This window comes from Elephas maximus, chromosome 10 (genome assembly GCF_024166365.1).
Source record: "Elephas maximus indicus isolate mEleMax1 chromosome 10, mEleMax1 primary haplotype, whole genome shotgun sequence".
NCBI lineage: Eukaryota > Metazoa > Chordata > Mammalia > Proboscidea > Elephantidae > Elephas > Elephas maximus.
This window is the reverse complement of record NC_064828.1, coordinates 64474262-64596157: the sequence shown is the minus strand read 5'-3', so window position 1 is coordinate 64596157 and position 121896 is coordinate 64474262. Positions and strand designations below refer to the sequence as shown.

At 39.9% G+C, this 121896-nt stretch overlaps 2 protein-coding genes across 5 annotated transcripts; both read right to left on the bottom strand.

The window, feature by feature from the left end:
* Window positions 1–3749: 3749 nt before the first annotated feature.
* PTGDR (prostaglandin D2 receptor) lies at window positions 3750–104339 on the bottom strand. Of its 3 annotated transcripts, XM_049897818.1 has the most exons (3): window positions 103364–104339; window positions 95058–95319; window positions 3750–5408 (listed from the first exon to the last, which is right to left on the bottom strand). In XM_049897818.1, the coding sequence occupies exons 1-2, from the start codon at window positions 104198–104200 to the stop codon at window positions 95077–95079; spliced, it is 1080 nt and encodes a 359-aa protein (XP_049753775.1). In that variant the 5' UTR covers window positions 104201–104339; the 3' UTR covers window positions 3750–5408; window positions 95058–95076. The 3 variants fall into 3 exon arrangements, with proteins under 3 accessions (XP_049753775.1, XP_049753774.1, XP_049753776.1); XM_049897817.1 differs by lacking the exon at window positions 3750–5408 and having other exon boundaries at window positions 94992–95319; XM_049897819.1 differs by lacking the exon at window positions 3750–5408 and having other exon boundaries at window positions 94992–95316.
* Window positions 8829–95141, bottom strand: PTGER2 (prostaglandin E receptor 2). Of its 2 annotated transcripts, none has more exons than XM_049897814.1 (3): window positions 95058–95141; window positions 25031–25920; window positions 8829–14612 (listed from the first exon to the last, which is right to left on the bottom strand). In XM_049897814.1, the coding sequence occupies exons 2-3, from the start codon at window positions 25871–25873 to the stop codon at window positions 14415–14417; spliced, it is 1041 nt and encodes a 346-aa protein (XP_049753771.1). In that variant the 5' UTR covers window positions 25874–25920; window positions 95058–95141; the 3' UTR covers window positions 8829–14414. The 2 variants fall into 2 exon arrangements, with proteins under 2 accessions (XP_049753771.1, XP_049753770.1); XM_049897813.1 differs by lacking the exon at window positions 95058–95141 and adding an exon at window positions 26024–31675.
* Window positions 104340–121896: the final 17557 nt, after the last annotated feature.

Genomic DNA, 121896 nt, shown 5'->3' with positions numbered 1-121896 from the left:
GTCTCATTTACTTCGGACATGTTATCAAGAGGGGCCAGTCCTTGGAGAAAGACATCATGCTTTGTAAAGTAGAGCGTCCGCGAAAAAGAGGAAGCCCCTCAATGAGATGGACTGATACAGTGGCTGCAACAACGGGCTCAAACATAGCAACTGTTGTGAGGATGGTGTGGAACCAGACAGAGTTTCATTCTGTTGTACGTGGGGTTGCTATGAATTGGAACCGGCTTGATGGCAGCTAACAACAAGATTCATTTTGAACTTCTAATCTCCTCAACTGTAAGGTAATAAGTTTTTCTTGTCTCAAATCACTAAGTTTGTGGTAATTTGTTATAGCAGCAATAGGAAACTATTACACTTGGCTATTCTTGATCTTTGCTCTTCCACATGAATTTTAAGAATCATTTTGTGAAGTTCTGCAAAAAAAAAAAAAAAACCTACAAAAAATCTTGATTGCAATAGTATAGAACTTGTAGATTAAATTTGATGGGAATTAATATTTGTACATTATTGAGTTTTCCCCTTCATGGCCATAGTATATCTTTCCATTTAGTTAGTCTTCTATGTCTTTCAGTAAAGCATTATAACTTTTTCCATGAAGGTCTTTCACATCTTTTGTGTGATAAAGCACTTCCTAGGTACTTTATAGTAGTTTTTGTTCCTTACAGAGTGGAATTTTTTGTAAAAATTGTATTTTTCTCATTTGCTTTGTTTGTATATAGGAACACTCTAACCAAAAAAAAACCCCATTGCCATTGAGTCGATTCATAGGAATACTGTAGATTTTTCCAAATCGATCTTCTTTCTAACAATTTTACTGAACCTAAAAAAAAAAAAGTTATTCTTATAATTTTCTTACAGTGTCTGTTGAATTTTCCATGTAGACAATCATTATTTACAAACAATTTGTCTTCCTTTCTGTAATCCTCTAGTCCACTTCTTATTTCTGTTTTTTGTTTAAGGAATATATATATATATACACATTCCTTTTTGAATAAAAAAACAACCTGTACTGTTCAGGGGATAACCTGTCTAAACCATGGAGACTAGCTGCCTCTTTTATTCTGTGAGTACTACAAAGATCTTTCTAGAATAAGCCCCCATCTTTGTACCATTTGTTTTCCTTGGCCTAAAAGACGGTGTTCTTGGGAAAGTTGGTAGCTCACCCTTACAAACCCTGCTTATGGTAGGAGGCTAAAAATACCCCCAAAGAGAGAAATAAGCCAAATAAGTCTTAATGACTGTGCTATCTTTTTTCTAGGATCTCCTTTGTCAGTCTAGGATATCTTTTATTAGGCTCTTAATGCATCCTTGATGATGCATGTGACCTGTAGAAGGCCTGCTGAGCTCTCATGGAGCAGCACATGAACCTGGCCCAGGGTTCAAACAAGTTCAAGGAGGAAATCTAGCTCCTGCTGGAGGCAACACAGGCCTGGCTATGGCCTGGGGAAGCAGGTGAACTGGCCTTTCCATTCCAACAGATAAGCCAACAGATTACAAGAATGTACATGAAATGCAGTAGTGCCTGACTTTACACCAATTTTATGAGCCTCAACATGGCCATTGCAGCACTTCTTCCCTCCAAATTTGACACAAATTTCTCTTGTGGGCAACTCAAACCCAGACCCATGCAGAGAAGTGAACTCTGGGAAACATAGTTCTATCTAGCTTAGCTACTTTGACACAGTAAAAAGCTACCACACTTGCCTTGCTAGATCGTCAGAAAGTATATTGTGTCTATCACATCATCTTGGCTGTATACAGAATACCTTCGTTAAGCCAAATTTTAATTTTTTAAGAAAAGTCTATTAGGGCTTCATTTGAAAAGTATTTCTTTTATTCTAACATTGAACATTGTCCATCATATTTTCCAGAGTCCCTCAGAGTTGACAACGGAACTTTTTTTCTGTCCTTATTAGTATTAGATAACAAATGTCTACCACATCATCTACACAAAAGATGAGTAATATGGTATTAAGGAAAGAGCCGTTTTTTTGTTTTTGTACTACCTTAAATGCATAATTACTGTATTGTTTATACGGTTTACCATTGTAACTTTCCTCAAATCCTTTTTGGAAATAGTTGGGATACAAAAATAAAAACAAAGGATTTCCATGTGTATGTTCGATTTTCATGGGACTTGCATTTCCAAAGAATACTCTTAATCAGTTCTTGCATTTCCAGAGAAGAATTCTTTCAGTGAACTCTTTTATTTACTTATGTTTGGAAACAAGGTATAATCGTCGTGATCTCTTCACAGTAAAAGTACAAGCTCTCTTCTCAGGCGTGTATTTGCTAATTTTTCTTTTCTGCTTAATTTTCAAGTAAAGATAGAATTCTTCACTCAAAATAAATAGTCTGAATGCAAAACAAAACATTAGGTGGATAAATTTTTAAAATGGAAGCCTATCATGAATGGATACTAAAAATTTTTTATATATCTGGCCTACTCTGTCCTATACGGTCACTATGAATGGGAATCCTGTCACTACTATTTTGAATCTTGTCTTAAATTCCTAGGAAACTCAAACCACAGCTTCTTGTTTTAAATTTTTAGGAAACTCAAACCACAGCTTCTTGTCTTAATCCCTGGGGTATCACTTTTTGGCAAAGAAAAGCAAATGATTATCAGATATGAGTTTTATTCTGTGTTTTGCCTTCAGAAAATTTTATGTAAAACAATGTATTTAAGTATAATAACATTATTTCTGAGATTAAAAAAAAACATTGCTATTGAGTTGATTCCAACTCATTGTGACCCCATAAGACAGAATAGAACTGCCCCATAGGTTTCCAAGGCTGTAAATCTTTATGAAAGTAGACTGACACATTTTGCTCCTGAGGAGCAGCTGGTGGGTTCAATCTGCTGACATTTTGGTTAGCAGCCAAGCTCTTAACCACTGCATCTCCAGGTGTCCTCAAGATATAATTTATACCCTGAAAATCTTCCTGCAATATATAATTTTGTGACTGACCAAACTAGGCTTCCTTAAGTAAAGCTCTTGGTGAGTTAAAAGATGATAGAATGAGATCACAGAGATACATCTTACTGAATTAGTGTTAAGCTTTATTTATTTATTTTTCTCTTAAAAATTGAATAATGTTTGTAAGATTATTTGCAGGGAGATAACTAATCTGAGGTATATTTTCCTACCTGTATTTAGATTATTTTATAGATTTGTGCCATGGTTCAATTCCATAGATATTAATGTGATGCATGTTATATTGTCATAATTTGGATCTCAGAAGGTACAGTTGGATGAATGGATGGATGGATGGAATCAGATGAATTCCTTTTAGAAAATTAAAAGGAAAACTTTTAAAATGTGCCTTCAGTGGTGTATATAGTTTCAGAGAGAAAGCAAGGGTTGAATTAGTTTTAGATGCTCTAGTCAGTCTTTGCAAAGGGTTACAAGCATATTATTGATCAGAACGTTGAATTCATTTGATTTTCATTAAGGTAAAGATAGGAGGAGAGGTCAGTAATACCTACCTCAGAGACTGAAAATGGTTAGGTGCCAACCCAAACAGGCAAGTCGAGGTACTACAGACTGATGGGAAAGCAAGAGCCAAGGCATGGAGAAGTGGAACTGTTTCTCAGCACCGAGATGAGACCTTGGGGTGGAAAAGCATGAGATGAGGCTGAGGGATACAGCAGACCCAGTCTGTCCTTGCTTGCACTCTAAGAAGCTTGGATCTAACCTGGTATCTTGGTCATCTAGTGCTGCTATAACAGAAATGCCACAACTGGATGGCTTTAATAAAGAGAATTTTATTCTCTCACAGTCCAGGAGGCTAGAAGTCCGAAATTCAGGGTGCTGGCTCCAGGGGAAGGCCTTCTTCTCTCTGTCAGCTCTGGAGGAAGGTCCTTGTCTTCAGTCTTCCCTTGGTTTGGGAGCATCTCAGGGCAGGAACCTCAGGTCTAAAAGATATGTTCTGCTCCCAGCACTGCTTTTTTCATGGTATGAGGTCCCCATGTCTCTCTGCTTGCTTCTTTCTTATATATCTCAAAAGAGATTGGCTTAAGACACTAATCTTGTAGATCTCATCAATGTAACAGCCACTATTCCATTTCATAAATATCATAGTGAAAGGATTTGCAACACATAGGAAAATAACATCAGATGACAAAAATGGTAGACAACTACACAATACTGGAAATCATGACCTAGCCAAGTTGACAGATATTTTGGGGGAACACAATTCAATTCACAACATCTGGGGATGATAGGGAGCCATGACGTGGGACAACCGCTGACTTAGAAATGAATTGACCCAGGATAATAGTCACAGGTTGAACCCTTGGGTCTTATAAATGCAATGTTATAGAATGGTATTCTGTTCCTAGAAACCTATTTCGTAAGGGTAAAAAAAAAAAAAAAATCAATCGCAAAAAAACAGAAAATAATACAGAAATATATGCTTTTATAAAAATGTATTAAGAGCTGTGTAATGCAAGCTACTTTTGAGAAGTTTTTTTTTTCCATGAACTGTACAGAAGTTGATTTCTGTTTCTTGTAAATCTTTGGCAAATATGGGAACACTTCATTTTTCTAAAGACTCAATTCAAAATTAGCATCATTTGTCTTTAAACTCTTAGCTGACAATTCAATTAATTCACTAATTCACTTAATAACTATTTACTGGACACCTACTATATAAAATATTGTTCTAATGGTAAACAAAAGATGTTGCCATTATGGAGGGTTTTTTTCTACTTGGAGATAATAAACATGCACACGCACTACACATACACACGTGCACACACCAATGCCAGGTAGTAAGAAGTGTGGTAAGGAGTATAATGAAAAATAAACAGACTGAAGGGAAGAGAGCGAGGGGATGACTTTATAGAGTTATTTTATATTTTATATAGGTCAGGGAAGACTTCTCGGTGGAGGTGACATTTGCAGAGATACCTGAATGTAATGAGGGGGTGAATGATGAGTCTGTCTTGGGGAAGAGATGAGCCTGAAATGCCTCCAAATGTGTTTGGATGGTTGGTATAGGGATGGGTAGGACAGTTGCTCATGTTACTACTTCTTTGGCAATCTCTCACCGCAAACACAGATGTAGATTCGATTAACTACCTTTGGCTTCAGTGGGCTCCTCAGGGTCTCCAGTCAAATTCAGACTTGTTGGTAATATCTATCAAATTCATTAGGTGAACATAAACATGATTTTTTTTTTTGGTTAGTGTGTGTGTCTGTCTTATTTATGATAAGAAAGGTTTTAACCGAAGAGAGTTGAAAGTATGGGCTTCTAATCACATGATCAGATTTTCATTTTAAAATGTCTGTAATGGTAATAATAACAATTAACATATTTTAGCACTTACGATGTGTTGGACATTGCTTTAAGTATTTGATTCTTCCAGCAATTCTGTGAGGTAGGCAACTACTACCCTCATGCTATAGGTGAGAAAAGAAGTTTAGAAAGAGTTAGTACCTTGATCAAGCTATTGTATAGTTAAGAATAAATTCATGATTCTGAGGAAGCTGCCAAAGCCCACAAAATCAAATAATTACCACATAGGTCTGGACCTCTGGTGGATATACTGATGTTTTCTTTTGGACAAAATCATTTTCTCATATGATACCTAAAATTATCATTAAGTTGATGCTGAAATAACCACATATTTATTTTTCAAAGTAAACCATATAAATATAAACAACAGTTTATAGTTGTAAATGTGTTTGGTTTCTTTCTCCCTAATGGGAACATGATGGTAGTGGTGGTTGTTAGTTGCTGTCAAGTCTATTCCAACTCATGGTGACCTCACATGTGCAGAGTAGAAATGCTCCATATGGTTTTCAGAAGCAGATTACCAGGCCTGTCTTCCGAGGTGCCTCCGGCTAGGCTCGAACTGCCATCCTTTAGCCTAGTAGATGAGCATTTAACTGTTGTGCCATCCAGGGAATCCATCTCATTAATTAAAGATGTCCATATTAAAACAAGATTATCCTAAGTAAATAAAAACAGAGGAAGGCCCTAAAATCTCTATAAGATACAATTCCAAATGTGTGGTGTATCTGGCAACTCTAAGATATCATAGCATTAGGCACCAGTGAACAAAGCATACAAAGATCTCTGTCCTCCTGAAACTCACAACCCTGGGAGGGCCAGTCTTGAGGTATGTTAGAAGGTCATTGATGTGGAAAAACAATAGCATAGGGAAAGGAATGGGGAGTGTTTTGTGTGTGTATGTGCAATTTTAGAAAGCGTGTACAGGGAAAGCCTCACAGTGAAAGTGTCACAGGAGGAAAATGTCGGAGGTGAAGAAGGGAGGACGTGATCTATGGCTATCTGTGGAAGAACATTTATTCCAGGTAGAGGCAACAGTCAGTTCAATGACCCTGAGAGAGAAACTTTCACTGTGTGCTCCAGGGACAGCACGTTGGCCAGTGAGGCCAAGGGGCAGGGGGAGAAAGATTGGTGGTGGGGGGGGCGGTGGCGGTGGGAGGCCCAGGTGATGGAGGCAGATCATATAAAACAAAGATCTCACTGATTGGACATCTGCATTCCTATCCCAGTTCCAACCTCCTTCCTTGCTGTGTGACCCTGGCAAGTGACTTAACCCTTCAGTGTGTTGGTTTAAAATTAGTTATCATTTTTTTTCCATATGACTTCTCTTAATCCAAAATTCCCATTAACACAGTACTCCAATTAGTTGTATTTTAACATATTCAGATAGACAAACTAAAGGCAAGACCTTATTATTTTAAAAGTCTTTAATACTGATAACACAGGATCATTTTTTACTTCTTTCCCCCCTTAGTATTTCTTTACAACCATTATGGTTCACTGTAACTTCATTAAGAACACAGAGAAAATTCATAGAAGGAAGACAGAAATCTGACTCTCCACCTTCCTTAGCGTTCCAAACTGGAATTTCATGGAAAGATGTGGACATCTAAGCTAGCTTTTCCTCTCAGAAGTAGGTGTCCAACTCCCCAGTCACCATAATAGGTAGTAAAGAGAATAAAGATCTCTAGTTTATAGTTAAGCCTACTCTTCTTTTATCGGAACACCTACTCACACCAGGAAGATTTATTTTTACAGGTCAAAGAGTAGTACACCACAATATGCAGCCTGCAGTGTTTTGGTTATTGTGTCTTTCATTTTACAAGTAACATGAGGACATTTATTTTTAAAAGCATAAAAAGTTAATGTTGGGTTTTCAAAAGTCTAGGTTGTTTTGGCTTGTTCGTCTGCACACTTTTCAGTGTAGACATATTGAGCTGCTCTTTAAGAGCTGAGAGATAGTCTCAACTATGTCTTCAAAGGTTTAATTGTGCAGCTGTTGCAATTTTTAAATGTTTATTTTATCAGCACATGTCAGGCACACTCTTTGGGCTGAGATGAGTATTGGCCAGCTAACTCTAGTAAAAATATCCTTTCATAACTGAAAGCAGCAAGTTTCATTTTTGAAGGAAAATGTCTCCGGGCTACAGCACTGGCATCTAGTTCCACATCACCTCAAGGGCCAAGTTATTAACAGAAAAGACCAGGTTCAGTTAACAAGCCCAAAGCTCCCCAGCCTTAGTCTATGGAGTCTATCCAAGAACTTACTGGCAAGACAGAAACCGAGTGACTGCGTGGTCACAGGTTGGCAGGATCAAGCACATCATAAGGTACCTTATGAGGATGTCATTAATGACCAACTCACTTCACCTCTGCATGCCCAGTTTTCCTCTGTGTAAAGTGGGATGTTGTTGCTTCTTACATTTGTTGAAGGTTAGTATGACCTGGTTGCTATGAAAGCTTTGTAATCTAGAGTTGCATTAATAGAAATATAATGTCCAGGTCAAGCCAGCAACTGACATGTCAGCACTAGTGACTGGTAAGATCAGTTTAGAATTATTTGTGTTTGGTTCTGGCTCTACATATTAAGGTGAGCATTGGTAACTTGGATAAGATCTGGAAGAGGGCATCAAAATGGTGAGGTGTCTAGAAACAATGTCATATAAAGAACCCCTGAGGAAATCAGAAATACTTTGCTTAGAGAAGTCTTGGGTGCTGGTTTCAGGAACTTGAAAGGCCATCTTGTGGCACATGTACTGGAGCTATGTTGAGAATCTTTAGAAGATGGGTGTGTAAATGACATGAAGCAGATTTGAGTTTGATGATAGAGTTGTGTTTCCCAACACACAAAATATTCTGTTTGAATAATGTATCATGTCCCTGTGCTGCTCCCTTTTGCTACCCCTCCTTGACTCTATTGCAGGGGAAAGGGCCATGTTTTGTGTCCTGGTCCTGGGAGTGAAGAATGGGTAGTAGAAACATGCAGACAGAAGAAAAGACATTATTAATGGGGGTGGAAGGAGCATGCATACTGTTTTTTTAAGGGAATTCCATAGTTATCTAAGAGTTTGAACAAGCTGACCTCAAAATTCTAGGTTCCTGAGGGTTCTATTCTAGGCCCTATCATTTCTTTTGTTTAGCAACTGAGGTTTTAACCACTGTGTCACCAGGGCTCTGATTGCTGATCAGATACCCTAAAAAATATTCATGAATTCTAATAAACCAAACAGGGAAATATACAAAGAGTTATCTACAAATATACTCACTGAAGCATTTGTTATGAACACCAATGTCTAACCACCGGGGATTGATCAAATTAGTTTTTATACATCTATACCAAAAAAAATAACTATGTGGTTACTAGCAATGCTGATGTGAATGTATATAGCGGTACGTGAATAGAAGGTATAATTATATGCCAGAGTAATAGATCTTACTTTAGTATTAAAATTAGTTTCAGCAAGGACAGCCTAAGAAAAAATTTATTTCAACTTTTATTTAATTTTTTTAATTAAAAATTATCCATCTTAAAATTTTGAACATAGTCTTATGTGTACATGTACGGAAATGTAGAGTCAACATTATAATCATGTGGTATTTTTTCTTCCCTCTCTGTTTGAATCTCAGTCTTCCTCTATTTATGTTTACATTTCTCTACGTTCTTTCACATATACCCACCTTCATTCCATTCTCTGAAATACAGACTCTTCCCTCATGCTTATCATCATTCCTGACAGTTACCCAGAGTTAACAAACCACCACCACCACCACTGCCACCACCGCCACCACTGAGAATCAGAAATCTGGGCCAGATGGGTGTGAAGAGGTCAGAGGGTCCACTGAACTGTACATCTAGGATAATACTAATTCCTAACATTAGCATTTACCCTCTCCAAGCACCATGTTAAGTGGCCTGATTGCATTTACTCAATCAATTCTCAAAATGATTAAGGAGGTGGGTAATTTTATTATCTTCATTTTATAGGTGAGGAAACTGAGATGACAGAGGTTAAATAACTTGTCTGACAAAACTCCAGCAGTGAGACAGATCTTTAACTTACTGGCTAAGTCTTGATTTTACTGAAAGGAGCAAGGTTGAATGTGTGCATCAAAGAAAACAGGACCCAGTGGCAGGAGGAGAGAAGACAGTCTGTGCTAGGAAGAGTGTGGTATGGAAGGGGATGAAGTAGGGTGGGTAAAGAAGGAGTAAAGACAAATTCTGTGGTAGCAGGAAGGGCAACATTGGTGATGGCCTTGGGAACTACATGTTGCCCAACCTTTTTCTACTTTGTTAAAATTTGCTTTTCCTTGATTTTTTTTATTGGCCTTTTAGACTATGCAGAATTGCTAAATTAGTACATACACTCTACAATAGCTATGTAAACCATTCTGAGCTATGTTAAGTTTGGGAATATGGCCTGACCTCAGCACTGTTAAGTGAAGCCTTTCGAGATTTTCTCACTTGGTAAAAAAAAAAAAAAAAGCAGTCCTTAAAAATAAGGCTTCATTTCTAAACCAGTGTTCATTGCCTCTCAATCTGCTTAAGAATAGCGATTATTCTGTATTGCTGTGGGGTGGAGGAGGGACAGAAAGTTGCTTCAGTCTGATTCTCTGTCTTCCAACCACACCATCTACCTCTGGAGTTAGGTAACTATAAATGTTGAGCCATAAGGAAGCAGGGTCAAGCATTTTGGAAAAGGAATCTATAATACTTTACTCCCTTCCATACAGATGGATTCGTATTCTCCAAGCCTTCTAGGGTACATCTATTTAGAATAAAAGGTGAGAAGAGGGACTGCCGACTTTGCTGTTCTAATTTTTGTGTTGGTGCAATTAAAAAAAAAAAAACATTTTTAATGTACTTATTTTTTTTTTTTTATGCTGCATATTCTTCAATCGCCCCTCAAGATCTACTCTTCACTCATGGTTTGTGCTTCACAGACTGCATCACCCCTTGCTCTCTGGGTTCCAGCTTTGTTGACTAATGGGAGGAATAGGCAGAAGACCAAAGGGTAGGAGAAGTCCTCCAGGTTCTCTCTCTGTGTTTGGCAGTAGCTGTTTCTCTACTGAAGACCACAGCTTTTGTCTGGTGGTAACTTCTACAGTTCTCACTGGTTTCTAGTAACTGCTTCAGACCTAGGAGTGGCAAATAACTTCCTGGGTTGCTAACCCTGGGCTCTCTCATTATCCCTTGTTGATTCCCTTCACCTTGCCCATCCCTCTATAAATAGTCCCTTCATAAATATTCCTTAATTATCCTTTTGAGTGTGCCATTTCTCTCTGCCCAACCACTCATTGATTTTTTTTTTTAAGAATGACTATATTTGACTCTGCATATTTTTAAAAATAAAATAACATGGATCACAGAATTAAACCACCAAAATTGATCTTTAATAGTACATACATTTTGTAGGAAATAAAAAAAATATAATTCAAGAAAATTTGCTTACCATAAAAAAAAAAAATCACAAAAGCTAGCAGGAAAAAAAGGAACTTTTTGAAATAAAAAGTAATGCCCAATACATGGCCTTTGCCCCATGTATAAATTAGACTGCAGCTTTAATGAATATTTAAAATAATATTTATTTCCATAGTGTACATTTCAGGTGCTCAAAACGCTTTCTAAATAAAAAAATTCAATTATAATGCTGTTGGGTGATTGGAGGTATGTTGTAAATGTGCACCCAGACAGGAAATCCAGTGGGGCTAAGTGTTTGATGAAGGCAGGAGACAGTTATCAAATATTCAAGTTGCAACACCACCTGTACTGCATAGGTGCTATAAGTCTACGTGTATAAAGTACTCATTTGGTTTGAGTAGGGACTCTTCCTAAGTTCAGGAAACCACTAAATTTGGCTTAAGCTAAGTGAAATAATAAAACGTCTACCTAAGTAAAAGCTAAGTGACTTTCTCTGCCTTTCAAGTTCATCAAATTCTGAACCTGAATATTTTGTTTTTTCTTGGATCAAATCAGAGCTGACTTGACACTAACATTAGGACAATCCTCGGCTCAGGGCCTTCTGCCAGCATTGTGGTTTTGGGTTGGCGTGATTTCTGGAGCTTTTTTTTTGGACTGGCTCTAGGTTGTCATTGGTCTAAGCCACCTCGAGATTCAGGTCTTCTGAAGGCTCTCTACAGCTTCTAACCAAACTCAGGTCCCCGTGAGATCTTTGGAGACGTGAGACTGCAATTTAGCACCATATTTCCTCAGTTCTTTCTCGGAAAAGATGACCTGGGCCACTGTGAGCCACCCAGGAACAACTCAGTTCAGAACAGACGGTTTGAGCCCATCCTATATCTGAACGCCTAAAGTTAGGGCTGGCACTGAGGTGAATATCTACTCCAGTTTCTTTCCACCTTTTCATTCCATTGGCAGGGGAGGGGGGGAGGGGGGCATTGAGAATAAAATCTAGGTCTTCTTTCATCACAGTTCAGTTCTCTAATGTATCAGGCTAAATTCTGTTTATTTAACTTGAAAATGAGTCAATAACTTAAACAGGTATGTTTGCTGTGACAGAATTTTTAGAAAGGAAACATTTTTATATCTAAGTAGTTTTTTTAAGTTATCTTTAAATTGCAATTAATAGTAGGTGATTGACTATCATATACGGTTTTCTCTTTAAATTCCTCCCCAAACCCAAAACCCATTGCCATCAAGTCAATTCCGACTCATAGCGACCCTATAGAACAGAATAGAACTGCCCCATAGAGTTTCCAAGGAGCGCCTGGCAGGTTCGAATGCTGACCCTTTAGTTAACAGTCGTAGCACTTAACCACTAGACCACCAGGGTTTAAATTCCTACTGTGTATATATTAGGGCCCTGGTGGTTCAGTGGTTAAGAGCTTGGCTGCTAACCAAAAGGTCAGCAGTTCAAATTTAATAGCTGCTCCTTGGAAGCTCTATGGGGCAGTACTGCTCTGTCCCATAGGGTCACTATGAGTCGGAATCGACTTGAGAGCAGTGGGTTTGGTTTTTGGTGGTGCAGGATTAAGTCTTTTAACACAGTGTACAGTTTGGGAGTTCATGAAGAAACAAAGCCTAGACATCTATAAATTCTCAAATAAATGTCTTTAGTTCTTATATTTTGGGCTCGCAGAGTGAATCATTTTGTTCCCGCCAGTGATATTACGTCCAATTTTGCTTTTTTTTTTTTTTTTTTTCAGTTCTTGGGCATCATTCCAGATTTTTTTTTTGGATGGTGAGGTAGGATGAAGAACTGTAGTTACCATTTTCATTTGGAGGGGGGGAAAAATGTCATCTGATAAAAGGCATCAATATTCTAGATTCAAAGTAACTTCAGAATTTTATGTTTAGGAATTACCCATGGGCCTAATTTGTCCCATTTAGAATGGTATCTTAACTTTAGAATGCCTGGTAGACAAGGAAGATTTATTTACATGTTCAGATTTTAGTTAAGTTAAATTTTGCCTGGTTTGTTTAGATTTATAGAAAAGGGAACTATTTATTTATTCTTTTTAACTTAAGACCTGATTTGACATAGATTATTTGTGTCAAAGTATACTGACACCTAGATTGGTTTGAAATCACTAAATGATCATCTAGTTTGATAGCTACTTACAGGAAATTGTTTAAGGTAAACAACTCAATAAGACTTTGGTAAAAATTAATATCGGTTTTTTGTTTTTTATACTCACTGCAAAAGGTAAGTTTTATTCTACTATTTAAAAGATCATGCCGGAAGGGTAAAAACTGAAAGAAAAAATAAATACCAAGTACTATATTGAATATTTTAATCTCTAATTACAAAGCAACCACGCTTTAAAAACCTGACAAATTAAATATATTTTTCCCATTTTCATCTTACTTAAAAGATATTATGCTTATGCTAATTATAAAATATTATTGGGGGTTCATTAAATGCTATTTCACTTTCAAACTTTTATTTTATAGTTTATTTTTGTAACATTTCAGATGAGTTTACACAGTAACTAAAATATGATTAAAAAAATTTTTTTTCAGTGCAAATTCACTGAAATATTTTGATGCTGAGTTTACACCATGCTAAACATTCAGATTTAGAAATATGTTAAGATGTGACTCATTGTTACATGATTTCCTATATGAGTCAAACTCTGTTCCCTAAATAAAAATATAGACAGATGAATTTTGCTATGACAAAGTCATCTCATAAAGATTACATGGTAGTCATGACCCCAACATCAGCATTAAAAGAGTACCAGTGTATCTGAAGTATTGACCAGATTTTTCAGTTTTTAACCCCAATATCTGGCTTAAGACATAGTCACATATATCCTCCCTTGGAAACAGAATGAAGAATATTAGTCAGAATTTACTCTCTTAATAACCTATTATTTTTTGTCGAGAGGAAAATTCCTTAGGCTTTCTTGATTACTGTTAGCACAACTGGGTTTGTAAAATAACCTCACAGTTTCACACATAGCTCCTGGAGAAATAGCAAAAAAAGCTGACAAGATGTTTACCAAGTAAGCCCACTCTTCTAAGAGTAATACTGTAGTGACAAGAAAGTACTGCACATACACAAACCTTACAATAAAAAGTGCTTATAATTTTCAACTTCATTGTCCAAATAAAGGATTCATTAAGTCATCGCGAGACAGTAGCCTTGGCTGCTACCACATATTGACTTCCTAGAGAATACAAATAAAGTTTTATCTGGTCTGACTGTACACCATATAATGTAGTACATTATATAGACGTTTATAATGTAGTAGCATAGAAGATTAAAATAGAAGAGACAGTAACTATTTCGGGTTTTAAACAAATTGCAAAACCACATGCTTTCTCATTCACCAGGAAGCTTAAATCTAAAGGCAATTAGATCTTAAATGCAGTTGACTGTTCTTTTAAAGGCCACATAACATGCTCATTAAGGGTAGATTTTATAGTTCCTTTCTGACACTTTCTGTGAAGTGCCTTGTCAACACATCTATAGCTCAAACCACAGCTTAAATGTTTGTTTACTACATCTTATTAAAAATTTGTTTTGTTTATACACTAGTCTTTTTCATATCTCCAAGGAATCATTTCAAAATGATCTTCCAGATGCTAGCTAACTACTACTTAACTACTGTCCACAAAGATCAGCCTGTTTACTGGAATCTGACTGTTTTCAACAGGAAGCTTGTGCAGTATCTTGTGTTTTTAATGAAACCCGACAACAGAGGACTGAACGCATTAGTCTCAGAACAGGAGGCCTAAGGATGACAAAGACCCAAGGGTCAATTATTGAATTAATTGATAAAAATCTAAGAGCTAGGAGGTCCCATTTTTCCTTTCGGGAAGAGGTTTCATTCATGTATGCAAAAATCTGTAAGAAGCAGAGGGGAAAAATGACGTTAGTCTTACAGCAGTGGACAAGCACAGGTCACATTATGCTATTTCTTCAGATATAAAAGTGGAAACTATTTTGTGTGTGGTGGAGATGGTGGGGGGGAGCAAAATCCCACTCTTCTTCTTTATGTAAATTGTAACATAATGAATTTTTTTTCTCTTGAACTCAATGAAAGGATGTTTTCTGTGGCTTATAATTAGCATGAACATCATACACAATGTTCCAGTCTTTTCACTGAGAACAGAGGGAGATGAATAAACTTTTCTTGGCACCTAATAAAATTATTTTAATAATATCAATAGTAATAATATTAGTAGTTACCACTGATGAATAATCTAATATATGTATACATAATACATGTGTATCATAAACTGTACTCAGTGTTATATCTGCTTATTCCTACTCCTTACAAAAACTTTGAAATGGTATTGTCTCCTTTTAACACACGAGTAAGTGAATTTCAAGAAGATTAATAGCATCATGTTAATTTATTTCCAAATACTTCATCTGATTTAATTATCACAATTCATTGAGCTAGGGGAAGCAGCAAAGGAGTCAGTGGGAGTACAGGTTCTTGCTATCGGACTCTCTGGTTTGAATCCTGACTCCACATACAGCTTTGGGACTGTAGGTAAGAAATCTAACCTCTGTGTACCTCGGTTTCCTTGTCGTTAAAATGGGGGAGAATAATAACAGTATCTACTTTATAGGATTGTTGTGAGGATGATGAAAAGTACTATGTTTGAGATACTTAAAACACTGCTTGACAAAGTAAGTGCTCCATGAGTTATTTGTTATTATCTCCATTTTATCAATGGGGACACCGAGGCACAGAGATGTTAGGTGACTTGCCCAAGTTCCCAGGTCGTTAGTGGCTGAGTTGGGGCACAGATTCCAACTCTCCTGCTGCCAATGCAGTGCTTACTGTGTGCTGTATCAGGTCACCTGTATTAGAGCACAGGTCCTTAGAACAATGTCCTAAACATCAGAAAGCTTACACATCTTCATGTTGATCAATGTATTCAAACTACTACACCAGCTTTGAGCTGAGTACTTAGATATTTAGGAAGTTACAGGACTTCTTGGCCAGATTGAAAGGAGTGGAACAGTGCATGCTTGATTCTTTTTAACACTTCCATATAACTTACAGAAAAGAGGAAAACAAATATAAATCACACCCAGTCATTTAAAACCAGTTCTTTACAATGCTCCAGGGACCTTCTTACCAATGGTAGCCTATGAATTAGAGAGCTATTCCCTCTTTCTTCCACTCTTCTTGACCAGAAGAAGGAATGATTTATTTACTTACTCTGCAGACATCTGGCACCTGGATATACAAAGCAAATTGCAGGGAGGGAGCAGAGTAGCCATCTTCGGGTTGCTTATGTTAGGACAACAGCAGGAAGGTTTGGCAGCCATAGGTGTTTATGCCAGAGAATCTTGGCATAGGGAATGGAGAAAAAGACTTGGCAGGTGGGTAAGGAAAAAGATGAATTGATGGTGGAGTTCCCAGATTATAGAGAGAAGATGAAAGTTAGGTTGGGACATGCAACAGAACGATCGTTTTCTTGTCAGCTAAATTATTTTTGATGCGAAATATATAGTACTTAGTGGTATCTGAAAGCTCAAACCACAGCTTAAATGTTTGTTTACTACATCTTATTAAAAATTTATTTTGTTTATACACTAGTCTTTTTCATATCTCCAAGGAATCATTTCAAAATGATCTTCCAGATGCTAGCTAACTACTACTTAACTACTGTCCACAAAGATCAGCCTGTTTACTGGAATCTGACTGTAAACAGGGAGTGATTTCAGAGGTTAGAAGTTCAGGATAATGGTGTGCATAAGTCTGATAGATGAAAATATATTAACCGCTATACATATACACTCACACACATATATGCATACATATACACACACATATATATACACACATAAACACACACACACACACATACATATATTGTTGTTATTAGGTGCCATCAAGTCAATTCTAACTCACAATGACCCTATGTGACAGAACATAACTGCCCCATAAGCTCTTCTAGGCTGTAATTTTTATAGGAGCAGATTGCTAGGTCTTTCTCCAACAGAGCCACTGGGTGGGTTCAAACCATCAACCTTTCCATTAGCAGCTGAACAATTAACTGTTGCACCATTTATATGTATGTAAATATATGTGTGTGTTTATATATATGTGTATATATATATACACACACATACTATATACTATATATATATAAAATATACTATATATATATAATATATAGTATATAAATAAACTGAGCACTCTTGTAGAAAAGGTTTGTAGGTGAGTTTATGATCTAGTTTAGTGAAGCAATGTGATCACACTGAATTGGCCAGCCAAGATGGAACATATAGAGAGGTCTTAGCATTCTGGTGTCAGCTTCACCAGGGAAGATGAGTCAGGCTTTCAGTGGAAAGTAACTTATACCGTAGTTCCTGGTGTAAGTGTGACAGCATAATGAGAAGTGAATAGCTTTAGAATATGAAGCAATTCTGTACTATTTGTTCCCTCTCCTTTTTCATTTACTATGCTGGGTAATTTTTAGAATTGCTTAAATTTGCATTTCTGGAGATTGCTAATATTTTATAGAAGACAATGCCTACAGTTGGCAAAAAGAACACTTCAGTGAACCTTGAAGTTCTTGATGTAAGCTTTTTCTTTTCTCCTATCTCCTCTTATTTTCCTTTGGTTCTTGTCTTTTGCCTAGGGTTCACCATTTTTGGTCTTGTGGATCCTGGGTTTTTAATTAAAGGCTGACACAAAGGATATAAATCAATAAATTAATAATGTTTCAGTGATACTGTAGAATTCAGTTTTAAGGGTTGGTATAATTTATACATCTTTTTGTATACACTACTAAAATATTTGCTATGAGAGGAACAACCAAGTGCTAATCTAAATGAGTCAAAGTGAGTTTAAATTCCTTAGGGCAGGCTGTCTGTACGGGGCTTTGCTAAGAACACACTGCTTTGTAGGTGGTTGTGACACCTACAAAGCAGTATAGATAAGAATTAGTGTTATTTTAGCACTGCCTTCTGTGGAAACCTTGTAACTTCTCATGGAAAATCTCATTATGGCACTGAGTGGGTACTGTTTATTTGAGCTACTTTTCTGCCTTTGGAGCCCTGGTGGCTCAGTGGTTAAGAGCTCAGCTGCTAACCAAAAGGTCAGCAGTCCAAATCCACTCCTTGGAAACCCTGTGGGGCAGTTCTACACTGCCCTATAGGATGACTAGGAGTTTACTTCCAACCAGAATACACTCTGCCACCATCCACATAAAAAGCCTACACTGGAAAGTTTCACATGAAATTCACAGTCGATTGGCTGAATTCTACACCTGTAGGAGATTTCTCTTCAAAGGTGTCAACAAAGGTTTATGGATATCACTGCTCGTGTTCACAGATTTTAAAATCATGGCTGTAACTAACTGGAGACTTGCTTTTTCCTTTGTACATTTCCACAGCTAAATTCAGCATAGATTGGTCTATACTTACGTGCCTTCTGAAAGACATTAGGGTATCCTGGCGATAGGCTCTGTATAATTCATTCTTCAGAAAATCTCTTTTTGGAAGACTGTCTTCCAGGCATAGGATGTTTTAAAGAAATTCCTCCAAAATCACAGGTGTTTTGGGTGGAGGGAAACAGGAGTCTATTTCCCTTTAGAAGGAAAGACTAGGATATAGCTATGGCTGCAGAACTAGAGAGTCTTCTACCTTGTGCTTCAGAGATGCCAGGGAGCAGTGCCGGAAAAAAAAGAGATAATGCTAGGGTTTAGAGCTCTGTGACTATGTATCCCAGGGCGGTGCCTCTTAACTCTTTGAAAAAATGATGGACACTGTGAACCCTTTACCCAGGACTCAAGTAAACATGAGAGTTTGAAACAATTTTGGAGAGATTCATGTACTGTTCATGAGCTCTGGTTAAGAACCCTGGTCTAGAGGAAGTTTCAGCCTCCCCCAAATGCATTTTTCCTATACCTTAGCCCTCCCCATCATGCATATGTCCTAATGCCGGATTCTTCAATCTAGTTATCTGTTAGTGAGGGGCAATTTTAGGTGCCAAATACTCTCAGAAAAATGGAGCTTGGTCATGTAAGTTGAAGCATAGTGGACATGAATTTAAGATATGGATGGGAAGTGGTAGTCAGAAACTTCAAAATAGAGGACAGGAGAAGCCATGGGAACTAAGCAGACTAAGGTGCAGATTAATTGGGTCTTAATCATCTTTTTTTTTTTTTAATCATCTAGCTGGAAAGAGACCCATTGATTACCTTCCTGAAACTCTATCTCAGGAGATCAATTCCCCACCATATTCTATTCTTTTTCATTTTATTTTAAACACAATATTACGATGGGCTCTTGACATACTAAAGAAGAAATATACCATCCCAAAATGCTGTTTTTCTTTACGCCAAGGACCTGTCCTTATCATCTGAAACAGCAGTGATAATAAATTTGACCAAAGGTGTCAACATGATATACAACTTCTCTTTTGGGAAAAGGAGTATGGTTCTTGCCATCTAAATTTTAAAAACTAGTCCAGTTGTGTCTTTATTCACAACTGCCATTTCATAATATCAAATGGCAAAGGAAAATATGTTAAATGAAAACACTCATATACAGGAACTTTCTCTTAAAAGATGACATATACTAAAACTTTTTCAATAATCTTCAAATCCATAATTAGTGATATATCAATGATAAAGGACCTTCCAGTTATTCACGGACATCAACTTCAAATATCATTAGGCAAAGGTCATTGTGGTTATACACAGAGATTTCCGGATTTCTGTTTCATCCCTGTTAGAACTGTGATCCTTTGCATATATGTAATCAGCCAATTCCATATCATTTTTCAACCCCCAACGATATTGTTGTTGTTGTCGTTAGGTGCCGTCGAGTTTGTTCCGACTCACAGCAACCTCATGCACAACAGAACGAAACACTGCCCGGACCTGTGCCATCCTTACAATCGTTATCCTGGTACTCTTTAACCATATTACATTTTACATAAAGAGTACCAGGAATGACCAGGAAACTCCAGTACTATTTAGTTTGTTATGTATTGCAAAGATCACGTTTCCGCTAATCAGATTTACCTAGAAATTAATAGCCCTAAGGAATGGCTAAAGATGAGAATGAGTCAGTGCTTCACTCTTGAAATTTTAGAAGTGAATGAAATGCCTAAGTACTTTATCCTAATGGCATTTGGAAAACATTTAAAAATGACCAGAAGCTAGCCACAATTATTAGTAAAGTGGTGAGAAAGTGGCTTGATGTGAGTTGGAAAGTAAGGCACAAACAGTATGTGAGGCAAGAATGGAGGTCTGATGAATTTCCTGTGTTGCATTCTATTTCTGGAAGAAAGAGTTTCTATTTATCTCTGTGAAACGATGACAACAGCTGATTAACATAAGGAGGAATTTATTAATTTATACCACATACCGTTAGTGCATAAATAGTCTGGAATATGTGGTTGGACCTAAGCATGATTTCATATTGGACAGCCAAAATAATACCATTTCCTCAACTCCACATGCTTGTTTATCACTTAAATATTTTATATCTACCCCAGAAAGATTTTATATGAGGGATAATCTGATTATTTCTTAACTGAGACCAGTATTTACATTAGCCAATCACCTAAAATTTCAGTCTCAGACTTTTGTTTCATAGGCCTGTGGAAAACACAAAGAGGATCACGCACTTGGCCCTAGCTTAGGCCCCTTGATCTAACATGGAGAAAAAGGCCTTTGCCACTTTATTTTTAAAGCTAACAAGCTGGAATTAAGAGCAAAGTGGTCCAGGCATTTATAATATCTTCACAATCTTCTTATGAAATCTGGGATTAATCTCTCTGTGTCACCCCAAATGAATACTTTCTCTTTGATAGTATTTAGTTAAAAGAATGGGCTTCATGCTCAAACTCTGAATCCTGGCTCCACTACTTATTAGCTGTGGGACCCAGGGCAATTTCTTTGCTTCATTTGTAAAATGGGAACAATAATACTACTTGCTTTACAGGGTTGTGGAGATAATGAGTTACATAAAATTTAGCACTAAAAAATGTTGCCATTTTGATGTTGATAATGATGATATATGAGGTTGAATGTGACTTTGCTACCAGATGCTGGGCAATTCACATTTTCATAGTTTCACTTCCCAAACTTTGAACATCCTAGATTGGCACTGTTGAAGGAAGAGTAATTCTGCCCCCACCTTGGGATAATGGCTGACATTAATATTTCTGAAAGTTAGTGATGAGGTTTCCTATATCCCCAACTCCCCTCCTCCCCCCACTACTGGAGTACTGTGGAATAGACTAGTCTCCCACTTGGAACAGCTCTGTTATCCTGAGGAAGGAGCAAGGCAGAAATAGGGTGAATTGCTAGTATTTTGGGGGACACAAGGAAGAAAATTAGTTGGAATATCTCATTAATAGTTACGCTACATTGATTACATTTTGAATTGATATTTTGGATATATGATAAAAAAACAATTTCAAGGACTAATGGATCACAAATACCATAGCCTCCACCAGACTGACTCCAGCACAACTAGATGGTGCCCAACCTCCACCACTGACTGCTCCGACAGGGATCACAATAGAGGGTCCCTGACAGAGCTGGAGAAAAAGGCAGAACAAAAGTCTCTCACACAAAAAAGATCAGACTTACTGGCCCAACAGAGACTGGAGAAAGCCTGAGAGTTTGGCCCCCAGACACCCTTTTAGCTCAGTAATGGAGTCACTCCTGAGGTTCACCTTTCAGCCAAAGATTAGACAGCCCCATAAAACAATATGAGACTAAAGGGGCACACAAGCCCAGCGGCAAGGGCTAGAAGACAGGAGGGGACAGGAATGCTGGTAATAGGGAATCCAAGGTTGAGAAGGGAGAGTTTTGACAAGTCGTGGGGCTGTTAACCAGTGTCATAAAACAATATGTGCACTAACTGTTTAATGAGAAGCTAGTTTGTTCTGTAAACCTTCATCTAAAGTACAATAATAAAAAAATAATTTCACCTGTTTCTTTTTTAACTTAAATTCCATATGTAGTTCACATTTGTGGGCTCACTCTGTATTTCTGTTGGACTGTGCTCTGTTAAAGGTACAGCATTTCTGAAGGCAGCCAGGAGCCTTTGCCGCATCTAAGTGTCTACCCCCACCCCTGCAATCAGGATGTGTAGAAATGATGCCTGCCTGGTGGTAGGGTGGCGGGGACACATGCCAAGCTTTTCAGAATAGCAGAATGTAAGAATCAAATAGTAGTGGTAAGTTTTGAACTGTCAGATAAACCCTCCAAGAAATAAACAGGAGTAGCACTTCATAAGGGTTACAGTGCTATGTAAATGCAGGACAATAATTATTGCTAATAATCTATTGGAGCCCTGGTGGTTAAGAGCTCAGCTGCTAACCAAAAGGTCAGCAGTTCAAATCTACCAGCCACTCATTGGAAACCCTATGGGGCAGTTCTACTGTGTCCTATAGGGTAGCTGTGAGTTGGAATCAACTCGATAGCACCTCACAACCTAACAACAACAATAATCTATTGGCAAAATAAAATTAGTCAGTGGTCCATGTAAGTTTCCTTATTTAGAGATGATCTGGTACTTCCCACTTACGGTATAGGTCAAATATCTGTTTTGTAGCTAGCGATTATAGTTTATCTGAATAACATGAATCATGTTAGCCTCATGGAAAGAAGTCAGCTTAGCTGGCTTTCTAATCACATTCATACTAAGGTTTTCTCCTGCTCCTTTTCTGAGAATCTTTGCCGTGCATATATGCAGAAGGAAACATGTTTAATATTTGCTGATGTCAATGCCAAGGGATAGCTTGGGGGAGCTAAAGCCCTCTCATAATCTTCATCAGGCTTTCCTAAACCATACATGTTGCTGTTGTGTGCTGTTGAGTTGATCCTGGCTCGTAAGTGATCCTATAGGACACAGTAGAACAGCCCCATAGAGTTTCCTAGGGTGTACTCTTTATGGGAGCAGATCACCAGGTCTTTTCTGTCATGGAGTGGCTGGTGAGTTCGAACCACTGACCTTTTAGTTAGCAGCCAAGCACTTAACCATTGCACCCTCAGGGCTCATTAAGCCATAAATAGGCAATCCAAATAAAAACACAGCTTCAAAGCAAGTCCCTACTCCTCCACCCATTCTAATCAGACTTCTGGCTCTAAGTCCCTTCCATGTGGCAACTCTGGAATTGCCAGTGGCCTAATATGAAATGAAGAAAAACATTATATAAGCAGACTTTAAAATAACAACAATGATAAAAAGAAAGTTTAAGTGAAAACAGAAGAACCTGTTGAGAATCACTGCCTCTATTTAAAAAAAGAAACAGTTTATGTAGTGGGTCCATCACGGTCAAAGGGGAGGCCTTTATGCCCCTGCTCTCCTTCTCTAAAGGGCTTCAAAAACCAAAATCCGTTGCCATCAAGTTGATTCCAATTCATTGTGACCCAATAGGACAGAGTGGAACTGCCTCACAGAGTTTCCAAGGAGTGCAGGGCTCTGACCTTTTGGAAGCAGATTGCTAAGGCTATCTTCCAAGACACCTCTGAGTGGGTTTGAACGGCAAACTTTTCATCTAGTAGTTGAGCACTTAACCATTTGCATCACCCAGGAAACTTGATTTAGCCCATAATGTAATTACAAGGCTCTTTATCGGGTTGCTATGAGTCGGAATCAACTCGACAGCAGCAGTTTTTGTTTTTTTTGTTTTTACCAGCAAAACAAGACAAAAGAGTAGAAGCCATGTTGGTTTCCATGTCACAGCATTTCTGCTGCACAAGCTCCCCTGCTCTGGGCAGAATGGGAGATACAGTCTCCCACAGCTCTAGTTCTTTTTGTAGGAGGGCACCTTTTTATTACCTCATCTCATTCTCCCCAAAATATAATGTACTAATTTAGATGAGCTCATGCCCTGACAAAGGATGGGCGGGGGGCGGGGGGGGGGATGTGAGAACAGTGGGGACCAGAGAAAAAAAGAACTTAGCTAAGAATGTAAGTTAATTCTGGGGGCAGGGGAGGGTGGGGAGTAGAGCATCATGTCTAGGCTTTTAGGAACCTGTTTCTTTCCCTGCCCCTGCGAATGAGTGAACGAAATAATTAGAAGCAGTAAGGGAAATCAGAGGTTGAATAAAGTTACATCTCCAGTTTCTGCAAGTCAGACCTGCTAATGTGAGGCACCTTCCATCTCTTCCTTCTCTCCAAGGTTGTGGCAGGTGAGAGTCACTGCTTACTCCCTGCAGGGTCAGTCTTGCTCTCCTTAAGATTGGGAAGTGGGTTGCCAAAACTCCCAGTCCCAGTTCTCTGTAAGAGGCTAGCACAGGCTCAGACACATCTCAGGCTCTACCCCCGAGTACTGCCTTATAGAACAGCATCATAGAACTAACTACTGAATTTGCCTCAAACTAGCACAGCACCCAGCCCAGAACTTGGACTTCCATCCTTCAGTTCCCCAGGCAGCCTTTTGGCCTGCTAGATCATAGCAAGTCCTGGGCATGTCTAATTCTCCCAACCCTGACAAGAACCCGCCATTCCTGGGTGTGGCTTCATGCTCACCAAGTGCAAGACTATAAGCTTAAGAGCACCTGTATCTATTTCTGACACTACCATCAAGATGACATTTTGTAAGAGGGTACAAACATCTCTGGAGGGATCTCAAAGCTTAGGAAGGGATTCCTCCAAACAACCCTCTTTTCTTTAAAAATCATTGTGGACATATTGGGATTTTATGGCATCAACAATTTACACTCCCAATATGTAAACTGCAGTTTTAGGACAAATAAGGAATTTTGCAAGCTTCTGAAAAAGGGACCCTTCTCACAGGGAGCCATTCTCAATGGCAACTAGAAAGCTATGGGTTGGGTACCACATTTTGCCCTGGAAGAAACAGAAGGTAAAACATAGAGAACTAGTATCTGTGGGTGGAAGGTATAGGGAGGCAAACTGCAGCTCAGGGGAAGCAGGTGTAACAAAGACAACCATGTGTCAGTGGTAGGGTCTGCCTCCTCCTCCCGTACTGAGCCAGGTTAGCCACGAGTGGGACAGGGACACTGTCCAGGGGCTTCTGACTCTAGGGTGGCGGGCTGGACTGGCTTAGGCCAGGGCAAAGGCTCCTTTTCACTGCGACTGCCTTACTGCACAACACTAGCAGTGTGAGGCGCTTATGCTGGGGCTGGGGGAGGAAGGAAGTGGAGTGAAGTTAAGCCGAGAGGAAGGCTATAGAGGTTTACAAACTAGGGCATCTTTTACCAAGTTGCAGAAATTTTGTTTGGTGGTATGAAGGGTGATTGTCGGAGGGAAAGGTGCCAGAAGGCTGCCCAGAGCTGGGCTGTGGAATCAGAGTGACTTACTGTGAAAGGCAAGGAGCAGACGGCGAAAGTGATGGTCATAATGGCCAGGAGGATGAGGTGGTCCGTCTCCTCCGCCATGGACACTCTTTCTCCTCTCCTGCGGGCCCCGGGGCCAACCCGGCCGCTGCCCAAGGAGGGTCCGCAGCGGCTTCTCCTGCTCCGGCGGTGCATGCGGACAAGATTTAGGATGACACTGAAGTTGCAGGCGAGCACGGCGACGATGAGGAGGAGGAGCAGGGTGGCGTAGAGCTGCAGGTACGCGGTCTGGCCGTGCCGGATGAAGCACCACGTCCCAGGACAGTACTGGACGTACTGTCCGTAGTCAAGAAGCGGCAGGGAGCAAAAGAGCAGCGAGATGGCGTAGATGGTGGGCAGCACCGCCAGGCCGCCGCGGCGCGTGACGCGGCGCTGGTAGAAGTAGGGGTGCCCGATGGATAGGTAGCGCTCCAGGGCCATGGCGAAGAGCATGAGCATCGTGGCCAGGCTGAAGAAGGTCATGGCGAAGGCGAAGTAGGTGCAGGCGCGGCTCTCGGGCGCCAGGGCCACTAAAGTCTGGTTCTGCGCGTACGACGCCAGCACTACCGGGCTGATGAGGCAGGTCCCGAGCAGGTCGGTGAAGACCAGCTCTGTCACTAGCACGTGGAACAAGGAGATGGAACTCCCGCGGCTGGCGCCATGAACTGCATCTCCCCGCCAGCGGCGAGCCAGCAGCGCCAGCGCAATGAGGTTCCCCAACACCCCAGCCGAGAACATCACGGAGCTGATAGCTGGGCTTTCGCCCGAGGGAAGCCACTGCCGAGTCTCGCAGTCCTCGTCCTGGGAATCATTGGACACATTGCCCATGATGGGGTCCCAAGAGGAGAGATGCGCTCTCCTCTCCTGGCTTGTACCTGGGAAGAGGAGGGTTTGAGAAACCGAGTGCTCCAAGCCCTAAAGGAAAAGGGCGGGGGCGGGGGGGGGGACCGGAATCCAGAACCCCTTTAGGCGCTTTACCGGCGCCGAGGGTAGGCGCGACCCCGACTCTCCCGCCGCGCCCCGAGTGTTGGCGCGGCTGCCTCATCCGGACAGCGCCGGTGGCTCCTTCTCCGACCCGCGCCCTCCAGGGCAGAGAGCCCGCGCGGAGGGACGCATGCCTGCACCGCCCCCGCACCGCCCCGGGGCGGGCCCAAGCGGGATGTCACGGCCGTCCTAAGTGCGAGCGCCTGCGAGCTGCCCCGGAGGCCCGACTCGTCACACCCTAGTTCCTTCGGCCGCGCCGGCGGGGACAGGGAGAGGAGGGGGTCAAGGCACCAGCCGGGCGCGGCGCTGGGCCGCTGCCCAGCGCGTGCTGCCGGCGCCCCGGGACTGCTCGCAGCCAGGTGGCCGGCGGGAGCGGCGTTTCTTGCTCTCGGAGTTGCGCCTTCAAAGCCGCATGATCGCCTGACATTGGTTAGAAAGCGTTTAGCTGCAGCTCAGGGCTGGGAGGGAGTGTGAGGACGCCTGAGGGGCCTCAGCAAAATTCACAGAAAGAAGGTCACGGTAACAGTGAGAAATGCGAACCGACGTGTTGAAAGCAATTGGAGGTCCTAGTCCCCTGAGATGTGGAGAAGGGTACAACAGACATGAAAGACGGCTGGCAGTCAGACCATTATGGTCCTTTGGAGGAAGTGAAAAAGCAAGCCTGTTGATCCAAAGAACCAATCCAGGCACACCACTGAGCTGTTTGTTGCACTGTTGCTTCGGTTTTGATTCGGTTACTAGCACTTCGTCTTTTCCTATGTCAACACCATAACGGATAACATTTGTTTAAGCAACCATTAAAAGAAAGGGGAGGGGGCGGGGCGAGGGGAAGGAATGTTCCTTGTAAGTGTGTAGAACTGTGTTTGTGGACACCGTTTGAAACCACTGCACACCATTATTCTCTACTCAAGCTCCGCCTTGGAAGAAAATGTTGATATGCTGTTTAGCTATTAATTTTTCCACGTTCAGTTAACACGCAGGGCTCATCTAGAAACACCCATTCCTGGTAAAGTTTATTGCTGAGTGGCCAGTTTCAGAGGCTGGAGCTGACAAAAATGGATGCCTACCACCTGTTGTCATAATTGCCAGAGTTGTGCTAAGGGGTCGCTCTTTTTTTTTTTTTTTTTTAATCTAGTTTGACAGACAGTATTGGCAATCTTACTGTATAAGAAATGTCACTTGGGGACGGGAGGAAGATTGGGAGGCAGCAGGATCTGCACAGTGATCTGGAAAGAAGAAAGTCTTCCTGCTGAAGAGCACACCTTACAACAAGCCTACCCCCTCTCTGAATATTTTAGCTCACCTTGATGAGTCTGGCTTGGGGATTGGAATGCGAAGGGAATTCCCAACAGGTCAGGCATAATTTACTGGATCACTTGGAGTCCCTGGGCGCAAACTGTTAATAGGTTTGGCTGCTAACCACATGTTGGAGGTTTGAGTCCATCCAGAGGTGCCTCAGAAGAAAGGCCTGGCAATCTATTTCTGAAAAATCAGCCATTGAAAACCATATAGAGCACAGTTCTACTCTGACGCGCAAGGGATTGCTATAAATTGGAATCCACTCAACAGGAACTGGTTTTTTGTTTTTTTTGCAAAGCCTATAGGCTGGCTATGAGTCGGAACCAACTCAACGGCACTGGGTTTGGTTTTTTTGTTTTGGTATAGGCTGGTTTTTGCATATCAGTTGCCCCCGCTTCCCCGATTCCTAGTTTTGGATGACATGGATTCCTAGGGGAGGTGATCTTAACCACAGTTTTTCTTCCGGGCTGGAAACTGCAGGTCAGTAACACCTTGTCTCCAATCTTCTCCACGCACCTCTGACCACTTCCCTGCACTAACATTCTCCCATGTCACTCCAAGTAATGGAAAAACTTTACATGAATCTTCCTTTTTTGTTTTCATAAAGTTCCTTATAACCAAAATCTACTATTGAATCTTTCCTATATATTTTCATTTGAATAGGTACCTGACAGAGCAGGAGTACAATTGGAGGTCCTCACTCCAGACCCTTCCCCCTTTCTCTTTCTAATCTCCACCCTTGACTCAGCATTGTACCATGAAGAAAAAAAAAAAAATACCATGAAGAGACTTGCATAAATGTGGACAACACAGCCCCTCATGACCAAGCTATGTACACACCCCCTCCCGGCTAACTACAGGCTGGGTCACGGGACGTGCATGCCCAAGTGTCCAGTTGACTGTTGTGGGAGTGGACCTGGGGAAGATGTCTGTATCAGCCATGGAAGTAGCTCTGGGCTGCATTTGATCCCGTGATCCCAGGTACCTGGAAGGTGGTCTAGAATGGAGGGGGCATGGGCTCTGCATGAGTAGAGCCTCTTGGCCCCAGTGTCTCCTTACTTCTGGGGAAATATGTGGCAAGAGGAAGACCAGAGTGGGGTCCTATAAATCTCAAGGGCCAGGGTAAGGGTTCAAGTTGCCAAGTTTAGGGTGGTACTGTGTGATGATATTATATCCTATCCCGTACACTCCTTCTACGTTTTATTTGCTGCCAAATATTCAACTTATCCTTTTATTTAAGTTTCCAGCATTTGGACAGAAGGATGTATGTATTTAGTTTTAGCAGTTCTGCTGTGTTCCATCTTGCCAGATGTCTGATTAGATAGGTTGATTAGGTTGATTACTTTGCCATCCCTAATTCCTCAAATGGACCATCAGATTCATTTCTGACTTCTAGCAGTCAGTCCAAGCTTGTCTAATCTTGTTTGTTTCCCCCAATTTTTTAGTTTAAAATCTCCTTTTCCATTTCTAATTTTAGTGTTGGCATCTTGACACAATTTCAGTTCAGATAGAACTTAGAGTTCCTTAAAAGAAATTTGATAAATTAACACTCTTCCTGTACCATCTCCTAGGTCTGTGGGTGGTGCAAGTGGTTTTCATTATACTACTAACGTAAAGGTTAGTGGTTCAAATCCACCCAACCATGTTGTGGAAGGAAGGCCTGGCAATCTGCTTCCATAAAGATTACAGCCAAGAAAACTATCTGGAGCAGTTCTGTTCTGTAACACATGGGTCGCCATAAGTCAGAGTCTACTCCATGACAACAGATTGGGTTTTTTGGTTTTGTACCATCTCCTATAATTGAGCCACAGAGTTTGGTAATTTTTCAGTTCCTGTGTGGGGGGCAATTGTATTTTAGGGAACACTACTTAAATCTCAAAACTGAAATTCTAAAGTTCATAGTTTTCATTTATGTATCCACAAACTCAAAGGACTGTGGAAGGCAAGTTACTCTCTGTAGGTCATTTTTCAAGAGAAAGCAAAGATAAACACGAAGGAAGAGAGGGCTACGTAGGGAACAAAGCCAACATTAATTCTGGTTCTTAGCTCTATTTTTGTTATTTGGCCCTAGAAAAGACTAACTGAAAATATTTTATGATTCCTATGCATGTACAAACACTTTTTATTTTTCCTCTTAAATTAAGTTCTAAGAATACCATCTGGGTCCTGCATTATCCCAGACAAGATTAAACCACTTCATTGCAAAAACAGAAGCTGCTCAAGTTAGTTTAAGGAAAAAAACACAGAGGATTTCTTGGAAGCACACAGTAATAGGCCACAGACCCCAAGGGCTGCAAGTACAGAGAAATTATGATTGGCACCATTTGGGTCAGATGCACCCTCTGCCAAAATAAGAAGGGCAGGGAGTGTTGACAGCAAAATCTCTGAACTGGCTTCTTGCAGCCAGGTTTGGAAAAGCAGACTTAAATTTTTTTTTTTTTTAACTTTTTCTTTCTATTTTAGAATAGATTTATAGAAAAATTGTGAAGATAATACGGAGAGTTCCCATATATCCTGCATCCAGTTTCCCCTATTATTAACATCTTACATTAGCATGATCCACCACCTGTCTGTCAGTTTGTCATACTGTGGTGACTTGTGTGTTGCTATGATGCTGGATACCAGCAAGGTCACTCATGGTAGACAGGTTTCAGTAGAGCTTCCAGACTAAGACAGACTAGGAAGTAAGGCTGGGTAATTCGCTTCTGAAAATTGGCCAGTGAAAACCTTATGGGAAGGCGGAGAAAGATGGTGAAGTGAGTAGACACTCCCATTTACTCCTCACCAACTAACCCACTGAACAATGGAAAAAAAACAAGCACAGACTGAGATCTCAGAACTCCAGAAGCAGCTGAGGTATTGGAGAGTCGGTGTGAGTCCAAAGAGGGAGAGAAGCGGCAGGAATAGCACAAAAACTGGCAGAACCTACCTGCTAACATCTAGAACACTCACTCATCACAGCCACTTTGGGATGAGACTGGGCAACACCCCAAACAGGGAACACAGAAAGGGAGTTAATTTGAGGAAGCTGTAGACTGGTGCCTCTCTTTTTTTATTTTATTGTACTTAGGTGAAACTTTACAGTGCAAAATAGTTTCTCATTTAAAAGTTTATAGAAAAATTGTTTTGTGACATTGGCTGCAATTCCCACAATGTGTCAGCATTCTTTCCTTTTCTACCCTGAGTTCCCCATGTCCATTTGTCCAGTTTTCCTGTCCCTTCCTGCCTTCGCTTTTGGGCAGGTTTTGTCCATTTGGTCTCCTATATTTGATTGAACTGAGAAGCATGTTCCTCACGTGTGTTATCGTTTGTTTTATAGGCCTGTCTAATCTTTGGTGAAAGGCGGGCTTATAGGAGTGGCTTCAGTTCTGAGTTAGCAGGGAGTCCAGGGGCCGTAGTCTCAAGAGTTCTTCCAGTCTCCGTCAGACCAATAAGTCTGGTCTTTTTGTGTGTGTGTGTGTGTGAATTTAAATTTTATTCTACGTTCTTCTCCTGATCTGTCCAGGACTCTCTATTGTGATTTCTGTCAGAGTGGTTGGTGGTAGTAGCCAGACACCATCTAGTTCTGGGCTTAGGCTGGTGGAGGCTGTGGTTCATGTGGTCCATTAGTGCTTTGGACTAATACTGTAGCCTAATTTCTTAAGATGGTTCAGATTGGCCATGGGAGTTCACGGAGCACACAGTAGAAGGGTGCCGAGGGACACCATGGTGCCGTAAGGGAGTGCTGTTGAATCTCACTGAGCCCGAGATGGACAGACACTAGGACCAGGAGGGATCACAAGGGCAGTAGGGTGAGGGGAATACTTTGGATGGATGGGCAACAGCAACACAGAGGGAAAAGGCTGACTCCCTGCGTACAGCAGGACACTGGGGGAGAGTCTGTGCAGTGGTGCCATGAAGTAAAGACATAGAGAGCCTCTCACCCTCACCACAGGAAATTCGAGCCCCACCACTTATGTCAGCATCTGCAACCAGCTAATCCCCCTTCCCCTGTGCATGCTTATTAAATTCCACAGATCAAGCATCCAGAACTCCTGAATCATCACTGAAAAAAAACCTAACAATAAGAGTGCCCTCTAGTGGTTTTCAGGAGGAGGTACCAAGCCCACTGCTGCTGGGTCAATTCTGACTCATAGTGACTCTGTGGAGCCTAGTGGAGCTCCCCGATGGGGTTCCCAGAGCTGTGAGTCTTTGTGGAGGTGGGCTGCCGTATCTTTCTCCTGTGGAGTAGTTTGTGGGTGCAGGCCCTGGCCATTCAGCTGGCAGCCAGGTGCTTGGCTGCTGTGTCACCAGAGTGCCCACCAGAAAATTTTCCCAGAAAAATCAAAATGTAAAGAAAAAAAAAAAAGACAACAAAATGGCCCAAGTTAAAAAAAAAAAAAGTGTGTGTGTATATATATTTATTTATAACCAAACCCACTGCCGTTGAGTCAATTCCGACTCGTAGCGATATATATATATATATATATATATATATATATATATATATATATATATATATATATATATAGTAAAACACACAAAGTCGCAAGAGAGGAAGGACCAATCAAAAGCAAAACATGAAGAAGAGGGAATTTGTCCTATGGAGACCAGACTAATGGAAATAATTGGACGTTTTCAGACTATGATGCTAAATATGTTTAAAGAAAGCAAAAAGCACACAGAAAACAAACTAGTGGAGATCAGGAACAAATGCAGGAATAAAATAAAAGACTTAACAAGGAAATTGAAAACAAACAAAAAAAAAACAAAGAGAACTACTGGAACTGAAGAATACAGCAACTGAATTAGAAAAAGCAAGAGAAACACTCAACAATAGAGTTGAACAGACAGAAGATAGAAAAATGAACTAGAAGACAAAATAACTGAATTTATAAGGTCTCAAAAGAAACAAGAGAAGAGAACAAAGAAAAGTGAACAAACCCAAATGGAAATATGGAATTCAATTAAGAAATCTAACGTTAGAATTTCTGGAATCCCAGAGTACGATGACAACAATAAAGGCATAAACACAATTTTCCAAGAAATAATCAGGGAGAATTTCCCAGACCTGAGCAGCAAACCAAGCCTGCGAATACAAGAAGCTATAAGAACCCCAACTAGAAGAAACACAAAAAGATCAACCCTGAAAATTAAAGACAAGGAGAGAGTTCTGAAAGCACCAAGAGAAAAAGGCAATATAACGTACCAAAATTCTTTCATAAAAATCAGTGTGGATTTCTCCCTAGAAACACAAGAGGCCAGGAGACAATGGAGTGACATATGTAAAATACTGAATGAAAACAGTTGCCAGGCAAAAATTCTTTACCCAGCAAAGCTGTCATTCAGAAATGAATGGGAGATCAAGATATTCCCAAATAAACAGCTCTGGGAATTTGCCACTACACATACTCCTCACTTATGGACATGGTTATGTTCCAAAGACCAGGTCGTTATGCAAAATCAGCATTATGAGAGAATCTGGGGCCGCACCCCATCTTCAGCGCTGGTGTTCCCCCTGGTCACTCACTACCTGTCGGGCACCCCTGGAGTGTCTTGGGATGCATATGGCATGGGGCAGGCCCCCCTTCCCCACCAACCTTCCCCACCAGCCTTCCCCACCACCATGGAGCCTGTAGGGATTGAGGGTGGTGGTGGTTGGGTGTTGTATAACACTTGTCACCTCCCACCACCTGCCCAGGGTGGGGACCTCCCTCATCCTCCATCCGCCCCAGCCCTGCAGCCCTGCACAGCTCCCTTCCCTCAACGTCTCCTCCATCCCTCTACTGAACTCCCTGGTACCTTTGGGCCCTTGCCTGGCCTTTTGCTGCCTGCCCATGACCTCACTTCTTCCTGCCATCACCTTGTGCCCTCTATGGCTGGACCAAGACATTGAAGACGAATGAGAGAAAGTGCCCCACAGCCAGTCAGCCACCATCCCTTGCGTGGCACAGTCGTTGCCAGGGCCTCCAATATATTGTTTGAGGTGGCCTGAGGAGGGCATCCTGGGTCTGATCATGGCCCCATGTGGGGCCTGTACAATAAGAGGTGCTGCCTGAGAATTTTTGAAAGCTGTCATAAATGGGAAATATCAGATAATGAGATAGTTGATAAGTGAGGAGTAGGTATATTACTTAAGGGATTACTCCAAATGGAAAGGCAAGAGGATTAAATATATAAATACACAGGAATAAAATAAAAAATAACAGAGTGAGAGAGATCTCCAAAAAATGCAACAACACAGGCAATCATAAGGACTGATTATATGATATTTTCAGGGAATAACCTCAATAGGTAAGTCCCACAAACAATACAACAGCAAATTTATAAGAAATAAGTACAAAGTAAGCTTATTGAATACAGGTTGTATATTGATAATGATGGAGACCCACCAACAGAAATGGGGGAGGGAGGAGTATATCAAGAATAGATTTATTGTGTTATGGTTTTATGTTAACTGTTGTTCGTATGTTAAATGCTGTTGCAATTGTATTTGTGTAATGTAATATATGCGGTAAACACTAAGAAATCACCAAGAAAAAAAACATTCAGAAGAAGGAAGAAAGCAAAAATGGTCATCATTAGAAAATAGCCAAATACAAAGCAAAACAGAAAAATCAGAATTAAAAAAACAAGGATGATATGACACACCCAAAGACAAATGGCAAAAGAGTGAGGTAGATACTTTCTTTTCAGTAAAAACTTTAAATGCAAATGGTTTAAATGTCCCATGCAAAAGGCGGAGAGTGGCAGAATGGATTAAAAAAAAAAGGCACAATCCATTCTTATGCTGTCTACAAGAAACACACCTTAGAAAAAAGGATGCAAACAGACTGAAAACAAAAAGATAGAGAAAAATATTCCAGGCTACCAGTAAACAAAATAGGGCAGGGGTTGCCCATACTGATATCAGATAAAATAGACTTTAAATCAAAATCTACTACAAGAGGTAAAGAAGGACATTACATAACAATAAAAGGTTCAATCCAGCAAGAAGACATAATAACTATAAATACATATGCACCTAACGTCAATGCTCCAAAATACCTGAAACAAATACTGGCTAATATGAAAGGAGAAATAGGCAACTCCACAATAATATAGGGGACTTAAACTCTACTTTCAATTACAGATAGCACATCTAAAAAGAAGATCATTGAGGACACCGAGAACTTAAATAAAATTACAAACCAGTTGAACCTAATGGGTATATATAGAATATTCCACCCAGTATCAGAACAATACACATTCTTTTCTAGAGCACATGGATCATTTTCCAGAATAGACCATATGCTAGGACGTAAAACAAGTCTCAAGAAATTTAGAGAGATTGAAATCATACAAAGCATCTTCTCTGACTATATCGGTATGAAGCTAGAGATCAACAACAGGAAAAATATGGAAAAAAACATGGAAACTAAATAATTCACTACTAAAAAACTATTGGGTCATAGAAGAAATCAAAAGTGAAATTAATAAATTCCTAGAATCGGTAATACAGTACACAATACCGGGGAAGCCAGCACAACCTGTATAAGGCAAGGTCATGGCAGCTCCAAAGACACATCCAAACTCCCTAAGGGACCGAATTGCTGGGCTGAGGGCTGTGGGGACTATGATCTCAGGGACTATCTAGCCCAACTGGCATAACAGAGTTTATAAACAATATGTTCTACATTCTACTTTGGTGAGCAGTGTCAGGGTCTTAAAAGCCTGTGAGCAGCCATCTAGGATACTCCACTGGTCTCATCCCTTTGGGAACAAGGAAGAATGAAGAAAACTAAAGATCCAAGGGAAAGCTTAGTCCAAAGGACTAATGGACCACATCTACCACAGCCTCCACCAGACTGAGTTCAGAACAATGAGATGGTGCCTGGCTACCACCAAAGACTGCTCTGACAGGGATCACAATAGAGGGTCCCCGACAGAGCTGGAGAAAAACGTAGAACAAAATTCTAACTCAAAAAGAAAGACCAGACTTGCTGGCCTGACAGACTGGAGAAACCCAGAGAGTATGGCCTCCAGACACCCTTTCGGCTCAGTAATAAGGTCACTCCTAAGGTACAACCTTCAGCCAAAGATTGAACAGGCCCATGGAATAAAACAAGACTAAAGGGGCTTTTTTTTTTTTTTTTTAAAGGGGCACACCAGCCCTGGGGCAGGGCCTGGAAGGCAGGAGGGAACAGGAAAGCCGGTAATAGGGAACCCAGGGTTGAGAAGGGAGAGTGTTGACATGTTGTGGGGTTGTTAACCAATGTCATAGAACAATGTGTGTACTAACTGTTTGGTAAGAAATTAGTTTGTTCTGTAAACCTGCATCTAAAGTACAATAAAAAAAAATTCCTAGAATAAAACAAAAAGGAAAACACAACATATCAAAACCTTTGGAATACACCAAAAGCAGCACTCAGAAGAAAATTCATAGCAATAAATGTCTACATTAAAAAAGAAAAAGATCTGAAATCATTAACTTAAACCAACAACTTGAAAAAATCGAAAAGGAAGAGCAAGAGAAACCAAAAGCTACCAGAAAAAAGAAAATAATAAAGATCAGGGCAGAAATAAATGAAATGGAAAATAGAAAACAGTAGAAAGAATCAACAAAACTAGAAGCTGGTTCTTTGAAAGGGTCAATAAAATAGACGAACTACTGTCTAGACTGACAAAGAAAAAAATCAGAGGAAGCAAATAACCAAAATAAAAAATTGAATTGATGACATTAAAACTGTTCCAGGAGTGATAAAGAAGATCACAACTGATTACTATGAAAAATTGTACTCCAACAAATTTGAAAACCTAGATGATATGGACAAATTCCTAGAAACACACTACCTAACCGAACTAGCACAAACAGAGGGAGAAAATTTAAACAGACCCATTACAAACGAAGACATTGAAGATGTCATTAAAAAAAAAAAAAATTGCCAATAACAATAACAACAACAACAAAAAACCAGGACAAGATGGCTACACGGAGAATTCTACCGAACATTCAAAGTAGAGTTGACAACAATCCTACTCAATCTCTTAAAAAAACAGAAGAGGAAACAACACTACTGAGCTCTTCCTATAAAGCCAGCATAACCCTGATGCCAAAACAGATAAAGACATCACGAAAAAAGAAAATTACAGACCAATATTTTTATCCCTTATGAACATAGATGCAAAAAATTTCAACAAAATTCTAGCCGACAGACTTCAGCAACATATCAAAAAAATCATACACCATGAACAAGTGGGATTCATGCCAGGATTAGAAGGGTGGTTCAACCTTAGAAATCAATCAGTGTAATACACTACATAAATAAAACAAAGGAGAAGAGGCATATGATCATATCAATTGATGCAGAAAAGGCATTTGATAAAATTCAAAACACTTTCCTGATAAAAACTCTCAGCAAAATAGGAATTGAAAGGAAATTTCTCACAATAATTAAGGACATATATGCAACCCTGGTGGAGTAGTGGCTAAGTGCTACGGCTGCTAGCCAAAGGATCGGCAGTTCGAATCCTCCAGGCGCTCCTTGGATACTCTATGGGGCAGCTCTACTCTGTCCTACAGGGTCACTATGAGTCGGAATTGACTTGAGGGCACTGGTTTTTAAAAATTTTTTTATGCAAAACGAACAGCCAACATTATACTCAATGGAGAAAGACTGAAGGCCTTCCCTCTTGCAACAGGAAAGAGACAAAGATGTCTATTATCACCACTCTTATTCAACATTGTACTGAAAGTCCTACCCAGAGCAATAAGACAAAAAAGAGAAATAAAAGTTATCTAAATCGGAAAAGAAGAAATAAAACTAGCTCTATTTGCAGACAACATGATCCTATATGTAGAAGACCCTAAAGATTCCACAAGAAAACTGCTGGAACTAATAGAAGAATTTAGTAACGTTGCAGGGTACAAGATGAGCACACATAAATTGATTGGGTTCCTTTGCACTAACAAAGAGTACTCCGAACAAGAAATCAAGAAAACAATACCATTTACCATAGCCCCCAAATCAATAAAAAAAAAAAAAAAATGCCTAGGAATTACCTAACCAGGGACATAAAAAAACTTATACAATGAAAATTATAAAACACTACTAAACCAAACCCAAACCAAACTTGTTGACATTCAGTTGATTCCAACTCATAGAGACGCTATAGGCCAAAGTAGAACTGCCCGCCCGCCCCCCGGGTTTCAAAGTAGCTACTGGTGGATTTGAACTACCAACTTTTTGGTTAGCAGTGAGCTCTTAACCACTGTGCCACCAGGGCTTCACTGTATATTCAATATTCTTTATCAGCACCACAGTTCAAATGCATAATTTCTTCTTCAGTCTTCCTTATTCATTGTCTAGCTTTCGCATGCATATGAGGTGATTGAAAATACCATGTCTTGAGTCAGGCACACCTTAGTCCTCAAAGTAACACCTTTTCTTTCTTTCTTTTTTTATCTGTTAAAGAGGTCTTTTCCAGTAGATTTGCCCAATACATCATTTGATTTCTTGACTGCTGCTTCCGTGGGTGTTGATTATGGATCCAAATAGAATGAAATCCTTGACAACTTCAATCTTTTGTCTGTTTATCATGATATTACTTATTGGTCCAGTTGTGAGGATTTTTGTTTTCTTTACGTTGAGGTGTAATCCATTCTGAAGGCTGTAGTCTTTGATTTTCATCAATAAGTGGTTCAAGTCCTCTTTTCAGCGAGCAAGGTTCGTTATCTGTTTATTGCAGGTTGTTAATGAGTTTCCTTCAATCCTGATGCCTAATTCTTCTTCATATAGTCCAGCTTCTCAAATTATTTGCTCAACATACAGTCTGAATAGGTATGGTGAAAGGATACAACCCTGACATACACTTTTCCTGACTTTAAACCACACAGTATCCCCTTGTTCTGTTAGAACGACTGCCTTTTGGTACAGGTTCCACATGGCCAGGATCAAGTGTTCTGGAATTCCCATTCTTTGCAATGTTATCAATTATTTGTTATTATCCACACAGTCAAATGCCTTTGCATAGTCAATAAAATGTCTTTCTGGTATTCTCTGCTTTCAGGCAAGGTCCAAGTAACATCAGCAATGATATCCCTCATTCCACATCCTCTTTGGAATCCTGCTTGAATTTCTGGGAGTTCCCTGCTGAGGTCCTGCTGCAACCATTTTTGAATTATCTTCAGCAAAATTTTATTTGTGTGTTGTATTAATGATATCGTGTGATAATTTCTGCATTCTGTTGGATCACCCTTCTTTGGAATGGGCACAAATATGGATCTCTTCCAGCCAGTTGGCCAGGTAGCTGTCTTAAAAATTTCTTGGCATAGATGAATGAATGCTTCCAGCATTGCATCTGTTTTTTGAAACAACTCAACTGGTATTCCTCCAATTCCTGGAGACTTATTTTTCACCAATGCCTTCAGTGCAGCTTGGACTTCTTCCTTCAGTACCATTGGTTCTTGATCAAATGCTACCTCCTAAAATGGTTGAACATTGACCAATTCATTTTGGTACAGTGACTCTATTCTTTTCATCTTCTTTTGATTCTTCCTGAGTTTTTCAATATTTTGCAATAGAATCCTTCAATATTGCAACTTGAGGTTTGAATTTTCTCTTCAGTTCTTTCAGCTTGGAAATGCTGAATGTGTCCTTTCCTTTTTGTTTCCTAACTCCAGATCTTTGAACATGTCATTAGAATAGATAGAAGTATCTATACAAAAAACCAAACCTGTTGCCGTTGAGTCGATTCTGACTCATAGTGACCTTGTACGACAAAGTAGAACTACCCCATAGGGTTTCCAAGGAGCAGCTGGTGAATTTGAACTGTAGACCCCCAAGACTATGGCCCCTGGACACCCTGCTAACTCAGAACTGAAGCCACTCCTGAATCTACCTTTCAGCCAAAGATTAGACAGGCCTATAAAACAAACAATAACCCATGTGAGGAACATGCTTCTTCATTCAGTTAAGTATACAAGACCAATAGGCAACACCTGCCCGAAAGTAAAGATGAGAAGGAAGGAAGGGACAGGGAAACTGGATGAGTGGACATGGGGAACCCAGGGTGGAAAGGGAAAGGGGTGGGGGGGGGAGTGCTGACAACAATGTGGGGATTGCAACCAATGTCGCAAAAACAATTTGTGTGCAAATTTTTGAGTGAGAAATTAATTCGCACTGTAAACTTTCACCTAAAGCACGATAAAATTTTTAAAAAATGGAGGAAATATTCAACATCATTAGTCATCAAGCACTATAAATGTAATTCATGCAATAATGAGAATTAGTTTTGCCTACCCAAAAATGTAATGTCACCCTTAAATAGTTTAAAAGAATATATGATGACATGGGTAATGTTCATATTAAGTTACCAGACATATTATTGAGTAAAAATAATCAATGTTTGAAAAAAAGAAAAGAAACTTGTGAGCTGCCATCTAAGACACAACTACGAGTCTCTACTTCTCAGGAGCAAAACGGTAAGAAGGTAACCAAAAGCACAGAAGAGAAACAAGAAACAAGCCAAGACCTCATCTACCCTGAGACTAGAAGAACTAGAGGATGCTCTGCTACCACCACTGACCATTCTGCCTGAGGTCACAATAGATGGTCCCGGATACAATGGGAGAAAAATGTGGAGAAGTACTCAAATTCTTAAAAAAAAAAAAAGCTAGAGAAACTGGAACAGTAGAGAACAGAGAATTCCCCAAGGCTATAGCCCTGAGACACTCTTTAAACCTAGAACTGAACCTATCCTCTGTAATCAACTTTTAATGAAAAAGCAAATTGGCACACAGAATAAAGGATATTACCCAAAAGATCAGTGCTCTACTTAAAAACCATCTGTATGAGACCAAAATGTCAACAATTACTCAAAAGCAAAGATGAGAAGATAAGGGGCCAGGGAAACTAAAGTACTGGAAATGGAACAAACAGCACATTTAAAGAGGATGTTGACACATTGTGATAAATGTAACTAATGTCACTGAGGGGAAACCCTGGTGGCATTGTGATTAAAAGATACCACTGCTAACAAATCTATCAGGTGCTCTTTGGAAACCCTGTGGGGCAATTCTACTCTGTCCTCTAGGGTCGCTATGAGTTGGAATTGACTCTATGGCGGCGGGAATAAACGAACGAATGTCACCCAACAATTGTGTGGAAATTGTCAAATGGGAACCTAACTTGTGTAAACTTTCACCAATTTAAATTTTATTATTTAAAAAGAAAGAAAAAGAGCAGGAGAGAGGAGAGCTAAAGGAAGAGATGGAAAGAGAGAAGGAAGGGAAGGCAGGAAGATAGGAAAGGAGAAAAAGGAAGAGAGGGAGGGGGAAGAAATGGGCTTTTGCAGTGTTGTAAAAATTCAAGTAAATGAAACCTATTGTTCTTTCTATAAAATGCTGAAAATTTGTAGCAAACATGTCTAATAAGATCTCTTTCAAAATGAAACAAACAAACAACCAAACCTTATGGACTGAAGCAGAATATTGTCTGATAGAGTGCTGGAAGATGGTGCGGGACTGGGTGGCATTTTGTTCTGTTATCCATAAGGTTGCTATGAGCAAACAACAACATTAGTGTGGTGTATTTATCACAATTAATGAACTTGTGTTGACACATAATTATTAGCTAAAGTCTGTAGTTCAATCACATTTCCTTTGTTTTTACCTAACGTCTTTTTTCTGTTTCAGGATCCTATCCAGGAAACCACAGTACATTTCATTGTCATGTCTCCTCAGGCCCCTCTTGGCTGTGACAGATTTTCAGACTTTTCTTGTTTCTGATGGCCTTGAGAGTTTTGAGAATTTTGTAAAATATCCTTTCAATTGGGTTTGTTGTTTGATGTTTTTCCTTATACACTGGGGCTATAAGCTTTGGGGAGGAAGGCCGCAGAGTCGAAGTGCCATTTTCATTACATCATATCAAGGGTATATACTATGAACATGACTTGTCACTTTGATGTTAACCTTGATCACCTGGCTGAGGCTGTATATGTCAGCTTTCTCCATTAGATAATTACTCTTTATTTCCTCCTTTCCATACTGTACTTTTTAAAAAATATATTTTATTATGTTTCAGGTGAAAGTTTATACAGCAAATTAGATTCCCATTCAACAATTCATACACAAATTGTTCCATTACATTGATTACAATCCTACAATATATCAGTACTCTCACCATTTCTACCCTACCTGTCCTGTTTCCATCTGTCCAGTTTTCCTGCCCCTCCTTGCCTTCTTATCTTTGCTTTTGGGTAAATATTGACCGTTTGGTCTCGTATAGCTTAAAGGAGCACATTCCTCACAGGTGTTATGTTTATTTTATAGGCCAATCAGTTATTTGGCTGAAAGGTGGCTTCAGTTCCAGGTTAAAAGAGTATCTTAGGGCAATAATCTCAGGGTTTCCTCTAGTCTCTATCAGTCCAGTAAGTCTGGCGCTTTTATGAATTTGAGTTTTGTTCTACATTTTCTCGCATTCTAACCGGGACCTTCTATTGTGTCTGGTCAGAATGGTCAGTGGTGGTAGCCAGGCACCACCTAGTTATCCTGGTCTCAGGCTAGAAGAGACTGGTTTGTGTGGACCATCAGTCTTGTGGACTAACTTCTTCCTTGAGTCTTTGATATCCTTCATGCTCCTTTGCTTCAGATAGGGAGAGACCAATAGTTGTATAGTTATATCTTAGATAGCCACCTGCAAGCTTTTAAGACTCCAGAAGCTACTCACCAAACTAGGATGTAGAACATTATCTTTATGAAATAAGTTATACCGATTGACCTAGTTGTCCCACAAGGCTATGGTCCTGAGCCTTCTAACCCAGTAAATCACTCCCACAAGGTGTTTGGCCATGTGCAGGAAGTATCCCTAACTGTGCCCCCCATGTGCTTTATTGTAACTTGATGGTAATGGGTTTTTAAACAATATATATAAAACACAACTTCTGCCAACTCGATATTTTTTACATGTACAATTCAGTGACATCAATTACATTAATCATGTTGTATAACCATCACCAATATCTGTTGTCAAGTGTTCCACCACCATAAACAGATACTCACTGCATCCTGGACCATGATTTCCCTTTCCCCCTCCCTCCCACCTCTGGTAACCACTAATATACTTTGGCCTCTATCCATTTGCCTATTCTAGATATTTCATGTAAATGGGATCATAGAATATTTGTCCTTTTGTGGCTGACTTATTTCGCTCACCATAATGTTTTCAAGGTTCTTCTGTATTGTAGTACGTATCAGTACTTCATTTCTCTTTATGGCTGAGTAATATTCTAATATATGTATATACCACATTTTGTTTATCCACTCATCTGTTGATGGACACTTAGGTTGTTTCCACTTTTTGGCTATGTGGATAGTGCTGTAATGATCATTGGTGTACATGTGTCTGTCTGTGTCACTGCTTTCAAGTCTCTCCATACTGTACTCTTAAGGAATAGGGAGTTATGTTCCCTCTCCTTGAGGGTGGAGTATCTACATAAATTACTTGGAATTCTTCTGCACAGGAGATATGTCTATTTTGGGGAGGGGGAAGACTTTTTGACAGGTGGAGTAAATACCTCTTCTTAGAAAAAAGGCATGGAGGAAATGATTGGCAGCTCTATGTTCTTAGATCCCTTTTAAATAATAGAAACTCTTGGACAATGAGCCAATTGGAAAAAACCTCTGACTAAATAAACTAATTTCCTATGTGTAACTGTCTACATCTTACATATTAAATAGTTCCACCAGCCTTGACTTTACCTGGAGTCTCTTAAGTGGCATTTTATTAATATAGTTGGAGCCCTTTTATCCAGCATGATAGGAATCTGTAGTCTATAAGTTAATCACATGTACTGGTGAAGTGGGGACAACTTTCAACAGGCACAGGTGCCATGTAGGGGACAGAACAGGAGAAATATGCTTGAGAGGAAACTTGTTGCTCTCAGTGTGGTATAGGTATCAGTCAGTGGTTATAAAAGGAATTGGAAATTGAGGATCAATTCAGTAAATGAATTAGGTGGAGATCAGTCAAGAGATTCTGTTGTACATTTAAAAAAAAAAAAAGAATTTACTACCAAACTTTTATCAGTTAGAATGCTTCTAGCTTCTGGTAATGAAAAACCCAACTAACAATTGTTTGAATAATTGGGGGTCTATTTTTCACATAAGTCCAGAGGTCACAGGCTGGCGATGCTACCAAGGACCTAGGCTCTTTTTATCCTCCAGTCCTGTCATTCCTGGCATATTGGCTTTTTGTTTTCATGTTCTTCCCCACGTGGTTACTAGCTGTTGCCTTTATCAGTCACAATTCAGTCAGAGAGACAGAACCACCATGGTGCTGTAGTGGTTAAGAGCTACAGTTGCTAACCAAAAGGTCAGCTGTTCAAATCTAGCAGGCGCTCCTTGGGAACCCTGTGGGGCAGTTCTACCCTGTGCTATAGGGTCACTATGAGTTGGAATCAACTTGACAGCAATGGGTTTGGGTTGTTTGGTTTATGAGTGATAAAGAATGAGAGATTTATCATAGGCACTAGGCCTGTGCTGTCCAATATGGTAACCACTAGCCACATGTGACTATTTAGATTTAAGTTAATTAATATTAAATAAGGGTAAAATTTTATTTTCTTAGTTGTACTAAGTACATTACAAGTGCTCAATAGCCATATGGGATTTGTAGATATCATATTGAGCAGGAATATAGGACACTTCCATGTTCTTTCTTCCAAGGCACCCCTGAGTGAGCTTGAACCACCAATCTTTTGGTTAGCAGCCAAGTGCGTTAACTGTTTGTACCACCCAGGGACTCCATATGTGGTATATAGTGGGTTGGGATGTAAATAAGATGATCTAGCTTCTATACACCTAGTTTTATTGCACTAACAGTGTTGCATTAAACCTTACATGATTGTGCAAGCTGGTAGAGGAGTCTATGCAAAGCTATTTGTTGTCTTTGGTCTAGTATTGAGGCCGAAGTTGACATAGGTCAGCCAGAATGGCAGTCAGCATAGAAAGCTGGATGTAGTGAGAGCAAGAACAGACTGGAATTCATGAGGACAACTGGAATCCTTGAGGAAAGCCTGGATCTGCGTCTGTCTCTCACTACTTGCAGCCTTGATAACGTGGCTGAAGCTCGCACCATTCATCACAGAGTCACACAAGCACTTGGCTTAGGACTTGGAGAAGCTGAAGAAAAATCTGGCAGGAGCAGAGGCACGGTGAGTCTTGGTGCTGCTCCATGCCAGAAAGGTGTGCCAGCAGATCAGCAACAATGTGTGAGAGCTGCCACAGTGCCTGGCCCTCTGCATTGTTCTTCAGAGCATAAAAGCCACGGCTGCTGCTGCACTGCATCCTTCCAAATCTAATGCAACATTTCTCTCATGGCCAACACTAACCTGAAACCATACAGGATTTTTAGGAAATACAGTTCTGGCTTAGCTGAGTTATGAAGGCACCACACTGCCCGGCAGATCTAGGTATCAAATCTGTATTCAAGGCAGAGGACCAGTGAGATACAGCACCAGGGATGAGGCAGAGATAGCATCAGTGAGAGCATGTGCGTGCTCGCTCTCTCATACCTGTTTCTTTCATCAGGAAAGCAAAAGGTTTTCCAGAAGCACTCAACAGACTTCCCTTCATGCCTCATTAGCCAGAACTTGGTAACATGGCTACCCCTTAGCTTGAAAGATGGCTGAAAAGAGGGGTATTGAGCTTTTCCAGCCTCTTTTAGAGTAGAGGCAGGCAAGGGAGAAGGGGCTGGAATGGCTGCTGAGTTAGTCAGCTGACAGTATGTGCTGCAGACCTGCATGGTGCATTCCTACTACAGTCCCTTATAGCTGGAAAGGATGTCAGAGAACACCTATTCCAATTCCTTCATTTACATTTGAAGAAATTGAGGCATAAAAAGGTTTAGTAGCATACCCAAAGATACACACAGTTAGTGCAATAAAGTTAGGAGTATGGAAGCCAGATCCTCTTGTTTACATCCCAAGCCACTATATATCACACACGGAGTCTCTGGGTGGCGCAAACAGTTAACACGCTTGGCTGCTAACCAAAAGATTGGTGGTTCAAGTTCACTCAGGGGTGCTTTGGAAGAAAGGGCTGGGAATCTACTTCCAAAAAATCAGTCATTTAAAACCCAATGGAGCACAAGTCTACTCTGACACACATGGCACCATGAGTCAGAATTGACTTGACAGCAACTGCTTTTTTTGTTTGTTTTGTTTCTTTGTTTAATTGCAAACAATGTCCGTTTAAAGCCAGAAAGGAACACATAGCAAGCTACCCATCCTTAGCACTGAACTAGAGCTCACTGGGAAATCACTAAATAAAATTAAGTTACTTTTTATCTGACAGATTGGTAAAGTTTGAAAAAATTGCAAATGTCCAGTATAGCTAAGGATATAGATCAATAGGCACACTTATACACTGTTAGTGGGAACATGAGTGTGTGCACTCTGATGGAAAGTCATATTTCTGATGGAAAGTTATTAATTGTTAAAAATTATGACTATGATTTAGCCCAGAAATCACAGTTATAGAAATGTATCCTACTAAGGAGACATAATTTGACAAGTACACAAAGATGCTACACATATGCACATACACATAGAAAGAGTGTTAATTATTGCAAGAATCTAGTAATAAATGCCTTTTTATAGAGGACTGGCTTAATAAATTATGGTATACCTGTGCAATGGAATATACAGTGTCTGTCAGTTTGTCGTACTGTGGGGGCTTGGGTGTTGCTGTGATGCTGGAAGCTATGCCACCGGTATTCAGATAGCAGCAGGGTCACCCATGGAGGACAGGTTTCAGCTGAGCTTCCAGACTAAACAGACTAGGAAGAAGGACCCGGCAGTCTACTTCTGAAAAGTATTAGCCAGTGAAAACCTTATGAATAACAGCAGAACATTGTCTGATATAGTGCTGGAAGATGAGCCCCCAGGTTGGAAGGCACTTAAAAGATGACTGGGGAAGAGCTGCCTCCTCAAAGTAGAGTTGACCTTAATGACATGGATGGAGTAGAGCTTTAGGGACCTTCATTTGCTGATGTGACATGACTCAAAATGAGAAGAAACAGCTGCAAACATCCATTAATAATCGGAACCCGGAATGTACGAAGTATGAATCTAGGAAAATTAGGAATCGTCAAAAATGAAATGGAACACATAAACATCGATATCCTAGGCATTAGTGAACTGAAATGGACTGGTATTGGCGATTTTGAATCGGACAATTATATAATCTATTATGCTGGGAATGACAACTTGAAGAGGAATAGTGTCGCATTCCTTGTCAAAAAGAACATCTCAACATCTATCCTGAAGTACAATGCTGTCAGTGATGGGATGACATCCATATGCCTACAAGGAAGACAAGTTAATACGACTATTATTGAAATATACGCACCAACCACTAGGGCCAAAGATGAATAGATTTTTATCAGCTGCTGCAGTCTGAAATTGATCGAACATGCAATCAAGATGCATTGATAATTACTGGTGATTTTAATACAAAAGTTGGAAACAAAGAAAAAAGATCAGTAGTTGGAAAATATGGCCTTGGTGATAGAAACAATTCTGGAGATAGAATGACAGAATTTTGCAAGACCAACGACTTCTTCATTGCAAATACCTTCTTTCACCAACATAAACGGCAACTATACACATGGACCTCACCAGATGGAACACACAGAAATCAAATTGACTACATCTGTGGAACGAGACGATGGAAAAGCTCAATATCAGTCAGAACAAGGCCAGGGGCTGACTGTGGAACAGACCATCAATTGCTCATATCCAAGTTCAAGCTGAAACTGAAGAAAATCAGAGCAAGTCCACGAGAGCCAAAATATGACCTTGAGTACATCTCACCTGAATTTAGAGACCATCTGAAGAATAGATTTGATGCATTGAACACTAGTGACTGAAGACCAGATGAGCTGTGGAATGACATCAAGGATATCATCCATGAAGAAAGCAAGAGGTCATTGAAAAGATAGGAAAGAAAGAAAAGACCAAGATGGATGTCAGAGGAGACTCTGAAACTTGCTCTTGATCGTTGAGCAGCTAAAGCAAAAGGAAGAATTGATGAAGTAAAAGAACTGAACAGAAGATTTCAAAGGGCCTCTCGAGAAGACAAAGTAAAGTATTATAATGACATTTGCAAAGAGCTGGAAATGGAAAACCAAAAGGGAAGAACATGCTCAGCATTTCTCAAGCTGAAAGAACTGAAGAAAAAATTCAAGCCTCGAGTTGCAATAGTGAAGGACTCTATGGGGAAAACATTAAATGATGCAGGAAGCATCAAAAGAAGATGGAAGGAATACACAGAGTAATTACACCAAAAAGAATTAGTCGATATTCAACCATTTTAAGAGGTGGCATATGATCAGGAATCGATGGTACTGAAGGAAGAAGTCCAAGCTGCTCTGAAGGCATTGGCGAAAAACAGGGCTCCAGGAATTGATGGAATATCAGTTGAGATGTTTCAACAAACAGATGCAGCACTGGAGGGGCTCACTTGTCTAAGCCAAGAAATATGGAAGACAGCTTCCTGGCCAACTGACTGGAAGAGATCCATATTTAAGCCTATTCCCAAGAAAGGTGATCCAACCGAATGTGGAAATTATAGAACAGTATCATTAATATCCCACACAAGCAAAATTTTGCCAACGATCATTCAAAAATGTCTGCAGCAGTATATCGACAGGGAACTGCCAGAAATTCAGGCTGGTTTCAGAAAAGGACATGGGAACCAGAGATATCATTGCTGATGTCAGGTGGATCCTGGCTGAAAGCAGAGAATACCAGAAGGATGTTTACCTGTATTTTATTGACTATGAAAAGGCATTCGACTGTGTGGATCATAACAAACTATGGATAACACTGCAAAGAATGGGAATTCCAGAACACTTAATTGTGCTCCTGAGGAAACTTTACATAGGTCAAGAGGCAGTTGTTTGGACAGAACAAGGGGATACTAATTGGTTTAAAGTCAGGAAAGGTGTGCATCAGGGTTGTATTCTTTCACCATGCCTATTTAATCTGTATGCTGAACAAATAATCTGAGAACCTGGACTATACGAAGAAGAACAGGACATCAGGATTGGAGGAAGAGTCATTAACAACCTGTGTTATGCAGATGACACAATCTTGCTTGCTGAAAGTGAAGAGGATTTGAAGTACTTACTAATGAAGATCAAAGACCACAGCCTTCAGTATGGATTGAACCTCAGCAGAAAACAAATATCCTCAGAACCGGACCAATGAGCAACATCACGATAAATGGAGAAAAGATTGAAGTTGTCAAGGATTTCATTTTACTTGGATCCACAATCAACAGCCATGGAAGCAGCAGTCAGGAAATCAAAAGATGCATTGGATTGGGTAAATCTGCTGCAAAGGACCTCTTCAAAGTGTTGAAGAGCAAAGATGTCACCCTGAAGACTAAGGCGCGCCTGACCCAAGCCATGGTATTTTCAATCACATCATATGCATGTGAAAGCTGGACAATGAATAAGGAAGACCGAAGAAGAATTGATGCCTTTGAATTGTGGTGTTGGCAAAGAATATTGAATATACCATGGACTGCCAAAAGAATGAACAAATCTGTCTTAGAAGAAGTACAACCGGAATGCTCCTTAGAAGCAAGGATGGCAAGACTCTGTCTTACATACTTTGGACATGTTGTCAGGAGGGATCAGTCTCTGGAGAAGGACATCATGCTTGGCAGTACAGGGTCAGGGGAAAAGAGGAAGACCCTCAATGAGGTGGATTGACACTGTGGCTGCAACAGTGGGCTCAAGCATAGCAACAATTGTGGTGATGGTGCAGGACTGGGCAGTGTTTCGTTCTGTTGTGTGTGGGGTCACTATGAGTCAAAACCAACTCGACAGCACCTAACAACAACAACAAAAATGATTATGTGTATCTATTCTTATTGACAATTATCTTTACCAAATATTGCATTAATATAAAATTGTATTCATAAATATTTGCATGGAATAGCATCTAGAAGGATGTTCAGCAAAATATTAATGGTATTTTCTCTGGGTAGTAGTTTCTTCTTTATGACCCTCAGTCATAAAGATGGCAACAGATTCAACCAAAGTTCGGGGAGGGGAGCAGTCAATAGAAGCCAACTTCAAGATAATCTAGATTTTGCATGTAATGAGTATTTTTAAAGAAATAAAAGAAAATGTGGTTTAGTTTAGTGAACAGGCAAGAAATCTATGTAGATCAATGGAAACAACAAAAAAGAGTCAAATGGAAATTCTAGAAATAAAATTTACAGCAGTTTGGAATTGGCAGAAGAAAGAATGAACTTGAAGACTAATCAGACCTGGTGTACTTTCTTTCCATGTTCTCATTGTTCTTGTGCTCATGGAAACATTCTCACTCTTTTCATACGCCAAAGGCTTACAGAACAGTTGTTTCCTGCTGCTCGTCTTATTTCTACTCAAGAAGTGAGGCATGGGTTTTTTTTTTGCTCTCAGATTCACCAAATTTTCCTGAGATTTTTGGTTATAAGGCCACGCTGTCCAGGAAACCCTTGGTCAACATCTAAGCTCTTCTTGCTCTCTTGAACTTCACTTTCCCTCCTTCATGGTCTGTGGAACTGAATAGGGGAGGAGTGGTGGAACTTTCCCTGTTCTGTGTCTCCTCTAGGCCTAGGCTTTTGTGAAAGTCACAAACCAAGAATTGACCCCTGTGTTCTTTAAGTTCTGTTATGTAGTTCTTTCTCTGAAGCAGTAAGCATAGGATGCCTTAGATGCTGCTAAAACCAGTGAAAGGTCTGGAGTATCAGGAAACACTGGCCAAAAAATACTTTGGTTAATAAGTCAAATTATTATCCAGCTACAGTTTCTTTCACGTAGGTGTGCGTGTCCGACGCTTGGTGGGGCTAATTACAACCTCATAGGACTGTTTGAGAAACAACCTTATAAAGTCTTTGCAAAACCTTGAGTCCATAAAAAGTGCTTTACAATTGGATGGAAGGGTACAAAGGTTCTTTTGTCCTCGTACAGGAAATATTAGAAAGGTAAATCTATAACACCGATCATTGGCATCAGGAGCTGAGCAAATGAGTCATTCCAATAATGTTACCAAAAGCCAAAACCAAACCGAGCGCCATCGCCCGCTCGTAGTGGCCCTATAGGACAGAGTAGAACTGCCCCATAGAGGTTCCAAGGAGCACCTGGCAGATTCAAACTGCCAACTCTTTGGTTAGCAGCTGTAGCACTTAACTACTACGCCGCCAGGATTTCCTCCGATAATGTTAGGAAGGCAAATTACCTGTGATTCTAATTTCCTTTTTAAGATTGATAGAGGTCAAAGAATACAATTTAGTCATGAAAACTATCTTTCTTAGAAAAGTTTGCTTTCAAAGACAGAACCTACTGTAAAGTAAAAAAGTATATATAACACAAAAGCAGGACTATGGTTACTTAAGTGGTTTTAAAATAACTCATTTAGAGAAATTTTGGAAAATTAGAAGGAAAAAAGAGTTACCCATGACTGGGTCAATAAACAAAGGTCACTCTGAACATTTTGATGTGTTTTCTTCATTCTTGTATGCACTGTTTTTTGGTTTGTTTATTTCCATAGTTGTGACCATATTATTTGTAAAATTTCATGTACTGCTTTTTAAAAAATTAACAATATAATAAATAGCTTACATAGCAACATGTATTAACAGCCTTAGAAATGCTCATACCCTGAGATCATCCATTTATTTATTAAGATATATATTTACTGAGGCAGTACAGTATAGTTTTTTTTTTTTGCATTAGGTGAAAGTTTACAGAGCAAATTCGATTCCCATTCTATAGTTGGTATATAAAGTGTTTCATGGCCTTTGCTTCACTCCCCACAATGTGTCAGCAGTCTCCCCATCTCTGCCCTGGGTTCCCATTTTCCTTTTGTCTTGATTTTCTACCCCTTCCTGCCTTCTTGTCTTTCCTTTTGGGCAAATATTGCCCTTTTGATCTTCTATAATTGATAGTTCTAAGAAGCATTTTCCTCTCAGGTGTTATTTTTTATTTTATGGGCTTGTCTATTGTTTGGCAGGAAAGTGGTCTCCAAGAATGGCTTAAGTTCCAGGTCAGAAGGGTGTCTTAGGGCCATGGTCTTGGGGGCTCTTCCAGTCTCTGTCAGACCAGTAAGTTTGTGTGTGTGTGTGTGTGTGTGAATTGAATTTTTTGTTGTATATTTTTTCTCCTGCTGTGTCCAGACCCTATGTTGTGATCCCAGTCACAGTGGTGGGTAGTGATAACTGGGCACCATCTAGTTCTTCAGCTCTTGGGGTCGCGTAGGCTGTTGTTCATGTGTCCATTAGCCCTTTGGACTAATTGCTCCCTTGAGCCTGGTTTTTTCACTTTCCTTTGTTCTGGACTGGCAGAGACCAATAGTTGTATCTTAGATGGCCGCTTACAAGCTTTTAAGACACCAGACACTACTCACCAAAGTAAAATATAGAACATTGTCTTTATGAACTATGTTGTGCAAATTGCTGTAGATGTCCCCTGAGTCTATGGTCCTTTGCCTTCAAACCTAGAAACTTCTTCCTTGGAGGTCTTTGTTATGTCTAAGAGGTTTCCCTGTCTGTGCAACTTGTTCTATTGTCTGTATTAATATATGAAGAAAACCTACAGTTGTGTGTGTAGAAATATCCATCACCAAACCTGTATCTGCTGGTAGGTGTACTCTCTTACACCCTCCCACACCTCTTGGCATATCTCCCTACCTATGTATCCATTCGTAAATTACTGTTTGTTAATACTATTGTTGCAGGATTGTCTATTTTTATAAACAAAATGCTATAGTAAAAGAAAAAAAAATTTTTTTTTTTAGTTACCCTTTATTCTTGCATTCCTCTCAGTGTCATCACTTGCCATGATCATGTTTTGCTGACTTCTCTCCTATTGTGTATTGCCTTTCTCTTCACCATTATTAACACGTGTCTACTATCTATTTGGTAATTTTCCTTTCCTGCTTCTCCTATCTCTGGTAACCATCAAAGAATTTTTTTTCTTTTTTTCTGTGTGTAAACTTTTTGTTGTTACTTTACAATAGCAGTCTCATACAATATTTGTACTTTTGCTATTGACTTATGTCACTCAGTATAATGTCCTCACAATTCACCCCTGTTGTGAGGTGTTCCTCAGATTCGTCATTAATCTTTATTGTTGCATAATATTCCATTGTGTATATGCACCTAAATTTGTTAATCCATTATCTGTTGATGGGCACTTAGGTTGTTTCCACATTTTTGCTATTGTGAATAATGCTGCAATGAACATAGGTGTACATATGTCTATTCATATCACAGCCCTTATTTCTTTAGGCTATATACCTAAGAGTGGGATTGCTGGATCATAAGGTATTTCTGTTTCTAACTTTTTTTGAGGATGCACCATGCCATTTTCCACAGTGGTTGTACCATTTTGCATTCCCACCAGCAGTGTGTAAGAGTTCCAATCTTCCCACAACCTTGCCAACATTTGTAATTTTCTATTTTTCTTTGATTAGTGCCAGTAATGTTAGGGTGGTGAGATGATATCTCATTGTAGTTTTGATCTGCATCTCTCTAATTGCTAATGGGAAACCCTGACGGCATAGTGGTTAAGTGCTATGGCTGTTAACCAAAAGGCTAGCAGTTTGAATCCACTAGGTGCTCCTTGGAAACTCTATGAGGCAGTTCTACTCTGTCCTATAGGGTGGCTATGAGTCTGAATTGACTCAAGGACGATGGGTTTAGTTTTTGGTTTGGTTAATTGCTAATGGCAGGGTGAGATGACACCATTAGAGGTGAAAATCCTGGTGGCATAGTGGTTAAGAGCTATGGCTGCTAACCAAATGGTTGGCAGTTCAAATGCATGAGGTGCTCCTTGGAAACCCTATGGGGCAGTTCAGTTCTGTCCTATAGGGTTGCTATGAGTAGGAATCAACTCGACAGCAACTTTTTTTTTTTTTTTTAATTGTTAATAGTCACGAGCATTTCTTCATATGTTTGTTAGCAGCCTGAATGTCTTCTTTGGTGAATTGTCTGTTCATATCCTTTGCCCATTTTTTAATTGGATTGTTTGTCTTTTTGTCATGTTCAAGTTTTCTATAAATTTTACAGATCAGACCCTTGTCGGATATGTTGTAGCCAAAATTTTTTTCCCAATCTATATGTTCTCTTTTGGGGAAGTCTTTTGTTAAGCATAAGTGTTTAATTTTCAGTAGATCCCATTTATCTAGTTCATCTTTGGCTGTGTGTGCATGTTTGGTATTTTGTTTATGCCATATATTAGGACCCTTATTTTTTCCTCCATGATCTTTATAGGTTTAGCTTTTATATTTAGGTCTTTGATTACAATATAGTAATCAAAGATTAAGAGCATACATTGAATTCAAATTTTAATTCTGTCCTAGGCAAGTTATCTTACCTCTATGTACCTCAGCTTCCTCATCTGTAAAATGGGAATAATAATTGTACCTACTTCATACTTTGCAGGGGTCAGTTAACTTATTATTGAACACTTTTATTACATACTAGTCCCTAAATAGAAACCCTGGTGTCCTAGTGGTTAAGTGCTATGGCTGCTAACTGAAAGGTTGGCAGTTCAAATCCATCAGGTGCTCCTTGGAAACTCTATGGGGCAGATCTACTCATCTTATAGGGTCACTATGAGTCAGAATTGACTTGACAGCAATGGGTTTGGTTTTGGGTTTTTAGTCCCTAAATAATACACATGTTCCCTGCCCTAATTAATGGTGCTTATAATCAGATGATAATAATAATGACAGTAATAATGAAAAGACTATAGTTTATTAAAAGATTACTATAGCCCCAAAAGGGAGCCCTAGTGATGCAGTGGTTAAATGCATGGCTGCTAACTGCAAGGTTGGCAGTTCGAACCCATCAGCCACTCCTCAGGAGAAAGATGTGACAGTCTGCTTCCATGAAGATTACAGCCTTGGAACCTATATGGGGCAGTTCTACTCTGCTATGAATCAGAATTGATTTGGTGGCAACGGGTTTGATTTTATTTTCTTATATCCTCAAACTGTTTAGGACTTTATATACATTGTCTCATTAATCTTTATAACAATTTGTAAGAGGGTCAGAGGTATTCCCATTTTAAAGATAAAGAAACTGAGGCTCAAAGGATAAATGCTTGAAATTCTAAGTATACAGAAGTTCCTTGCAGTATTGTTTGTAATATGTTAACATTGGGAACTAGCCTAAATGTCAATCAAAAAAGAGTTATATAAATATATTTTTTGTATCTTCTCAATCAATGGGATACTATGCAACTATTTAAAAATATATCTCTGCATTGATTGACATGGATAGATGTCCATAATGTTAAATGAATGGAGTCATGAGATACTATGCACAATATGATTTAATTTTTGTAAAAATAAACACAAAGGTATATGGCTAGTGAGCTTTTTGTAGAAAAATGGGTTCTAGCATATACTCCCTACTGTTAACTCTCTTCACAAATGTTAAATTTACTTATTAAAATTCAGTTTATTAAAGGATTAATGCTCAATTTTAAATTATTACTTTAATCCAAAACCAAACCCAGGGCCGTCGAGTCGATTCTGACTCATAGCAACACTACAGGACAGAGTAGAACTGCCCCATAGAGTTTCCAAGGAGTGCCTGGCGGATTCGAACTGCTGGCGCTTTGGTTAGCAGCTGTAGCACTTAACCACTATGCCACTAGGGTTTCCACATAAATAATACATATGTCATACCTATTACATAAGGTATCTATTTCTGTTCTAGACAGAATGCCTGAGATCGAATGATAGAATTTTGCAAGACCAACGACTTCTTCATTGCAAATACCTTCTTTCACCAACATAAATGACGACTATATACATTGGCCTCGCCAGATGGAACACAAAGAAATCAAATTGACTACATCTGTAGAAAGAGACAATGGAAAAGCTCAATATCATCAGTCAGAACAAGGCCAGGGGCCGACTGTGGAACAGACCATCAATTGCTCACATTCAAGTTCAAGCTGAAACTGAAGAAAATCAGAGCAAGTCCTCGAGAGCCAAAATATGACCTTGAGTACATCTCACCTGAATTTAGAGACCATCTGAAGAATAGATTTGATGCATTGAACACTAGTGACCGAAGACCAGACGAGTTGTGGAATGACATCAAGGACATCATCCATGAAGAAAGCAAGAGGTCATTGAAAAGATAGGAAAGAAAGAAAAGACCAAGATGGATGTCAGAGGAGACTCTGAAACTTGCTCTTGATCGTTGAGCAGCTAAAGCAAAAGGAAGAATTGATGAAGTAAAAGAACTGAACAGAAGATTTCAAAGGGCCTCTCGAGAAGACAAAGTATTATAATGACATGTGCAAAGAGCTGGAGATGGAAAACCAAAAGGGAAGAACATGCTCAGTGTTTCTCAAGCTGAAAGAACTGAAGAAAAAATTCAAGCCTCGAGTTGCAATAGTGAAGGGTTCCATGGGGAAAATATTAAATGATGCAGGAAGCATCAAAAGAAGATGGAAGGAATACACAGAGTAATTACACCAAAAAGAATTAGTCTATATTCAACCATTTCAAGAGGTGGCATATGATCAAGAACCGATGGTACTGAAGGAAGAAGTCCAAGCTGCTCTGAAGGCATTGGCGAAAAACAGGGCTCCAGGAACTGATGGAATATCAATTGAGATGTTTCAACAAACAGATGCAGCACTGGAGGGGCTCACTTGTCTAAGCCAAGAAATATGGAAGACAGCTTCCTGGCCAACTGACTGGAAGAGATCCATATTTAAGCCTATTCCCAAGAAAGGTGATCCAACCGAATGTGGAAATTATAGAACAATATCATTAATATCCCACACAAGCAAAATTTTGCCAACGATCATTCAAAAATGTCTGCAGCAGTATATCGACAGGGAACTGCCAGAAATTCAGGCTGGTTTCAGAAGAGGACATGGAACCAGGGATATCATTGCTGACGTCAGGTGGATCCTGGCTGAAAGCAGAGAATACCAGAAGGATGTTTACCTGTATTTTATTGACTATGCAAAGGCATTCGACTGTGTGGATCATAACAAACTATGGATAACACTGCGAAGAATGGGAATTCCAGAACACTTAATTGTGCTCCTGAGGGAACTTTACATAGGTCAAGAGCCAGTTGTTTGGACAGAACGAGGGGATACAGATTGGTTTAAAGTCAGGAAAGGTGTGCATCAGGGTTGTATTCTTTCACCATGCCTATTTAATCTGTATGCTGAACAAATAATCTGAGAAGCTGGAATATATGAAGAAGAACGGGGCATCAGGATTGGAGGAAGACTCATTAACAACCTGCCTTATGCAGATGACACAACCTTGCTTGCTGAAAGTGAAGATGATTTGAAGTACTTACTAATGAAGATCAAAGACCACAGCCTTCAGTATGGATTACACCTCAACACAAAGAAAACAAAAATCCTCACAACTGGACCAATGAGCAACATCACGATAAATGGAGAAAAAATTGAAGTTGTCAAGGATTTCATTTTACTTGGATCCACAATCAACAGCCATGGAAGCAGCAGTCAGGAAATCAAAAGATGCATTGGATTGGGTAAATCTGCTGCAAAGGACCTCTTCAAAGTGTTGAAGAGCAAAGATGTCACCCTGAAGACTAAGGTGGGCCTGACCCAAGCCATGGTATTTTCAATCACATCATATGCATGTGAAAGCTGGACAATGAATAAGGAAGCCCGAAGAAGAGTTGACGCCCTTGAATTGTGGTGTTGGCGAAGAATACTGAATATACCATGGACTGCCAAAAGAACGAACAAATCTTTCTTGCAAGAAGTCCAGCCAGAATGCTCCTTAGAGGCAAGGATGGTGAAACTGTGTCTTACATACCTTGGACATGTTGTCAGGAGGGATCAGTCCCTGGAGGAGGACATCGTGCTTGGCAGAGTACAGGGTCAGCGGAAAAGAGGAAGACCGTCAAAGAGGTGGATTGACACAGTGGCTGCAACGATGAGCTCAAGCATAACAACGATGGTAAGGATGGCACAAGACCAGGAAGTGTTTCGTTCTGTTGTGCATAGGGTTGCTATGAGTCAGAACCGACTCGACGGCACCTAACGGGAACAATCTATTTCTGTGTAACAAACCACCCCAAAATTTAATGGTTTAAAATAATCATTTTATTTTTTTCATGACTAGCGGGTCAGTAATGTCGGGCTGGACTCAGGTGGGTGTTTTTTTTGCTGGTCTTGTATGGGATCATTCTTGCAGCACAGTCATCTGGTGACTTGACTGGGGAGTGATTAGTCTAGGGAACCTCAGCTGGCAGGGCTTGTCTCAATTTCCTGCGGACTAGCCTGAGCTTCCTCCCATGGTGACACAGTGTTCCAAGAGGGAGAAAGTGAGTGCTGTAAGGCTTACACTTGAAAGTGTCACATCATTTCTACTACATTCTATTAGTCAAAGAAAGTCCCAAGGTCAGCCTGAATTCAAGGGCAAGGAAATAAATTCCACCTCTTGGTTGGAAGAGCTTTTATACAAAGACGGGAAGAATTGTTGCGATCATTTTTGCAAGCCACCGGCCACTCCTACTATGAAATCCATACTCATTACAGTCATATTGAACACAGCTTTATTTTCTTTAAGATTAAAACAAAAGGTATTACCCATAGAAAATTCTACTCTTGAATCATGTTATTATCATATTTTGAGTTCCTGATTCTTTACTGTTAGAAAATTTCTATCATTTGACAGTTTAAAAAGGAGTGAAAAAGGACTCAGCTTATGTCCTGGAAGTCTAACACTTCCATTTCTATTGCCTGCCCCTAAGACCTAATATGTAGGATCACAAACTAAGAAATACAAACCCCCTAATACCTTGTCCCCTGAGTTTCTCCTTTTCCTTTTTTCTTCTCTCCAGTTTCCTCACCTCAAATCCAGGAGAGGCAGGAGGTAAAACGGCACTGACTTAAGAATGGCAGCATATGAAAATGTGATTCATTTTTTTATCTGGGGATATATGGACATATCCTTTCATTTGATTTGATATTAAATATTATTGTCATATGTTATGGATTGAATTGTGTCCCCCGAAAACATGTGTTATAAATTCTAACGCCTGTGGTTATTATCCCATTTGGGAGTGGGTTTTCTTTGTTATGTTAATGAGGCATTATTAGTATAGGGTGTGTCTTAAATCAATCTCTTTTGAGATATAAAAGAGCAGATTGAGCAAGGAAGCAAACAAGGATGGGGGAAGATAGATGCCATGCCTCATGAAGATCACCAAGGAGCCAAGAAACAGAAGCTGAAAAGAGACAAGGACCTTTCCCCAGACAGACAGACAGAGAAAGCCTTTACCTAGAGCCGGATCCCTAAATTTGAACTTCTAGCTTCTTAAACTGTGAGAAAATAGATAATAGTTTGTTAAAGCCACCCACTTGTATTTCTGTTATAGCAGAACTGGATAACTAAGACATCATGCAAGGTGTTTTTTGTTATGCCAATGATAATTGTATGTTAAAGGGGAAATTTTAAGGCCATTGTTGAGTTCTAGTTTTATCTTCTCCACAGCCCTTATTGCCTTCTAACATACCACGTAATTTAGTTATTTATTGTTTTTTTTTTTTTGCTTGTTAACTGTCTCCCCCTGTGAAAATATAAATTCCCAGAGGGCAGGGATCTTTGTGTATTTAACTCACTGATTTATTCCAATCACTAGAACAGTGTCTAGAATAGAGTAAGCACTCAAATATTTGTGGAATAAATGAAGGAGGGAGTGATGGACTGGGTGAATGCTGCTAAGACATCTAATAAGACAGGTGCAGAGAACTGGCCACTGATTTGCAGGATGTAGCTCACTGGTGAATTTCTCGGCTAGGAGCTGTTTTGGTGTTGTGGTAGAGACAAAACTTTGATTAGTGAGGAGCTGGGGGAAAAAAAGGGGAAGAACTAAAGGTAAGAAAGTAAAGATAGGAATGAAAAAAAAATCTATGGATACGTTTGAAAAGGTTTGGGTGTGCTGAGAAACTTAGTGGCATTAACTGGAGCAGTGGAGTTCCTGCGTGGTGCAAATGTCAATGCACTTGGCTGCTAACCAAAAGGTTGGAGGTTTAAGTCTACCTGGAGGTACCTAGGACAAAAGACCTGGCAATCTACTTCCAAAACATCAGCCATTGAAAACCCTTTGGAGCACAGCTCTACTCATAGTTTTATTCCAACACATGAGTTGGAATCAACTTGACAACAACTGGTACTGGAATTGGAGAGGCAGTGGAATCAAGACAAATTTTCTTTTTAAATGGGTAATAGCATATAGATGGAAAGCATCCTCTACAGAGGGAGAGTAAGGTAATACAGAAGAGAAAAATCAGCAAACACCTTGAGAATGTGAGAAGGGAAGAATTCAGGGTACAAACAGAGAGGTTGTCTTGAGACAGCAGGGGCATTTCTTTCATTGAAGGTGGGTATGTATGTAGGCACAGTGCAGGTAGGTTGATGGACTAGGACTAGTGTAATCGCCTCCTGGAGCAGGAAAGAGCATTCACTAGGAAAGTGTGGTCATTTATATCTATATTAAGATCAGCTGTGAAGAAACTTGGCATTTGTAGAAGCAGCATGGTATACTTTCTCCTCCAACTGGTTTTTTATTCATTGTTCTCTATCTCAGTGAATGGTATCATTGTCCATGCAGTTGCCCAAGCCAGAAACCTGGGGTCATCATTGAGTCCTCCCTTCTCCTTGGCCTCTACGTCTAAATAATCACCAAATCCTGTTAGTGATTATTTCTATACGCCTTTCAGATCAGTTCACTTCTCTCTGTCCATACTGCTGTTTTCTTAGATCCAGTTACCTGAGTTACTACAGAAACCTCCTAACTGGTTTTCCAGGCATTAGTCCTGTTCTCCTCTGTTAAATGCACCATATTAAAGCCAGAGTTATCATTACAAAAAAGAGATCTGATCATGATATCCCCCTGCTTATAATTGTTTAATGTCTCACCATTGCCTCCAGGATAAAGTCTGAATCCTTTAACTTGGTATACAAGGCTCTTCATGCCCTGGCACCTGCCTACCCCTCCATGAAGACAAAGACAATAGGAGAAGAGAAAACAGCAAGACAAATTTGGAAGTTAGAAAAGAATGGACAGTGAGTTACTTGCTTGGCAAACCACAGAAAGGTAAAACTTAAGTCAAAAGTAGAAGAAGCCAAGAAACATCACGGTTCCTACCATAAAACAAACAAAAAAAACCCATACCCATTGCTGCTGAGTTGATCCTGACTTGTAGCAACCCCATAGTGACCCTATAGGACAGCCCCACAGGAGCGCTTGGTGGATTTGAACTGCTGACCTTTTGGTTAGCAGCTGTAGCACTTAGCCACTACGCTACCAGGGTTTCTGTTCATGGCACCCCAGAAAACACAGGGATTGGAGGGATCAGTCGCCTCTTTAAGTAAGAGCACAGGCAGGGTTAAACATAGGAGGATTGGTTTAAAATCTGATTGAGAAAGACTTAGAACACGAGATGCCCTCCCTATCCCACTTGCTTGGGTGAATGCCTCTCCAAACCCCTAGAAGAAGACTAGACTTTTACTCTATAGAAGAGTTAAACCAGTAACTCTAGATTCAGAGACCCTTAGCAGAGCTGAAGTTGGAGCAAAAACAGGGAGAAAGTGAAAGTCTACAAATTAATAAACCTAATCTCTGACTCACTTACCTAGTTGGTCCTTAAATATGAAATAACTGATATTTGAGGAAAGCCTCTAACATGAAAAGCAGATATCAATACAAATAAACACATAAAAAGAACTTGGAGAAAATAAAAACAACGCAGAGAAAAGAAAGCATAAAATACAACAATATCCTCAGGCAGAAAATAGAAGATATTGCATCTATGAAACAATAAGAGCTTACCAAAACAGGCAGAGAATAAGAAGCATATGGTAGCAGAAATCATAAAATGCTGGAGATGCTCACTTGTTTATGCCACGAAATTTGGAAGACAGCTACCTGGCCAACTGACTGGAAAAGATCCATATTTATGCCTATTCCAAAGAAGGGTGATCCAACACAATGAGGAAATCATGGAACAATACCATTAATATCACACACTAGTAAAATTTTGCTGAAAATCATTTAAAATTGATTGCAGCACTACATTGACAGGGAATTGCCAGAAATTCATACCAGATTCAGAAGAGGATGTGGAACGAGGGATATCATTTTGTCAGATGGATCCTGGCTGAAAGCAGAGAATACCAGAAAGAAGTTTACCTGTGTTTTATTCACTATGACTGTGTGGATCATAACAAATTATGGATAACATTGTGAAGAATGGGAATCCCAGAACACTTAATTGTGCTCATGAGGAACTTGTACATAGATCATGAGGCAGTTGTTCGAACAGGACAAGGGGATACTGTGTGGTTTAAAGTGAGGAAAAGTGTTCGTCAGCGTTGTAGCCTTTCACGATAATTTTTCAATCTTTATGCTGAGCAAACAATCCAAGAAGCTGGACTATATGAAGAAGAACAGGGCATCAGGATTGGAAGAAGACTCATTAACAACCTGTGACATGCAGGTGACAGAACCTTGCTTGCTGAAAGTGAAGAGGAGTCAAAGCACTTACTGATGAAGATCAAAGACTACAGCCTTCAGTATGGATTACACCTCAATATAAGGAAACAAAAATTTTCACAACTGGACCAATAAGCAACATTGTGATAAATGGAGAAAAGACTGAAGTTGTCAAGGATTTTGTTTCATTTGGATCCACAATCAACACCCATGGAAGCAGCAGTCAAGAAATCAAACAACAGATTGCACTGTGCAAATCTGCTGCAAAAGATCTCTTTGAAGTGTTAAAAAGCAAAGATGTCACGTTGAAGACTAAGGTGTGCCTGACCCAAGCCATGGTATTCAATTGTCTCATATGCATGCGAAGAAGAATTGATGCCTTTGAATTATGGCGTTGCTGAAGAGTATTGAATATACCATGGACTGCCAAAAGAAAGAACGAATCTGTCTTGGAAGAAATACAACCAGAAATACAACCAGAGTGCTCCTTAGAAGCAAGGATGGCAAGACTATGTGTCACATACTTTGGATATGTTATCAGGAGGGATCAGTCCCTGGAGAAGGACGTCATGCTTGGCAAAGTAGAGGGTCAGCGAAAAAGAAGATGACCCTCAATGAGATGGACTGACACTGTGGCTGCAACAATGGGCTTAAGCATAACAGCAATCATGAGAATGGCGCAGGACCAGGCAATATTTCATTCTGTTGTACACAGGGTCGCTATGAGTTGGAACTGACTTGAAGGCAGCAAACAACAGCAACAGACATTCATATGGGACCAAAAATAACATGACAGAAATCACCTTCTAGTTGCAAGAAGTGGAAGAGGAATTAATCGTTCAATAAAAGAAACAGACTGTCATTACTCTAATCCAAGGGTGAATCTTAGCATCACTCCTGAGGGAGGGTTCAACCAGTTAATATGTATTTTTCTTCTCTGATATGATGTAGAATACTGAAGTACAATATTATCTTTTTGAAATACTCTAACCAAAAATTTTACCTTCAATTCATCAAGTCTTTAGATTTAACTGTCAGATTTCAGGAAATGCTCAGGTTGAGGAACAAGTAGAATGGCATGGCAAGGAGGCAAACAGACAAATTCAGAAGGTGGGGCCATTGGCTGGGTCTCTTCAACAAGTCAGTGTCATTAAAAGGAAAAGAGGGGAAATGTTCACAATCGTTAGCCATTGGAGAAATGCAGATCAAAACTACAATGAGAGTCCATCTCACTCCAACAAGGCTGGCATTAATCCAAAAAACACAAAATAATAATTGTTGGAGAGATTGTGGAGAGACTGGAACACTTATACACGACTGGAGGGAATGTCAAATGGTACAACCACTTTGGAAACCGATTTGGCGCTTCCTTAAAAAGCTAGAAATAGAACTACCATATGATCCAGCAATCCCACTCCTTGGAATATATCCTAGAGAAATAAGAGCCTTTACACAAACAGATATATGCACACCCATGTTCGTTGCAGCACTGTTTACAATAGCAAAAAGATGGAAGCAACCAAGGTACCCATCAACGGATGAATGGATAAATAAATTATGGTATATTCACAGAATGGAATGCTATGCATCGATAAAGAACAGTGAGGGATCTGTGAAACATTTCATAACAGAGGAACCTGGAAGGCATGATGCTGAGTGAAAGCAGTTGCAAAAGGACAAATATTGTATAAGACCACTATTATAAGAACTTGAGAAATAGTTTAAACTGACAAGAACACATTCGTTTGTGGTTACAAGAGCGGGGAGAGGAGCATTCACTAATTAGATAGTAGATAAGAACTACTTTAGGTGAAGGGAAAGACAGCACACAATACAGGGGAGGTCAGCACAATTGGACTAAACCAAAAGCAAAGAAGCTTCCTGAATAAACTGAATGCTTCAAAGGCCAGTGTAGCAGGGATAGGGGTTTGGGGACCATGGTTTCAGGGGACATCTAAGTCAATTGGCATAATAAAATCTATTAAGAAAACATTCTGCATCCCACTTTGAAGAGTGGCATCTGGGGTCTTAAACGCTAGCAAGCAGCCATCTAAGATGCATCAATTGGTCTCAACCCACCTGGATCAAAGGAGAATGAAGAACACCAAGGACACAAGGTGATTACGAGCCCAAGAGACAGAAAGAGCCACATGTACCAGAGACTACATCATCCTGAGACCAGAAGAACTAGATGGTGCCCAGCTACAACCAATGACTGCTCTGACAGGGAACACAACAGGGAACCCCTGAGGGAGCAGGAGAGCAGTGGGATGCAGACCCCAAATTCTCATAAAAAGGCCAGACTTAATGGTCTGACTGAGACTAGATGGACCCCGGTGGTCATGGCCCCCAGACCATCTGTTGGCCCAGGACATGAACCATTCCCAAAGCCAACTCTTCAGACATGGATTGGACTGGACAATGGGTTGGAGAGGGATGCTGGTGAGGAGTGAGCTTCTTGGATCAGGTAGACACTTGAGACTATGTTGGCATCTGCTGCCTGGAGGGGAGATGAGAGGGTGGAGGGGGTTAGAAGCTGGAGAAATGGACACGAAAAGACAGAGTGGAGGGAGAGAGCAAGCTGTTTCATTAGAGGGAGAGTAATTGGGAGTGTGTAGCAAGGTATATATGGGTTTTTGTGTGAGAGACTGACTTGATTTGTAAACTTTCGCTTAAAGCACAATAAAAATTATAAAAAAAAAAAAGAAAAGAAAAGAAAAGAAGGGGACTGTGCTAGATCAAGAGACTTAAGGGACATAATAACCAGATGCAGTGTAGGGTCTTATATTGATTTGTGGTTTGGGCAAATCATCTGTAAAGGAGATTTGGGAAACAAATTATAGGAATTTTTTATGGAATAGACATTAGACAAGATGAAAATGTACAGGCATGGAAAGTTGGAGAACCTTAAATAAATCAAGAAGATAACACAGCACAATATGACCCTATTTTGCTAAGACATACACCAATACATAAATCTGAGGAAGACCATGCACTAAGATGGTAGGACTATGGTGTTTTATTTCATTTTTCACATTTTATACAATGTACATAGACTTTTTAATAATAATGATATTAACTATAATAATAATAAAGTAAGAGGCTGAAAGTGCAAGGAAGATGGGCAAGGAGGCCCCTATGAGTAGGTAGTAAAGCATACCACCTCAATTTTGGGCAAGGGTTCTATAGCCGGCATGGTAGTTCAGGGTTCTGGCCTTTTATTTCACCTATCAGACTGCACCCAATGGAGGAAATAAGATTTCTGAGCAAGTTATCTCCAAATGAAGAGCTTTATTTCTACCTCTGGAATGCATAAGAAATGGTCCTATTTGCTGCTTTTCTGTCTTTGAGCCCAGAGAGCTCAAAGACAGAAAAATCAAACAAACAAAAAAACCAAACCATTGACATAGAGTTAACTCATGGTGACCCCACGTGGTACAGAGTAGAGCTGCTCCACAGGGTTTTCTTGGCTGTAATCTTTATGAAAGCAGTTCACCAAGCTTTCCTTCTGTGGAGCTGCTGAGTGGGTTTGAACTACTTAACTTTTATGTTAGCAGCAGTGGCGTCACTAATAGGGTGCTGGGGGTGTGGACCTTACCAGGTGAAACTGTCAGGGGGTGACACCCAAATGACTGTCTATAAAATTTTTGTACGTTTCAGCAGGAATTTATTATTTTTATAAATATATCCCTATAGTAAAAAAACTACTCTAGGAATATATTTATAAATATATCCCTAGAGTAGTTTTTTTACTATAGGGATACTCTGGTGGCATTGTGGTTAAGTGCTACAGGTGCTAACCAAAGGGTTGGCAGCTCGAATCCGCCAGGCGCCCTTTGGAAACTCTGTGGGGTAGTTGTACTCTGTCCTATAGGGTCTCTATGAGTCGGAGTCGACTCGACGGCACTGGGTTATCCCTATAGTTAATTTGAACAACAACAAGATTTTTTTTTCATAAGCCCAGATTACATGTATCGACATACCTACAAGGCTAAAACTCTATGCTACTTACTTTTTAAACCTTTTAATGTGCTCTAGTCAGAGCTCATTATCCAATTACAATGACGTTTTGAATCATGTGGTTTCGTCTGCCCCTGCTACAAGCACACAGTTGTTTTCATTGTTGCTGGTGTTTTTGTAGTCACTGATTTTGTCAAAATTTCTGGTGTATTAGCTACAATATTGTGGTAATTAGCATGGGGGGGTTGATGTCATGAATTACCACACTGGGTGACACCAACCCTAGTGATGCCACTGGTTAGCAGCAATTGCAAACTGCTTGTGCCATCTCATGACCTACCAGACAACTACTGTTGTTGTTAGTTGCCATTAAGTTGATTCCAACTCATGGTGACCCCATGTGTGCAGAGTAGAACTGCTCCACAGGGTTAAAGGCTGTAGCCTTTCAGAAGCAGATGGCCAGGCCTGTCTTTCAAGGCCTCTGGGTGGGTTCAAACTGTCAACCTTTCGGCTAGTACTTGAGTGCTTAACCGCTTGCACCACCCAGGAACTACCAAAATGCTACTAGAACTTGTTAGCCATCAAAACCACAAGTTTTAGTTGCCAAAACAACAAGTTTTTTGTATCTCATTAAAGTTGGGTTTCACATAGTACCATGAGAAGGAGTTTATAGCTGTGATAATATAACAAATACTATCTGAGAAGATTTTCATTGTTCAGGTCAAGAACTCAAGAAAAGTTCTCAGGCTCCCACCATCTCCATGTTTTGTTGCTTTTTATTTTAGTTGTCTGGGCATATAAAGGTGAAGGAAGGAATAAATACTTCTGAAAAAGCTGTGGCTCTTCATTTTGTTCTTGGTTCCAAGTAGTTTGGAGGCAAACTTGGCTTACAAAAAAGAGATTATGCATCTTAATCAGGGTGTTTAAAATTTAAATCCAACAGAGGGATGAGAAGGTTTCTGGTGAACTCAGAGCTGCCATGGCTGTGCTTGGATGTAACCCGAGGACAGTTCAAGTCTAGCTCCCATGCTTTTTAAGCAGTTGGCAAGCAAGGCACCTTTCAGACCCCAATGTGACTAAAGAAAACACACTGGAGAAGTCCCCTCTGCTGTTCCAAAAGTCTTGACTACTGTTGAGTGTGAGATCAAGTTGTGGTTATGATGTATTTTAAGCATCTGAGCTCCCTCGAGAGGGCAAAAAAAATCAGAGCTGTCCTAGCATTTGTCACACACTGGGGTCTGATCCTTGATAGTGTTTATCTTGCCTGAATAGATTCCTAGTCAAATTAAATACACATCAAAGCTACAAACTCCTTCCTTTCTCATGGTGCTATGTGGAACCCAACTTTAATAAGATACAACAAAACAAATAAAAACAAAAAAACCACCCCAAACAAACAAAAACTTTGTTAAATGGGCTGATAGCGCTTTTCTTTGGAATTTTAGTTACTAGATTGTAACCAATATCAGTAATATTAGGGCAGGGAGCCCTGGTGCCTGCAGTGGTTAAGCACTCGACTGCAAACCCACCAACCACTCTGGGGAAGAAAGATAATACAGTCTGTTTCCGTGAATATTACCGCCTTGGAAACCCTATGTATAGAGGCAGTTTTACTCTGACCTATAGGGTGGCTATGAGTCGAAATCAACTACATGGCAACGGGTTAATATTAGGGCTTTGAGAGTAGTTTGCATCTCTGATTTTGTTTTCCTTTTTTACCAGCTTCCTCTCCACTAGGAGTGTCTCCTCAGAAAAGATTATATGCTCAGCACTAGGAATTCCGTGTCATTTAAAAGCACCACCAATAATAGAAACAGAATCATTTACAGCCAGGGACTGTACATCCCTAAAACTAAAGAAAACACATTGGAGTAGTCCCCTCTGCAGTTCTAAAAGTCTTGACTGCTGTTGAGTGCGAGATCAAGCTATGGTTATGATGCATTTGTGCTCCCTCTAGAGGGCAGCAGAAAACAGAAAACCAGAGCCATCCTAGCGTTTGCTGAGGGTTTTGAGGTTACATTTTGGTGTCATTTAAAAGATAAAGAACCCCTTTGGAAACAATCAGGGAAATTAAACTTTAGTTAAATATAATTTTTAAATTATAGAACTAATAATTCTCCATCATCATACCATTTTAATGATTACTGTTTCTAATTTGAGACACGTCCTTCCAGTTTTGTCTGCTATGCAATACACATATATTGGTACATTCTGCTCTTTTTTTCCTCTTATTCCAAGTATTTTCTATGTAGTAACATTGTCGACATCATATCCACTGAGTAAATCCTATCGTTGGACAGTTAGGATGTTTCCAATTATGCAGTAACAAGTACACTTAACCTTACTATGCATGTAGCATTTCCACGTTTGGGGAGATGTTCCTAGGATTGATTCCCGGAAGTGAAATTACTAAACAAAATGATATGATTTTTTTTTAAATGAGAGAGTACATATTTCCAAATGACTTCCTAAGACGGTTGTGCCAATTTAGATACCATCAGCAATTTATGATATTTCATGAATATTTCAGCACACCCTGCTGACATTAGGAACTATGTTTTTTTAAAATGTTTCGGTAATTTAGTGCATAAGAAAATGCTATCTCATGGTTTTAACTTAATTGTCTTTGACTTTTGATGAGGTTGGATGCTTTTCCAAGTTTATGAGTTTTATTTCTTCTCTTGAGAGGTCTCTGTTCATGTCCTTTATGCATTTATCTTTTGGGGACTTCATGTTTTCTTATTTATGTGAGTTCTTACCATCATGACCATCTCCACCACCGTTACTAACTAGCTGTCATTTGTTTTGCAACTAACCATATGTCTAATATTGTACATATATTTAATCCGTGCAGCAACCCTGCAAGGAAGACAGAGATTGAGGTTCAGAGAAGCGAAATAATTTATCCAAGACCACACAGCCTTGCACAGATTACTTTCTACTACTACTACAACCTCAGCCTCACGTAAAGATACTAAAAAACAACAACAACAAAAACAATTGTCGTGGAGTTGATTGTGACTCATGGTGACTCCATATGTTTCAGAGTAGAATTTCACTCCATAGGGTTTTTCTTGGCTGTGATCTTTCAGAAGGAGATCACCAGGCCTTTCTTCCTAGGGACATCTGAGTGGATCCAAATGGTCCACCTTTCTTCAGTTAGTAGCCAGGTGTTTAACTGTTTGCACACCCAGAGGCTCCTATCATACCTTTATTTATAAACCAGTTGCCACTGAGATGACTCTGACTCACAGTTACCCCAGGTGTATCAGAGTCGAAGTGTGCTTCATAAGGCTTTTAATGGTTGATTTTTGGAAAGTAGATTGCCAGTCCTTTCTTCCAAGGCACATCTGGGTAGACTGGAACCTCTAACCATTTGGTTAACAGCTGAGCATGTTAACCCGTTAGCCATTTGCACCACCCAGGGATTTGTTATTTATGTAATAAAGATATTAATCATTTGCACTATTTTCCCTAGACCTGTCTGCCCTTTTATTTTAGCTCTTTTTTTGACATAAAGAAAAGAATATAATACTATAACAGTAAATTATTTTCAAAACTAAACACAGCTTTGATTAGGTGTCAAATAATGGATACTTGAAATAATAAAAAGATAAGACATGTTTGGCTTTCTTTAAAAACAAATTAGGGTCTAGATCGTTTTTCAAATTCCTAATCACTTATCCATACATCATATATTGACTAATCTTCCTTTCCCTAATCGATTTGTGATACATTCTTTGAGATACTTACAATAAGATTTATATTTAAACTTGTCTGTTTTGTTGACCTAGTGCATTCTTTGCGCAAATACCACATTGTTTTAATTATCATATTTTTATAAGAATTGAACTAATCCTCCCACAACTAATGTTATTTTTTCAGAATTTTCTTTCCTTTTTATTCTTCAAGTGAACTTTAAAATCACTTTGTCAAAGTATGAAAAAAAATTTTATTTCTTTTAAAAAAGGAACTCAAAGCTGTAGAGATTTTGATTGGGGTTACCTTAAATCTATAATTAATTTAGGCATAGTTGTTTTCATATTTAGTCTTCCTAACAAGGAATAATGATCTGGTTGCTTTTTCAAATCTTGTTTTATATTTCTCAATACGTATAGTGTTTTTCTCATGAATATCACTATCCTGTTAAGACCATTCCCAGGCATTACATATGTTTTAGTTGCTATTGCAAACAGGGCCTATTTTGTTGTTTGTTTTTATATAGGTCACTGCTGGTATATAAAAATGTTATTGAATTTTATATATTTTATATTATCATATTTATAAGCTGTTATTCATTTTAATGGATTTTCAGATGAGTCTTTTTTATTTATACTATGATATCAGTTAAGAAGGAAACGCTGGTGGCATAGTAGTTAAGAGCTACAGCTGCTAACCAAAAGGTTGTAAGAATCTACCTGACGCTCCTTGGAAACTCTACGGGGCAGTTCTACGTTGTCCTATAGGGTCTCTATGGGTTGGAATCGACTCGACGCCAATGGGTTTTTTTGATCAGTTAAGAATGATACTTTTCCTTCTTTTTAAAGTTTTATGTGTATGAAAGAGTTAACACGGCAGGATTGAGACTGCTACCTTTAAACAAGCTTGCTTCCAAGTTTGACCCTTGGTTGGCATTGAGGACTCGGATGTTGGAAGAGTTCCACTATTCCCTATGTGATAAAGGGTGATTACTGTGCCTAAACTGTGCAAACAATATGATTTATGCCGAACACCTGCTTTCCTTCTGGAATTCTTATTTTGGAATGTGCTAGAGAGAGGGGGTAGGGGCCCTGGTGGTAGAATTGTTAAAGTGCTCGGCTGCTAACTGAAAGGTCAGCAGTTGGAACCAACCTGCCACTCTGCAGGAGAAAGATGTGGCAGTCTGCTTCCGTAGAGATTTGCAGCCTTGGAAACCCTATGGGGCAGTTCTACTCTGTCTTACAGGGTTGTTAAGAGTTGAAATCAATGGCAGTGGGTTAGATAGAAGGTATGTGACCAGCCCCCAATTAAAAACTTTGGGTACTAAATCCCTAATGAGCCTCCCTGGTAGACAATGCTTCACATGTGTTGTTAAAATTTGTGTCTGGAGAAATTAAGTACAGGTGGTCCCTGACTTACAACAGGGTTCCATTCCAAAAGCTCCGTTTTAAGTCAGTTCTGATATAAAGTCGAATACTTCTTTTTTTTTTAGTTTTTATTATTATTGCCTTTTATTATCAGTATCTTTATAAATCCAATCTGTATTTGTCTTTGGGGGTTGGAAACATTACGTATGAACTTACAGATATATTTCAATACATACCAAAAAACCAAACCTGTTGCCATCAAGACAATTCTGACTCATAGCGACCCTATAGGACAGAGTAGAACTGCCCCATGGGATTTCCAAGGAGAGAATGGTGGATTTGAACTGCTGAACTTTTGGTTAGCAGCCCAGCTCTTAACCACTGTGCCACCAGGGCTCCATCCATACATAAAAAAATACACAAATCATAAAAATTTACTCTATGATGAAAAGTTGGAAAATGTTGGCATTTTGTCAGTTGTGGTAATAACCACACTTGTGGAAGGTTCTGGATTGTCTGGATTATCCGTGGGGATGGGGGTGGCATTTCTAGTCAGAAAACAGTTGTCTGTACATTCCTTTTCTTTTTTTCTTCATATATTTTGTGCTAACATCTTACTACTTACCGAATCTGCCTATCGACTTTAGCAAAGCAATTGCATTTGGGTCCATGTTTTCAAGCAATTGAAGGCCCCAATTTAGTTTAGAAAAAAGTTCATCTAATCCTTTTACTGAAAATTTTTCTTTTTGACAACTATCCTTCCTTTTCCTTACTATTTCTTTCCTCTTTCTTTTCTTTTCAAAATCCATTAAGTCCTGATCTGTCAATTCCCCCTTCTTCTTGATCTATGAGCTGTTCCACATTGGCGATATTAAGTTCTAAATTCAGCGTTCTTGCCATGTGGATGATTTTTTCCACCTGTCTCTTCCATCATATTATCCTGATGAAATGCTTGGAGCGTGTTCACATAACTCAGCAATTTTTTTCCATATCCCCTGCATGCATTTTCCCATAACTTCCTCCCAGGAGGATGTACTAATGACAGATGTCAACAAACAAACAAACAAACAAGTGGTTTTAAGTGTGGTTCATCATAACTCGAGTATGCCCTAAGTCGGGAACTACCTGTATATCCTTTGTGACTCCACTGGGAGAAAATTCTTGGAAGCTTGTACCTGGTTTCCTCCAGATTTCACCCCATGCATCTTTTCCTTTTGCTTTCTATACTTTCACTGTATTAAATCACAACATGGCTAAATGCTGAGTCCTGTACGTCCTTTTAGAGAATCTTTGAGCTTAGGGAGGTCTTGGGAACTTGCCCCAACACAATTTGTAATGCTTATCACTTATGTGTAGTGTTTATCAAGTATAGGTATTAATATAAATGGACCTGCTCTGGGTGATTCAAATGGGAGAAAGTTTGGAGCCCCAAATGATTTGATGCTCTTTTGTAGCAAATTTGCCCAGCGCAATAAGTCATTTGACTTCTTGACTACTACTTCCATGGGCATTGGTTTTTGTACCAGGAAGAATAACATTCTTGACAACTTCAATTTCTTTGCCATTTATCATAATGTTGTTTACTGGTCCAGTTGCAAGAGTTTTTGTTTTCTTTATGTTCAGGTGTAATTCATACTGAAGTCTGTAGTCTTTTACCTTCATCAGTAAATGCTTCAAGCCATCTTCACTTTTGGCAAGCAAAGTTGTGTCATCCGTATCTCTCAGGTTGTTAATGAATCTTCCTCCAACACTGATGCCACATTCTTCTTCATATAACCAAGGTTCTTGAATTATTTGTTCAGCATATAGATTGAATAAGTAAGGTGAAAGAATACAACCCTGTCACACACCTTCTCCAACTGAGTAGGTTCTGACCCATAGTGACCCCATGTACAACAGAATGAAACCCTGCCCAGTCCTGTGCATCCTCACAATTGTTGCTGTGTTTGAGCCCACTTTTGTAGGCATTGTGTCAGTCCATCTTGTTGAGGAATTTCCTTTTTTTCATTGACACTCTACTTTCCAAGCATGTTGTCTTTCTCCAAGGACTGGTCCTGCCTTATAACACATCCAAAGTATGTGAGACTAAGTCTCGCCATCCTTGCTTCTAAGGAGCATTCTGGCTGTAATTCTTCCAAGACAGATGCGTTCATTCTTCTCGCAGTCCATAGTATGTTCAATATTCCTCACCAACATCATAATTCAAAGGCATCAATTCATCTTTGGTCTTCCTTATTCATTGTTCAGCTTTGCCGTGCATCTGAGATGATTGAAAATACCCATGGTTTTGGTCAGGTGCACCTTAGTTCTCAAAGTGACATCTTTGCTTTTTAACACTTTTTAACAGTGCAGCTTGGATTTCTTCCTTTGATCTCATCAGTTCTTGATCAAATGCTACTGAAATAGTTGAATGTTGACCAATTCTTTTTGGTACAGCAACTGACTGTATTCATTCCATCTTCTTTTGATGATCTCTGCATCATTCAATATTTTGCCCATAGAGTCTTTCAATATTGCAACTCGGGGCTTGAATTTTTTCTTTAGTTCGTTCAGCTTGAGAAATGCCAAGCATGTTCTTCCCTTTTGGTTTTCCCACTCCAGGTCTTTGCACATTTCATTATAATACTTTACTTTGTCTTCTACAGCCATCCTTTGAAATCTTCTGTTCAGCTCTTTTACTTTATCATTTCTTCCACTCGCTTTAGCTACACTATGTCCAAGAACCCCCATGTGTCTGTCAGTTTGCCTTACTGTGGGGGCTTGTGTGTTGCTGTGATGCTGGAAGCTATGCCACCAGTATTCAGATACCAGCAGGGTCACCCATGGAGGACAGGTTTCAGCTGAGCTTCCAGACTAATACAGACTAGGAAGAAGGACCCAGTAGTCTACTGTTAGGAGGGATGAGTCCCTGGAGAAGGACATCATGCTTGGCAGAGTACAGGGTCAGCGGAAAAGAGGAAGACCCTCAACAAGGTGGATTGACACAGTGGCTGCAACAATGAGCTAAAGCATAACAACGATTGTAAGGATGGTGCAGGACCAGGCAGTGTTTCGTTCTGCTGAGCATAGGGTCGCTATGAGTCGGAACTGACTCGATGACACCTAACAACAACAACAAATGTTCAAGAACAAGTTTCAGAGTCTCTTTTTTTTATCACCTCACAACTTTTTTTTAAATTTTAATTTAGGCAAAAGTTTACTGACCAAATTAGTTTCCCATTAAACAGTTAATACACAAATTGTACAAATTTGTCAAATATTATCATAGTCTCTTCTGACATCCATTTTGGTCTTTTCTTTCTTTCTTTCCTGTCTTTTTAATTAATGACCTTTTGTTTTCTTCATGTACGTCCTTGATGTCATCCCACAACTCCCGTCATTAGCGTTCAACACGTCAAATCTATTCTTGAGATGGTTTGTAAATTCAGGGGGGATATACTCAAGATCGTACTTGGGCTCTTGTGGACTTTTTCTAATTTTCTTCAGCTTCAACTTGAACTTGCATAAGAGTAATTGATGGTTTGTTCCACAGCAGGTCCTTGGCCTTGTTCTGACTGATGATATTGAGTTTTCGATTATCTCTTTCCACAGATGTAGTTGATTTGATTTCTGTGTATTCCATCTGGTGAGTTCCAAGTGTATAGTCACTGTTTATATTGTTGAAAAAGGTATTTACCATGAAAAAGTCGTTGGTTTTGCAGAATTCTATCCTGTGATTTCTGGCTTCATTTCTGTCACCAAGCCCATATTTTCCGACTACCAATTCTTCTTTTTTGTTTCCGACTTTCACATTCCAATCACCAGTAATTATCAATGCATCTTGATTGCATATTTGATCAATTTCAGACCACAGAAGTTCATGAAAAGTTTCCATCTCTTTATCTTTGGCATTAGTGCTTGGTGCATAAATTTGAATAATAGTTATTCACTGGTCTTCCTTGCAGGCCTATGAATATTATTCTATCACTGACAGCGTTGTACTTCAGGATAGACCTTGAAATGTTCTTTTTGATGATGAGTGCAATGCCATTCTTCTTCGAGTTGTCATTCCCAGCACAGTAGACCATAAGATTTTCCAATTCAAAATGGCCAATACCAGTCCATCTCAGCTCACTAATGCCTAGGATATTGATGTTTATGCTTTCCATTTCATTTTTGACAATGTCCAATTTTCCTAGATTCATACTTTGTACATTCCATCTGCCAATTATTAAGGGGTTTTATAGCTGTTTTTTCTCATTCTGAGACATACCACATCAGCAAATGAAGGTCCTGAAAGCTTTACTCCATCCACGTCATTAAGGTTAACTTCACTTTGAGGAGACAGCTCTTCTCCAGTCATATTTTGAGTGCCTTCCAACTTGAGGGGATCATCTGGCATCATATCAGACAATGTTCTGATGCTGTTCATAAGATTTTCACTGACCAATTTGTTTTAGAAATAGATTGCCAGGCTCCTCTTCCTAGTCTGCTTTAGTCTGGAAGCTCTGCTGAACCTTGCCCACCATGGGTGACCCTGCTGGTATTTGAAATACCTGTGGCATAGCTTCCAGCATCATAGCAACACACAAGCCACCATAGTCCAACAAACTGACAGATGAGTGGCGGAGTTGCCTCTGTGGTCCCCAAAGTGAATCTTAAGTCTGTATCACAGCTCTGATTTAAAAACCAAACGTCTTAAACATACTCTGCCTATTCAATAAAAACCCATTTCAGGGTTGAGTGATGTGGCAACAGAAATATAAACAGATTTAAACGGATGTTTTTTGTCTATTTAATCTAAGTTTGATTGGTAAGGCATAAAAATCTTCTATAATAATAGTGATTTTTCAATTTCTTATATTTTTAATGCTTTTTCCTTTGTAGTTTTATTGCCATGTCATTTGGTTAAAACGACTCAATGCTGTAATGTGTGCCCTACTCATTGTATCTTTTAACCACATATATTGGCTTTTTAACCCCCAGTTAAAACTTACTGCCTTAATTCTGCCTTGCCTAATACTATTTTGTTCACATTTGAAGACTAGATGTGGCCCCATTTTTTAACTTTAGCTTTTTGGAGGGTCCTATTATTCTGAGTGTGCCTCTCGTAATTAGTAAATCATTGCACTTTGTCTTTTTAACCCAGTTGAGACCTCTGGATAGTTATTAAATTTGGAAGAATATAAGAAGTCTTTCCCAATCATTATGAATCAGGTTGCTTGGCATTTACTGTTTACATATCTTATTTTGTATTGATAAGAAATTGACCTTGGCAAGATACTGACTTTACTGTTTGCCCAGGAGTCTATACGGTGCCCTACTAGACTAATCTTAACATCAATTATCTCTGATTTGGCGCTCTGTTGTTCTAACATTTATGCCCCATATTATAGCACTTGGTAACATTTTACACTACATTGAATTATTTTTAACGTGTGTTGTGTCTAGTTTGTCTTGTCTTTCCAATTACATTCCAAGAATCATTATAAGACCCAATGTGCTTGACATAAAATATATTTTCTTCCCAGATTTGACTTGACCATGATTTTTGTCCTCATTGGTTTTTGCTTATAAGCATAAAAAATAAATAAAGTTTGCTTCTTCTCCCTATATTTGATTTCATATACTCTATAAGTTTTGTTTTGTTTTTTTTTTTATAAGTAGAGAAAAACCCTGGTGGTGTAGCGGTTAAGCGCTATGGCTGCTAACCAAAAGGTCAGCATTTTGAATCCACCAGTTGCTCTTTGGAAACTCTAGAAGGCAGTTCTACTCTGTCCTATAGGGTTGCTATGAGTCAGAATCGACTTAATGGCAACAGGTTTGGGTTTTTTTTTTTTTTTTGGTTATAAGCAGAGAATGATGAGTTCTCAACACATTCATTGAAAGTATTTTTAAGATTGAACTGAGTCTTGTATTCATGCAATTTTAAAAATTGAGATATTCACCTTGATGATGTCAGGGGAGACCAGCTGATTCGTTTCAGTGAGTTAGGCAATTGGGGAAAGGCAAGGAGAGTAAGACTTAATTCTAGTACCACCCCTTACCTGTGATCTCAGCTGCCCTTTACCTAGAGGCCCTATTGGGAACACCCAGAACAGCAACCCTGGTCTAGTTCATGAGTATAGTTGCAAGAAAAGGCATGAAAAACTCCAATAAGAAAAAGTTGTTTTTACAGTGTAAAAATTGCCTAATAAACAAACTATATTGTTAACTTAGCTAACTATGAGTTTCCATTCTTTGGACAAAATTGGAACACTTATGTTAACTTCCATAATGTCTATGACAGAGGGAAAATATGCAGCACGACTATTTTTTCTTACATTTATTATTCTTACCTTTGGTAGCCTAAGAGGAAAAACCCTTGTATGCTAGTGAGAGAACATTTCTCATCAACTACAGAGGAATCTTTGACCAAGTTATAGTAGCATCTTATTGAATATAGTTATTATGTTTTTAGGAGCCCTGGTGGCTCAGGGGTTAAAGCACTCTGATGCTAACCAAAAGATCAGCAGTTTGAACCAACCAGCCACTCTGCGGCTTCTGTAAAGATTTATAGTCTTGGGTTTACACAGAAAGAAACAATTTTTGATGGTTACAAGGGGGGAGGGGGCAGGGGGAGTGGAATGGGGAGGCAAAAACACCAAGTAGAAAATAGATAAGGGTGAACTTTGGTGAGGGGTAAGACAGTATACGATACTGGAGAAGCCAGCACAACTTGACCAAGTCAAGGTCATAGAAGCTTCATAGACACATCCAAATTGCCTGAGGGACCGAATTACTGGGCTGAGAGCTGGGGACTACGGTCTCAGTGGACATCTAGCTCAACTGGCATAATAGTTTGTAAAGAAAATATTCTACATCCTACTGTGGTAAATAGTGTCTGGAGTCTTAAAAGCTTGTGAGGGGCCATCTAAGATATTCCACTGGTCCTATCCCATCTGGAGCAAGGGAGAATGAAGAAAACCAAAGACACAAGGGAAAGATTACTCCAAAGTGGATCACAATTACCACAGCCTCCACCAGACTGAGTCCAGCACGGCTAGATGGTGCCTGACTACCACCACCAACTGCTCTGACAGGGATCATAACAGAGGGCCCCAGAAAGAACTGGAGAAAAATGTAGAACAAAATTCTAACTCACAAAAAAAGAACAGACTTACTGGTTTGACAGAGACTGGAGAAACTCTGAGAATTTGGCCCCTGGACACCCTTTTAACTCAGCATTGAAGTTGCTCCTAAGGTTCACTCTTCAGCCAAAGATTAGACAGGCTCATAAAACAAAACAAGACTAAATGGGCACACCAGCCCCGGTGCAAGGACAGGAAGGCAGGAGGGGACAGGAAAGCTGGTAATTGGAAACCCAAGGTCGAAAAGGGGAGAGTGTTGACATGTCATGCGGTTGGCAACCAATGTCACAAAACAATATGTGTACCAATTGTTTAATGAGAAACTAATTTGTTCTGTAAACCTTCATCTAAAGTACAATAAAATAAATAAATAATCTTTTAATTAATGAAAGAACAAAAGATTTACAGCCTTGGAAACCCTATGGGACAGTTCTACTCGGTCCTATAGGGTCACTGCGAGTCGGAATCAACTCCATGGCAATGAGTTTTTTTTTTTTTTTTGAAATAAATGTTTTTGGAAGATCATGGGGACAGCACAGTTTATTCAATATACACATATATATTTATTGCCCTCTGCAGTATATGTGTTAGTTATTGGGGAAATTAGTTACTGGCTCTTCACCTAGGGAAATAAGTAACTACCTAGTCCTCAAGGCTTTTAAAGCCTGGGAAGAAAGATGAAACAAGCCTGTGGTGTATTCTTAAAAAGACACAAAAGTCTCAATTTACAAAAGTTTAAAAATAGCTTTACATATTTAATGGAGGTTTCTATCCTATGGAAAGCTAAAAAAAAAATTATTAAATCTCTAATGAAAGAAGAAGAATTGACACCTTGGAATTATGGTGTTGGCAAATAATATTGAAAATATCGAATATGGGATGGACTGCTCAAAGAATGAACAAATCTGTCTTGGAAGAAATATAGCCAGAATGCTCCTTAGAAGCAAGGATGGTGAGACTGTGTCTCACATACTTCAGACATGTTATCAGGAAGGATAAGGCCCTGGAGAAGGACATCATGCTTGGTAGAGAGTCAGCAGAAAAAGAGGAAGATCCTCAGCGAGATGCATTGACACAGTGGCTACGAGAATGGGCTCAAGCATAACAACGATCGTGAGGCTGGCACAGGAACGGGGAAGTGTTTCCATTCTGTTGTACATAGGGTTGCTATGTACAACAGAACGCACCTAACAACAACGAAAGCTCACCTTTAGCCATAATCTTTGATAATTGTTTCTGTGAATGCTCCTTAGTCTCTTCTTTCACAACCAACAACTGTTAGGCCACAGCACTAGAAGCGTACATAGAAGATAAAGCAACAGCACATCTGAGGGGAACATCTTTAGCTCCCTGGGCCAAGTGGGTGGACACTACAGGGCTCCTTACTGCTATCAGCACTTTCAGCATAAGAAAGGTTCAGTGAAGGGCTATGTGAATTTAAATGTAACTGCCTCAAGAAAATTACAGAGAAAATGCTATGAGAGCTCAGATGTGAGGGATTACCTGCAACTGAAAAGATCTGAGAGTCAGAGGACAGAGAAACATAAATGGAGTCTATTGAATATTTTCTTGTCATTTTGGGGGATATTTTCTTCTTTTTTTTTTTGCATGGAGTAGTGGCTCTCAAACTTTAACATGCATTAGAATCACCTGGAGGAATTATTAAACCACAGATTGCTGGGCCTACTCTCAGAGATTCTAATTCAATTGGTCTGGGATGTGGCATGAAAACTTGCATTTCTGACAAGTCCCCGGGTAATGTTGATGCTGCTTGTCTGGGGACCACACTTTGAGAAGCACCTGTCTGGAGCAGGAAGTTCTTCAGTTAAATAAGCAGGTGGAGGAGGACAATGCATGATAGTGAGTGGCTAGGGTCATCCAAGTGCTTGGTATGTGTGAAGTACCTTCTTTTCCCTAAAGTTTCAGGGACATCTGGTCAACTCAGCCCTTGATGGATTTTTGGAACTAAGTTAACAGTCCTTGTAGTTACCCCTTCATGAATTTGGCTAGAAAACTTCATTTTAATCAGTAGCTTCAACCTTCTGTCCAGGTAAACTGGGAATGTTGAAAAAAAAGAAAGAAAACTAGGCTTTTTTTTTTTTTTTTTCAGAATTTCTTTTTCTTTCTTGACTTGTTGCAGAGTATGCTGAAACTAAGAAGTAGAGAGTGGCCAAATATACGCAGCTGAAAGAAGAACAAAAGGCATGGCTGATGGCTAAGTTGGAATCTGTCAGTGCTACCTACTAAAAAGCTGTGCAACTCATCTCTGCCTTCCCACAATTTGAATTCAGCTCCTCCTCAATTCTTTCCCTCCTTTGAAGCAGGGCACTCCAGGGCCTGCATATGTGGTGCCTTTGTAGCCCCCTCCAAGTAAAAGATCATAAAAAGCCACCCCTTCCTCTGAGATCATGCAACCCACCGTAAGAGCAGAGCTGGTCTTTCAGCCCCACTCCTTTCCTCAGCTGGGTGCTGTGGTCAGTACAGGGACTGCACCACTGCCCCAGGGGCCCTGGAATACCACTCCCACCTCTTCCATTGCCCTCATCTTCTGCATCACAATCCACACCTCTAACGCGATCTTCCCCAAACTCCATTCTGACATCATCCAGCTTCAAAGCCTCCTGCAGTCACCCGGGCCTCACAGAGCTCCAACTCTCCACCGCCACACCCAATACCCTTTGTGATGTGATCCTGCTGGCCTTTTCAACTTCTAGTCTTGCCACTTTTGCTCATAAATCCCAAGCTTCCGCCAAATGGAATTACTAACCACACCTGGACATGCCACACTTCTTCATTCCTATATGCCAATGCTCATGTTATTCCTCTAGACTAGAAAGCTTCCTCTTCACACTTTTCACTTGTTTACTAGGTCTACTTCTATTCATTCCTTTAAAAAATAACTTCATGTAAAATACATACATACTTACTATTTTAAAACTTGGAAAATATAAAAAATTATGGAAAAAGTCCATAAAAAGGGTAACCGTGGTTCACATTTTGATTAATTTTTTCATTGTACTTTCATTGCACTGGCTTGGTTTTTTTCTACACATATATATTTATGAATCATATCTTCAAATAGTTTTGTTTCATTTTTAAAAATTGGTATTACATTGTAAGCTTTCTCTTCAATTTTTATAAATTATTTGAAAACTTTTATTAACGGCTGTATAACATATATATAAATTATGATCAAAACAAAGGTTAAACAAACAAACCCTACAGACACATCTGTTTGATCACTTAGATGGTTTCCTTTAAATTTTTTTTTTTTTGATATTACACATAATGCTAGAAAGAACAGTTTTGCACATAACTCTGGCAGCCCCTCTGATTATTTCTAGTAGAAAATTCTAGAGTGGAACTGAACAATAGAAAAGATTACTGTTAGGCTCCTGATACACACTGTTAGGTTGCTTTCAAGAAAAGATATACAAATTTACAGACTGACCTGGCGAACATGAGTGTTCCTCCTATAATAAGCCCAAGCCCATTGCCATTGAGTCGATTCCAACTCATAGCAATCCTACAGGACAGAGTAGAACTGCCCCATAGAGTTTCCAAGGCTGTAATCTTTACGAAAGCAGACTGTCACATCTTTCTCCCATAGAGTGGCAGGTAGGTTTGAACTGCAGACTTTTTGGTTAGCAGCTGAGTGTTTAACCACTGAACCACTAGGGCTCTTTCCCCCTTACCATAACTTCTCTGCTTTGAGAGTTATTATTATTATTGGCCTTCATAGTTTAAGAGGTGAGACTGTATTTATTTTTACATTTCTTTGATTAGGCTGGACATTTTTCTACAGTTACTGTTGTGTGTCCTCAAGAACTGCCCCACAGGGTTTCCTAGGCTGTAATCTTTATGGGAGCAGACCGCCAGATCTTTTCTTCTGAGGAGCTGCTGAAAACCACTGATTTGTCAGTTATTTATTAATCATATGTATTTTCTCTTATGTGAACTATTCCTTTGTGTTCCTTGTTCAATTTTGAATTGGAGTCGAAATTCCTACTCATTTTCAGTACTCGACTTAAGTGTCTTCTCACTGCAAAGTTCTCCTTACAACCCTAGTTGTCCTCTCCTAGCCCACTTCTTCCCTTGTAATAGCACCATGTGCATTATTACCAGGATTTCCATTGTTTTAGGCTGGGTTCTCTAGAGAAGCAAAACCGGTAAAGTGTATAAATATATGTATATATATAGAGAGAGATTTATATCAAGGAAATGGCTCACACGGTTATAGAGATTGTGGGTCAGGATAGAAGCTTCTCCTGATTCATGTAGCCACAGGGGATGGTGAACCCAAGATCAGCAGGTCAGAGAACAGGGCCCTTGCTCACAGACTGCGAAGATTGATGAATCCCAAGTTCACGTCCCAAGAACCGGAGATCAAATGAACAGAAGCCAGTTGCAGAATCCAGAACGAGCAAAAGCCCACAAGCCTTGCCAGAATGTCTGCTTATATTTGATGCAGGTCACACACTCAAGGAAACTCCCTTTCAACTGATTGGCTACTCACAGCAGATACCATCATGAGGGTGATCACATATCAAATCTCAACAGGAAAGTGATCACAACATTATATGACTGCCAAAACACTGAGTATCATGGCCTAGCCTAGTTGACACACAATATTAGCCGTCACACAATTATAACTGTTTATATGCCTGCTCCCCCACTGGACAATGAGCAACTAGCGTGCTAGGACTGAGTCTTATCTATCCTTCTTCTCAGTACCTAACCAACTGCTTGGCACAATTAAGACTTATAAATGAATCTGTGAAGATGAGTTGGAACTTGATTTTTCCTTAACATGAATTTCATTAAGTAGCTATAACATTAAGATGGTATATCTACACTTGGTATAAAAAGAGTCCTTGGGTAAACCTATTCAAACTTGCTTAAAATAATGTCTTAGTTATCTAGTGCTGCTGTAACAGAAATACCACAAGTGGATGGCTTTAACAAAGAGCAATTTATTCTCTCACAGTCTAGTAGGCTAAAAGTCCAAATTCAGGGCACTGGCTGCAGGGAAAGACTTTCTCTCTCTGTTGGCTCTGGAGAAAGGTCCTTGTCATCAGTCTTCCTTTGGTCTGGGAGCATCTCAACACAGGAACCTCAGGTCCAAAGAATGCACTCTGCTTCCGGCAATGCTTTCTTGGTGGTGTAAGGTCCCCAACTCTCTGCTTGCTTCCCTTTCCTTTTATCTCTTGTAAGATAAAAGGTGGTGCAGGCCACACCCTAGGGAAACCCCCTTTACATTGGATCAGAGGTGTGATCTTTGTAAGGGTGTTACAATCCCACCCTAATCCTCTTTAACATAAAATTACAATTACAAAATGGAGGACAACCACACAATACTGGGAATCATGGCCCAGCCAAACCGATACACACATTTTTGGGGGGACATAATTCAATCCATGACAAGTAATAAAAATTCTAATAGAATAGTATGTAAAAACTCACATTATTAAACTGCTAGAGAAAAAAATACTGCTGGAAACAATTTACTCACAAATGAAAGCCAAGCACTTTTCTTTCATTTGAAGAAAAATAATTTACTACGTGAAATGCTATAAAATTATGTTTATTGATTTATCTGGAGCCTTTTCAGATTATCTTGACAATTATCATAACACAGCTTCCAAAAGCAGAGCACAAAAATGATGTACTTGCGCTGACAATAAAGCACATATTTACTTACACATTAAACATACAAGTTAAAGGTAAACTTTGAAAACAACTGTACTTTTTCATCATGTCATACTCTCAAAATAATTTGTGTATTTGTAATTTGGCTTCTAGCAGACCAAGAGCTAGAAAATCAAAAGGGAAGAATACACTCGGCATTTCTCAAGCTGACAAAACCGAAGAAAAAGTTCAAGCCTAGAGTTGCAATGCTGAAGGGTTCTATGGACAAAAAAATTGAATGACACAGGAAGTATCAAAAGAAGATATAAGGAATACACAGAGTCACTGTACCAAAAAGAATTGGTCATTGTTCAACCATTTTGGGAGGTGGCATATGATCAAGAACCGATGGTACTGAAGGCATTGGTGAAAAACAAGGCCCCAGGAACTGACAGACTACCAATGGAGATGTTTCAATAAACAGATGCAATGCTGGAAGCTCCCACTGTTCATGCCAAGAAATTTGGAAGACAGCTACCTGGCCAACTGACTGGAAGATATCCATATATGTGCCTATGCTGAAGAAAGGTGATCCAATGGATTGCGGAAATTATTGAAAAATATCATTAATATCACACGCAAATAAAATTATGCTGAAGATAATTCAAAAATGGTTACAGCAGTACATCAACAGAGAACTTCCAGAAATTCAAGCCAGATTCAGAAGAAGATGTGGAACGAGGGATATCATTGCTGATGTCAGATGGATCTTGGCTGAAAGCAGAGAAATTTGTTGTTGTTATTAGGTGCCATTGAGTCGATTCTGACTCATAGTGACCCTATAGGGCAGAGTAGAACTGCCCCATAGGGTTTCTATGGAGTGGCTGATGGATTTGAACTGCTGACCTTATGGTTAGCAGCCAAGCTCTTAACCACTGCACCACGAGGACAGCAGCAGAGAATACCAGAAAATTATTTACCAGTGTTTTGTTGACTATGCAAAGGCACTTGGCTGTGTGGATCATAACAAATAATGGATAACATTATGAAGAATGGGAATTCCAGAACACTTAATTTTGTTCATGTAGAACCTATACATAGACCAAGAGGCAGTTGTTCAAACAGAACAAGGGGATATTGTGTGGTTTAAAATGAGAAAAGTTGTGTGTCAGAGCTGTATCCTTTCACCATATTTATTTAATCTGTATGCCAAAAAATATTCCGAGAAGCTGAACTATGTAAAGAAGAATTAGGCATCGGGATTGGAAGAAGGCTTGTTAACAACTTGTGATATGTGATTGACACAACCTTGCTTGCTGAAAGTGAAGAGGACTTGAAGCACTTACTGCTGAGGATCAAAGACTACAGCCTTCAGTAAGAATTACACCTCAACATAAAGCAAACAAAAATCCTCACAACTGGACCAATAAGCAAAATCCTGATAAACAGAGAAAATATTGAAGTTGTCAAGGATTTCATTTTACTTGGATCCACAATCAATGCCCATAGAAGGAGCAGTCAAGAAATCAAATGATGCATTGCACTGGGCAAATCTGCTGCAAAAGCTCTCTTTAAAGTGTTCAAAAGCAAAGACTTCACCTTGAAGACTAAGGTGCCCCTGACCCAAGCCATGGTATTTGCAATTGCCTCATATGCATGCAAACGCTGGACAGTGAATTAGGAAGACCAAAGAAGAATTGATGCCTTTGAATAATGGTGTTGGCAAAGAATATTGAATACACCAAGAACTGTCAAAAGGAAGAAAAAATCTGTCTTGGAAGTAGTACAGCCAGAATGCTCCTTGGCAGTGAGACTGGTGAGACTTCATCTCATGTACTTTGAACATGTTATCAGGAGGAACTAGTCCCTGGGGGACATCATACTTGGTAGAGGGTCATTGAAAAAGAGGAAGACCCTCAACAAAATGGACTGACACAGTGGCTATAACAATGGGCTCAAGGATTGTGAGGATGGTGCAGGACCACGCAGTGTTTCGTTCTGTTGTACACAGGGTTGCTATGAGTGAGAACCAACTCGATGGCACCTAACAACAACAATTTGGTTTCTTCAGTTTTGCTTTACAAATAATTTAAATATATATAAATATAGTGAGAGGCAGGGCCAAGGTGGCAAAGTAGTCAGATGCTTCCACTGATCCATCTTACAACAACGACCCGAAAAAACAAGTGAATCAATTATATACATATGACAAGCTAGGAACTCTGAGCATCAAAGGCAAAGTTAAGGAATCAGATTGAGTAACACGGGAGGGAGAGATGGTACAGAAACAGCGAGGAGTTGCCAAGCCCATGGCAGTGCCTCAGCTCTGCGTGCAACTGCAGCAGGGCTAATGGTAGTTTCCTGGGACATGGCAGGTTCAGCAAAAGAAGGCAAGCAGAGTGGCACAACCCTGACCCTGGGGCATGTCTACAGCAGGCCTGGCTGCACTGTTTAGAAAGTGGCTGCTTCAACAAAAGAAGGCAAATGTGGGATGCAGCCCTAATTGCCTGGGGCAATCTCGACAGGGACCCAGCCAGCCCACACAGGCTACACACACCTCTGGAATCTGAGATAAAACAGTGCTCTCAGCACAATATAAGTGATTTTGTCTAATTTACTGCACTTGGATCTAATAGCTCCTTCTTTTGAAAGAACTCTCTCCTATTTATCTGATCCCTCCTCCCTCTGCCCCAGCTGGCTTCATTAACAGTTGATTTCCCTGGGCCTGAGATAGGTCTTGCTGTACTTCCTGAGCCATTCTCCTGGCCTTGGAGAAGGAATGAATTAACAAATGGGGGAAAAATACTCTGCAGACTCCCCTAATCTTGAAGCTCAGAGCAGAAGTGGCTCCAGTCCAAGCACAAGAGATCCACAAACTTTGTCCTTCACCCATGCATGGATCCAGGTGGCTATTATACTGCAAGGGCGAATCTGTCTGAGGTCTGACTGTAACTGTTTGAGCTATGTGGTGGAAAGGCAGGTTTCGGAGGTTTGGTACTGCTCTGCCCATTAAACAGGGCCTTCACCTATCCACAGCAGGGGCCTGAGGACTGGAGGCTTCATCCACACCACCTAGCCACCTGCAAAAGGGGTCCAAGTATAGTGGTGCCTACCAGTCCTTACAGGTATAATTTTTGGGTGCCTAAGGTACAGAGCCAATCCATCAGAGCACTCCAGAGAATAGGGATGCTCCTTCTTCACTGACTTTTGGGGGAAGGCTGTCAGCCCCCTGCCTTCCTCAGAGTGTGACCACCCCCCGCCACTACCAGAAACCTGTGCATACACCCATCACCACTGCTCCTCTAAGATAGTAGGTGAGAGCCCACACCACACACTAGGTGACCAACTATCAGGACACCTGAGCTGAATCTATACAAGAACAGTGAATGGACTCCTAGGCTTACATACCTGGTAACAGCTCTAGCCATCTGATAACAGGACATTAGTGCTTCAAAGGCCCCAGTAACCAAGTTAGCTCACTCTAATAGCCTATTTGGATATGTCAAAACAAAACAAAGGAAGACACTAGGACACAATGAGCAAACATAAAATAAATTAATACAATAACTTAAAGATGGCTTGGAGACAACAACAGTCAATATCAAATCACATAAAGAAGCAATGATTGCTTCAACAAACTCCCAAAACAAAGAATCAAGGACTCTCCTAGATAAAGATATATTCCTGGAATTACCAGATGTAGAATACAAAAGATTAATACACAGAACTCTTCAAGACATCAGCAACAACATCAGGAATGAGATCAGGCAAAATGAAGAAAAAGCCAAGGAACACACAGATAAAGCAGTTGAAGAAATTAAAAAGATTATTCAAGAACATAATGAAAAATTTAATAATCTGCAAGAATCCATAAAGAGACAATAACCAGAAATTCAGAAGATTAACAATATAATAACAGAATTAGACAACTCAATAGAAAGTCAGATGGGCAGAATTGAGGAAGTGGAACGCGTAATTAGTGAGATTGAAGATAAAACACTTGGCAACAATTTATTTGAAAAAAAATCTGCTAAAAGAATTAAAAAAAAAAAAATGAAGAAACCCTAAGAATCATGTGGGACTCTATCAAGAAGGATGCCTTGCAAGTGATTTGAATAGCAGAACAGGGAGGGATAACACAAAATACAGAGAGAATTGTTGAAGATTTGTTGGCAGAAAACTTCCCTGACATCGTAAAGATGAAAGGATATCTACCCAAGATGCTCAGCAAAACCCATACAAGGTAGATCCCTAAAGAAAGTCATGAAGACATAATTAAACTTGCCCAAACCGAAGATAAAAAGAAAATTTTAAGAGTGGCCAGGGATAAGCGAAAAGTCACCTATGAAGGAGAATCAATAAGTTCAGGCCATTTGGCAGAAACCATACAGGCAAGAAGGCAGTGGGATGACATATATAACACATTGAAGGAGAAAAATTGCCAGCCAAGAATCATATATCCAGCAAAACTGTCTCTCAAATATGAAGGTGAAATTAAGACATTTACAGATAAATGCAAGCTTAGGGAATTTGCAAAAACCAACCCAAAACTACAAGAAATACTAAAGGGAAATCTCTGGTTAGAAAATCAATAATATCAGATATCAACCCAATACTAGAACACGGAACAGAGCAACCAGGAATCAAAACAGATAGGAAAACCAACAGAAATAAATCAAAATAAAAAAACACTCAAAACAGGGAATCAGTGATGTCATTACGTAAAAGATGACATTAAATCAACAAAGAAGGACTAAATAAAGTAGGCATAGATCTTCCATACGGAGAGGAAATTAAGGCGCTATAGGGAGATACAATTTAGGTTTAAACTTATAAAAATACAGGCAAATATTAAGGTAACCACAAAGAAGACTAACAATACTACACTTCAAAATAAAAAATGAGAAAAACATAAAGACTCAGCAAAAACAAATTCAACTACAGTGAAAAAGAGGAACACACAATTTACAAGAAGAACTTCTCAGCACAGAAAACTAAGTGGAAAAATGAAACTGTCAACAACACACAAAAAAAAGGCATCAAAATGACAGCACTAAACTCATACCTATCTATAATCACACTGAATGTAAATGGACTAAATGCACCAATAAAGAGACAGTGGCAGAATGGATTAAAAAAAACATGATCCATCTATATGCTGCCCACAAGAGACACACCTTAGACTTAAAGACACAAACTAAAACTCAAAGGATAGAAAAATACATATCATGCAAACAACAGTCAAAAAAGAGCAGGAGTGGCTATACTAAATCTGAGAAAACAGACTTCAAACTTAAATCTACCACAAAGATAAGGAAGGACACTATATAATGATTAAAGGGATGATATACTATGAAGATATTACCATATTAACTATTTATGCACCCAACCACAAGGCTTCAAAATAAGTAAAACAAACTCTAACAGCATTGAAAAGTGAGATAGATACCTCCACAATAATAGTAGAAGACTTCAGCACATCACTTTCAGTGAAGGACAAAACATCCAGAAAGAAGCTCAATAAAGACACCGAAAAGCTAAATGTCATGATTAAGCAACTTGACCTCATAGACATATACAGAACACTCCACCCAACAGCAGCCAACTATACTTGCTTTTCCAGTGCACATGGAACATACTCCAGAATAGACAACATATTAGGCCATAAAGCAAGGCTTAACAGAATCCAAAACACTGAAATATTATGAAGCATCTTCTCTGACCATAAAGCCATAAAACTAGAAGTCAATAACAGAAAAACCAGGGAAAAGAAATCAAACACATGGAAATTGAACAACACTTTGCTCAAAAACAATTGGATTATAGAACAAATTAAGGACGGAATAAAGAAATTCATAGAATCCAATGAAAATGAAATCACTTCCTATCAGAACCTCTGGGACACAGTGAAAGCAGTGCTCAGAGGTCAATTTATATCAATAAATGCACACATACAAAAAGAGGAAAGGGCCAAAATCAAAGAATTATCCCTACAACTTTAACAAATAGAAAGACAGCAACAAAAGAAACCTTTAGTCACCAGAGGAAAGCAAATAATAAAAATTAGAGCAGAATTAAATGAAATAGAAAACAGAAAAATAATTGAAAGAGTTAACAAGACCAAAAGCTGGTTCTTTGAAAAGATTAACAAAATTGATAAACCGTTGGCCAGGCTGACAAAAAAAAAAACAAAACAGGAGATGAAGCAAATAACCCAATAAGAAATGAGATGGGTGATATCATAACAGACCCAAATGAAATTAAAAGAATCATAACAGAGTACTATGAAAAGTTGTACACTAACAAATTTGAAAATGTAGACGAAATGGACAAATTTCTAGAAACACACTAGCTACCTAAACTAACACAAACAGAGGCAGAACAACTAAATAAACCAATAACAAAAGGAGAGATTGGAAAACTAATAAAAAACTCCCAGCAAAGAAACACTCTGGCTCTGACGGCTTTACTGGAGAATTCTACCAAACTTTCAGAGAAGAGTTAACACCACTACTACTAAAGGTATTTCAGAGCATAAAAAATGATGGAATGCTCCCAAACTCACTTTATGAAGCCAGCATAACCCTGATACCAAAACCAGGTAAAGACTCCACAAAAAAAGAAAATTACAGGCCAATATCCCTCATGAACTTAGAAGCAAAAATCGTCAACAAAATTCTAGCCAATAGAATTCAACAATATATCAAAAAAATAATTCACCACGACCAAGTGGGATTCATATGAATCCCAGGTATGCAGGGATAGTTCAACATTGGAAAAACAATCAATGTAATCCATCACATAAATAAAACAAAAGACAAGAACCGCATGATCTTATCAATTGATGCAGAAAAGGCATTTGACAAAGTCCACCAGCCATTCATGATACAAACTCTCAGCAAAATAGGAATAGAAAGAAAATTCCTAAACATTATAAAGGACATTTATACAAAGCCAACAGCCAACAACTTCTTAAACAGAGAGAGACTGAAACCATTCCCACTGAGAAGAGGAACCAGTCAAGGATGCTGTTTATCACCTTTCATTCAATATTGTGCTGGATGTCCTAGCCAGAGCTATTAGCCTAGACAAAGAAATAAAGGGCATCCAAATTGGTAAAGAAGAAGTAAAAGTGTCTCTGTTTGCAGATGACATGATCTTATACAAAGAAAAACCTAAAGAATCCTCAAAAAAACTACCAAAACTAATAGGAGAGTTCAGCAGAGTATCAGGATACAAGATAAACATACATAACCAACAAAGACAGCAACAAAGAGGAAATCACCAAATCAATACCATTTACAATAGCCCCTTAAGAAGATAAAATACTTAGGAATAAATCTTACCAGAGATGTAAAAGACCTATAGAAGGAAAACTACAAGACACTACTGCAAGAAACAAAACAGAACTACATAAGGGGAAAAACATACCTTGCTCATGGATAGGAAGACTCAACATTGTAAAAATGTCTATTCTACCCAAAGCCATCTATAGATAAAATGCAATCCCGATTCAAATACCAGTGACATTTTTTAATGAGATGGAGAAACAAATCACCAACTTCATATGGAAGGAAAAGAGACCCCAGATAAGTAAAGCATTACTGAAAAAGAAGAAGAAAGTGGGAGGCCTCACACCACCTGATTTTAGAACGTATTATACCGCCACAGTAGTCAAAACAGCCTGGTACTGGTACAACAGCAGATACATAGACCAATGGAACAGAATTGAGAATCCAGACATAAATCCATCCACATATGAGCAGCTGATATTTGACAAGGGCCCAAAGTCAGTTAAATGGGGGAAAAGACACTCTTTTTAACAAATGGTGCTGGCATAACTGGATATCCATTTGCAAAAAAATGAAACAAGACCCATACCTCACACCATGCACAAAAGCGAACTCAAAATGGCTCAAAGACCTAAATATAAAATCTAGAATGATAAAGATCATGGAAGAAGAAATAGGGACAATGCCAGGAGCCCTAATACATAACATAAACAGTATACAAAACATTACTAGAACTGGACAAACAGCAAAGGAGAAATTAAATAACTGGGAGCTCCTGAAAGTCAAACACCTATGCTCAAAGACTTCACCAAAAGAGTAAAAAGATTACCTAGAGTTTGGGAAAAAGTTTTTAGCTATGACATTTTCGATCAGCCTCTGATCTCTAAAATCTACATAATACTGCAAAAACTCAACAACAAAAAAGATGAATAACCCAACTAAGAAATGGGCAAAGGATATGAACAAGCATTTCATTAAAGAAGACTTTCAGGTAGCTAACAGATACATGAGGAAATGCTTACTATCATTAGCCATTAGAGAAATGCAAATCAAAACTACTATGAGATTCCATTTCAGTCCAACGAGGCTAGCATTAATCCAGAAAACACGAAATAATAATAAATGTTGGAGAGGTTGTGGAGAGGCTGGAATACTTATACACTGCTAGTGGGAGTGTAAAATGGTACAACCGCTTTGGAAATCAATTTGGCGCTTCCTTAAAAAGCTAGAAATAGAAATACCATACGAGCCAGCAATCCCACTCCTTGGAATATATCCTAGAGAAGTAAGAGCCATCATACAAACATATTTATGCACGCCCATGTTCATTGCAACACTGTTTACAATAGCAAAAAGATGGAAGCAACCAAGGTGCCCATCAACAGATGAATGGATAAATAAATTATGGTATATTCACACAACAGAATACTAGGCATCGATAAAGAGCAACAAAGAATCTGTGAAACATTTCAGAACATGGAGGAATCTGGAAGGCATTATGCTGAGTGAAATTAGGACAAATACTGCATGAGACCACTATTATAAGAACTCAAGAAATAGTTTAAACAGAGAAGAAAGTATTCTTTGATGGTTACAAGAGTGGGGAGGAAGGGAAGGAGGGAGAGGGAGATTCGCTAATTAGATAGTAGACAAGAACTAATTTAGGTGAAGGGAAGGACAACATACAATACAGGAGAGGTCAGCACAACTGGGCTATACCAAAAGCAAAGAAGCTTTCTGCATAAACTGAATGCTTCGAAGGCCAGTGTAGCAGGGATAGGGGTTTGGTGACCATGTTTTCAGGGGATATCTAGGTCAATTGGCATAGTAAAATCTATTAAGAAAACATTCTGCATCTCATTTTGGAGAGTGGCGTCTGGGGTCTCAACACTAGCAAGCGGCCATCTAAGATGCAACAATTGGTTTCAACCCACATGGAGCAGCTAGGTGGACAGAAGCTGGCTGAACGGACACGGAAATACAGCGTGGAGAGAAGGAGTGTGCTGTCTCGGGGAGAGAACCTAGAAGCATATAGCAAGGTGTATATAAGGTTTTATATGAGGGACTAACTTGATTTTTAAACTTTCACTTAAAGCACAATTAAAAATATATGTGTGTATATATATATATATATAGTTGTTTTTCAAACTTGGAACTGAACCCACTCCTGGAGATTACCTCTCAGTCAAACAATAGGCAGGCCTATAAAGTGAACATTAATATCAGTGAGGAATGTGCTCCTCAGAACATTCAACTATGGGAGACCAAAAAGTTAGCATTTGCTCAAAAACAAAATTCAGAAAGCAGGAAGGGGCAGGAAAGCTGGGCGAATGGAAACGGGGAACCCAGGGTGGAAATGGGAAGTCCTGACACGTTGAGGGGATCGCAACCAATGTTACAAAGAAAAAAAAATCTGTATATAAATTGTTGAATGGGAAGCTAATTTGCTCTGTATACTTTCACCCAAACCACAACAAAATGTTTATATATATATATATATAGACAAAATCTTGGTGGCGTAGTAGTTAAGAGCTACAGCTGCTAACCAACAGGTTGGCAGTTCAAATCCACCAGGTGCTCTTTGGAAACCCTATGGGGCAGTTCTACTCTGTCCTATAGGGTCTCTATGAGTAGGAATTGACTTGACAGCAATGGGTTTTTATATACACATATACATCCAGGTTAATATCATCTCAAGATACCAGAAAAAACCGGAGGTGAAAAAAATGGGGTTGTTGTTAAGCTGGAAATAAGGTAAGTATTTTTATCTTTGGAAGGGATTTCTAGCTGGGAGTCTTGAGCCTGCAGTCTGGAAGCTCTTCAAATGTAGCCAGCTCTCTATCTCATCGTGTGTGTCAGGAGACAAAGGGACTCTAAGGTGCTGAGACCCCTCTAAAGTCCCTTCATCCGTTCTTTCGTCAAAGGAAAAGCTCTTATCTGGGAGCTGGATTTACAATCTCCTGTTCAGCTTAACAGCTGCAGTCACGTTTTTTCCACTTTTCCTTTTGGCTTATAGTGTTGCTAACCTTTGTAAACATTTACATGCACCAAAGTGCTCGGTTGTGCTCCTTCTGAGCCACATTCTGCTGCTTCAGTTTTAAAAGCGCAGCTCTTAGAAACATTAAGGTTTCTGACTGTCAGAATACGGCATTTAATAGGTAGATGTTAGGTAGATGTCAAGGTCGTTGGCAGCACCCTCAGCTGGGGTCCACTGAGTCCTGGGTGGGCTTTTCATTGTGCCGAGTGCCTGGCTGCTTCACATAGCTACGCTTAATAAACATGGCTCTCTGGTAAGTCACCTATCACTGCTTTTCATATAAGCATCCACCCTATTCCCACAGGATCCATAAATATGTCTGTAAGATAGAGGGCCCAATAATTGAAACATTTTGTAGCCCACCTCAAAATTTTAATGACTCCTACTGACATCTCTGCCTCAGTAGGTAAGAAACCGGACTTGAGAAGATAAAGATTAACCTGTTCTTCTCTGGGTTGTGCACCACAGCCCCATCTTGTCTTTCATCTGCTTACTGCTTAGCCACTCCATATGAAGGAAGCCCCTCCAAGCTCCCGACCTGGTCCTAGCTCCGTCTCACTCTTCTAAAGGGCATCTAGAATTCAGACTAAGATCAACTGGCAAAGAACAGAATTAAACGGGCAATTATGACCAAAAAAATAATAATAATAATTAAATTGGGTTTCACTAGAAAAGACTAAGGTTAAGAACTATCATGGTTTTTAAGAATACCCATCACATAATTATAAACAGTGATGTTTCTGCTCAATTTAAATAAAGGCCCATAGGTCTCAAAACCAGTCTAAAAAATAGGGATGTAAAGTGCAAGTGTTGGGACAATGTCATCACGTTAAGACCTTTAACATTGTTTACAATATTTGAAACTTTAGTTACTATTAACACAAAATGAAAGAATGCACCTACTGCTTCATGAATCTAAGGTGGCAACACATTGTTAAGATATATCAAATATTTTTGAAAACACATTTGGATGCTTTTGTTATGGGAGATGACTTCTAAGAATTTAAATACAACCCACTGCCATCCAAGAATTTAAATAGTAAGTTTTTTTTAATCATGGTTCTTTGACCGAAAACATGGTATATTCTTCAACTTACCAGAGAGCTTGAAACATGGTCACAGACTGGATTCTAAGCCAGTTCTGCAGGAATTGCTGTGCCAGTTTCTATACATAAGTGGTCTTATAAAAATCTTGTGAAAAAACATTCGGAATACTGATGTTCTGAAAATGATGAAAATCCAAGGGTCCACAATTGAAATCACAGACAGAAAACGCAAGGCTCGGAGGTCTTCCATTTCTTCAGAGGTTCCATTTTTCTCATCGATAGCTTTAAATGCTCCATAGTAAGCACGAATCTGCTTTGGAGGGGAAAAAAAAAAAAAAAAACCCTATTACAATATCAAAAGGTTGATGGCAGGAATAACACTTAAGAAACATTACTTTTCTGTAACAACAGGACAGCTTGGCTCAGAATAGTCGTTTTTAATAAATGTATAAGCAGCTAAAAGCATTGGAGCTGACAGGGGCAAACCTAGGAATATAGTGGAAGCTGAGAGACACCTGGGAGACCCAGACTGATTAGGCCCCTGGATGCTGTTCCACGAGCTGTGAGCATTGCAGGGCTTGAGTTTCTAGGTCCCTGCTTGGCCATCCAGTGGAGGCACTGACACGGGAAAAATCAGATCCACTGAATCTTTTATAAACAAGGTCACGACGCTTCCATCAATACGGAGATTCTCTTCAGCTTCAGCGCTCCTTTCTTTCTGTGCCTGCTTCCTAGCCTTGTTTCATACTTGCGAAATGTCACATACATGGAGACACAAATCCATATAATCAGTTTGGAAGAGACAAAAAATAGTACAATGAAAAGACATCAGGAGATCTGCAAAAGGAGCTGTTAAACTTGTGGAATTTACTTATATAAATAAACAACTCATGCTTAAAGTGGGTTGTTACCTCTCTATGGTTGACATTCCATTTTCAGACTGGGAAAAAAAAAAGGCACAAAAATAAAAGCCCAATGTTATGGGTTGAATTGTGTCCCCCCAAAATGTGTCAACTTGCATAGGCTATGATTCCCAGTTCTGTGTGGTTGCCCTCCATTTTGTGATCTGATGTAATTTTCCCATGTGTTGTAAATTCTAACCTCTGCCTAGGGTTAATGAAGCAAGAGTAGACTATGTTAAAGAGGATTAGGGTGGGATGCAACACCTTTGCTCAGGTCACAGCCCCTATGCAATGTAAGAGGAGTTTCCCTGGGGTGCGACCTACACCACCTTTTACCTTACAAGAGATGAAAGGAGAGAGAAGTGAGCAGGGAGATAGGGACTTCATATCACCAGGAAGGGAGCACCCTTTGTACCTGGGGTCCATGCGCTGAGAAGCTCCTAGACCAAGGGAAGATTGCTAACAAGGGCCTTCCCCCAGAACAGACAGAGAGAGAAAACCTTCCCCTAGATCTGGCTCCCTGAATTTGTACTTCTAGCCTCCTAAACTATGAGAGAATAAACTTCTGTTTGTTAAAGCCATCCATTGTGATATTTCTGTTGTAGCAGCACCAAATAACTAAGGCAGAGTACCCAACCAATTCTTATTATCTTTATCTTCCCTGAGATTTTTGTGGCCTCCTCAGAGTCCTAGAAATTGCCTCACCTCACAGCTTTTCCTGCCATTCGGCCAACACTGTCTCTAGACCAGCACTACCACCACTGCTTTCCATTCCACAAATGTCAGCCACCTGTTCTTGATGCTATTGCATTCCCCAGTGCCTGCTGAGCATCTAAATCCATAATGGGAGAAAGTGGACCCTAATGGAACAGGAAATACACAAAAGCAACATTAGTAGGAGTGGATATAGATAAGTTCAGAGAGGAGACCCATTCAGGGCAATTGACAGACATCTCCTGGAGATGAATTTTCCCATAAATGTTTCCTTACCTTTTTACTTACTCTCTTCCCTAGTGAGCATTTCAGTGGGCTCAGCCACTCCCATCTAGTGCACTTTGGAAGGTGCCTTAAAATTGGACTCAGCTGTTTCCTGACCTGGCCACCTCATCCCATCATCATTATTAATGAAACTAATAGCAATAATAATGGCTAATGCACATACAGAACTTGCTATTTCCAGGCACTATTCTAACCTTTTTACGTTAAAACTTTATTTCATCCTCTTAAAAATTCTGTTAAGTAGATAGTATCATTTTCTCCCTTTTACAGATGTAGAAACTGATTATATGCTCAAAGCCTACTTCCCTTCCAGGTCCACTTCAAATATGACAACCTTCACAAAACCTCTTTGAGGCATTGGCTAAGCACATTAGCTTGAGTCTGGCAATCTGGGTTTGATCCCCCTCATTGACCGTGTATCTTCAGGCAAGTTTTTCCATTTCCTCATCTATACGATGAGGATCATTGTACCCACCTTCCAAGGTTATCGTGAAGTTTGAATGCGATGGTGTGAGTAAAGCCTTGAGAACAGGTTCTAGCATACAAGTACTCAATAATTAGTATTATTAATGTGCTAATTAGGATGGACTCCTACCCTCTTCTAAACTCACCTATGGCCTTAATCATTCCCTCCTACAACCTTGGTATTACAGCTTACATGGGCAAATGTGATGTTTTTCTCATTTTATAATCCCCTCAATGGATTACAGTGTCTTGGACCTTGTGGGTACCAGATGTGTGATGAATGGATAAATGGATGACAATAGGCTTTACCAAAACCAAAAAAACCAAACCCGTTGCCATTGAGTCAATTCCGACTCATAGCGACCCTATAGAACAGAGTAGAACTGCCCCATAGAGTTTCCAAGGAGCGCCTGGTAGATTTGAACTGCCGACCTTTTGGTCAGCAGCTGTAGCACTTAACCACTACACCACCAGGGTTTCCATAGGCTATTCACTCAGGTTAATTTAAAAAAAAAGCAAACCCTTTGCATGAGTGTATCTTTACATCTGCCTCTTTCTCCTCAAAGTGGAGTACTGCAAATATAATTCCAGCTGTTGGGATCTGGGTAACTGAAAGAGTCCCCGGGTGGTGCAAATGGCTAAAAGGCTCGGCTGCTAACTGAAATGCTGGAGGTTCAAGTCTACTCAGAAGCACTTCACAAGAAAAGCCTAGCGATTAATTTCCAAAATATCAGACATTGAAAACTCTATGGAGCACATTTCTGCTCTGACAAGCCGTGAGTTGGAATAGACTCTACGACAACTCGTTTATTTGGCTAACTGAAGTATACTTGTATAATTTTTTTTAAAGGCATTTTATTGTTATACAGTACTTATCTATGTCAATTCTTTTGAATACTATTAGGTTATTTGCATTTTTAAATCATTCAATTTGTATTATAAGTATTTTCTACACCCAGAATTTTTTTTGAAATTTTATTGTACTTCAGGTGAAAGTTTACAGTGCAAATTAGTTTCTTATTCAAAACGTTATATGCAAATCATTTTGTGACATTGGTTGCAATCCCCTCAATGTGTCAGCACTCCCCACCCCTTTCCCTTTATACCCCAGGTTCCCCGTGTCAGTTCGTCCAGGTTTCCCACCCCTTCCTGCCTTCTTGTCTTCGCTTTTGGGAAGGTGTTGCCCATTTGGTCTCCTATACTTGATTGAACTAAGAAGCACGTTCCTCACGTGTGTTATTCTTTGTTTTAATCTTTGGCTGAAAGGTAGACTTCAGGAATAGTTTCAGTTCTGAGTTAACAGGGTGTCTTGGGACCATAGTCTCAGGGGTCTCTCCAGCCTCTGTCAGACCAGTAAGTCTCGTCTTTTTTTGTGAATTTGAATTTTGTTCTACATTTTTCTCCTGCTCTGTCCCGAATTCTCTATTGTGATGCCTGTTAGAGCAGTTGTTGGTGGTAGCTGGGCACCATCTAGTTCTGGGCTCAGGCTGATTGAGGCTGTGGTTCATGTGGTCCATTAGTCCTTTGGACTAATATTTTCCTTGTGTCTTTGGTTTTCTTCATTCTCCTTTGCTCCAGATGGGATGGGACTAATACACGCATTTTAGATGGCTACTCCCAAGCTTTTAAGACCCCAGATGCTACTCACCAAAGTAGGATATAGAACATTATCTTTATGAACTATGTTATGCCAATTGACCTAGATGTCCCCTGAGACTATGGTCCCCAGCCCTTGACCCCAGTAACTCAGTCCCTCAAGGTGTTTGGATATGTCTAGGAAGCTTCTATGACTTTGCACTGGTCAAGTTGTGCTGACTTCCCCTATATTGTGTGTTGTCTTTCCCTTCACCAAAGTTAACATTTAACTGCTATCTAGTCTAGTTAGTGATTTCTCCTCTCCACCGCTCCCCTCCGTAGTAACCAACAAAGTTTTTTTTTCTGTGTGTAAGCCTTTTCTTGAGTTTTTATAATAGTGCTCTCATACAATATTTGTCCTTTTGTGATTGACTTATTTCACTCAGCATAATGCCCTCCAGATTCATCCATGTGGTAAGATGGGGAAAGCATTCTTGATGCTGAAGACCTCTCCTATCTAGTCCATCCGTCACAACACCCGAGACCTCATCCTCTGCTCTGGCCCTTTAAATTGACTTCACACCCCTTTGCTTGGGCCCATCTCTTACCTTCCATCCCTTACATACCTGTAACAGCCTCCTTAGGATAGAAAAGCATCTCCACCCATTCTTTCTGCATACCAAATGCAAATACACACAAGTTATTGCTATACATGCAGATGTCCTCTGCCATTTCCCTGACTCCACAGAGTCTGATATATGCTATTATGCAAGCTTGTAGGTATCTTTACGCAGCTTTTAAACCTCTCATCTGTTAAATCTAAACTATATACCAACACCCTCTCTCATCCATCCCTAACACACCAACCACCAATATATTGGGTTTTCTAAGGTAAAAATAATTTCGGTTAAGATATTTTTACACATAAGAGAATATACTACAAACTGCCTCTAAAACTCAGTCCCATATTCTCTATACTTTCTTCCTGCTGTATCAAATTAGTATCTAATTCTAATCCAACATAGCGAAGTTATTAAAAAAGAAAAAAACTATCCAATAAGCTTTTCACCAGCTTAATGAGTTTAATGCAATACAATACTTATGCCGTGGTAAGATTTTTTTTTAAGTTCTTTTTTTCCTTCAAAAGCATTTAGACACAGCCTTATCTTTGCAAGCACTGAAAGAGTGATTTCTTAAGGGTGGGGATCCCCAGTACCTTTTCAGTGTGTCTGTGAGGTCGAAACTATTTTCATAAGAACACTAGGGTGTTATTTGACCTTTTCACTTTCATTTCCTCGTAAGTGAGAATTTTCCAGAAGCTACATGACGTGATAAAGTGCTTGTGTATTCTAGATCTTTCTAAGGTAGTAGGTTTAGAGCATGTATATGTGCAGTTTCAGAGATTAATTGCCCGTTCTCAGTACTAGTGTGTTCTTAAATGTTTTCTTAGGTTTTACCTGCCATAGTATCTATAACCCATTAAAAAAAATGAAAACCAAACCCGTTGCTGTCAAGTTGATTTCGACTCATAGTGACCCTATAGGACAGAGCAGAATTGTCCCATAGGGTTTCCAAGGAGCGGATGGTGAATCAAACTATCAGCTTTTTGGTTAGCAGTCGAGCTCTTAATCACTGCACCATCAGGGCTCCCTATAATCTATTATCATTCAATAAATCGTTATTTTGAAATTCCAGTTTTCCTTGCACTTACGTGGAAAAATGAGAAATAAAGTACACTTTGTTATCTTTTTCAGCAATAATATTTCTAAAATTTCTTATTTGAAGTTCTCATATGATAAATTATGTATTATAATTGTATGTAATATAATTATATATATATCTTTGGGTCCTAGACCAAAAGAGTTTGTGAATCACTGCCCTATAATATAATGCTGTCTTCCCAAGAGGTCATATTTCTTGATCAATTTTCTGTGTCTAGCAGGTTATGGTAATAAATGGAAGTATTATTAGTAATAATAGTGATACTAATAAATGAGGACAGGCACTGGGGTAGGTGATACATATATATACACACACATATATACATACACATATGTGCATACATGTGTGTATGTATAAAACCAAAACCAAACCAAACCCAGTGCCGTCGAGTCGATTCCAACTCATCGCAACCCCACAGGACAGAGTAGAACTGCCCCATAGAGTTTCCGAGGAGCACCTGGTGAATTCAAACTACCGACCCTTTGTTTAGCAGCCACAGCGCTTAACCACTACGCCACCATATGTATATGTGTATATATTTACAGTATATGTACATAGGGTCGCTATGAGTCGGAACTCAGTACGTAATCACCATGTATTCAAACATAGCAACAATTGTGAAGATGGCATAGGACCAGGCAGTGTTTCCTTCTCGGAACCATCTCCATGGCACTAACACCACCACCAACACAAGTAAGTAAGGCTCATATTTTAGAGGAAGAGTCAGCAAAAGTTTTTCTCTAAAGGTCCATGTACAAAATATTTTAGGCTTTCTGAGCTAAGAGGTGGAACCCTGGTGGCACAGTGGTTAAGAGCTACAGAGCACTACCGCTGCTAAGCAAAAGGTCCGCAGTTCCAATCCACCAGTCTCTCCCTGAATACCCTATGGGGCAGTTCTACTCTGTTCTGTAGGGTCCCTATGAGTTTATATGGTCGCTGTGAGTTGGAACTGACTCGACTGGAATGCCTTTGATCTTGGGGCCAAAAGGCAAAATCGAGACTATTTGGCATGCACTTGTATAACAAGAGAGAAAACACATTTCCACATGTTTTAATGATGAAATTCAAAACCATAATTGAGTACAATATTTTGTAATAGAGGACTACTAAAGAGATGAATGGATTTTTTGTGTGTGTGTCACTTAATTGAGGCTCAAAGTTTGTGTTCCCCACCATCAAATTAATTGCAAATGTTCATCTGTAAAAAGGAAATTCTTAACTCCAGGGCTTTAGAGTGTGGTTCTCCAAATGTGATCCCTGGATCGGCAGCATCAACATTACCTGGGAACTTGTTAAGAATGCAAACAAAACAAAACAAAAAACTGAATTAGAACTCTAGGAGGTGGGGCCTAGTCATCTGTGTTTTTAAAAACCCTTCCGATGATTCTGAGCATGGTAAAGCTTGACAACCACTGCTATATGTCTATGTTTATATATATGTTTCATAGTGACCCCATGGCTATGAAATATAGATATAGACATATAGCAGTGGGTCGCTCTGAGTGAGAATAGACGGGATGGCAGGGTTTGTGTGTTTTTTTTTTTTCTTAATCTATATTTAGCTCTTTATTTGGGGGAGTTTGGATCTTAACCCTGTATGAGGGTGCTACAGGCAACTCTTCCCCCACATGTTAAAGCCTCTCTTTATGGAAAAAATCACATTATATTTCACCTTCAAGCAGCACTGAAAGTAGCATCCCAAACTGCTACACCGCTATAAGAAATTTTCCCAGTCACGAAAGTCTTGAGACTCCAAAAGACGTTGGAGTCTCAACGCATTTCAATGTTGTTCTTGCTGAACAGGTACACTGGGGGGAGGGAGGGAACTGTAGGGGAGCAATACTGAAAGGGTTTTCTCAAGCCTCAGCCACTCCTAGCTGTCTTGACAGTGACCCCAGGAGCAAATACCTTCAAAATTACGAGGTAATTCAACCTCAAACCCGCCCCCCGATTAGTAAATGGAAACTGGAGATAATGGCTTTCATGTCGCCTCACTTGCAAGACAGGAACAAAACCTGTCAAGACAGGTTACCACAAGGTCACCGCTGGCTAAAACATAGTCTCACTGCTGCCTGTCAAAACAGTCTCTCAGCCTCTACCGCCACCATCCCGGCAGCCGCAACACCACAAACAGCAGCAGCCGCTTCTCAAAGTTTACGCAAGAGGTTTTCCAAAACTAAACCTCACTCACCTCTGCAAATCCGGCAGGATTAAACTTTCTTCTATCCCGTTTCCATTCAACACCCGGGAGGAGAACCCCCATTTGCCATTCGCCTATTTTTGATACCACTACGATCACAGTTTTAACGGTTCAAGAAATTGAACACTACCCAGTCAACGGGAAGAATAAGAGGATCCGTACTGCCCTGGAGGAACCAAGCTGTGCTCCTCAAAGTTTGGGGGCGCTAAAATGACTCAGGTCTACCCGGAAGGAAGGAGACAGGAGGGGGTTTCTGCTGGGCTAAGGGGACATTCTCGGTCTCGGTCTTTCCTTTCCTTTCTCTGACTTTTTCTCTACTCGCTCAGTGAATGGGTTGTGGAGGAAACTGATCTGCAGAGCGCAGCAACAATCCCTGCCCGCCGCGCAGCTCCTCTTGCGCCACGTCTAAACAGACTCCATCCTTCCCGCCAGGCACCGGCAGCCGGAGACCCCCACCCCCGCAACTCCCGGTGCTTCGGCGCCGAGGGACTCACAATTAAAGGCAGGGAGCACATGGAGAAGAGCACGGTCATGACGGCCAGCAGCAGGAGGTGATCCAGCTCCTCCAGGGGCTGTTGGGACGCCTCCCTCTCGCCGGCGCCCGGCTCCACGCGGCCCCTGGTGCCTGAGCGCGGGCTCCGCCGCAGCCTCTGGTGCATCAAGTAGAGGTTGCGCATGGCGCCCAGGTTGCAGAGCACGGTGGCTAAGACCAGCAGCGCCATGAGGCTGGCGTAGAGCACCGAGTAGCCCAGCACCGACAACGAGCCGTCCTCGTGGACCATCTGAATAAAGCACCAGGTGCCGGGGCAGTACTGCACGAACTCTCCGAAGCCCACAAAGGGCAGGGAGCAGAAAACCAGGCAGAAGGCACCCACGACGGGCGCCACCAGTGCGCCCCGGCGCAGGGTGATGTGCCGTCGGTAGAAGAAGGGGTGCCCCAGAGATAGCCAGCAATCCAGCGCCATGGCTAGGAGCTGCAACGTCGAGGCAAGGCCAAAGAAGGACATGAAGAAGGCAAAGGCTTGACACAGTGAGGTGTCCGACGCGGGCAACAGCCCCTTCAGACTCCGGTTCTGCGCGTAGGCGGCCAGCACCACAGGGCTCACGAGGCACTTGCCCAGCAAGTCCGTAACCGTCAGACCACACACCAGCACGAAGAAGACCGAGGGTGGCGAGCGCGGCAGACTGAACCCCAGCCCCGAGCGCGCCAGGAGCCCCAGGGCCAGCAGGTTGCCCACGAGACCCGCGCTAAAGAGCACCCCACCGATAGTCGCTGAGTTACCCCTCTCCACTGATGTAATGTTGTGGCAGCGGTAGAGCAGCGGCCTCATGGCGGGCGCGCGCAGCGAGCCGGGGAGAAGGCTGCGGGAGGACGAGGGCTCAGACTCCCGGGTGCGGAGGAGCCCCCAGCCGCTCGGGCCGCAGCTCTGGCTGAAAGGCTGCGCCGCGGAAGCTGCGCGGGCGGCGGGGTGTTCCCCACAGCAGGCGCCTGTTATCCAAACTCTTGGGTCACACCCCTCCCCGAGGGGCGGGGCGCAGTCCCGCTGTGTATCTCGGGTTGGAGATTGCAGAGCCCAGCCCGAGCAGCGGAGCAAAGAGCTGGGCGCTGATCCCCTGTGTCCTAAGGAGAGACCTTCGTACCCAGAGTCGGAAGCAGGGAAGGACCTCAAGGAGATTCCGAGTACCTAAGGCCAGGTGTTCCTTCAAGTCAAGAACTACTGAAATAAAGCGGAAATTAAGCAGTAGCCACTAGGCAGGAGGGAGACAGAAGGAGTGGTCTTGGTGGAACTCTGATGGTGGCCAGCAACTCGGAGGGTGAGAGCAGAGGGGAGGCTGAGAAAGGGCTACCGTCTAGTTTTCTTGAATTAGTGGGTTAAGGACGGATAAAAGTAACTAACATTTGCCAACACTTAATCCTTTTTTTTTAATCCTTAACTCTAATTCCCTTACAGATGCGTCCACCGTGGTGCATGAGCAACATTCTCCATTGCATAGGTGAGGAAACCAAGGCTTTGGAAGGTTATGATCTGCCCAAGGTGACAGAGCTAGTGGCAGAACTGGACTTGTTCTGCGTCCCTGACTCCTCCCAAGAGGTTGGCCAGATTTCAGGAAAGTAGTTCCAGGAAAGACCAAAAGGTGGAGTTGGCCCTGGGTACCTTGAATCACAGTGGTATGTGGGAGAGAGATGGTTAAGAATACTGATTTCGTCATCAAAAAGACCTGGATTCCAGTACCTATTCTGTTACTCATTGCCTGTGTGACCCTGAGAGACTTGCTTAACTTCTCAAGCAGTAACATCTATCCAGCCTGCTTGGCTCTTTTGAGGCAGACAGAACACGTGTAAAGCACAGGCACATGTTGCTGTTGTTAGGTGCTGTGGAATAGATTCCGACTCACAGCGACCTATGTACAGCAGAACAGAAACACTTCCTATTCCTGTGCCATCCTCACAATCCTTGCTATTTGAGCCCATTGTTGCAGCGACTGTGTCAACCTATCTTGTTGAGGGTCTTCCTCTTTTTCTCTCACCCTCTACATTACCAAGCACGATGTCGGGCAGGGCCTGGTCGCTCCTGATAATGCGTCCAAAGTACGTAAGATGTAGTCTCAGCCATCTTCTCTTGTAAGGAGCATTCTGGCTGTACTTTTTCCAAGACAGATTCGTTTGTTCTTCCAGCAGTCCATGGTATATTCAATATTCTTTGCCAACACCATAATTCAAAGGCATCAGTTCTTCTTCAGCCTTCTTTATTCATTGTCCCGCTCTCACATGCATATGAGGCTATTGAAAACACCATGGCTTGGATCAGGTGCACCTTCATCCTTAAAGTAACATCTTTGCTTTTTAACACTTTAAAGAGATCTTTTGCAGAAGATTTGCCCAATGCAATGTGTCTTTTGATTTCTTGATTGCTGCTTCTATAAACTTGATTGTAGACCCAAGTAAAATGAAATCCCTGACAGCTTCAATCTTTTCTCTGTTTATCATGATGTTGCTTATTGGTCCAGTTGTGAGGATTTTTGTTTTCTTTATGTTGAGGTGTAATCCATACCGAAGTCTTTGATCTTCATCAATAAGTGCTTCAAGTCCTCTTCATTTTCAGTAAGCAAGGTTGTGTCATCTGCGTATCATAGATTGTTAATGAGTCTCCCTCCAATCCTGATGCCCTGTTCTTTTTCATATAGTCAACTTTTGGGATTATTTGCTCAGCATACAGATTGAATAAGTGTGATGAAAGGATATAACCCTGATGTACACCTTTCTTGACTTTAAACCATGCATTTTCCCCTTGTTCTGTCTGAATGACTGCTTCTTGGTCTAAGTACAGGTATTGGTGGAACTCTTGGTCTTAACCTGTACTAAGAGAGGTGTATAGTAAGTACAATACAATTGTCATGATTCTCACATGGTGGAAGGCTGTCTTAGTAGCTGATGTTTAATTACTAAACTGATATTTTTAGCAGGGATTTTGAAACCAGAAAAGAATAGACTTGGTTTAGATCTTTCTCAGCCCTCTGGTCCGTGACTGCTATGAGCCATTTCTTTGACTTGGCCTCATCATAAAGGCAAGAGAGTTAATTATGATAAATTCTGTTTATTTTTTAATTAATATTTAACACCCTGGGAGAGCAACTGGCTTTGTGTGTGGTGTGGAATTTGAGTGGGATGACTGGGGCCATGTTATGTGAGCAAGTAGATTATGATTCGGCTTGAAGAAGTTCATTTTTAGGCTCCGTGCCTGTTCTGATGCACAGACTCAGGGAGACAGCAGAGCCCTGAGGCTTTTGATGTGAAGGCCTTAAGGGTAGCCAGAGAAGCCTTCAGACTGAAAACCTGGCCATAATTCAGACCGTAACGCAGAGAGGAAGAGTCCAAGCTTTGGAATTAGATTGTTCTGAATGTCACCATTAGCTATGTGACCTTAGGCTAGTTACTCAGTTTCTCTGAGTTTCAGTTTTCTCGTAAATAGGATATAGGATTTATGCTGACCCTCACAGGGTTGTTGTGAGTTGTTGTGAGTTGAGAACTCATAAAGTACTTGATATAGAATAATAATAATAATAATAAGAGCTAACATTTGTGAGGAAACCCTGGTGGCATAGTGGTTAAGTGCTGCGGCTGCTAACCAAAGGGTCGGCAGTTCAAATCTGCCAGGTGCTTCTTGGAAACTCTATGGGGCAGTTCTACTCTTTCCTATAGGGTCGCTATGAGTCAGAATCGACTCCATGGCACTGGGTTTGGTTTTTTTGGTTTAACATTTATGAGCCCTTGCATATGCTGTGCACACTCTAAGACTTTCACATATATTGACTCAGTTAATAGAAGGCCTTCCGTAGGGTTAATTTCCTGGTCTTCCACCTTTTGTCTCTCATCCCCAGCTCTGTCCACTAATGATCAATGATAGGTTTAGAAGAGCCCCACTTTAAGTAGTAGTAGGTGGAGCAGGTTCTATAATCAAAAGACACGAGAGTTTGATGCAAGCTAAGGTCCCCTTCCCAGACAGACAGACACACACACATACACACAGACATTACATTGATTATAGGCTATTCACAGTGTCTTGAAGTCCCCATTGGTACCCAGAGGAGGGCTAATGGACTCTAGCTTAAGAATCCTTCCTCTGAGGCATCACACAGGGTGTTTTCCTGAAGTACACCGACATCAATTCTTTGCACCCTTATTTTCCTGCTACAGCTGCCTCTACCTCCATAACCCTTCCAGGAGCAGCATATAGGGTGCCCAAGGAGGGGAGGATTATCCAATAAGCAGTGTAAACATGGGCTTACTTGTGCTTACTTACTAATATGTAGTGAACAATTTTACATGAGTTTAACTACACCATATCAAAATGAAACCCAATGTGAAATGTTCTCTACAGTAAATAAGTAAGCACAAGTAGGCCTGTGCTTACCTTGCTTACTGAGTCATCTGCCTCTGTCAAGGATTGTAAATTTGAAAAGATGCTTTGGTTCTACAGGAAGATGCTATGGGGCTGGGAGAGAGACAGATGAGAGCCACACCTAGAAGCATAATCTTTGACGTGGTGAAAAAAATGTATAATTGTTCACTACAGATTAGCAAGTAAGCACAAGAAAACCCATGCTTACCTTGCTTATTGGATAATCTGCCCCTGTCTTGGTCTAATTGTCTTCTCCATTTTTACAGATGAGAAAATTGAGGGTTAGAAAGGTTAGAAGAATGCTCAAGGGTACAGAGCTAGCAATGGGCAAAGCTAAGATTTGAATTCACACGATGTGACTCCAGTGACCTCAAACCTCACCACCATCCTGCTGAAAGTGAAGCATCTGGCCTGCAGAAGGGGCTCCAACGTTGGTAGCTAATTATGTTCTTTGCTTTTTTAGCTTTCCTTCTCTCCATTCTCTGCTTTTCACAACCCCTAGCCCAAGATATAAGTAGGAGATTTGGAATTATAGTTAGGAGTGATCTAGGAAAAACAATTATTTTTCCTTTTTTTCCCTGGCCATCAGCATACACTGGTTTTCTGCTTAAACTAAAAAAATATATATAGATACTACCCTGAAAATATCAGAAACCATGGAGAAAAATGTCTATAATCCCTCCTCAAGTTTAAATGAATATTTTCATTTGCTATGTCAACCTCTAGGCCTTGCCCATATATATGCTTTTTACATTTACAATATCATAACATACTTTCATGTTCAAAATCATCTCCTCACATTCCATACATATTTTTCCAGACAATATGTCTTATAACCCAACTAACCAGCCTGCTACAGCTTTAAAGATAATGGAGATAATTTTATGATATAATTAGGGCCTGAGATATTTTCATTAAAAGTTTCATCTTGGGGGAAAAAAAAAAAAAAGCTCAGCCTCTCAGCCTCATTACTCTGAAAGCTGACATAAAAATGTACAGGCATGTAAAAATCACATGACAAGACATTTGCCTTCCCTTCTTTGCTGTATGATCTTCAGTGCCCACACACCTCACCCTGACACATCCTGGCACAAGTAAGAGTTCAAAAAATACCTGATGCATGAGCAAATTATCCTTTCCTTGGCTGAATAGTGAAGTTGTAAAATAGGATTTCTTAGGAGCAGGGAGAGGAGACTCCAAAATTAAGCTTGAGAACAGGGCAGGGTGGACAAGAGCAAAGCAGGCAGGAAAGGCAGCCGGAAACCCCTGGTAAACCCCAGCTACATTGGCCAGGAGGAAACATGTGATTTCCTGAACTGCGCCCGTTCAAGCCCTTCAACCTCTGAAGCATCACATGTGGAAACCGTGTCAGGGACCCACAGCTGGCCCTTCTATCAAACTTTGGGGTTGTTTTTAAAGAGGTATTTAGTCTAGAATGCCATTCACATCTTTTGGATTCCTCAAACCTCTCCTTTGGAGAATGATAAGGTGGAGAGACTTTTTTTTTTTTTTTTTAATTATTCATAGCTGTTTTTGACCTTGCTTTCCTCTGCTTAGTCTTTGATTTTTATTTCACCTCACTGATCATTCAACACTCTTCTTCAGATTCTTCCCAGAAGTTCCCCATTCTTATCCCTCAAACTAAGTTACACACTCTTTTGGGCAAGAGAGTGTTGTTTGTTTGCATGTTGGGGTATGTCATAGTTATACAGTGCTGCTGTAGTAGAAATATCACAGGTGGATGACGTTAACAAACAGGTTTATTCTCTCACAGCTTAGGAGGCTAGAAGCCCGAATTCAGGGTGCCAGCTCCAGGGGAAGGTTTACTCTCTCTGTAGGCTCTGGGGGAAGATCCTTTTCATCAATCTTCTCCTGGTCTAGGAGCTTCTCAGCACGGGGACTCTGGGCCCCAAAGAGGAGCTCTGCTCCTGGCTCTGTTTTGTTGGTGGTAGGAGGTCCCTCTCCTCTCTGCTTGCTTCTCTCTTTTACATCTCAAAAGAGATTGATCCAAGACATAACTTCATCCTGTAGATGTGTCCTCTCTCATTAACATAACTGCCTCTAATCCTGCCTCATTAATGTCCTAGAGGTTAGGATTGACAACACGTAGGATAAATACATCAGATCACAAAATGGAGGACAACCACACAACACTGGGAATCATGGCTTAGCCAAGTTGATACACGGTTTTTGGGGACTCAAATCAATCCATAATAGGGTGTGGCTTTCTCAAGGACAGGAGCTGTGTCTTATTCAACTTTGTACCTCCATATTCCAGCACACACTGCCAGGAACAACACGATGTTGTTGTTGTTAGGTGCCATCGAGTCGATTCCGATTCATAGCGACCCTATGCACAACAGAACGAAACACTGCCTGGTCCCGCGCCATCCTTACAATCGTTGTTATGCTTGAGCTCATTGTTGCAGCCACTGTGTCAATCCACCTCGTTGAGGGTCTTCCTCTTTTCCGCTGACCCTGTTCTCTGCCAAGCATGATGTCCTTCTCCAGGGACTGATTCCTCCTGACAACATGTCCAAAGGATGTAAGATGCACTCTCGCCATCCTTGCCTCTAAGGAGCAGGATATTGTTCAGTTTCCAAGTGTTTGATTTCTTTTCCCTGATTTTTCTGTTATTGATTTCCACTTTTATGGCCTTATGGTCAGAGAAGATGCTTTGTAATATTTCAATGTTTTGGATTCTGTTAAGGCTTGCTTTGTGGCCTACTCTGTGGTCTATTTTGGAGAATGTTCCATGTGTGTTGGAAAAGAAAGTATACTTGGGTGCTGTTGGGTGGATTGTTCTATTTATGTCTATGAGATCAAGTGGGTTGACTGTGATATTTAGATCGTCTGTCTTTATTGAGCTTCTTTCTGGATGTTCTGTCTTTCACTGAAAGTGTGTGTCGAAGTCTCCTACTATTATTGTGGAGCTGTCGATTTCTCTTTTCAATGCTGTTAGGGTTTTTTTTTAATTTATTTTGGAGCCCTGTCATTGGGGGCATAAATATTTATTATGGTTACGTCCTCCTGGTATGTTGACCCTTTAATCATTATATAGTCCTTCCTTATCCTTTGTGGTGGATTTTGCTTTAAAGTCTAAAAATTTTGTCAGAGATTAGTATCACCCCTTCTGCTCTTTTTTGATTGTTGTTTGCTTGATACATTTTTTCCCCATCCTTTGAGCTTTAGTTTGTTTGTGTCTTTAAGTCTAAGGTGTGTCTCTTGTAGGCAACATATAGACAGATCATGTTTTTTAATCCATTCTGCCACTCTCTGTCTCTTTATTGGTGCATTTAGTCCATTTATATTCAGCTTAATTATTGGTAGGTATGAGTTTCATGCTGTTGTTTTGATGTATGTATATTTCGTGTGTGTGCTGTTGATAGTTTCTTTGTCCCACTTAGTTTTCTGTGCTGACGTTTTTCTTTATGTATTTTCTTTTCATTGTTGATTTTGTATCTGCTGAGTATGTTTTTCTTGTTTTTTATTTTGATCTGTAGGATTGTTAATTTCCTTTGTGGTTACCTTAATATTTACCTCTATTTTTCTACGTTTCAACTAGTCTTTTATTTCTTGATATCGCCTTGTCTTCTCCATATGAAAGTTTTATGACTGCACTATTAATCCCTCTTTTTTGTTTTAATGCAGGCATCTTTTACATATTGACATCTTTGTTTCCCTATTTCCAGTGTTTTAGCTTTGATTTATTTTTGTGACCTCCCTACCTGGGTTGATATTTGGTTGTTTTGTCCTGTGTTCTAGTCTTAGGTTGTTATCTGATGTTATTGATTTTCTAACTGGAGGACTCCCTTTAGTATTTCTTGTACTTTTGGTTTGATTTTTACAAATTCTCTTAACCTCTGTTTATCTGGAAATTACTTAATTTTGCCACTATATTTGAGACAGTTTTGCTGGATATATAATTCTTGGCTGGCAATTATTTTTCTTCAAGGCTTTATATGTTTCATCCCTTTGCCTGCACGGTTTCTGCTGAGTAGACGGAGCTTAGTCTTACTGACTCTCCTTTGTAGATGACTTTTCGTTTATCCCTAGCCACTCTTAAAATCCTCTCTTTATCTTTGGTTTTGGCAAGTTTGATTGTAATGTGTCTTGGTGACTTTCTTTCGGGATCTACCCTGGTGAGGTTTGATGAGCTTCTTGGATAGATATCTTCTTGTCTTTCACAATATCAGGGAAGTTTTCTGCCAACAAAAGCTTGCAAGCTTTTAAGACCCCAAATGCTACTCACCAAAGAATGATATAGAACTTTTTCTTTATAAACTATATTATGCCAGTTGAGCTAGATGTCCTCTGAGACCATGGTCCCCAGCCTTCGGCTTAGTAATTTGGTCCCTCACGGAGTTTGGATGTGTCTGTGGAGCTTCTGTAATCTTGCCTTGGACAAGTTATACTGGCTTCCCCAGTATTGTGTACTGTCTTTCCCTTCACCAAAGTTACCACTTATCTATTGTCTATTTACTGTTTTTATTCCCCACCCTCCCCTCCCTCGTAGCCACCAAAGATCATTTCTTTTTTGTGTGTAAACCTTTTCATGAGTTTTTACAGTAGTGGCCTCATACAATATTTGTCCTTTTGTGATTGATTTATTTCATTCAGCTTAATGTCCTCCATGACTCATTCATGTTGTGAGATGCTTTGCAGATTCATCATTGTGGTTTATTGTTGTGTAGTATTCCATTGTGTTTATGTACCATAGTTTGTCCGTTCATCTGTTGATGGGCACTTAGGTTGTTCCCATCTTTTTGCTATTGTGAGCAATGTTGCAGTGAACATGGGTGTGCATATGTATATTCATGTGATGGCTCTTATTTCTCTAAGATATGTTCCTAGGATGGGATTGCTGGATCATAGGCCATATCATTTTCCAAAGTGGTTGTACCATTTTGCATTCACAGCAGCAGTGCATAAGAGTTCAAATTTCCCTGAAGCCTCTCCAACATTTGTTATTTTCTGTTTTTTTGTGTGTGTGTGTGTGTGTGTGTGTGTGTGTGAGTGTCAGTAATGTCAGGGTGAGATGATATCTCTTTGTAGTTTTGATTTGCATTTCTCTAATGGTTGGTATCTCGAGCATGTTTTCATGTGTCAGTTAGCCACTTGAATATCTTCTTTGATGAAATGTCTGTTCATATCCTTTGCCAATTTTTTAGTTGGATTATTTGTCTTTTTGTTGTAGTGGTGTTGGATTTTTCTATAGATTTTAGAGATTAGACCTTTGTTGGATTTGTCATAGCAAATTTTTTTTTTTCATGGTCTGTAGATTCCCTTTTTACTCTTTTGGTGAAGTCTTTTGATGAGGATAAGTATTTAATTTTTAGAAGATCTCAGTTATCTAGCTTATGTTCTGGTGTTTGTGTATTGTTAGTTATGATTTCTGTCCTTTTTATGCCATGTATTAAGACCTGTAGCATTGACACTATTTTTTTCTTCTATGATCTTTATAATTTTTCATTTTGTATTTTGGTCTTTGATCCATTTTCAGTTAGGTTTTGTGTATGGTGTGAGGTATGGATACTGTTTCTTTTTTTACAGATGCACATCCAGTTTTGCTAGCACCATTTCTTAAAAAGACTGTCTTTTCCCCATTTAATGGACTTTGGGCCTTTGTTGAAAATCAGCTAACCATAACCCAACCCCACTGCCATCGAGTAGATTCCAACTTATAGTAACCCTATAGGACAGAGTAGAACTGCCCCATAGGGTTTCCAAGAAGCTTCTGGTGGATTCAAACTGCTGACCTTTTGGTTATCAGCTAAGCTATTAACCACTACATCACTAGGGTTTCCCAGTTGATCATAGATGGATGGATTTACGTCTGGGTTCTCGATTCTCTTCCATTCGCCAATGTATCTGTTGTTGTACCCATATCAGGCTGTTTTGACTACCATGGCTGTATAGTAGGTTCTGAGGTCCGATATTGTGAGTCATCCTACTTTATTCTTCATCTTCAATAGTGCTCTACTTATCCAGGGCCTCTTTCCTTTCCATATAATCACTAGTTTTTTCATCTTGTTAAAGAATGCTGTTGGTATTTGGACTGGGATTGCATTGTATCTATAGACTGGTTTGGATGGATTGACATTTTCTTGATGTTGAGTCTCTCTATCCATGAGCATGGTGTGTTTTTCCATATATGTAGGTCTCTTTTGGTTTCTTGCAGTAGTGCTTTGTAATTTTCTTTGTATAAGTCTTTTATATCCCTGGTTAGATTTATTCCCAAGTATTTTATTTTGGGGGGGGGCTATTATAAATGGTATTGCTTTCTGGTTTCTTTTTGGTTGTTCTCTTCGTTAATGAATAGGAATCCAACTGATTTTTATATGTTGATCTTGTGTCCTGCTACTCTGCTGAATCTTTCTATTAATTCCAGTAGTTTTCCTGTGGAGTCTTTTGCATTCCCTATGTATAGTATCATATCATCCACAAATATGCTCAGCTTTACTTCTTCCTTACCAGTTTGGATGCCGTTTATTTCTTTTTCATGCATTATTGCTCTAGCTAGGACTTCCAGCACAATATTAAGTACAAGTGGTGATAAAGGGCATCCTTATCTTATTCCTGTTCTCAGGGGGAGTATTTTCAGCCTCTCTCTGTTAAGAATGATGTTGGCTGTTGGTTTCGTATAGATGCCATTTATTATGTTGAGGGATTTCTCTTCTATACCTATTTTTTTGAGAGTTTTTATCAGGAATGAGTGTTGGACTAGATGATCACTTGATTCTTTTGTTTTATTTATATGGTGGATTATATTGATTAATTTTCTAATGGTGAACCATCCTTGCAAACCTGATATGAATCCCACTTGGTTGGGGTGTATTTTTTTTTAATATAATGCTGAATTATATTGGCTAGAATTTTGTTAAGAATTTTTGCATCTATATTCGTGAGAGATATTGGTCTGCGGTTTTTCTTTTTTTGTGGTATCATTGCCTGGTTTTGGTATCAGGGTTTGTATGCTGACTTCAAGGAATGAATTCAGAAGTATTCCTTCCTTTTCTATATCCTGAAATAGTTTGAGTAGTACTGGTGCAAGCCTTTCTCTGAATGTTTGGCAGAATTCTTCAGTGAAGTTATCTGAGCCAGGGTTTTTTTTGTTGTTGTTGGGAGGTTTTTTTTTTTTTTTTTTTTTTTTTTTAAATTACCTTTTAACCCCTTCTCTTGTTATGGGTTTGTTCAGGTTTTCTACTTCAGTTTGTGTTGGTATAGGTAGGTAGTGTGTTTCTAGAAATTTGTCCATTTCCTCTAGGTTTTTAAAGTTTTTGGAGTATAGCTTTTCATAGTATTGTGTTATGATCCTTTTTATTTCAATTGTGTCTGTTGTAATGTCCCCCATTTCATTTCTTATCTGGGTTTTTATTTGAGTAATATCTTGTGTAGCTTAAATGTATGTAAAACTAAAATGAATTACAGCAATGACAAAAAAGGTGAAAGGGATAAATGGAGTTATTAAAGTGTTTTAAGATTCTAGAATTTTTTATGAAGTGTAAAAGGATTAATATATATTATACAGTAAGTCAAGAATGCATGCAATAATCTCTAAACACTAAATAATATTAAAGGAATATATAACTAATAAAGAAGAAAATGCAATAACGAAATATTTAGCAATTCAAAAGAGAGCAAAAAGGAGAAGGAAAAAAATGTAAAACAGATGGTTCAATAAAAAAAGCAGTGAGATTATAGATATCAATCCAAATATACCAGCAGTACACTAATTGTAAATGAACTAAAGTCATTACAAATTTGGAATTTGAAAAAAATTAATGTGCTTCTCACTGAATATAAGCACATAAGACATAATAGGTACAGCAAAACTGAGAAAATTAGTAATTTATTATTTATCAATTAAAATGAGTTTACAAGTAAAATATATTTTTGCAAACCACAGCTAATCAGGAGTCACTCCTGCTCTTTGTCTTTCCAAATAAGGTTGCTCAAGTTTGAAATGTCAATCAGCAGTGAGGTGATAGGGTAGATGGGAGGAAACTAAGCTAAAAAAGAAAAAGGATCTTCAACTCTAAAAATTGATTTATGATATATGATTTATTGATTTGGGAAATACTTGTGCTTAATGATTTGAATAGGAACAAGGTAATTGATATTTTCAAGATATGGAATAGAGAAAGAAATTAGGAGTCATCAGTACATCAATTCAATTTTTTTTTCCAGGAAAAATACTGCTGAAAAAAGACTTCCCGAAAAGTCAACTGCAAACATCTAAATAGTGCTGAAAAAAGACTTCCCAAAAAGTCAACTGCAAACAGAAACGGGGAATCTAGTAACATGTCACAGTGGATAAACAAATTAAAGTAATGCTCCTTTTAAAGAAAGTAAACTCTGTTTAATGTAAACATCAGCAAAGCATTTGATGTGGGCCCTAGGACTCATGGCTAGACAAGGTCTATTTTGTGTCAATCTTTACTGCAAATTTCTCAAACTTGGACCCCCACACATATCCCCAAAAAGTAACGAGTTTCATAAGATGTTTTAATTTTATGCTTTCATTTAAATACTTTTAAAAAATTTATTAAAATCTATTCTGGGTCATCTTGTCAATATGACCTAGCACTGTTCCCATATGTTTCTGTTCATAATCACATTGGCACCAAGGCCTTATGATGTCATGGCACAGTGTAAAAGAAATGTTTCACATTTGTTTCAATGGCAACAACAAAAAAAGCTGTGGAAGAATTGCTTTACCACATGGTACATAGTGGTGCAGGGCCACAGGACCCAAAAGACCATTCAAGGCAATAGTCAATGTTATATTCATGTTCTGAGTAAATGTTCTTTTTGCAGATCTTCTGTTTGTGTATACCAAAGTCTGTCAGCAGTAAATATGGGAGTAAAAACCCAGTGAATGCTCCCTTTTATGTTTGTACTTTGGCGTACATGATTAAAGGGATTAGGCCATCAAACTAATGGATCTATGGTTTAAAATGAGTTCATTGTATAAAAGAAAACTAACAACAGTAATAATGGTGATGATTGTTCATCACCTTCAAAACTAAGATTCAAGTCGTAGAGGGCTGTAGCTGGGCTCCCTTGTCTATGGTCTGAGTGAAAGCTTAGAGACAACAGTAGAAAAGTCTCAAGCAAAAAAAAAAAAAAAAGGGACCGCCAAATATTTGTGCCTGGAATCTCTTGGTTCAAGAGAATCCTTAACCTCTGGTGGAAAATCCACATTAGCTGTTGGAATCATGCCTAAATTCTCCTAGGCCTTAGGATAGGATGAAGGGTAAGACCTCTCCACTTCTAAAAGAGCAAGAGGAAACTAGGAAACAGAGAGATTTTCTCCTGAAAACTACCTGCCATGAAACAGCAGCAGCAGAGAACACCTACTGCTTAGGGTATGCAGGTAAACTGAGTTCCTGTGAGCAGTCCGAGAAAAAAATCTAAAGGGCTATCCATGCATAAGTGGAAAGGAAGAACATTTAAAAAGAGCTCTAACACACCAAAGCCACTGAAGGGGACTGGTAATAATTTGAACAGAAAAATAACAAAATCTCTTAGTACAAATCCAAAATGATTTTCTGAAATTAAAAGCATGGGTTTCAAACAAACACAATTTAGTAGAAGAGTTGAAGGGGAAGCTGATTGCTTTTGAGACACCGATGCTTCTTTGCCTGTGTTTGGCCGTTGATTTAAAGGTTCAGTTCTTTAGCTTCCTCTTAGACTCCAGCATGGCCTAAGGAATTTGGTTTTGGACCTTTTATTTAACAAGTCTCCATGTGAACCCAGGGGTATTTCTGAAACCCCTTTGCACTTAGGATTTAAAAACTTGTCACTCCCCAGAAAACTTCCCTCCATGTATAGCAGAGTACTGCTGACCGAATAGCTCAGCTATCTCCTTACGGTGGCATCAGGAATGCTGGTGCAAGACCCAGAAAGACTTTGCTTCAGATTCTTATATTTTCCCATGGCTGCATTCCACAGGCCTCTTCCTATGCCCTGTCATATACTTCCTCTCCCTTTTTATAACTTTTCCATTAATCTTCAATATTAATAACTTTCAACGTACGTATCAAAAAACCAAAACCAAACCTGTTACCACTGAGTCAATTCCAACTCAAGGTGAGCCAGTGTGTTTCAGACTAGAGCTGTATTCCATGGCCGTAGATCACCAGGCCTTTCTTCCGAGGCACTGCTTGATGGATTTGAACTGCCAACCTTTCAGTTAGTAGCTGAGAACAAACCATTTGTGCCACCCAGGACTTAGCCTACATATACGTGATCCAAAATCTTACAGTTCTAGAACTTACATTTGTGTTCTTTATAGATTTTAGTTCTCTTGTGAAATTCTCTGTTCTATTTTCTATTTCAGTGAACATTCTAATCACAGTTACTTTACACTCTATGATAGATAACTATTATCTGAACCTCTGTCAGTATGTTTCATTTGTCTGCTTTTTCTCTTGGTCCTGTCTGATAATTTTTTTATTACATGCTGGACATTGTATAGAAAAAAATTGTGGAGGTTTTCGATGATGTTATTTTTCTCCAGAGAGGATTCACTTATCTTCTAGTAGATAACTAGAGCAAGGGGAAGTTACCTTAATCTATCTGGAAACTAAGCTGACTTGAGGCTAGGTTGCAGGCTTGTGAGGCTTCACTTGGCTGAGGGAGTTGAGGGGAGCTGAAATCAAACTCGTAACTCTGGTCCGAAAGCCATCATCCCTTGTGTGAGCTGCATCTGCCTGGAGAAGAGAGTTTACTTTTTAATTCTCACAAAGTTATGTGTATGGGCTAGGAGTTGCCCTGTTTTCACCTTTTTTCTTTACTGTTGTTTTCAGGAAAAATTGGAATAGAAATGGGTAGGTTTCTAATGGAAATCTTAGTTACGACTGTGGCTTTCTACAACTTATAGCTTTCGAACTTCCAAGAAGCATTTAAGGCAAAGTACTTAGAAACAGCAGCATCAGTCTATCAAAAAAAAAAAGAAAGTGGCTTCGTGATGCATCAAGTCTACACTTAATAATAATTTTGTAAAAAAATTCATTGTCCTGAGATGTTTAGATGTCCAGCTAATTCAAGGTAAGACTAATGGTAAGTATCAAGACAAAAGAGCTCAGTATAGGGAATTGATACTATCTGAAGAGTGACAGGCAAGTTTTCTCCAAAATTCCACACATGTGTTCAGCAAACATTCATAAACCTTTTGGTTTCAAATGATGAGAGCTAGGAAAGTGGAAGGTCTGTCAAATAATTAGAACCTCAGCTGTATCTAGAAAACAGGTCACTTCATCTAATATGGTCCTTTAAGCTTGCCCTACAATTTGGACATAAACCTGCTTAAAATGCTCTTTACTTATTTAAGTCATGTTATTTATAGACATTTAGGCCCAAAATGACCAAAAAAAAATTTTTTTTAAATACCTCTTACAGTAAATTTTGGCTAAAGGAAGCACAACTTGATGCTACCCCAAATAATTACAATTAGGTAATATTTTCCATGAATGAGTAGTTGGTTAAATGATATAAAACTGAGGGAGAGAGCTGCTGAAGCCTGTATTGCATTTCTCAACTGCTTATTATTTTCAGGATGTTTATAGGTATCTGCTGGCATAGGTATTTGTACATTTATTAAAAATCACACCAGATCAAAAACCAAACCATTTGCTGTTGAGTTGATTCTGACTCATGACGACCCCATGTGTGTCAAAGTAGAACCATACTCCATAGGGTTTTCAGTTGCTGGTTTTTCAGAAGAAGATTTCCAGGCCTTTCTTCTGACGTACCTCTGGGTGTACTTTCAGTTAGCAGCTGAGCACTGAGCTGTTTGCACTACTCAGAGACCTCAAAGATCATACTAGTTGTTATAGTAATTTATGAGTTTCCAGTTAAAAAAAAAATAGACCTACTTAAATAGGAAAGAAAGAAATCTAACTGCTGGACAAAAAATTCTCTCAAGTGTTTTTCATTCTTCCTTACTGTAGGTGGCTGAGTCCTGTCCAGAGGTCCTGCTCTCTGTCCTGCTCCATTTCATCTGAAGATTCCCCTGATGACCAAAGTCTCTGTAAGCAGGAGACAGTGGGCCCTTTGCTTGAGCCCTCTTCTGCTCTTCCATTCTTTGCCATTCCCAGCTGTGGTCGGTGAATCTGCCATTTGAAATGGGAAAGGGAAACTCTGATGCCAGACAGCTTGGTTCTCCAAGAGTGCTATCCAAGAGTAGAGTTTATGGCATAAACTTTATATCCTAAATCCTTTAGGGCTCAAGATTTTTAAAATTTTTTTTTTTTTTTTTTAGGACTATAGGCTCTAACATGAGTTTCAAAATCCTAGCTAGAAACTCAAAAGCAAGGGCTGTTGGTTTTTTGCCTCCTGTTATTATACCCTTTTCCTGAGGCAAAAGGTAGAAAGCCCTATCTGTTCAGGGGCAGGGCAAGAGGTACAAGATACTTTAGGAGAGTATCTCTCCACAGTAGGTATTATCAAAAATCAAACATATTTTTACAACTAACATCCTTCATAATATGGCCAAGCCTAATTATTTTAGCCTTATCACTTACTCCCTTCCCTTATACCACCCCCAATCCTGCCTGCCCCACTTACTCACCACTTATCCTGTGGTCCAGCTGTACTGCACAGTTTTTCATTTACTGAACATGCCATGTACTGTCATGCCTCCATTCTTTGCTCTTGCTATCCCTGGTTAGAATGCTCTTCTATCCTCTCACTCCCTCCACTGCTGAAAGTTTAAATAAAACTAGTTACCTTTGAGTCTGTTCTGACTCATGGTGGCCCCATGAGTCAGAGTTGAACTGCGCTCCATAGTGTTTTAAGTGACTGATCTTTCGGAAGTAGATAGTCAGGCCTTTTTTCTGTGGTGCCTCTGGGTGGGCTTGAACCTCTAACCTGTCAGTTAACAGCCGAGTACATTAACTGTTTGCACTGCCCAGGGACTCCACTGAAAGCTTACTTATCCTTTAAGGTTTAGCTCAAATGCTACTTTATTGGAGAAGACTAATGGCTTATGTCCCATCCTGGGTTCTTCCTCTATGCTTAGCCAGCATCTAGCCCCTGATGTTGAACAAAAGGCATGTATCACATCATTTTACAGTCAACTGGATACCTGTGTATCTCCTCCCCTAAAAGTGAGCCCCTAGAGAGTTGGAACTACATTCTAGTCATCTTTGCATCCCTAATGCCTTACACAGTAACCATTGTGTAGGAAACATTCTGTAACTATTGAATACTTAAATAAATTAGAGAATGAATGGGAAAAAACAGTGTAAGTCTGGAGGAGGAACAGGTCTGGATAAAGGGAAGTCTCTCATGAATTTAGTTTTAATTACATTAAATTTGAGGCTCCCAGTGGGACATTCAAGTAGAGCTTCTCCATCATTGAAGTTATTCCTGACATTTCTGGGTTCTGAGTTCTGCTGCATGTGTCTTGAAATGATGCTGTTTGGATCCATTTGAGATTGGGACTATGTCAGTTCGGTTGTGGAAGGAAAGAGATACCACACTTAAGTGGGGACACTGAGGAAAGTTTAACGGACTATTTGCAAAGATGTTAAGGTTAAAGGACAGGGATATTGAACACCCAGAGACTAGCAATGCCTTTCCTAGCCCTGAAAGGGCAAGGAGTGGTTTGCAGCTGGAGCTGTGGTTATAGCTGTTAACTATAGAAGGAGCCACTGGAGTGGGCCTGTGGCCTTTGGTGGAGGGAGACAGCTGCTGCCAGCCTGTAGCCACATAGGAGGGAGCTGGAGGAATAAATACTCAGACCCCTCATTCCTACCAGTCCTGCCAGTCCTTCCCATTAGTTAACCTGCCAGTCCTTCCCATTAGTTGACCCCAACTGGAAACCGGTAGGTGAAAGAACCTGTTTAATACCATCCATACAGGTCAGCCTTCCACAGCATGGTTGTTGTTGTTAGGTTCGGATACATGGTGACCCCATGTGTGCAGAGTAGAACTGCTCCACAGGGTTTTCAAGGTGGTGACCTTTTGGAAGCCTATCTTCAACGTGCTGATGGGTGGGTTCAAACAGCCAAACTTTCAGCTAGTTGCTGAGCACTTATGCCACCCAGAGACTCCCTCAGAGCATGGAACAGGGTGGGAAAGGGCAGAGAGTGGATCTAGAAGGCCAGCTGAGAATA

Excerpts from the sequence above, each read along its gene's own strand:
- PTGER2 (XM_049897813.1), bottom strand. The coding sequence starts at position 26,090 with ATGAGGCAGCCGCGCCAACACTCGGGGCGCGGCGGGAGAGTCGGGGTC. Across the intron at positions 25,921-26,023 it reads CGCGCCTACCCTCGGCGCCG|GTACAAGCCAGGAGAGGAGA; the intron begins GTAAAGCGCCTA and ends TCCTCTTCCCAG. Across the intron at positions 14,613-25,030 it reads TCTGCTCCTTGCCTTTCACA|ATTTTTGCATACATGAATGA; the intron begins GTAAGTCACTCT and ends TGCTTCTTACAG.
- PTGDR (XM_049897818.1), bottom strand. The coding sequence starts at position 104,200 with ATGAGGCCGCTGCTCTACCGCTGCCACAACATTACATCAGTGGAGAGG. Across the intron at positions 95,320-103,363 it reads TGTGCTCCCTGCCTTTAATT|CAGATTCGTGCTTACTATGG; the intron begins GTGAGTCCCTCG and ends TCCCCTCCAAAG.